The sequence below is a fragment of the Diadema antillarum genome, unplaced genomic scaffold (assembly GCF_040938485.1).
Source record: "Diadema antillarum isolate AM-2024a unplaced genomic scaffold, OU_Dant_1.0 seq00000170_RagTag, whole genome shotgun sequence".
Classification (NCBI taxonomy): domain Eukaryota; kingdom Metazoa; phylum Echinodermata; class Echinoidea; order Diadematoida; family Diadematidae; genus Diadema; species Diadema antillarum.
The window spans coordinates 1,711,701-1,846,334 of record NW_027271239.1 but is presented as its reverse complement, the minus strand read 5'-3'; the positions used below and the strand labels follow the sequence as shown (position 1 = coordinate 1,846,334).

General features: G+C 38.0%; 6 protein-coding genes across 6 annotated transcripts; 2 read left to right on the top strand and 4 right to left on the bottom strand.

The window, feature by feature from the left end:
* The first annotated feature begins 15,754 nt into the window (after window positions 1-15,754).
* LOC139728268 (dysbindin-like) lies at window positions 15,755-23,768 on the top strand. The gene is made up of 11 exons (XM_071639226.1): window positions 15,755-15,868; window positions 16,736-16,783; window positions 17,361-17,402; window positions 18,264-18,317; window positions 18,589-18,649; window positions 19,111-19,243; window positions 20,094-20,226; window positions 21,015-21,037; window positions 21,932-22,072; window positions 23,477-23,718; window positions 23,760-23,768. The coding sequence occupies exons 1-11, from the start codon at window positions 15,813-15,815 to the stop codon at window positions 23,766-23,768; spliced, it is 942 nt and encodes a 313-aa protein (XP_071495327.1). The 5' UTR covers window positions 15,755-15,812.
* A 15,484-nt stretch (window positions 23,769-39,252) lies between these two features.
* On the bottom strand, window positions 39,253-54,001 carry LOC139728250 (dermatan-sulfate epimerase-like protein). Its single transcript, XM_071639211.1, has 3 exons — window positions 53,784-54,001; window positions 42,206-45,784; window positions 39,253-40,254 (listed from the first exon to the last, which is right to left on the bottom strand). The coding sequence occupies exons 2-3, from the start codon at window positions 45,570-45,572 to the stop codon at window positions 40,043-40,045; spliced, it is 3,579 nt and encodes a 1,192-aa protein (XP_071495312.1). The 5' UTR covers window positions 45,573-45,784; window positions 53,784-54,001; the 3' UTR covers window positions 39,253-40,042.
* A 14,497-nt stretch (window positions 54,002-68,498) lies between these two features.
* LOC139728249 (protein disulfide-isomerase TMX3-like) lies at window positions 68,499-102,944 on the bottom strand. The gene is made up of 14 exons (XM_071639210.1): window positions 102,845-102,944; window positions 99,614-99,668; window positions 93,805-93,844; window positions 92,737-92,860; window positions 91,790-91,835; window positions 91,242-91,322; window positions 90,057-90,162; window positions 88,112-88,256; window positions 75,567-75,677; window positions 73,630-73,750; window positions 72,793-72,849; window positions 71,869-72,001; window positions 71,008-71,076; window positions 68,499-68,963 (listed from the first exon to the last, which is right to left on the bottom strand). Exons 1-14 carry the CDS (start codon window positions 102,876-102,878, stop codon window positions 68,730-68,732), a joined length of 1,356 nt encoding a protein of 451 aa, XP_071495311.1. The 5' UTR covers window positions 102,879-102,944; the 3' UTR covers window positions 68,499-68,729.
* On the bottom strand, window positions 78,486-86,401 carry LOC139728248 (uncharacterized). Its single transcript, XM_071639209.1, has 4 exons — window positions 83,412-86,401; window positions 82,497-82,646; window positions 81,621-81,836; window positions 78,486-80,716 (listed from the first exon to the last, which is right to left on the bottom strand). Exons 1-4 carry the CDS (start codon window positions 85,981-85,983, stop codon window positions 80,409-80,411), a joined length of 3,246 nt encoding a protein of 1,081 aa, XP_071495310.1. The 5' UTR covers window positions 85,984-86,401; the 3' UTR covers window positions 78,486-80,408.
* Window positions 102,945-103,200: 256 nt separating the features above from the next.
* On the top strand, window positions 103,201-108,748 carry LOC139728241 (prefoldin subunit 4-like). Its single transcript, XM_071639202.1, has 4 exons — window positions 103,201-103,292; window positions 104,711-104,815; window positions 105,920-105,992; window positions 106,903-108,748. Exons 1-4 carry the CDS (start codon window positions 103,260-103,262, stop codon window positions 107,097-107,099), a joined length of 408 nt encoding a protein of 135 aa, XP_071495303.1. The 5' UTR covers window positions 103,201-103,259; the 3' UTR covers window positions 107,100-108,748.
* A 3,934-nt stretch (window positions 108,749-112,682) lies between these two features.
* Window positions 112,683-127,046, bottom strand: LOC139728240 (repressor of RNA polymerase III transcription MAF1 homolog). Its single transcript, XM_071639201.1, has 6 exons — window positions 126,213-127,046; window positions 121,629-121,889; window positions 120,768-120,938; window positions 117,819-117,938; window positions 116,385-116,525; window positions 112,683-114,226 (listed from the first exon to the last, which is right to left on the bottom strand). The coding sequence occupies exons 1-6, from the start codon at window positions 126,293-126,295 to the stop codon at window positions 114,208-114,210; spliced, it is 795 nt and encodes a 264-aa protein (XP_071495302.1). The 5' UTR covers window positions 126,296-127,046; the 3' UTR covers window positions 112,683-114,207.
* Between the last annotated feature and the right edge of the window lie 7,588 nt (window positions 127,047-134,634).

Genomic DNA, 134,634 nt, shown 5'->3' with positions numbered 1-134,634 from the left:
TAGTACATGGAAAGTACCTTTATTCCGTCGTTAGAATAATACTGTACAATTAAAGCAAAAATGAATGAATGAATGAATGAATGAATGTTGAATGGATGGATGAATGAATGAATGAATAAATGAATGAATGAAACATGTCATACATCATGACAGTCACACTTCAAAATGATATGTACAAATGTACCAAATATTGTCTCGACTGAATACATTGAATTAAAATTTCTTATGAGAACAAAATTTTTATAATTTAAACGCACCAAAACTGACCAGGTATACACTGTACTAAAATTGGGCACACGTTTTCAGTCTCGCACTCTTCACTCATGCATACCATGCATACAGAGTCCTGTTCATGCCATCTGCAAAGAAATACATTAAAGATCATTACTTTTATATAAAAAGCACCTGAACTCTAAATGACAGCAAACGCTAGACATTCAACGAATGACTGACAATATTGTGGCATTGACTATACTTCAGATACTAAAACTTCAGACTAATACTCGCACATTGTTTCTTTCAATAAATCACAGAAACTTAGTTATGGAAGGACCAAAGAGGTTACATACTCTACATGGACAACTAAATAATTTTTTTTTTTCAAGAAGAACAAATAAAATTATGTTTCAACTTTTGCGAAAAAGGATGACGTAACATCTGCGATGCTGCAAATTCAAATACGTGCATGTATTGTTACTTTTATTTTTACTTTTCTATTTTACCATTACTTTTACCATTACCATTACCATTACCAGTAATTTACCATTACTTTTCAAAACCTCCACACTTTTAACGAACCGACGTTAAACTCTATCTTGAAGTCATAGCTGATGACATAAAATGCCTTTCTTGTACTAACAGAGTTATCTGAATACAGAACTGGGGGGCGTTTCATCAACGAGTTCGTCGGAGTTTTCACCGACAAATTTGCTATCAGCCAATCAGACGCAAGGATTTCATTAGCTTTTAACAGTTGTCAGTGTAAATCCTTGCGTCTGATTGGCTGATAGCAAATTTGTCGGTGAAAACCTCCGACGAACTCGTTGATGAAACGCCCCCCTGATTGACAAGAATTTGACAATGTGCAACATATCAAACATGACGTCATTTGGCAGGGTGTTTATTTCCACAGGGGGAACCAAGCGTTATGCGCATCTCCTTCTTGTTACGTAATGTTCATGAGGTCCGCGTTACGCGCCTACTGTGGGAAGAAGACGCCTCTATGCGCGTTGACATGACAACGAAAAGGTACAATGGCAATATCAACAGAAAAACAACACTTCAACATTTCGTGTGCTGACTACGATCGGTAGTGTTTTATCACGGAACTTTCTGATATTTTCGTATTTTGCGCTCGAGAGAGATACGATAAATATTTTTGTCAGGTCAGTATTGATTATTTACACTTCAATATGTGAACATACGTGATTAATAGCTGCTATGTTTACTAATTTTCATGTTATCCCAGCTATCAAATTTATTTCTACTCGAGACAAATCAAACTCTCAAAGTCAAATGAAGGTCACGCAATCCACTGTACACGCAGTGGTGTATACAACGTTGTACTTCGTGACTTTTCAGCTCTCACAGTGTTAGGCCTACATTTTGTTTTTGTAGATATTGAGATCTACTCTGACAGACGACGAATGGAGATGTTTCCCAGGGAGTCCCAAATTCACGTTCCCGTACCATGGGAGTTACAGAAGAGGGCCCGATATGGCAAACCGTGGTTATGGGCGACCGCAATGTCATCCGCGAGCAGCCCTGAAAATGTAAGCAAGACCGTCCCTATCAAATCAGTATATTTATTATACGCCATCAAAATGCAACAAGCCGTGGATACATGTTATAATACTTCAATACTATTTGGTAGAAAGTCTACCACAAATTCACAATAACATCAGCACAGATGAAATATTAGCGAGATAGGGAAAATGTAGAAAAGATAATCGAACCGAATGATTGTCATAACGTAATAAGTATGACATAATATTATAATAACTATGATTAAAATATGAAGACAATAACAGAATGACCCGAATGTACAAGTATTATGTAAGTCTACAAGCATAAATTATCAAAATCATCCGCCACAAGCTAATATTGAACGGTGCACTATCCCCACAGATTTACTCTATTAAAGTAAGTTTATAAACAGAAACGGCATTTCATGACTTGAGGTTGCTGTGATATAACATAACTAGGGCCTATAATGATAAAGGAAAAGACAGGCGAGTGCCGTTTGTTTAAAGTCAACATCATTTACAAGGGATTGGCCATAGAAATCACTTTAATCGGAAGATACACAATGCAACAGACATGACAGGCGTTGATTTAAAGATAGATAAACAATGATGCTTCTTGGTTTCAGCGGTATTTATTTACGGAAAATATATCTGGTTTTCTCGTTTCCCCATTTATAAGGTTGAGACCGCCGGCCAAGCTCCATCGCCGCCAGTGTACCTGGCAGGCAACCTGCTCCTTCAGCTCCTGCAGCAATCCCTCAAGAATGAACACCTGAGGGAACAGATTGGAGTATGTTGAAGACCTAGATCTTTATCACATTCCTCTCTTTTTATCAAAATGAGGTTTACAATGCCGCTTTATAAGGAAAAAGTAAAGAACCCCCCCCCCAAAAAAAAAGTGCAAAACCATATCTTAAAAAAAAAAGGAGAGTCATATGGAAACTTAGGAAGAAAAAAGTAAGCCAATCAAACACATAAAAATGAACAACAAAATATAGGCAAGGCTATAGTTCCTGTGGTTTTTTGTTTGATTATGTTATAAGCTGTTTCCAGATGTAAAGAACATAATATAGATCCTATTCCTTTTATGTTACTTTCTCAATGATAAGCCAATAAGTCCGCCAGATACTGACTGCCAATTTTCTTATCTCCCTGACAGGCTTTATCCAGCAAAGTTCAACTTGCTGAGAGGAAGTTAACGCTGGCTAAGCGGTCAGCAAATTTCGTCGGGGGCATGGCCAGCCACTCCCTTAAGAAGGCGGCTCGCGCCCAGGAGGAGACTCGACTGGCCGAGCTGATGGTGAGGCAGGCGGAAGATCGTGCTTGTCGTGCCGAGAAACGGGTGACAGCGATTCAGAAGGAGATACAAGTAGCCGAGACCAACTCGCGGCTGATCGGAGAGAAGGCGATGATGGCAGAAGAGATCGCGGCGAAAGCTCAGCAAAGGGCGGTATCTACAGAAGAGAAACTGGCTCTGGCAGAAGAAGGAACTAACATCGCAGAGGAGAAATCTCGGCTCGCCGCGGAGAGAGCGACACGTGCCGAAGATAGGCTGAGCATCGCCAAGGAGAATGTGAGGCAGGCAGAAGAAAAGGCGATCATTGCCGAGGGGAGAGCGAGGCAGGCTGAAGAGAAGACGATAATTGCCGAGGACAGAGCAAGGCAGGCCAAAATGAAAACGACGATGGCCGAGGAGAGAGCAAAGAAGGCCGAAGAGGATGCACTCTTCGAAGAAGAGAGGGCGAAGCAGGCCGAAGAGAGGACGAGACGGTTCATGGACAAGTATCTGGATGCAACATCACAGATCGAGATCTTGAAGATGGAGCTGGCTTTGGCTAAACATAAGAAAGATCCTCCAGGGAGCCATCTTCAGGTGAGTACTCTAGATTTAGAAAAACAAAAGAGAAATGCATATTCAATGTCATCTTTTAAAATGACAATACAAAAAAAAAAGAGAGCACATTTGAAAAGATCAAGACTTTTGCCCTTAATCTAAATTTTGCAGAGAAGAATGAACACAAAGAATATAAATTTGCTTCTATTTTTGCCTATTCCCAGGATCTTCAGACTGACATGACTGTCGCTTCCTCGGCCGTTTCTCCTGCATGGTGAGAAGAATTGAATATCATGTTTCAACAATTTAGACGCAATGCCATGACATTCTGTTTACGATTATGTTGACCTCGAATCCTATATGCATTTAAACATTGAATAGATCCGTCCACAACTATACCAGGGCAGAATGCAAATTAGCAATCAACTGACGCAGAAGATTCAATGAAAAAAATAAGTAACGCCGGCTTATATCACTTCAAAGTTTCCTTCTTCAAAAATTTACGTGTCTTGATTGCACGTCTTGACTGTTCAGCCTAAAACATCGGAGTCGGTAACAAGTACACATCATCTATAGCAGGTGTAGAGAAAATATTGCCAACGACTTCTTATCCTCTATATTCTGTTCTTCGTAAATCAGTACGCCATGTCAAGCCGCAGCCTCGGCACCTCCTAGCTCCCTCCCATCCCCATCCTCACAAGGTTCGACACCAGTCGGCACTGCGGGCTATTCGTCACCCACCACCTCTTCCGTCTCAAACTCCCTATCCCCTGTGTAAGATTACGGCATTTTACTTTTTTAGAGTGATGCTTCTTTTATAGGGAGTCTAGTATGGTGGACTCTGTATATTACGTATTCATTACTTGACGACGAGATGTCTGTTACACTACACCATATTGTTTAACCTAGAACTTCAGCTCTGAATTAGTATGGAAAGGAAATCGCATTTGCCCACCATGTAAACCACTGTGAACTATCGTAGTTTTAACCTTCAAATAACAATGACTTAAGATACCAGTAGTATTTTAACCCTTATGTATCAGTGTCGATGACCATGATAGTTATTATGTGGTTCTTATCTTTCATTTTGTATACAAGAATGTTTTATTCTTATAAGAAGAAAAAGACTCGTGCTGTTAGTGCCTCTTTTTCTTTCTCTCTTTTCTTGCAGACATACTTCCCACACGTCCAAACCGACATCTTCCTACCAGACGTTGGCAAGCCCCACTCCACGGTAAGAATTATTAAGTCATGAACGATGGAGAATTTCATGATAACATTTTTTTTTTTTAAGTTCACCGGCGTGTAAGCCTTCGACAATCGAAGGCTGACATTATAACGTTCTTGAGATGATAAACATTTTATCAATACACCAACATCATCCTTTCGTATACAATGAGAACACAACATGCGATCCATCACTGAAAAAAAAAGATAGACATAATATTACGCCTGCTGGATTATTGTTTTCTCTCTTTGTCAGACCTACCAACACTCCATCTCAGGTAGTTACGACGACTGGGGCCGTTGCCAATGGCAACACCACGGCGAGAACTCCAAGTCCTCGTGGTGCTGCTGCACCATCTTCACCATCCGTTACCAGCAAATCTTTGGTTACCAGCTCGTACATTTGGACCATCACTGATCTTAAGGAGTTCCACCCCACCAAAGGCTCCATCATCCTTGGACAGGGGTCCTACGGCACCGTTTATCTATGCCGTCACCGCATCACCAATGAGCCAATTGCCCTAAAGACTTTCACGCTGCCCTCATCTATTAGCCAGATGACCAAGAAGGTAACTTTTCTCTTCTTAATCTATGTTCCACCTTTTGCATTAGTGTATCAATCGTTTATTCATTTACTCCTGCTTCGTAATGTCAACGGTGAATCATCCTTTGATTTCAAAACATGTGACGATTCGAGTGCAGGAAATATCTCTAATAGATTAGAACAATATTTCATGTAAAAATGACTTAGTCATAATGATGATAACGATAGAAAATAAATGACAAGGATACAAAGTGAGATGTGAACATTAGATGGTAAATGACAATGATATAAAATTAATGTGAACATTTATCTACTTTCTCCATCTATCATGTCTTGCTTCACACCTCAGGTAGCTGAAATTCAAGAGGAAGCCGCCTTGCTGGATTTATTTGGCAGGGAGGAATGCTTCCCAACATACCTAGGATGCCTTGAGCTCGGTACTGGGTGTATCGGTCTCGCGATGGAGTTCATCGGTAAGTTAAATTAATGGGTATAATCACACATTTCCTAATGGATGACTAATCTAGGATATACTTTGTTATTTTTCACCCAAACAAATAAGTAGAATAGAAAACAAAACGAATGCAAATTCAAAACAAAGGATATTAGTACCAGACCAACTGGTGTAGAAAAAAAAATTAAACAGACATCCATTTCTTCAAATTGTTAATGGAATTAGTCATATTCAAATGGATTTTTTTTTTTGTGCCACCAATTCGTGATTCTAAGCAAGAGCAAAGTTATTATCGCATCTCATTAAAGGACATAATATTCGCAGATTCACACTATGTTGAAATCTGAAGATGAAGCTTTAAAAACATCAAGAAAGTATCATATTGCAATGTTCGTACCATCTAAAGATAGAATGTCATGAATACCAACCCTATGACTCTAAACCATCGTTTATCAAACTGTCACCAGGTGACGCGGTAACGGGAGAGACCGTGACTCTCCACAAGGCCATGCAGGGCGGGGTCCCTACCATCACCCGCTCCAACTGGCTCCGTCTGGCCTTGGAGATCTGCAAGGGTCTTGAGCTCCTTCATCAGAGAGGATATCTGATGAATGACTTGAAAGAGGACAATGTCTTGTTGGACAAGTCCTCTTCAGGTGAGTTCAAGTTCCTTAGACCAGAGTACATGTCAAACACACCATTTACCCGTTTCAATTTTTTTTTTTAACAGGAAGCTGGCAGAGACATTTTGATTTGAATCCCTCTAGTGGTACACCTAACGCATCGACGGACAGCTGAATTTCAAGTTTTACCAGATCTATAGATTGATGAAAACACTTCCTTGTAATGCAATATGAAAGTGAGGTTAAGGAGTGTAATTGATAGCCATTATTTACCCATCGACACATCTTTTTATCTCCCTACTCCAAACTCACACACGTCATGTCGTATTCATTTTTCTTTCTCCAATGTTGTTTCTTCAACTTCAGGTCGATGGCGGGCCAGGGTCATCGATTTAGGCATGGTCTCCCGCCAGTCATCTTGCTCCCCCTACTATTTCACCCCCGATGAGAAGTTGCGATACCTCAAGGGCGAATTATATCAACACATCGCCCCAGAGGTCGCCCTTCAAGATCAGGCGACCGACGTCCTCAGCGATGTCTTTCAGGTGGGTCGTCTGCTGAACATGATGGGGCGAGCTGCAGGCGACGGGATTTTAGTGCTCATCGGTTCGCTCTGCGGTAATCCCAACCGAGCTGCCAGGCCTGCCTTAGGAGCTGTGGTCCAAGAGCTGGAAAGGATGGTATAGATGGGATGCATCGGAGTCCGAAAAGATCTCATAACCTCTCTTCGCTCTAGTCTGAAAGAAAATATACCTGGTAATATGCAATTCGGATTCCTATGAAGAAATCTGTCAAAAGCAAAGACAGAATCACTTTGATTGCTTAAGCACAGAGTTTTTCGATTATGATAGCCAATAAAAAATAGCACGATGATGACGAAATAAGGACGATATACCAATTTAGACAAACGTCTGAGCATTAAGATTGGCCTGACGTAAACTAACATTTTCATAATGCTTAATTTCATTCGGTGTATCCATCTCAGCTTTAAGCGTCATTACCACCAAACCCATATTTGGCTATGCTTACTGGATAATTCATCAGTAACGAGGTCTTTCATTCGAAGTAGTTTACGACATCTTTTCGGACTTTTGTGCAGAGGTAAGTATGTTTGTACATATTTCTATCATTTTTATTCTTCTTGAATCATTATAGTCACGTCACAGCGTTGATGATACAATATCAAAATGCAAAAAGTTACGTTGCATAAGAGATGAATCGTTCATATTGACTTATCATAATAGCCAAAACAATGCAAAGACAACCAGATTTGCTGTGACCAATAGATGAAAACTACCTTGTTGCAGTAATAACCTAACGCAGTAAATGCATTTACCGTTCTCAGTCTATAGTTTGCTTACGTTTAATGGTCACTGGTGCAAAATACTGATTTCAATGTCTCAATGAAAGAGTGGAACAACACCAAGAAGTGTAAATGAACGAGTACACTCTTTTCACAGTCATGACGGTAATCATGGTAACATCTTCAAATAATACAGATTTGTGATGGAATATGATATCAGTGTGAAAACATATTCTCCAAATTCAGTGACAATGTCGCCTCAAGTTGACAAGTATCATGTGGGGCGCGCTCGTGCAGACTGGCCGAAGTCAAAACACTCACTCACTCAAGCATTGCATTGTGGGAACGGAGATGGAGCATGATCCAAGGTTGTCCATCACAGTGTAGAGCGACGTGGGGCTCCTCACAACAAAACAATAGGAACATCAAAAGCAACAATTAAGTTGTAATGAGATGGAATACGATAAAGAGGCTGTTCATCAAAGTGTGGAACAAGGTTACGACAGTGGCAACATCACAAGCAACAGGTATGTTGTCAGGAGATGTAATACATACTAACAGGTTGTCCATCACTGTAAAGAGCGAGGTGGGGTTCTTTACAAAACCAAAACAACAACAAGCAACATCACAAGCAACAGGTTTAATGTAAGGAGATGAAATACTATGAGAGGTTGCCGATCACAGTGTAGAGCGAGGTGGGGCTCCTCACAACAAAAATAGGAACAACAAAAGCAAAAAGTAAGATGTAATGAGATGGAATACTATAAAGAGGCTTCTCGTCAGTGTGGAACAAGGTTACGACAGTGGCAACATCACAAGCAACAGGTATGTTGTCAGAGGTTGTCCATCACAGTGAAGAGCGAGGTGGGGCTCTTTACAAAACAAAAATAGCAACATCACACCAAGCAACATGATGTATGTTGTAAGGAGATGGAATACAAATAGGTTGTCCATCACAATGTAGAGCGAGGTGGGGCTCTGCACAGAACAACAATAGGAACATCAAAAGCAACAGGGAAGTTTTAAGGAGATGGAATGCTTAATACTGTTCATCACAGTGTGGAGCAAGGTGGGTATTCTTCACGAAAAACAACAATAGCAACAACACAAGCAACTGGTATTTTGCCAGGAGATGGAATACTTCAGGAGGTTGTCCGTCACAGTGCAGAGCGAGGTGGGGCTCTGTACAACACAACACAAGCAATATATCACAAGCAACAGTGTAAGGAGATGGAATACAACAGGTTGTCCATCACAGTGTAGAGCGAGGTAGGGTTCTTCACATAACAATCGCAACATCGCAAGGATCAGGTATCAAGTTGTTTGAGAAGATGGAAAACAAAGAGGTTGCACATCACAGTGCAGAACAAGATGGGACTTCTCACTTAACTCAACAAAAGCAACATCAGAAGCAACAGGTGGGCCTACAGTATGTTGCAAGGAGATTAAATACTCTAGGACTAAGAAATTGCCCATCACCTTTAATGTGCGGTGGGGCTATTTATTTACAAAACAAAAATAGCAACATCACAAGCAACAGGTATGTTGTAAGGAGATGGAAAACTATAGAGTTTGCCCCGATTAAGGTGGGGCTCTTCACAAAAACAACTAGGCCTACAGCAACATCACAAGCAACAGGTATGTTTTCAGGAGATGAAGAGGTTGTCCGTCACAGTGCAGAACGAGGTATTATAGGGCTCCTCACAACACATTAGCAACAAGACAAGCAACAGGTAAGTTGTAAGGAGATGAAATACTAGATGTCCATCACAGTGTAGAACGAGGTAGGGCTCTTCACAAAACAATATAAGCAACATTACGAGCAACAGGTATGTTGTAAGGAGATGGAATACTAAGAGGTTGTCCATCACAGTGAAGAGCGAGGTGGGGCTCTTTACAAAACAAAAATAGCAACATCACATCAAGCAACATGTATGTTGTAAGGAGATGGAATACAAATAGGTTGTCCGTCACAGTGTAGAGCGAGGTGGGGCTCTGCACAAAACAACAATAGGAATAACAGGTAAGTTGTAAGGAGATAGAATGCTATAAGATACTGTTCTACACAGTGTGGAGCAAGGTGAGAACTCTTCACAAACAAAATAATGGCAACGTTACAAGCAACAGGTATGTTAACAGGAGATGATATACTATAAGAGCTGGTCCATCACAGTGCAGAATGGGTTGGACACTCTACACAACACAACAAAAACAACATCACAAGCAACAGGTATGTTGTAAGGAAGTGGAAAGAGGTTGTCCCTCACCAGGTGAACACGGTGGGGCTCTTTAAAAAGACAGTACTAAGTAGCAACAACACAAACAACTGTTGAAAACAACATTAAGCAATATCACTTGTTCAATAATCAAGGAGATGGAATACTAGTACTAGGCTATTCTCCATTAAAGTGTATAGAGCGAGGTGGGGCTCTTCACATAGCAACAGTCGCAACATCAAAAGCGACAGGTAAGTTGTAACGAGATGGAATACTACATAGAGGCTGTTCATCACCAGTGGAGCACGGCGGGGCTCTTTACACAGGTAAGCATGGGCGGCGGACCGGGGGGGGGGGGGGGGGGGGGGAGGGAGGGGGCCTCGCCCTCCCCCACTCTTTGTGTACCATACAAAAGAATACATAAGTTGCCATCACTTTGGGCCCTCACTTTTTTTAACCCTTTAACCCTTTAACCTTTTTTAAAGTAAGTAAGTGGCACTAAAAAGAAATAGATAGAGATCTTGAAATGTGAGCGCGGTAAGGTGAGCTGAAGACCTTTTTTTGTTGTTTTTTGTTTTTTGTTTTTTTTTTTGCTTTTCACCTGAAGAACCCCGGATGTGAAAGAGGAGAGATGAACTGAGGACCTTTTTTTTTTTTTTTTTTTTTGCCTGTTAGCTCATGAAACCCGGAATTGCCCCCACCCCCCCCCCCCCCCCCCCCCTGCCCACTACACACACACACTTTTGAAAACGTTCCGCCGGCCCAAGGAGATGGAATACTAGCAGGTTGTCCATCACAGTGTCAGAGCGCGGTGGGGCTCTGCACAAAACAAGAAGAACAACACAAACAACAAGTGATTTGTGAAGAGATGGACTTATAACGTTGTCTATCACATTATGATAATGGAGCTCTAATATACATAACATAACCCTGCCTCCAGGAATATAGTTTTTCCTTCGTATTCGTTTGAATGTTGTTGGACAATAGAAATTACCCGAAAACTGAAATCGCAATGCCAAAATTTGAAATAATTCACCGCTTCGTTTTGTTTTGAAGGAAGTGTAATGTATTTTGCAAACAAGGGGGAGTGAATTTCTCTTATTGTATACAGGTTGGTGCAATCATCTGTTGTCATTAAAGTGCGGATGCCAGGTTGGGGAAGCTATATAGTATAGAGAAGATCGATGTACAATATGCAGTAACATTTCACTCTCCATCCAGGTAAAAGGCGACGAGGATAACAACCGTCAACTCGTTTACAAGAGAGGCGGCGAATAGTAATAGGATAGGCCAGAGCCCTGTTTTATGAAGTTATTATTGATTATAGTTGATTTTTATCATAAGTCTATGGCAGCCTGTGTGGTAAGGAAATTTATAATCGATTATATCCTTTAATAAAACGTGGCCCAAGATGAAGTAAGAAAGAATGGCGATCATCTCCATAGCACACATCTCCATCCTAAGTTTTTGCTTCCATTGAATGAATCAGACCGTGTTATGACAACGCTCTATGATACTGTGTACAGAATACTCTTATTGTGTGCGATGAAGTGTGCCAATAAAGACAACCATTATGGATAGTCCCTTATGACATTGCTTGCCTCGAGTCTCTCTGTAACTTTTTAAACCTTAATATATTTGTTCAGGATTAGGTGTGTGTTATCATGACGTTGCGGTAAAGGGCGTGAAAATAAAAAGAAGATCGATTAACGCTCGTGTGAGAATTATGTTACAGAGACAGATCGTTTGATCATGAGGAATGTTTATGCTGAAATAATCACATAGATATAACTGTTTACATACATCATTTTATACAAGAAAGAACAAAAAAAAAGATTAATATGGAATCATATAGTATAACAAGAATCAATAGCGTATACAAACACATCTTTGTCTATCAACTTATATCGACGATTGAGCCCACAAAAATGAGATTAGGGGTTCCATCAACCCAAGCAAGGAGCTTGTGTACCGTTCATCACGTGGAAATTCAAAAGCATCAAACTCTGCAGAGATGCTGCGGTAAATAAATTGAAAAGTATTTAAGAGAGAAGTGAGAAATCAATAAGCTCACATACGAACGGATCGAGTGTGAGAGTGAGTATCGTGTGTACCTGTGTCTGTGTTCGAAAATTCATTTCTGCTTTGTTTTTTTTTCTTCATAAGAGCAAGATTCATAACCTCAATTATAGCATATTCTCAAAAGCTTTTTTTGCACATCTCTTTTGAAAATTATTCGACCTCATTATATCAAAACTCAACTCAACTCCATTATCCCACATTTCAGGTGAACTTATGTGTTTATTTATGTTGTCATATTTTCTTTAAAAAATAAGGAGGATAGGTATATTCAGTTTGCCATCTGCTTTAAATTTTTGCGCCCTATAACATACAGAATAGTTTAATACAATGGCAGGTAGTAATTACACACAAAACACAAAACAATGACATGAACAAAATAATGAAATAAACTTGACCATATTTCTGAATAGACCCTATACATCGAATACATACATGATACATTGAAGGTACGACAGAGACAAGAAAGAAGAGATTTACTAAGGAATGTCTAAGGAGTGTGACAATAAAAAAAGAAAGAAAAATAAAGTCGTTGGATTCTTTTTGGGCAAAAAAAAAAATCATAAAGAAAGAACAGATTGACTAAGGAATATCTAAGGAGTGTGACGATAAATAAGAAGAAAAGAAAAATGAAGTCGTTGGATTCTTTTTGGGCCAAAAAATACATAACATTCAGATTGCAGATTTTTCAGATTGCAAAACATATCATTACATGGTAGCCATCGTAATAATCAAGTCAGAATTATTTTGAAGGTTTTGTTGGATTTATAAAGCGTTGAATCCATTGATAAACACTGCTGTATTATCATGACAATTTGATAACAGAAGCAAATTTCAAACTAAATGATATAAATCATATTTAATGTATAAGCATCAAGAATGGATAGGCAACATTGTCGAATATAGAAAAATATGAAAAAGTAATACTCATGAAAAATGAGTGATACAATGTATAATATAAGTAGCTACATTCAATGCTTGTTTGTAAGACATTGTGAACACATTTTGGACACACTGAATGATCAGGTAATTAAGCCAAGAGCATTATCATAGCATAGGCCCTAAACCTCGACATTTTGGTAACAAGCTAATTTTTTTTTTTTCACGATAGGTACAGGTATATGCCTATACATAATAACATACTAGAATCCTTATAAATCCTCCTTTGGCGTTTTCCGCAATCCAGGTAGCGTAAAAAATGGACACCACTACTGTTTTTCTCGTAGCTTTGCACGCATGGTAACCCCGATACACACAAAAAAAATGTCTATAGATCTAACAGGAACCGCGCTAATGAAATACTTATTGAGAGATTATACCAAAACCAATAAAAATCACGAGCTCTTTAACAAATCCAAAATAGCCGCCATTTTTTTTTAACTATCATAATTTTTAAACAGGCAACCCCAATACACATTTTAAATGTCTAAGTAGGCCCTATATATTTTTTTCAGACCCAAGAATTCCAATGAATAAACTTGTACTTATTCTCATATTTGAAACACACAAGTACCAATAAAGACACTTGAGGATTCCCGAAACCCAAGTATAATATACTATATATTATCCTCCGAAATGGCTGCCATTTCCCGTTTTTCTCATAATTTTTGAATCACGAACAACTTGAATCGTGCTTTCAAGAATTCTTCTCGAAATCCAAATGGTGTCCAACAAAATGACCGCCGTTTGTACTATCAACACATCTTTTTCCCAACAAGTCAATAATGCAGCTCGCAAATTAAGCCTGTTTCAAGAAACAAGGAAATTCAACGTACACATTGCAATAAAGGTTTTTGATATTCTGAATACGCACGAAGTCTAACTTTTGTATCTGAGTGATACTAGAACCAGTAGCACCAGAAATATGAGTTGCGCCCCCCCCCCCCCCCCCCCGCCCCCCCCCCCCCTTTACAGAATTCCTGGATCCGCCCCTGTTATGCATGGGCAGATCCAGGAATTCCGTAAAGGGGCGTCTGTACAATTAAAGGGGGCGCACGCGATCCCCTCCCCCCCCCCCCCCCCCCCTTTTTCTTTTTATTTCTTTTGTTTTGACAAAAATTAAGAAGGGGCGCGCGCCTGGTGCGCTCCCCTCTGGGTCCACCACTGTTTTATGGATGGAAAAATAATACTGGAGCTAAATTAATGTGTATCGAATTTGTAAATATTGTCACGATCGTTCCGCCAGTTGCGTTATGGGATCCGGGAGCGCGTGACCATTATCCTGCTGGTGATCGAGGCCAAAAAACAAAACATTGTCACTGATCGAGATCCAGGTGGTGGGCGGCGGACGGACCATGTTCGACCATCACCTACTTCTCAGTTTAGTTGAGTATACATACAGTGGACGCAACGATAGACTTTACATGGATGAGAACGCGTTATCGTTCCAAGCTATTTCGTGTTTCTTTGCGACAAATTATTTGATATGATGGTTGCCTCATATTCCACGGATTAGTTTCATAACCTACGAATAACATAATTTATCCGTAATTATCGTCTGGGCCACAGGTTGCTTCCAAGAATCGCATCTGTTGAAGGGCGGTCCCACATATTGCTTTATTTGTAAGTACTTTACGACGGCACGTAGTTCATACACTTGTACTTCATACACTTGTACTTACAAAAGGTGAACAGCAAGAGTGAAGAGTCTTGAGCAGCAAACAGCTCTGCTACGTAAACAATATTCCCAGCAAAGTGTTATTAGTTTGTTGTTGTGTTTCCACAGTGAAACATGCTAAGGAGTATGGGATTGATGAAGCTTAAATCCAACTAGCTAGAACATACTAATAAAATACATTTTATATTTACTTGTTGAAATAAGCAATGCCGCCAATGCAATATTGATGTTTACCGTGAAGCGTACTACTATTTAGTCACAAGCTATTTTATTTAGAAAAATGATACTTTACTAATCACAAGCTATTAGTAATTAGAAAAAAAAAAGCTGTGATATTTATTTGTTGATAAAGCGTAATGAGTGTGGTCATGAAAGTGGAAAGCATCATTTTGTCCAATATAGAATAAATGTACATGTTATATAATTTTGTCAACGATATTCTTGAAGGTTCATTGTCACCTATGCTGAAGTCTATTTGCTTATTTATGTTTTTCATTTTCAGTGCATCTGAGAAATACACTGTGACAGTGTTTTCCACCTAATCGGGTTAGGGTTTCTTGGGAATTTCGTAGCTTTTTTTTTTTTTTTTTTTCCAGACCATATTTTTGTATTCAAATAAATCTTGCTGATTATATGTTACAGGTTCATGTCACAGCTTCATAGAAATGTTAGATATTATCCATTTATGCTTATAATTTATATAGTGTTCAATGTGAAAAGCCATGCTTTCTCAGTTCATGTGTTCTGCATTTCTACGTATAGATGTAGATCAAGTTGAGTTTGAATTCAAAGCAACAATAATCATGACACAGCCATAGCATCTCGTGAAACAGCTTCTTCAAGGAAATTTGTAAAAAGGTGGTTTGTCTGTCAAATTAGTTGCATTTATCTTTTATTTACTTTTCCTTTGCATTTAGTTTATTCAATGGAATGTTGTACTTCCATTGTCCGTTGATCACCATTTCAAATGATTTAAGTGTAAGACATTGATTTAAATGTGCACTTCTTGACAAGATTTTATCAGGCATATGTATTCCATGACAACATCCCAGTTTCATTTGAGATATGGTTACTAAACATGATAATGTGTGAACAGAGTTTTCAGAAGAAATGCACCATATTGGTTGGTGATATTCATCTTTCTGTTTTTCTGATTCTAGATGCAGAGCCATGTTTGACCAGTTCAAGGAAAAAATTCAGTCAGTCCAGCAGGACCTGAATGCTGGGTGAGGAGGAACAGAAATGTTAACATGTTGATACTCTGTATAAACTTCTTGTCCTCTTAGCATTTATTTTATTTTATTTTATTTTATTTTATTTTTTTTTTTTTGGGGGGGATGCATCTGTATTGATGTAAATGTGACTATGTAAGAGATTGTAAGAGGATCAATTAAATCTTTTAATGAGATACACATATGTGCTTTAAAGTCCAATTCCGCACTGAGAGAAAATTGACTTTTTATTTTAAATAGAGCAAAATCAGATAGTAAAAGTTTTTTTAAAGTGACCATTAAGAAAATGGTTGATTATGGAATTTAAGAGTTTCACATGTTTTCACCCAAAACACAGAAAGGTGATGTCATGACTTCACTCTTCTCCCATTGCTGTGTACATAAAAATGATACCTGGTATCAAAATCATGTTTTCGCTCAATGATTTAGCAAAGGCAACATCTTTCTCCTTGAGTCATCATTTCTAGTTTATTGTAAGATGCCAATGATTCTATACAAGGGAAGCATTTTATCCTTATTGACTCAGTGTTTGTGAAGGAAATATCATTTATTTATTTATTTTTTTATATTTTTTTTTTTATTTATTCATTTATTTTTTGCTTCGCTTACCTAAACATGAGTTATCCCTGTGAACACCAAATGCAGCCTATGTAGGTCTTCTAGATGTAACATGTTACTGATTAACTTCAAACTCTCATACTCTTGTATGTGATGCCTGTGGTTTCTATGAATCCTTTAGCTGCATTTTGAGTAGCCACATATCTGTTTTCATTTGATGGTCATTGCTTTTTTATTTTACAGCCTCTCAAGTTATTTTGTTGAATTTATATACATGTGTAACAGTTTTGTTTTTTACCCCAGGCTGAAGTCACTCAGTGAAAAGGCCAGAGAAGTTGGGAGATCAAAGAAGTAAGTTTATTGACTGGGGGAGACTGCAGTGCAAGATTTAATGTTTCCTTCCAGTGTTGTATGAGTCTGTCCTGCACAAATTTTTCTGCTCTTTGGTTTTTGTAAGAGTTGAACTGGGGTTGAATAATGTGATATAATGTAATGAAACCACATTGAAAATGATAGGGACAAACCTGATACTATAAACAACTGATATTAAAAAAAGGACATGTGTGTAAAAATACAGGGAAAGGGAGGAAATGACATGCAAAAATATGTGTTTGTGGCATGTTTTTGATTGAAGTCACACAAATAATTGACAAATATAGAAGTGTACAGCGTATCACAGACAGTGCAGGACTTACTCATGTAGCTCTTAAAAATGATAAGAAGAAAACAAAATAGTGATATTGATGTATTTATTCAATCACAACTGCAATGTGTCTGGTAAAAGGTGTGTTGATAATGCAGCCATTATGTTGGATAACGAGTGGGCATCTCCACAGTTTATTCCCACCAAAATTTATAATGCCAATATCATCTGAACATGTGCAATGATGGAGCTGACATCTACTGAATGTATTTTCTTAATCACCAGGTTACCTGGAGAGCTGCATGTGCTGGAAAATAAGCAAGGAACGTGAGTGGATTTGTAAACCTGGAATTCACAAATTGAGAGGAAATATGCACGTAATTCATTTGAAAAATAGAATAGCCTGAGCATCATGTTTATTAGCTGCACTGGATGCCCTATGATCCATATGATGTTCAGAACAGTGATGATATGTTGCTGATATAACCATATATTCATTTTGACAAGATGAATTAGTTTTTTAAAGAGTGTTTGTCTCTCTCTTATGGGTTTGTTTGATACAGGGCAAATATTTTACCAGGACAGTATTCCGCAATGCGGTTATGTACAAGAAAACAAAGACTCTTTCATTAATTGTGAAGAAATTATTACTTTTATAATGAAATATAATTATATTAAAAGTATGAAATAATGAATTTGCTGTGATTATCACAAAGGCAGAAATGTGAGTGGCACAGCACAAAGTTAGATGATGCCCACTGCAGCAGTAAGCTTAGCCAGCAACAATAGAAGAATGATGGCACTATGGCATTTTGTCCAATTTGATCTTGAAAACAATGGATACTCGCCCTGTAAGGCCAGAGCTATGCTGTAAATTTGTTCCATCCAATGGAAATCAACTTTGTGGTACTTTATCTGTAACTATTTGCTTGCCTGCAAAAGGAGAAGGATGTACCATCTCACTTGTATCACAAATATATTCATCCGATAATAATTAGTATCTAGTATTACCAGCAGTTCCATGCATTCTCCTTCCTTTCCAGACATGACAGAGTCATAGAACATGATGAAGATAAGCTGTGAAAAGGCAAGAGGAAGCCTGACAATGAATTCATCCCAGGATGTATCAGATTTTAAAGTCTACTTGCAATTATCTGTAATCACATTGTTTCTTTCCCTTTCTTGCAGATTGTCAGCTCTGAAGCCAGAGTATGTCGATGCGGGAGAAGAAATACTCAACAGGTGACAAAAAATTTGTTCTTTATATTTTGGTATTGTAACCATGTCTCCTTTTGAAGAATGTGTAAAGAACAAACTTTCCTCCATGAGACATTTTTGAGTGTCTCAACATCTGTTTGGAAAGCTGTCCATGTTGACATTTACACTAGTCAAACATAGCTAGTGTCAATTACTATAATGATATATCAATGGCCATTTATTTTGTCTTGTACATTTATAGTTTCCCATTTGGAATTAAAAACAAATATGTTGTCATTTGTTCCTTTTATTTCAGATTCCAGCAACTGTGGACTCAGATCCATGTCAACATTGAATACAGTGCAGATAAAGCAGTGGTAATTTGATTTGATTTTGTCCAACAGCTATTGTATCACCAATCCACACACGAATGTAAAATGCAAATTGTTTGTGATTGCAAATTCATTTATGTACAATGGCAATGAGGAAAAGAGGAAAAGAGGAAAAGAAGAGATCAACATTTAAGAAACAGAAGAGATACACCCTGAGTCAGGTTTGATGTCAGTGCTACCCTTCAAAGAAGATGCAGGAAGGTCAAAAAGGAGGAGGATATACATGCATTGAGACTTGTGTCCAACAGCAGAATATGAAATTGGCACTTGGAGTTTATATGTTGCAGTAAATGAGCTTAGGGCAAATTGAAATATATTTTTTTTTACTAAATGATGAACTCCTTATTGCATGAATGTAGTTTATTTCAATATTTTTGAACAGGCACTCTGTGTCAATAAAGAGTTTCGATGTGTGATGTTGTTACCCCTGTCTCCTGTAACCATAGAAACAAGACAAAGTCATCCAGGACATGGTGGAGCAGCATGAAAAGGACGTTAAGACATTCAAAGAACTCCAAACTCATGTACAAGAGATGCCTGACATGGTATCGCAGATCCAGACACTTGCTGTGACATTAGGTGAGTGTGAACACACCTACCTTCTCCATGATTTCAGACTAGTTGAACCTCAACAGTAGAACTGAAAAGAATGTTACAAGAGGAAGATTACAGTATGATGCACTTATTCTCTTGTCACGTTATCTGGTATAGATGATCTTGTGTAATTGATTCTGTTGAAAGGGACTGTGAATATGGATAGTCAGTAGAAATACTCTGAAGCCCCCTTCAAGATGCAATCAAAAGTTCTCCAACTCTTGGACTATTAACCCGTTGAAGACAGACTGATTTTGTAACAACACGCATTTCTCATAGACACTTGCCCGAGTATACTCGGGACTCATCCTCAATGGGTTAGAGGCCCAGTGTGTAAAGATATTTCCTCTAAATCTGAATTCTTTTTCATCAAGAAAATGAGAGTGAGAGAGTTCGTTCTTTTTTTAATGCGTGTGTGTTAGTGTATTTATTGAAGCACTCCAGGAGACCAGATTATCTTATTGGGGCACTGTAGCATAGTGGATAAGACTCTTGACTTCCAGTCAGAGGAGGCGAGTTCAATTTCCACCCAGTGCTTATGTCCTTGGACAAGATGTTTTTACCCACCATGTCCCTCTTGACCTAGGTGTATAAATGGGTATCTGGCAACGTTGGGGTTATTATAATGGCAGGGCCCTCTGGTAGAGCAGTGGCAACACTGAAGAGGCTACTCTAGATAAAGAAGACATTGATATTGATGATGATGATGACAAGGATGATGATTATTATTACCTACAATAATACCTTATACAGGAACAGGAATTTAGATGTTTCTGTACTTCCAGCAAATATGTCCGTCCTTCTCATTTCTTTTAAATGCCTGTAATCCCTGAAGGCAAGTTGGAGGCCGATTTCGAGGAGATTGAGACAATGCTAGAAGGACTTGAAGACACGTGTGAGGAGGAAGAGCTACTGAACAACAAAAAAATTCAAATTGCCGAGTTTGTCAGATATAAGGAACAAAAAGCGTGAGTATAGTTGTTTTTATTTTTACTGCAGAAATCATATTTTAATGTATTTTGATCCATTTTAAAGTTTCATTTCCATTGACATTATGAATATTATGTCCATATTGGCTTGTGCTGTTGTGTCATACTAATGTTTGTTTGTTTGTTTTTTTCATTTGAAATCTAACATAGTGCAACTGTGTTTTTGAAGTTCGATTCATGAACATATTGCCATATATATGTACAGTCAACCTTGCCTAAGATGAATCAATTTGGACTTATGAAATAGCTTCGACTTTTAAAGAGAAAATTTGACTAGCGAGGGATTAAAATCAATGGAATATAAAGAGAAGAGGACTTGAAAAGACCTTCAACTTAAGCGATTATTCAACTTATGCGAGGTCAATTTCGCGAGGTCAATTTGAATGAGCAAGGTTGACTGTCTCATACCAACTATCACAAATATGTCTCCTTGTGATGCTCATTTTCATATCTATCTCTTTATTATGGCATGATAAAAGCTTCCAGCTCTGTTATTAAAAATCAGCTAATTTCTAAAATGCCACCAGATCATATTCTATGTATACATTGCATAAATTCAAATAATATAGCTTTTTTTTTTTTGTTTAGCTGTTGATATGCCTGAGAACATTAACCCATTGAGGACGAGTCCCGAGTATACTCGGGCAGGTGCCTACGGAAAATGTGTGTTGTAGCAAAATCAGTCCGTCCTCAACGGGTTAACTGTGCTTACAGTTCAAAAGGAATGTTTGTCACTAATCATTTCTATTTCATTTCATGATGTACAGGAAGGAGAGAGAACTTAGAAGAGGTAGGTTTATTTTCAAAGCTCTGCATTTTTGAGTGACCATACACACTGCACAAATCTCCTCCAATTTCGAGCACTATCAATTTATCCAAATAGAATTTGCTTTGTTTGTTTGCATGCTTGCTTTTGGGGGGGAATGAGCGGGGGGACATTTGTTACAAATATCATTAAACATTGCTAAATGTTGTACACATTAGAATTGAGGTTGTATTGAGTAATAAATGTACATTGCATTTTCTAGATATGACCATTTCTAGTGTATCCCATGTTCTAAGCGTACAGTGAATCTAGATTTAATACCCCTCTTCCACAGAGATTTTATCTCATAGGTCACTCATTGGAAGCAAAGTTTGTTGCTTCCAACCACCCACTGAAGTTTATCGGATTGCAGTCTGATCAGGTGAGTGTCAGACATGTAGCACATGATCCTTCTTGGACGATTTTGCCTCATTGGATCACTGCCCGACATGTCTGACAGTGACCCGACAGTCGACCAGCACAGGTCAGATCTATCGGACTGCGATTTTATACACTTTGATGGGTGTCTGGAAGCGATAAACTTTGCTTCCAGTGAGTGACCAATGAGAGAAAATCTCTGTGGAATGGGGGTATTATTACAGCATAGAGGATGATGCAGTTGTGAGAAGACTCCAGCGAGTGAGAGAATGGCTGATTATTTATCTTTTATTATGTCTCTGTTCTCTGTCACAATGATTTGCTTACCTTTCATGTGCAAAATCAGCCATGAATTACAATGAACCATGTGTATATTTCTGAGAGTGAACATGGTTGATTATTTGTACCATTGCAAAAACGATAAAATGAAATGAAATTAAAATGGCATTATTTGTCGCATATCAGTTGGTATTCATCATCCATTGACCCTCTCTGCCCCAGAGCGCTTGATGGATGAGTACAACCAGAAGTTCCGGCGGCTGGAGGAGAAGGAGGATGCCAAGAAGAAGGAGAGACAGAAGGCCTTCCAGGACGTCTTTGCTGCCGACATGGCACACTACCGCACTCATGGCAAGATGTCGAGTAAGGGTCTGATATTCTTCCTTTGGTTTCGCTTGTTTTGTTTGTTTCATTTTCCATCTGAAAAGATGGCTGGATAGCCTATATTCAGCCATCCCATGGTCTTCCATGGGGTCCAGTTGGATGTGAGCTGGGACCACTTCACCAGAGTAAACATCCTAATCTTTGTTATGAATAAATGAAGCAGGATCTTTTAAGTGCATGAGTTGTGACTCTCCCACACATGGAGGCCTCCATTTTACGTTTTATCCGGGGGATAGAGTGTTTTGCCTCTTATCAAAGGGGACGATATGATTACACACAACATTGCTCAGTGAGACTCGGAAATCAAACCGGGTCCTTTCGGTCTGGAGGCAGATGTACAACCGACTAAGCCAACTCACAGTGTGTGTGTGTATGTGTGTGTGTGTGTGTGTGTGTGTGTGTGAAAAGAGCACATTGGGATGACATGTGCGAGGTTGGATATAGGCATTTATGTCAAAAGTTGAGTTGCAAGACGCTTTTTTCTTTAAACAAGGAATGATTTCGAGAGCCAACCTTCATAAAATTTGAAAGGTAGTTATGATTTGGAGAGTGCTGAAGGCTCCTTGTATCATGTATCAGATTTGATTTAGCCTTGTAGTAGATGACAAAGCATTGGACCTGCAACTAATGTTACGATCCTGACACTGTGACACCCTCTTTGTACTCTCAGACATGGGTGTAATATCGCTGATACACTTGTTTTTGGAAATACAAGTGAAATACAAGGGAAATACAAGTCAAGTGAGATTGAATTGAAATTGGATTTACATATTATAGTCATAATCACAGTAAGAATTCTCCCTTTTTTGCATTTCTGTATGTGTGTGTGTGCAAACATTACCAAAGTTAAAGGCATAATGTACCATTTGCAGATGAAACAAAAAACCAGTATCAGTGCTTCAGAGTAGTTCTAAAATGTGACTCATTGATAGAAACAACCAGTTTAACAATTTGAATTGGTATAATCAATGTTGAATATACAAAATGTGAACAATAGTTATATTAAAAAATGTTTCCAGAAACATCTACAGTTATGGTTTATTAATGAAAAGAGTGATATCTTCTTATATTTGTAGCTTTATTGCAAGAATTTTATATTGTAGGATGTCTTATGATACAACTGACCTACACATATGCATCAAATGTGATATCTTGAAAACTTTTTAAATCACTGCTCCCAAAGGTATACAGGACATTTAAGTGAGCCACTGCAATTCTGCAACAGATATGTACTAAAAGTTTGCTCTGTATAAACTTGGGGGAAAAGAATTTGGACAAACTTTCATTTCATTGGGAATTCTGCATGTGTATGTCCATTCAGATGATCTTACATTCCATGTTCTTACGTACAATAATCTTTTTCCGTTCCTGTGGTTCCTACAGAACTGGTGACTCAATCCTCTAAAGACCTTGAGAGCACGCTGGATGACTTTGAGCTGACAGTGAACGCGGATGACCAACAGGCACTGGATGACTTCCTGGGACCAGACGAAGGCAGCGTGGTTGTCACCGCAACCAAGAAAGAGGCGAAGAAGGAGGAGGAGGAGGAAGAGGAGGAGGAAGAGGAAGAGGAGGTGGAAGAAACCGAAGAGACGGAGGAAACGGAGGAGGAGGAGAGAGTTGACGTGACAAAATTTCCCCCAGTGACTGAAACTGAGGCACATAGAGACAATGATCCTTCAGCACCAAGAAAAGATGAAATCAGTACAGAGAAACATCCATCAGACTCAGTAGAGGGAGAGACACTTGTCGAGAAAAAAGAAGACAGTGCAGCAAGTGGTAAGCATCCATGCATGATTAAATAGCTAATGCGACCTTACATCACAAAATCAATCAATCTTCAGCAACAGCAGCAGCAGCAGCAACTAAACAAAATAAAGCAAAACAAAACAAAACAATTGCCAGAAAAGATTTGCAAGTTAGGGTCAAATTGTGGGAGAGGAGAGCCTCAGCTTCAAGATTATGTATAATTTACCAGTATCAGTGGTTCGTTACCTACTGAAAAGAATGGGAGAATGCTACATTGGAAATGCTACTTTCTAGAAAATGCACTTAGTCAACCTGTTTTGTGTATCGGAGGAAAATGGACTTTATAATCCAATAGCAGTCATTGAAATGAGGTTTTGACTTGGCACATTAATTAACAGTGTACCATTTATGGTTACCTGGTATGTCAAAGTAGCACAACTAAACTGCTTACAGTGCTGTAAGTACAGCTTCTGTAGCTTGTAGGTGGAAAATAGAGTAAACCAACCTGACAAAGAAAAAAGTGGTTTACAAAACTATCATAACACTATTTACATCAAATTCTATGTGTGAATTTCAAATGTTCATGGACAGAAGGCAACAGAAATCATTCAAAAATAAACTTATAAGTTTATATGGCTTTTTATTGTCATTGCTTTCCTATTAATTACATAAATTCTGGCACAAAATTCTAAGTGGCTAGCATGAATATATATATATATATATATATATATATATATATATATAGTGGATATAGAGAATTTTCCGTATCAGGATATAGAGAATTGTCCGTATCAGAAAGTTACGGGTGCCTTAGTAATGAACATCCAGTTTCGGGCAAATTAGTGTCAAAATGTGCGAAAATTTGACGTTTATCAAGACATGTAGATTTTGCTCCAGTGTTGAAGGCATGTCTCATTTCAAATTGTGCACACTTAGTAATTCAGATTTACACAGGTCACAAGCATGGTATTTCTTACATATCAAATGGATTGTGTTTTGGTTCCAGGAACAAAGTCCCAAGATGGAGACTCTGCGAGCCAACATGTGGCAGCTGGGGCAGAGGATGGACCAGATGGTGTTGATGATGATGAGGATGATGATGAGGATGATGATTTTGGAACTCCAGATGAAGACGGAGGGAAAGAAGATTGAAGGGAGCCATGTGAACGTTCTGGTGGGACCTCCATTTTAACTGCCTTGGGACAGTGGCATAGTAAGATATACTGATTATGCTCTTCGTGGATGCTCCAAATCATCGAAATAGCAATGATAACCAACTCATGCTAAAAGGAAAGTTGAGAGAATAGAGGATCCTCAGCTGCATTTGTCTATGAAAAATTTGTGTAACATATGGTCGATTGGATCCAAGTTATGGAAGAAAGATTAAACCAAAAAAAAAAACCACAAAGGAAGAAGCACGGACAAGCACATTGTACAATGTGTCAATGGAAACAGTAAAAAAATAAGAAAAAGCCTTTGTTTTCACATAAAAACTGACATTTCATGTTGTGATATGAACCGCCTTCCATTTGCTTTATGGTCGTATGAAATGGTAACTGTTTATGTCAAAAGTCATTTGGTGGTATCAGAGGCACAACACACTGCTGGGATGAATTTCTGTTCATATGGGAAACCAAAAAAACCAGTGAAGGAATTTTGTGTAGATTAACATAATGCAGTAGACACTGTTCAATGGATTCAAACTTTACAAGACCTAGTGTACTTTGTACCCTCTGGCATTATGCAGTTACATTAACATGTAGGGCTTAACCTGAATTTCTTTTTGAGATTCTTATGATTTCAACACTCAATTTTACATCCAAAGCCTTTAATTTTGAAGTACATTAAGGTTATAGAATTAAAGTGAACTCACTTCTGCTACAAAATGGAGACCTGCATACTAAGAAGAGGGTGCTACAGTGTATTATGATTTAATGTCATTCCCTTGATTGTGCAATGTATAGTACAAATATAGTAGAAATATTTACATTATATTTTCATGAATGGAGACAACCAAAGCAATATTGTGTAGAAATGTAAATAAATGTAACTTTTTTTTCTTTTTTTTTTTAGCAGAGTATAAGCATGCGTGGCCAGAGAGGACCAATGTCACACACCACCGAGAAGAATTATCAAATTTTATGAATAGTCTGTGTGAATGAGAGTATCTACTTGTATTACTTTACACACCATTTTGCTTGGTAATGTGACACAAAGCTACAGTATTGTTGGAATTTGTCTTCTTTCAACTGAGTCACTTTTTGTGTGACACAAGCAAGTGCAGAGCTGCCATCTGCTAGGTTCATTTTTACTGATTTTCTTCATAAAAATAAAGACAAATGACTTTGAAGTTAACTATTTTTTTTTCTTAAATTTGATTTTGATTACTAAGCATGTGAATTTTCCCATTTTGTTATCAAAATATGATTTTTTTCTTCCTGTTTTTTAAAATTTAAACTGTGTTATTCCCCCCCCCCCCCCTTTTTGGGGGGGAGGGGGGGGGGGAGGGGGAACTCTCGAGGTTGACTGCCCTGTTAAGTGTGTTGGAAATATCATGTATTACACAGAAGATCAGATACTGAAGGAGCCAAAATTTTTTTGCAGAAAGATTCTTTGGATTTTCGCTAATTGTGGGACGTTTTCGCTTTTAATTTTGTTGTTGCTTGTGTCTAGTAATCGTTCTCTACCTTTCACGAAATAAACAAGAATGAGTAACAAATAACAGTACTAGCACCAAATGCTTTTACTCTCGAGGTTGACTGCCCTGTTAAGTGTGTTGGAAATATCATGTATTACACAGAAGATCAGATACTGAAGGAGCCAAAATTTTTTTGCAGAAAGATTCTTTGGATTTTCGCTAATTGTGGGACGTTTTCGCTTTTAATTTTGTTGTTGCTTGTGTCTAGTAATCGTTCTCTACCTTTCACGAAATAAACAAGAGTGAGTAACAAATAACAGTACTAGCACCAAATGCTTTTACCCAGTGATTCCCTGTACATAAAAAAGTTGTATGTTCTGCATTCTAAGTATGAACCTACTGTACAAATGTGTTGTTATGCCCCTGGTATTGCTACAAAATGGCCCACATTACATAACTGCAAGACCTACAGTAGTTGCGTGCGATCCCATACTGGCATGGCCAAGCTTTTGTGGGTTGTTTTTCTAAAATTAAATTTTGTTTGCAGTTATTTTCGTAAGTTGCAAAGCTGATTTGCGAATTTCAGGAAAATAAAATCACCAGGGGGGTGTTTCATAAAGCTGTTCGTAAAGTTACAAACATCTTACGAGCAACTGGTGATCAGTTCTTGTGCTGAATTATGGCAATTCTCATATGTATAGCACATCACAACTGATCACCAGTCGCTCGTAAGACGTTCGTAACTTTACGAACAGCTTTATGAAACACCCCCCTGGAGGGTTTCACCTTGTACAGTACATGGTTCAGATGTTACTTACCATGAATCAATCACTGGAAGAAGTCCGTGTTCTCTTTTTTAGTGACACCTGTCCATCGCCACTTTGTCTCTCACAATCATTGTCTTCCATTTTTTCGTGTGTCTAATAAAAATTATCATAAGGACTTGGATGGTCCATGTACAGTACTTGTAGTTGAGTGATAGTCTATTAATCAGTAATTGTTCATGGTTCCCTGATAAGATGTTACTGCATGGTTGACATGTACAACCAACAACATCTGGGTACCATGTCCCATGTACTGGAAAAGTGGAAATTTTCGTGGTGTTGAAATTTTCGCGCATTTTACTAGAAACTAGCGCGAAAATAAAAGCACGCAAATATTTTTGGTTGCCATATGTTCCTGTGCGTTTTGTCTTGATTCCGTGAAATTAAAAATACGCAGAACTCTTCTCACCTGGCCAAGCGCGAAAAATTAGTTGCGCAAAAATATCCACTTTTACAGCACTGGATGGGGAGAGGTGTTATAGGATTAAAGGAGAATTCTTGACCAGAAGTAACTTTATACAAAAAAGAAAGGCAAACAATTCACAAGCACAACAATGAAAATTGTTGCCAACTGAGATTGAATATCAAATACTGTAAAACGAGGAATTTTCGCATGCATTTTAATTTCGCGAATTTCGCGAGCGCCAAAATTCGCGAAATTAAAATGCACGCGAAAGTTTTTGTCTACACTACATGCATTGAACGCCAGTGGCAATTCGCGAAAATTTCATGCCATGAAAAAGGCTGTCGGCTCCAATTCGCGAAAATTTCATGCCGCGAATATATCATGTTTTACAGTACATAAAACTACAGTCAACCTTGCTTAAGTGGACCTCACATAAGTCGAATAATCGCCGAAGTCGAAGGTCTTTTCCAGTCTTCTTCTCTTTATATTATACTTTGTATTGATTTTAATCCCTCATAAGTCGAATTTTCTCTAAGTTGAGGCTGTTTCTTCAGTCCAAATAGATTTGACTTAGGCAAGGTTGTCTGTACAGTACATGTAATTGATATGAATGTGCAAATGAGTGAGCTGATATTATCACCTCACAATTTTTCAGGGATAGTGCACCCCCAAAAAAATATAATTATTAAAATTCAGCTCTTCTGCTATAATATGTGTAAAACAGCATGTAATCCCTAGCTGAATAGCCTCAAAATAATGATCAGTCAGATATATTAGGATTTGAGACTGGGGCATAGTTGCTTTTTGAGGAATAAAAAGAGGATATTTCAAGAGTGTATGCAAAACTCTATAAGCAAGCACATTTATATTGCTATTCAAAAACTGTTCAGTGAAAATTAGTGAATTCCACAATTTCATAAGTTCCCTAATTCTGACACAATTTTGATGAAAGTCTAACTGTTGTGTTTTATAATTACAATGTATATCTTACTCTTTCTTTTTAGTCTAATTTTTAACTGGTCCAGAATTGTCCTTTTTATTTTCAAAGCCCTTTAGGCAGCTGGAGAAATAATCTTGGCAAATGTTGCGTTTCCTTCATCATATGAATGAGATCATTGAGGCATGGATGTCAAGTGCTGATAAAGCAAGAATTAACTAGTTCTTAAAGATCAATATTTATACAATTAAGTATTGGGCATGTTAAAAAAAAAAAAAGAAGGAAAGAAGAAACAAAAACATGTCACTAATGTTTTCTCCTATGTACCGTCTGTATGTATGTTTGTATTCCAGAATCTTATTTGTTCACATGCATATGTAATCATTGGGCCATTCAATATGAATTTTGTTGGCATTATCAAATTACTTTATTGACACATATACCTGTATGATATGGGATATGGAATGCCAGCACAAAAATGTAGCCCGCTTGTTTTGTAACACACCATGTTCATATCCCGTAGAGAACCATGGAAAGGGGCTGTAGCTTGGGACAGGATAGAAATCTGATCCCGATGTAGATTAAAAACAAAATCTTCAAGGCTCGACTCGCATGACCATTGGCAACAAAGACTTGTGAGTTACCATTAGTATCATAAAGCTACTGTCCCAACAGAGTTTAAGAAATCATGCAGCTGTATTATGAAATTCACTATAAGTGAATGAATTGGACAATATTTGGTGTCCAAATCTATTCTGATTATCCTTCAGTATACATTTCTGCATCATCCATGTTATGAAGGTACATATGTGTTGGTGAGCCCCAAAAAATTGCAGTCTGTGGAGACACATCTCAGGTAAATGTACAATGTAATTATTGTGGTGTCAATTCTATACAAAGATTAAAGGAAAATACACCATTGAAGTTCAAACTCAGTGTGGTGTTATTCATTTATCTTTGTCTGTTTGGCTTTCTGATCAGTCTATCTTTTTCTCTCTCTCTTGTATCTTACATAAAAGTTTTTATATTTTTTTAAATGAAAAATCAAATGGAATGTTATATGCATTACATTTCCAAATGCAATACTAATTTGTGTGTGTGTGTGTGTCCACACACAAGAATACTGTACCAGGTAAAAGTTTTCACATAGCGAACATTGCTGTAGTGTAAGCATTTTTTGAAAATGGTTAGTTCTGAGTGTGTTAATGGGCCTACACACTGAACACAGAAGAGAGACAATGATGGAGAAACAAACCACAACTATTTGTTTATCTATAAACAGATTGTTTATTTGCTAATGCTCATCCACAAAGATGGAAAGACTTAGTGTATAGTCGAGACACACATAGTAAACCTCACATAAGTCAGCATACATGGGACCATGGAAAATGTGTCGACTTGCGTCAATGTCAACATACAAATATTAATTGCTACCCTGCGATGCCAAGCCACAAGTTTATCAGTACAATACATTGTTTATATTTCCACTCCATAATTTCCTCCAATCTCTGCATAAACCTGACCAGAAAGAAATGACTCTATGAATACTAAATTACACTTTGTAAGATATCTCCTAAAGTTTAATAACAGAATATGACACAAATCATGAGCACTAACTGCTGGCTGCACCATGATTTCTACATGCAGAAAAATGTGGCACTTATGTTTACACTTCAAAAGGCTGCTTTGAGAGCAGAATCGAGTATCGTCCTGGTTCACCTGCAATACAACTTGTACCAACCCAGGATGTAGACAATTATGATGCAGAAGTTAACAAGATAAATAAAGAAAACATATTCAGGAATCTTTTATTGCATTGATTTACTCAAGTTGTTGACTTGCGTGATGTCGACTTATGTGAGGTTTGCTGTCTAGTGTCAGTTGATTCAGAGAAACTCGGAAATACAGTACATATTACAACTTGCTGGGCAATCACATTGGATCAATTTACTCATACCATCATTTAAAGAATGCGATGTCCACATTGAAGCAATATTACATGGTAGAGGCACAGACCTCGGCTGATTGGCTTCAAATACATAATCATACTTTCATCATAATAAAACAGTGTACATATAACCTATATCTCAAGGTACATTGGTACACAGTGACACCTCTTGCAGCAGAGTTCCACATAGCATTGTTTATATTTCCACTCCATAATTTCCTCCAATCTCTGCATAAACCTGACCAGAAAGAAATGACTCTATGAATACTAAATTACACTTTGTAAGATATCTCCTAAAGTTTAATAACAGAATATGACACAAATCATGAGCACTAACTGCTGGCTGCACCATGATTTCTACATGCAGAAAAATGTGGCACTTATGTTTACACTTCAAAAGGCTGCTTTGAGAGCAGAATCGAGTATCGTCCTGGTTCACCTGCAATACAACTTGTACCAACCCAGGATGTAGACAATTATGATGCAGAAGTTAACAAGATAAATAAAGAAAACATATTCAGGAATCTTTTATTGCATTGATTTACTCAAGTTGTTGACTTGCGTGATGTCGACTTATGTGAGGTTTGCTGTCTAGTGTCAGTTGATTCAGAGAAACTCGGAAATACAGTACATATTACAACTTGCTGGGCAATCACATTGGATCAATTTACTCATACCATCATTTAAAGAATGCGATGTCCACATTGAAGCAATATTACATGGTAGAGGCACAGACCTCGGCTGATTGGCTTCAAATACATAATCATACTTTCATCATAATAAAACAGTGTACATATAACCTATATCTCAAGGTACATTGGTACACAGTGACACCTCTTGCAGCAGAGTTCCACATAGCACTGATTGCGGTCACTCTCACTATACAGTGTACCAACTCATTTGTAATGCTCTTTATCTTGGTCACTTCCCTTGACCACCTGCTCCATTACAAGGTCAGTCTTGGGAAGATAACAGTCACACTCACTGCAACTAGTAGGCTACGGACTCGTTTGCATTGCTCTTGGACACTAACCTTGACCATTGCTACATGTACCGGTACATGTATATCGTACCTTGCAAGGTCATCAGTCTTGGGACAATTATAGTCACTTTCACTGCAACTAATACAGATTAAGTCATATTGCTCAGTCACTAACCTTGACCATCACTAAATTACAAGGTTAGTCCTGGGATGACTTAATCATTCTTACTGCAAACGATACAGACTTACAAATTGTAGTTGTGTTGCTCTCTTCCACAAACTTTGACCTGTGCTACCCTCAATACATGATCAGTCTTGAATCAAGGAATCACCATATTAACCCAATGAGGACGGGTCCCAAGTATACTCTGGCAGGGGTCTATGGAAAATGTGTGTTGCAGCAAAATCAGTCCGTCCTCAACGGGTTAAAGTAGACAGGAGTACATGCCCTTTATTGCTACAGGTTTTCTTACAGGTTGAGTCTCCCATCAGCAAAACACTAGGATGCCTCACACAACATACATGATCAGAACAATTGACGCTTGCGTAAAATGCAGCTGATAGATATGGATATAATTTGGGCTAAATTTTCATGTTAGTTATATCTTCCATGGTGTCAGTTACATCTTGATGTATCAAACATGTAATGAAATCTGGGGTATGTACTGAGACTGAAAGACATTGTTACACATTTTCGAGGCTATGAGAATACGTTGTATGCGTAATTGCAGGGTAAAAATGAGAGAAACATCTGAAACTTATGGAAAAAAAAGTCTGAAGTGCATTTAACAGAATAGTGCATTTGAATTGCCAAAACTCTGAAAAGTGAGTTTTGGGCAGAGTGAAAAAAAAAATCCGAAATCAGATAAAACACTGACCTCTCACATCCCTGAATTCTGTTGGGTCAACCTAAGAAATTGTTATAACCAACGGTGGACTCCCATAATAACGAAGTCTTCAGGACCAGCAGTTTTCCTTCAGTATATCAAAATTTCTTTATAATTGAACAAATAACCAATAGAAAACATAGAGAGGATTATGTTGCAGCCTGAACTTTTACTTTGTTAATGATAATGATAATGAATAGCACTTATAAAGCGCTTACAATGTGTTACTGATGTTTCTAAGTGCATTAATCCGGAAAAAAACTTTGTTGTAAACAGAATTTTGTTATAACCATGTTCATTATAACAGGAGTACACTGTACAGTGTACTTTGCTGACGGAGCTGTACAATGTTATAATGCATGAAAAATCTCCAGCGTACATAAATTTGGATAATCATGGTGATTGTCTTGCTTATCACTTTATGGTTTTAAACTACAAAAACCATACTCCGTATTTCCTAAAGGCAGTAATATATTACAATAATAATAGCCGTGGTCACTACAAGAAACAATGCATAGTTTACTTCCTGATAATTTCCAGAGGTTTGAGCAAAACTACTGTACAAGTGTATACAGATGCGTAGCTTACAAGTAATGGGAAACTACAGGACATGTTCCTGTAGTTTTAATATATAAAAAAAATTCAAACGCGCAACAATGCGCCAAAGAATGTGCAAGGTGCATAAACAACATGACATGGATTCAATCACATGGCAAACTTCTCAAAGCTTCAGCCCTACTCAGTCACACCATGCCAAACTCCGCATAGTTTTGCATAGTGACCGCAGCTACTGTAACATAATAGGGCCTACTGTCTTTGGAAAATACTTAAAGAGTAGTAAACGTAGTCACTTTCAGGTGTGCCCTTTCTTATTTTTTTAAATAAAGGCATTTAGATCCGATTTTCAAAAATAATATTTGCACAGCATCATACATATCTACACAATATCAGAAACTCTCATAGCATGCCACAACCATCCAGCTCAGATCTTTTTAAAGTGGGAAGCATCAAACAGGAAACAATATTAAAAAGAACTTCAAACTTGTAGGTGCCAGGGACTTGGTTTACTTTGGCAAGTTTGTTTGTTGTCGTTGTTGTTTGTTTTTATTCATCACAATCCAGCAATCCCTCCCACGTAACTTGATATAGTTGTTAAAGTTAGTAGGCCAACTCAGGTGCAGGCCTACCGACGGAATGCGCCTCAGTCTGACAGGAAGGCCATGATTATCTATGTTACTCGGAACATCATGAAGCCATGACAATATGGCAAACTGCGCTATTAAAAAAAAAACAGGGTCTCGTTGTGACGATTCCAACAGCCCTGCCGCCCGCTCCTATTGCATGAGACCGAAACAGAGAGGGTGAAACCACGCAGTGGAGTGTAATTTCATGTCCCTTAAAACCTCTTAGTGTTAACTCGTTGAGGGCGTATCCCGGTATTATCGGACAGGTGTCCATGGGAAATAATGTGTGTTGTAGCAAAAATCAGTCCATCCTCAACAGGTTTAGGCATTGTTATCTGCATTCAGGATTTGACCTAATTGTAAAGTGTAGCGATGTGTCTCAGTCTGATAGGAAGGCCATTGACATAATAGAGATTAGGGATATTAGGTAATCTCTATTCAATGACAACTACATGTACACTGTATTAGCAAGTGGGCTATGAAGCACTCCAGTGTACAAACCAGTGTGTGAACAAAGCACACTTAGGCTCAAATTTACGAAGGTGGTACAATTGAAACCTTGGTTTAAACCATGCACAATTTGTATGGAACGCCAAGTGTCGCATGGCCTTTTCGTTGACAAAGCGATTATTTCGTTAATGAAATGAACATTTTATCAGCGATATGGTCATTTTGTCCATGAAATTGTACTACCATCGTGAATTCGGGCCATAGGGTTAAACCCTTAAGAGAAGAACCCCCCCCCCCCCAAAAAAAAAAATAAATAAATAAATAAATAAATAAAAAATAAAAAAAATTAAAAAAATACTACTTAAAAGAAAAAAATCCTCCTTCCTACGTACAGACTGTATAAATTCAATAAACACAATTTCCAAAACACATGGACATGTTGCAGTTGTACAGTAATAGAACATGATTCGCTAATAAGCACAAACTGAGGCACAGTAAGAGCCTTTTCTAAAAAAGTACACACATGATCTAGTGGCACTATTTTGCAGTTAGAGTAAAAAAAAAAAAAAAATGCTATTCATATCAAGCAGACACAGTCTCTGATATGAAAATAGATTTGTGGTACATTTACATCACACATTATTTCAACGTATAATGTACAATATGCACGATAAATAATCATACTCTCTCTTAGCGTTGACACTGTGTTATGTTTAGACAAGAGTACAGTCAATGCACTTCCTTCGTGTACATGTAATGCTGACATCATCTCTTTGACTGCATTTCCAACAGATCTGCACATTGAAAAAAATTACAAGGGTCCAGTAGACCTGTTCAGTTTAAAACATTGTAACTTATGGCAGCCCTAACTGGCAGCACTTCCAAAATAAGAAGAAAAGATGATTCAACGGGTTGTGCAACGAGTCACTCGGGTGCATTGCTATGTCAGTGTATAAATCAACTACTGTTAGGCATACTGAAGCACCAGTTATGGGCGAAATATACACATGTACATTAAAACAGCACCCAAATGTAACAGGTCTGTAGTTGTGGTAGGCAGGAAATTTCAAATACCGGTACTAGTATAATGCACAAATTTCACCAAGGATATCGATGCCACAATGGACCTACAGTACAGTATACAAACACACCAGTAATTTTGTCCCTATTTGAGTGGTGCACATCTTTGTTTTTGTCATCTAGAAAATAAACAAAATGTGTAGAAAAAAACTGAAATCTGCTCAAATTCACAAAGTTGAGATCAGGTTTCACACTACTGCGGCTGTCATTAGTCCCACACACAAAAAATGAGACTATAAAATTTAAAGCAAAAAGCTGGTTATGCCACTGAGTGTGGGTGTGTCTGTGTCCATGTTTACACAACATTCAATGTTTACATAGTCATCACAGAAGTGAACGGAAAGAACATTCACCTTTGCCATACATTTATGATTTTTTAACATTTTTGGTAACAAAACAACTCTTTGTTGAAAGGCAGGGCACAAAAAAAAAATATATATACCTGTATAACAAAAACATTATTACAAAATGATGTAAAATCAGTCACACTGAAGATCTCTGTTACTCTTTTGGTATAAAACAGTATCAACATTTAAATGCTTCTATCATGTAATTCTTAGCCTTGATCTCTTTTATTTTTAAAATCTGCAATAAGTCTTTCATTACATTCTCCCTTTCTTTTCTTTCCTCGAAAAAACAAAACGAGCAAAAGCCTATGTTGTATGGCTCACACCCCCCCCCCCCCACACACACACACACTGAAGTGGAATACAATTGTAATCAATCCGTCAAAATGAAATTCCCTTCATCAGTTTAGTAGTCTCATCTTGTGACAACGAATGTTTCATTATGTTCATGTAATACACTCAAAAGTTTGATTTTACTGAAGCTGATTTAAATACTGAAACCACCAGTGTTTTGCAAGACTGGCGAATATTGCAAAATTTATCCTCTTCATTCCTTTGTACACATTACATAGAATTCTTAGTCCACCTATGAATCAAGGCACTGAAAATGCTCAAAATGAGTTCATCTATATATATTAGGCCCATACACATACCGTACAATACCACAAGTGCTACATTAGTAGCATTCAGCCTCATAGTTTCTCAAGCATGAAAGCCTCTAGACAATAAAGAGTTGAGTCAATGCATAAAGAATTGCACTGACTTGCACAATATATCAATTCTGTTATAGCCATACAATGTACATGACTTTGTGGACTGGTCACCCTAGAGAGAAACATTTCTACCGGAGAGTGAAGAACAGATATACTATAGACCTCTTTGGTTAAAACACACAGTAACTTCTGTTGCTCATAACTGGGGGAGGGGCGTTTAAAAATGAGACAAAAAGAATATTCAATGGGTTATGCAATGAGTCAGGTGCATTGTTGTGTCAGTGCATCAATCATCTATTGTAAGGCGTTCTAGAAACCCCTAGTTACGGCTGAAATAAAAATTAACATTAAAAAAAAAAAAAACAGCACTCAAACCAAACAGGTTGATAGCTCAACTGTACGTATGGTGTGAATAGTTAATGGTTCCTAGCCTGCCCAAGTGCACTACAATGTATAGTATCAATCATCAATGACTTCCCAAGTGGCTGAGAAAGATGGCTACTTCCTGCGTCACTATAGTATGAAAATGAAAGCTTACAGGAAATACTTTTCTCTGTGCTACATTTAGGTCTGCACAAGAAACACACAAGTGCATCAAGCGGAAAAAAGGAAGTATCAAAACCCGTCTTGGAACAATACATGACAGATGGGATATTTCCGCAGGAGACTGTTTAATGGAGATTGTACGACCATGTCATTCAATGTTTTCTTCTGTACACTGTATGTTACATTGGCGGTATGCCAAAATAACTTTTGTTATATACGGAGACTTCACACACTGTTCAAACTCATCCAAAAAGACATCAACAGCTATGCCACAGGCATGTACTGATGATCATGAGAGCATGCGAAAATGGTGTCCATGATTTCATTTTCAATAACTATGTATCACTTTGTATGTACTGTTAAATGCATCACTCTAGAAGCATATTGTCATGGTATCAGGGACTGAGGGACACCTCAAAATTTTGACAATTTCATTTGTCTGATTATCACATGTAATTCATACTGTACATTATGTATGCAATTCATAGTTCTTTTGCACAGTATGAGCAACATCATCTGTGAGAAAAGAGTCAATGAAATTCTGGCAGTTGAAACAAGTGTGTCACAATGGAAAACCTGATCATGGCTTTATCAAACATTTTAACAGACATTTTGGCTGACTCCTTCCTTTAAGCTGCATGACAATACACACATACAATAGTTTTGTAATACATAAGGACAAACTATCATGGCAGCAACATGAAATCTTTAATATGACTAGTGACAGTGATAGAGTCGGGTGATTCATTACCAATCAATATTACTATCATGTCCATCAATTGGGATGCTCACAACTTTCTGCCATAGAAAGTTGGAACACCATAAACACAATAAAAGACTGATAATCCCCCATTCACGAGTCAATCTCTTTCACATCAATCTGCACATCACAAATCGATTTGGTTTGACAATGATTGTCCACCATGAATAAACCATATATCAATATCTACAGTATCATTAATGGTGGAAACAAACTTACTTCTACATTACAAGCATCTCTGCAAAGGTGATATGATAACAATGAATATTTTTGTACTTGTGACATAAATTGTTTTAACTTCTTCACCTCTGTAGGAAACACAACAAAAAGAGATCTGGAGGGGAAAGAGATACTGAAGGGGGCGTTAAATTTAAAAAAAAAAAAAGAATGGCCATACGTACATAGGAAACATGCTATAAATTTTGATAATTCTGTTAAATCTATGAAGACACTTCTTCTCTTTTTAAATTAGTTACTCCAAGCTATTTCTATACTCTTAACATGCTGAAAATTATCATATGGAGAACTAAAATAACATGTGGATAGTATTTATGTATTTCATGAAAAGGCACAGCAGCAACAAGTTAAGATTTTTTGCCTCTGGTCTTTAATGTCAGACGATCAAGTTGACTATTTTTGGTCCAACATTAGTAGGCCTAACCTCGTCATAGAGGGGAACAAATTATTCTTTATTTCATCTCCTAAAGTGTACTTTCAGCCAACCATTTAGCTGCAGAGGTGTACATGCACATTGTATCTACCCAGTAATAGCCTCAATTCTACAAGAATAAAATTCGACTGGACATGAATTTGAAAATCTAAAGATGTTCTTCTCACAAAATTTACGACCAACCAACACAGGGGTATCTCTACAAAGTGTATGAATTACTCTGGGTTGCCCATTATTGAGCTTCTCAACTTTTTGTAAGTCAAGGCCAACTGTGATTCCTAAAATTATTTCAAGGCCCAAGCATGTAGTAAGATCAAATATGAATCTATTGTATGTTATCTTTGATATTGATATTGCGGCCTGTCTCCGAAAGCTTCACGGCCCATCGGTTGAGAAGCAGGGGTCTTTGGACGCAATGACACAGATCAAAACCATAAACAAACGATGTAGGCATTTCATGCATACCACTTTTGAATTATAGACCATAGATCTTGCGTTTCTCTTCAAGCACATAACAATGAAATAGTCGATTCTCGACTGATGTCGTGGGGCTTCAGGTGCAAATTTCAGCCCCCATTAACATTATCACACACCTTTCTTGAGCTAACTGAATGAAAGTTTGGCTACACTACTCTGCAAAATCGACTGAGTAAATCGTTTTGCTGTTGAAAAATATAAATAAAATTACATTTTTATGACACCATGGTCTGGACAGTTTACTGATATCATTTGCATCAATATCTTATTTCTGCATTTAAAACTTTTGCATAGTTCCAGAAAGTGGCAGTACACAGTCCGTCATGAATACCCTGTCTGAGCACCTTATGTACAAGAACGACACAATATTACCATTAAAAGGAAAAAATAAAGCCTCTTATACATTAGGTCAAGTTCCCAGTCTTTAATATAAGCCATGATGTATCCTTCTGAGATGATGGCTGGAGATTAATTGAAGTACATGTAAGATACTTGCTTCATTGGTATAATTATATTTATACAAATTGTATCACTATGAGATGTACAGTGTACGTTGGCATCAAAGTGAAAAACCTGGCAGTCTTTTGCATATGAAATTTTATCGGCAATCAGTCAAATCAGCTGATGTACTAATCAGTGAAGGAAAAGAAAAGAGAAAGAAGAAACATTAAGTCAGCTGCCTGGAATTACTGTGTATGACATTTTGCTGTAGTCTGAGAAGAAGATAGTGTGAAATGTCAGTTCTCCGGACGATGGGCCTATTCACACTAAAATACTAAGCTCAATTTCCTTTTTTCTGTCGGTCCAAATCCTGGGTAGATGTCAGCAACAATAATATATTCATAGGGTTGCTTTCAGGGTTGCTTGAAATATGATTACAAAAAATAGGCAGTTTTAATTGAAAAACATGATACCAGTCTGGAAAAGAAATGCGTTTAGTTAAGCTCAAAATATTTGTATTTCTGTTAGTTATAGCACATAATCACATTTGTGGTAATACCGGTACTGCAATATTACACAGTTGACATCATTTAGTGCTTCATCAGATACTGATTAATTACATTTGTATTTGTGCACTATGACGCACTGACATGTTTAAGGCAGGACTCCAACTATATTTATGCAAGATCCAGTACCTTTCAAGGACACTTTTCAAATGAATTATACCAACCCTTCCTCTGGGATACTGCTGGCAGGTACTGTTGAGTTAGTTGTGGTAACACGGATAAAAGAAAAGCAGTGTCCAGTCAATGAGGCCAGTTTGGCAAATGCAAAAGTGGACATTGCTGGTGCCTTGCGGAGGTGGAGCAGAGAGAATTTCATCACCGCTGGGAATGCTTGCGACGGCCGATCAATCCAGTGGCCTAGAGTTTAAAGTGTAGGAAAGCTTGACCATGAGGGGGCCAGCAATCTCCTCGATCTCTCGGATCTGCTCCGTGGTCAGTTCCCTCTGCCAGGCATCGATGGAGCGCTCGGTGAAGGCCAGCTCGTAGGGCAGCTTGTAGACACTGCTCTTGGCTGCTTGCACCAGCTTCTGGAGATTTGTCGGTCTCACCGGAATACCTGGAACGGACATAAGAGTTTTGATGGGTTAGTTCAGCTAGAGAGGCATTTTTAGTTCTCTGTAAACCACTTCATAAATTTTGAAGTGTTGTCTCCAGTTATGGGGATTGTAAGTTCACTTTTTTCACAAACATTTTGAAGAAAGCTAGTGTCTTGGTGGAGCTAGTTTACTCTTTGAGTTTATCGAGAACTGGCTTGACACATGTAGTGATTAATGTGTCAAAGTGTGTGTAGTTAGGGTGGAGTGTTTGATGTCAGTGTAACAGGTTTGTACACGGCATGTGTAAATGCGTCTACAAAGTGCATGTAGTGATATGGTGAATTGATTGTCCACTGCAAATTTAACATGTTAAAATGTACACCACAATTCTCTAAAAATCCCCTCTCATCGCCCCACAATTTCCTCAGAATTTATATTTACACACATTTCAAAGATGTTCTGCAAAACAATAAGAACAGAAAGGCTTGTCTTGTAAAAATTTCTACCTGTTTAACCGAAATGCCTTCTCCATTATCCAGTAAATATAACATGTATCTGAACTGTTTGTCACTTAGTATGTCAATGAAGTGGAGTAGGTACCCATTAAGCGGTACTTCATTATGCAGTACCACTGTACTTGAGTTGCATTGAACGCACTCTGTGAGGAAATATGTCTTGGCATTCCTAAGTAGTAGCTGAATGGACTGTTTAAACACAAAAAGAACTCGGCAAAAATGTACCCTCCCCATACTGGCAGAAAGCGTACATTATAAAGTGAAAACAGAAAAGAACCCACCCACACTTCTCCTGTATTAAACTTGTCCAACACTATTTCCAATACTTGTTTCTCAGTACAATGAAAGGCACTCACAGCTTGTAACCTTGCAACGCTCAACTCAAATCAATTTCATATTTTTCATATGGGTGAAATTGTCAGTCGATTTACCCCTCAACATGCCTACTGAGTTGCTAGCCTGTTTCAAGTTGGTCGCCAGCCAGTACCAGATTTAAAGGGAAGATAAACCCCAAGAGCAATGTGGATTGAGTGAAAGCAGCAACATTAATAGAACACATCAGTGAAAGTTTGAAGAAAATCGGACAATCGATGCAAAAGTTATGAATTTTTAAAGTTTTGATGTTGGAACCGCTGGGTGAGGAGACTACTAGAGGATATGACGTATGAGTGGACAACAATACCAAGAAAATATAAAGAAAATTCTGCAAAAATCCATTTTTCATGAAAATTACAAATTCCATCAACTTGATATTGACATATGTTAAGGATAGCAATTATTCCCCCTGCTTTCTGAAAGCGGTTGGTCCATTGCTCTTTCATGATTCTAGAAAAGTGAATTTTTGTTGAATTTCCTTTATATTTTCTTTGTATTGTTGTCCACTCATACGTCATATCCTCTAGTAGTCTCCTCACCCAGCGGTTCCAACACCAAAACTTTAAAAATTCATAACTTTTGCATCGATTGTCCGATTTTCCTCAAACTTTCACTGATGTGTTCTATTAATGTTGCTGCTTTCACTCAATCCACATTGTTCTTTGGGTTTACCTTCCCTTTAAGACACAATACTGTAACGCTGTTATTTTCACATACAGATATTTTCACGCGTGAGGAGGCTGCAGACATTTTTACAAGATGTTATTTTCACGAATTGACACTGAGGCTTATTATAAATGAGCTATTACCCTAGCGCATGGTGACATTTTTTGTGTGCTGTTGAATTTGTGGTCCAACTGGGATTTGTGAAATTCACGAAAATCAAACCCTTGTGAAAATAACAGCTTATACAGTAAAGGGTGAATAATATTTGTCAACTCCAGCAAAATACAGATTGAAAATACAGATAAAGCTTGGAATCATAAAGTTTCCATTCTAATCTGAGCCATGTGCTGCACAAACAAGTGTATGAAATACAAAAATCTTAACACAAAAAACAATTATTCCTCCTGCTTCTTACCTATGTGATTATGAATCTCTTTTCCTGTTTTCTCTGAATCCAAGACAATATCTTCTAGCTTGACGATTTTAAGTGCTCCTAAAGGCAACTCTTCGGCATTCCTCATCACTGCTTCTGTGTGCGCCACCCATATCCACGAAAGAAGTCGCAAGGCAGAATTTCTACTAGATGAATAGTCTGCTCTCAATTTTTCAAATTCCCACGCATACTCCCCGACTGGCAGGCAAGATTTATCGATACTCTCAAAGAGTTCTCTCACTCTCTTTCTTACATCCATTGAGTTGAAAAGTTCTTCTGATTTCCTGAGATAGTTTGCTACAAACGCTCTTGGGTCACGTATAATGTGAATGGCATGAATAGTATTCTTCAAAATGGCATTTATCCATGGCAACTTCAGAGCCCAACCACCACTTTTGAGGAACACAACACCCTGTGCATTAGGGTACATTGCAAGATGGTTCTTGAGGCTCTCTGGAGAATAAGTCTTATAAATAATGTCATTGTTTTCCTTTTCCTGAATTTTTGGTTGTTCCCTAACATCCTTTGCAAGGAGACGCCTGCCAATTCTTCTTGTGTCCAGCAGTTCCTTCGAAAAGTGGACATCGCTCTGTGGGTTTGAGTCTGTTATAGAGGAAACAAACAACTCAGGGCTCCATCTCAGATCTTGAATCCACTGCTTGAGCTTGGTTGAGTGCAAGGACTCGCTGTCGTTCCATTCGCAGGCATCCGTGATGGGATTGACTTCAATGCCATCCCCCTTCGGGAGTTTCACATACTGAGATGGAGCTACCATGTACACAAAGTCAGGATTCTCGTGAAACAGCCAGCTGATGATCTCGGCTCCAGATCCTGGTAAAGATGTAATGACCACAGAGGGCAGCATTTTCTTGTTCAACTGCTTGGAAGGTGGCTGAGGCACAGCAGCACGGGCAAAGTTTTCTTTCGAGTCATCAGCATCACACTCAAACCAGCCACAGTACTGTATATAGCAGACCCAGAGCAGAACCCACAAGAAGCAGACCCCAAGACCCATTGATCGCAGTTTGTTCCTTGGTCTGTACCTGGGTCTCTTTCCACACAAGAAGAAGCTCAGCCCCAAGAACAAGAGTGTCATGAGAAAAAGCCAACCCACCGACCATGAACTTGCTTCGATGCTATCATCAACCAGTGTGTCTTGGGATACACCAAACTTGACAATCTCGTCTGGCCGACTGAGTTTTTTCACAGTAGCGTGACCTGGGTACTTGAGATATCTCAGTCGAGCCACCGGATCGGAGTGCTTGGTGCTGACCATGACTTCATAATCTTCATCGGATGTACCCACAAACATGGTGACACCATCCTCGATGCTCTCAAGGAACTGCAGATTCTTAAGTTTGATTGATGGTCCACAGAGGATGTACGCTAGTCTGGTGATGCGTGGAGAGAGCTTGATGGTCATATTGACAAAGCTAGTCTCACGTGCCTGATACTGAGATGGCTTCTCATTCTGCACGACTGCAACAGGACTCCTGCCGTCAGAGCTGATCCAGTACATACCATACTTCTCTCCTTCTATCATGATCATTGCACCCTGCAGGAGACCCGAGAGCTTGTCCAGTTCGAAGCTGTACTGGACATTTCTGAAGTAAGCAGCCATGTGTGTCAGAGGTGAAGTCTCCGCCGCCTCTACGTGATCAAACACCAGAAGAAGATTGGGATTCAGCAGGACCAATGAGCGATACACAGAGTCCAGCTGCATGGATGGATTGTATGCAGTAACAGCTTCACCACTTACAAATAGAAAACCATGAGATGTAGTTGCCGTAATGATTTCCCCGTGATAGTTGACAAGATCTGGGCTCTTCCAGTCAAGCCACTTAGCACATTCACCAAGCTGCCCTTCCCATGGTTCCATGCAGTGGCTTGTTGGGGAAGGGGAAAATGTGAGAATATTGTTGTAGTAGGACAATTTGGACGAGTACAGCCCATCTGTCACGAACAAACGTCCATTCGGAACAAACTCAAATGTATTCTGATCGGGATGTTCATGGCCAGGGTTGAAGCTGCTCCAACCATTCATGGGCCATGACAAGTACATGTTCCTCTTGACAACGTCACTCATAGCAGCTCCCATGAGATAACTAGACTTGAATGACACAAACGTATCATTGGGGTTATGCGGGTCTGTACTGCTGTATGTCACCACTCCCCAGTCCGGATACAAGTGCATGGTTGGAGTGCCACTAAAAGGAGGAGCCACTGCTGGAATGTTCGCATCATACCAAATGTACTCTGTGTGTATGGTGCACCACCTTTGTGAATCTGCAGGCTTCAGCTTTTCAACATCTGTATTAGGATCAGGTCGGTGCTTCCTTACTTCTCCAGCCAGCCAATTTCCCCAGCCTGTCTTCATGACGTAAGCATCAAGGAACACAACCTGGCTCTCTGGCCCATAGAACCAGTTATGATTGGAGTCTGCAGCACTCACAGTCCTCTGGAACTGAGGCTTGATGGTGTGATAGTAGAACCAAAAATGTTCCTTGACCCATGTGTCTTTCGTGTGATCAATCCTAAAGTGCCGAAGAGCTAAAAATATGTATTGCATGATAGAACGCGATGTGTATGATCCATACGGTACTCCTTCATCTGATGAGCCATCAACAATGTGATTAAAGAGCTTCATATTTTGTTCCAGCTTATAGACAGCAGACTCCACCCACTGCTTCCCTTCTTCAAGGTGAGCATGAACAATTAGAGCCCCATGAAGGAATGCAAGTAAGTTAGATGCTACATGGTTCTGCAAGTAAAAATGGCCCCAAGAGCGGATTTTGGTGTATCTTGCAAAGTCCTTGGTCTCGTTCAGTATCCGCTGCAGATAGAGCTTCTGCCGTTTGCTGTCCAATGTATTGTAAATCCAATCAAATGCTGTAGAAAATCCTGTCAAGGAGTGCGCCACAGGCACTTCATCCGTTGCTGCAGCAATCACTTGCCACTTTGGGTGTCCAGCCATTAGATCCATATACTCCAGGAGAAAGATCTTTGCCTTTTTGTCCTCTGGATGAAGCAAGGTATAGAGGGCCAAGGGCGGCAGATTGTTCCCATAAAGCTCATTCCACTTCCCACCAAACACTTTGTAATCTTTTGGCGGCAAAAATCTCTTTGGGTTGCCCATCAGGATGTTGACAGCAGAGTCTATCTCTTTGGTGATGTGGGCATGAGTGGTGCTGGCTTTGGCAATGAGGTCTGGAATATCTCTCTTGCAGAAGTAGAGGAGGGGATGAGTCGTGTATTTGGGTTTGTAGTTCGAAAAGTCAACTGTCAGTGCATCTGCTGCACACATGAACAGCGGGTACAGTGTGAGAAAAAGGATGTGAATCTCCATCATGCCTTGTAAAACAGTTCTTTAGTCGGGCAATCTCTGCAAGTCTACGACAAAGTTCTGAATGTCATGAGAAATCAGAGCAATTAATAGGCTGTGACAGGCGCCTGGTGCATTTCTCCTCCAACAGATTTTGAACTTTCATGCAGTCTGGAGGCTGCATCTATGTAGGGCAGGACTGACGAGGAGGTGCCAGCTATCTCTGTTCCCTTCCCAATCTGCACACAGAAGAAAAGGAAAATGAGAAAGGATGAAATATTTCAATCCCATAGAGAGGAATGTGGCTTCTAAACTTATCAACTTATTGTAAACATGCATCTTTATACAATGTAATTTACAATACACTGTGGCTGGAGAGACTGTGAATGTAGATAACTATTTCATCAGATCTGATGTATTTATCAATGGTACACATTTTGGGGTCTGATCCTAAAATAGTGTTCACTTGGATTAAATTTTCATATTGACACTTGTATTTCATGGTATGACATATCATATGAGAGCTGAGAATCTGCAGTTTTCAGAAAAGTACATGTCTAATACATTTGACGTCAGACTTTTTCGTAAATTACCAGCAAAACAGGAGAAGTGCCCTCTTTGCGCGACGGGACAGAACTTACTTTTCAAGTAATTTGCACAAAAACTACAAAAGTAGAGGAAATATCAATTCTTATGATAGAGTACCCTTCCTTGGAGCAATTCATATCTGGCATTCATTTTCTCATTATAGTTAAAGTTTGGGTCAACATCTTCATTTTTTCTTGAAAAAATATGTTTTCCAGTACTTTTACACAAAACAAAAAGTCATTTTTCTGTATGATAGACTTGAGTTTGGCCAGTAATCAAGTCAAGGGAATATGTACCTTTCATGGAAAACAACATTTTTTGTGAAATTCTCTTTATATTTTCTACTGTTTTCAATACCCTACATATGTGACATGGGTAGATCCATAAAATAGGGACCCACTTTGTGACTTGCCTATTTTGCCAATAAAATCAGAAAATCAGATTTTTGTTCAACATAACTTTAAAAAACATTCATATTGAGTAAGTCCCTTGAAAACTGACTAACAATTAACATTCTAAACTGAAATTGAAGGAAGTCCGCATACCAAATTGCAGTGTATGGGGAAAAACTGGCTCATTATTGTAAACGGGACACCATTGGTGTCCCCCTTATACGGTATTTCAAACTAGTTTTATGTTTGTTTCAATAGAAGTGATTATTTTGAAATAAGAAATTAACTATACTATTGAAAAAATGACACAACCCTTATTTTTGGTCAGGAAAAAGATTCTTCAGTGTTTCGCGTGTAAGGGGGACACCAAATATTATTTTTGCATTCTTTTTTTTTCTTCAAATTAATAGAGTGGTCAATTTTTGATACCTGTTACAAAGAAACCACAGCTACATTGTAAAATATGCCAATGAGGAGCAATTATTGTTGTGATAAGACACAAAATATTAGCTATCACCGTGCCCCGACGTAATATTTAGGGGGACGCCAAAGCCACGTGTGTGAAAATTATAATTTTGTCTTTTTTTTCAAATTTATTTATTTTACCCCAATTTTCTCTTGAAATCTTTTAAACTATGTGATTGCTACCAAAATAACAACAAACAGTTCAACACTGGTCCTTAAAGGGACTGTACAGTACTGATTGAGGTGGGGATTCATGTTTTGAACATTCCTAAGTGAGATAATGAAAAGCCTCTTATCATATGAAAGAGCATGTAATTTTAAGAAGGATTCAACGTTTATTTTTATGAAAATTGGTTTTCAAATGGCTGAGATATCCAAAAAAGTGAAAAATAGAAGGCGACATGCCACAACTTTATTAGGATCTCTTTGTTTCACCTTGTTTTTGGATATCTCAGCCATTTCAAAACCGATTTTCATCGAATAAAGTTTTGATACCCCTTAGAACTGCATGCTCTTTGACATCTCATAGAGTGGTTTCTGAATATCTTGCAAAACATTAAAAGCTAAATCCTCACCTTGACCAGAACTGTACATACCCTTTAATATGGATTCCACACTCATTTAAGGTTTCTCGGTTAAAATTGTAATTATGGGGACACCAAAACCTACACGTGAAACGTCTTTCTTGGGATTTGTACATGCAGAAAAATGTGTATCAATTGATGCATGAATTATAAATAGTGTTCAAAATTTGCTTGTCTTTTATTATTTTTGACCCCTTAAAACAGAGTTTAATCCACAAACAAGCTGTAAATCTGTCTATCTGGTGTTACAATAAAATGTCACAATTTTGCCCAAAGACGTTGTGATTTTGCACTTTTTGTCAAAATTCATGTGAAACTTTGAAGAAGCGATTTCTATATTTTACTTTGAAAAGGAAGATACTTACTTACCTGAATAAGAGTATTCAGAAGTAAAATTGATTTCGGGTATGTAATCTTTAAGCAATGGCAATATGAAGCAAATAGGCATTTAGACTGGGACCCTTTTTAATGGAATTACCCATATACAATGTACATTTATCACAAATTGTAGTGGTCTTGGTATCCAGTGATGGCTGCACCAAAACTTTACAAAGTCAAACTTTTCAATGCATCATCTAATTTTCTACAAATAGACACTGCATTGATGTGTATACATGTACCTGGGTTTAATTCCCTTTTTCATAACTCCTGCAAGATATTATCTGAAATATTGTTTAACTGAGAATGACCGGTAAGTATTATTTGACTAAATATATGCACAGCTGCAAACACCTCCATTGCCAATGAATTGTTTACACTTTTGTAGTGTGGAAACTTGAGCCAAAAATACATAAGGGCTACATACTTTTTCATTGTCTAGATGTATTTTAAAAATATTTTATTACTATGCTGTATCTTGTGTGTATTTTTGATATTCATGGTCCTTTGTTAACAATGTCTGTAATTCAGCCTCCGGGCTGCAATGGTTATATGGATCAATAAAACACCTTTTCAATTTCCTTTTCAACTTGAATTTCAATACTAAAATTATGCATTGACTGTACAAACTAGTTGTTGAGCACACAATCAGAATGAAATCAGGTACTGCCAGAGAAGTACTACAGTAGCTGCAGAAGGTACAGTGCATACAGATGTAACACCACACAGACAAACTGGCAATCAGAGCAATGCTTCCGCATCTGGTTCTTCTGGTATACAGTGCTCTGTATGTACAATACATGGATGGTGTATGCTGTGATGGCAACAATAATTTGAACTGATCACAGGATGAGTTCCCCTCAGCCTCAACCATTTCTCCCACTATCATGCTCTGACTATTAATTGCCACCCTAATGTATATATTTAATGCATGTTTTGTGTGTTTTTGCTGATTTTAACTACATGAAAATGTAAACAGGCAGATGCACACAAAACATCCAATATCATCTTAGTCTTACTCTTTTATCCCCATTCATACACCCATATCATACATTATACACTGTGTGCAAACTTGGAGACTGCTCATGCTGAATACAATTACCGGTACACAGTGGGGCTGAACAAATACAAATCCTCACGGCAAACACAGAACCAAGCATTGGTTCTTCCCTGCTCAAGTCGTAATACAAACAGAGATATAAGCTCATTTCCTATTCTCTCTCCTAAACAGCCTACAAATTTTTCTGGTGCTAGTCATGGCTTGATGAGCATCACATCCATGCTATAGATATTAATTTGCTGACTGCATTAAATTCAGCATTTGGGATATTTTTTTTTTTTTTTTCGTGATATTCCACGTTGGCACTGTTATCTTTCTTTCTCAAATTCTGTTTCCAGTATTTAATACCTTGGGCATATCAAGTTCTCTAGGTGACACAGATTGCCAGATATATGCAGCTGTACGTTGATATTTTGCAAAAACCCACAGGTAGTACCGGTGTACTGTAAAAGTGGACATTTTCAAGCGACTAATTTTTCGTGCTCGGCCAGGTAAGAAGAGTTGAACTCATGTTTTTAATTAGGTGTAATCAAGACACCAGCTACTGGAACATATGGCAAGCAAAAATATTTGCCTGCTTTTAATTTTGGGCTAGTTTCTCATTGCGCGAAAATTTCTACACCGTAAAAATTTCCACTTTTACAGAACAAAGTTCACTGGCTCAGCTGTATTAAATAATATAGTGAAGTACTTAGAGAATGCTTATAAAGTGCATTACTTCTCTAGATACCGGTACTATATTTTTCTTCATTGTGATAAGATACATTTCTTGATGATCACACACGAACCCATACTGTATGAGTAATTGCACAAATTACGCATGCATGCATGCATTACAATACTGTATGGACGTGCAATTGCAACCAATAGGCCTACTACTATTTACAAATTATATGCTGCATTTATTAAAATCCCCAAAATTTGTACATGAAAGTATTGAAAATTAATGTTTTGGTAACAAACTTATTAAAAATCTGGCCAGTTAATTGTTATGTTTCACTCCATCATCCCTACACAGCTGTAAAATTACATAGCAGAACGTTTTTCAGTTTGGGGGGGGGGGGGGGGGGGGGGAGGGGTATCAAGGTCAAAGCCCCCTTAGACGCACCGGCGTAGCCTGGATAATGATCTTCTGATCTTGGGAGGGTGGTGGTTACTATACGAGGGAGCCAAGCGACCGAGCCCGAGTGAGCAGAGGGAACAAGGGGAGGGTGTGGGAGGAGGGTGTTCCCCCTCCCACGGTGGTGAGAACTTTTTGCATTTTTATGTTGTAAATGGTGCAATTTGATGCATGTTTTTCCATCTTTTATCGACTTGAAACAGCCCCACTTGTTTAAGGTAGCAGGATATTTTGATGTGGATTATTATCGAACAATTTGCCTATAAAGTGGTAGCATGCATATAAATAAACTTCTTATATTACTTTATTGTTACAATTAATTTCATGAACGTTGTCTGTTAAGCAATCAAACTGAAAAGGCATGCTCACAAGGGTGTATAAAGGGATATTTCTCCTCCCACATGAAGGTGATTTTACATTTTCAGACCTGAAATTCAGCGATCTGGTGCAAACTTTTGGTGCAATACTTGGATTTTTTTCTAGCTCCCCCAGCCCCCCCCCCCCCCAAAAAAAAAAAATATTTATGGAAATAATTTAGACTTTTTTCAGGAAAGTGTCAATAGCAAAATCACGGCATTTAGCTCTTATGCCGCGTGTGCATCATCTGTGTGTATGTACAGTACACAGTCTAATGAGGTAGAGGGGGAAGGTGTGGGAGGGGGATGCCCCCTCCCACTCGACGGAGCTTTTGCGTTTTTAAAATCAAGATAAAGTGATCTGAAGCATACTTTTTGTGAGAAATTCGGGTAGTGTGATTTTCCCCCGATTTTTCTTTCTTTCTTTTTTTTTCATGATCCAAAAGTGTGGGGGAGGGGGCTGCAGCCCCCCCCCCCCCCCCCCCCCCCCCCGTTCCGCGGTCCCTGCATAGTGTAGATTCTACACTGTAGAGTCTTCTATTAACTCACTTTGTATGGACATGGCTCTTTTGATGAATGACATCCATAAATTTGTATTAATTTTAGATCTACAAAATGTAGATTAATGGCTTCATCAACACTTTGGTTGTTCTCCCTTTTTTTTTCAACTACACTGTATAGTAATGGTGAGATTAATCTAATTCTTTATTGTTCATTTATCTAACAATAACATTAACAGATAAAAAAAAAAAGATAATGGATTTCGAATACAGCTCAGGTGGCATCCAATTCAAGGTGCACAACCAACGAACATTCACCCTAAACAAAACACTGTTGTAAACTTACCAGGTAAATCATCTACTAGTAGTTTTGCCTTGACTTGTGTAACAGTTTTACAGGTTAATTCATGTGGCTACTAGTATTAGTGCTAGCTACAAAGTAGGCCTACATGTACTACAACTAGACCTCTGCTCGCATGCTCTCATCTAATGTCAATCTAGATGGTACCCGCATTGAAAGGAAAACATGTACAAAGTTCCTTGGGGTATATATTAATGATAAACTTAATTGGACTGACCATGTGAATCATATCGCTACACCGATATCCCACAATATTGGTATATTATATAAAGTAAAAAGCTTTGTTTCTGACAAAGTGCTTTTGATGTTATATAACACTCTTATCTTACCTTATATTTCGAATTGTAATATTCTGTGGGCAACGTCAAAGAGTTTGACAGATAATATCCTTTTGTTGCAAAAGAAAGCTGTTCGCATATGTACAGGGTCTGGTTTCTTAGAACATGCAGACCCATTGTTCTTGAAATCAAAATGTTTAAAAGTAGATGATATACATTTCCTACAGACTGCCCTCTTCATGTTTCGTTCTAAGCAAGACCTATTACCTGTCTCTTTTTCGACAATGTTTCAACTTAACAGTGCAGTTCACTCGTATCCCACGAGACAAGCATCAGATATACATTTAGTGAACCCCGGTACTGCACTAGCCTATAAATCAGTCAGACATAGCGGTCCTGATGTCTGGAATGCGAAGGGGAAGATATCTATTTAATGCAGTTAGGGTCTTTAATGTATGATCTTAATGCAGGTGAACTCCCACTGGCACTAGCACAGCGTTTTAAGAAAAATAGTGATGTTCATAGATATAACACAAGGCAGGCTTCAGGTTTGCACTTACATAACCTGTGCAAGGACACAATTTACTCTTAAAACGCTAGTACATACTGGACTCAGGTTTTGGAATTCGCTTGATGCAAGCATTAAACATACTTCAAGTAAATCAGCCTTCAAGTGTAGGCTTAAGTCTCATCTTTTAAATACTTATTGTGTTGATTCGTGATGTTGTTAAAACAATGTTAACAATGTTAATGTCAATAACTAAAAGTAAGTCCTGTATGTTACATTACAGATGCATATACTTTTATGTCAGACTTCCCTTTAAAAAAAAAGAAGAAAGTATCAATGTATAATATTATTGAAACCCAGTTGTCTTCTTGTCATGTTTTGTTTTATTTTGTTATGTTTTGTTTTGTTTTGTTTGTTTTGTGTTTTTTTTCATGTTTTTTTTGTTTTTGTTTGTTTGTTTTTTGTTAAGTGTGTGTTTTTGTATACATGTATTTTATCGTCTCACATAACCCTTTTTTATCCTTCCTTTCCACCCCCTCCCTTCATTCCTACCCTTGTTTTATGTAAATAATCTCCCTTCACCCCATTACACATAGCCTCCCTTGTCTATTCCCTGTTTACGTTTGGAATTGTGTACCTTTTATTTTTTTTCCCACTACGTATACATATATATACACAATGTATTTTTTTCTATCTTTTATTCCGAGGGACCTTGTCTCACAAGTTATGCTTCACTATGGTCTCCTCGTTTGCCTTTCTCAAAATATTTTTTACCCTTTCTTTATCATTTCACATCTACATGTAATCATATACTTATGTATTTGCAAAAATTTTAGTATTAGTTGTTGTTGTTCCTACATATTCTTGAAAGAAAGTGTCAATGTTATTGTTATGTTATTGTTATATTGCCTATTGTTGGAAGAAAGACAAATGAATAAATAAACTTGAAACTTGAAACTTTCAAAAGGTCGATCAAACATATTCTATTATCAGCTTCACGCTGAACTCCTGGATACTATTAACTATCAAACTTGCTGTGATCATATATTTCCCCTGAAATCAACATTTGAATGGGATTTATGAGAAATTTAATCAATTTAATCAGTATAATTTGCTTATGACTTGACACTTTAAACTTTTTCTTGCTCTCTCTAGTCAATGTCCGACAGGACAAATAGGCACAACACATGCATTTCTTCTTTCCCCCTCATGTTCCCATGCTCTCTTTGTAAATACCCCCCCCCCCCCAACTCCTATCAAGTATCATTCAAACTATTTGCAAGCATATATAGATTGTGTGCACGGGGGTTGCAACGATTTTCAAGTTGCAATTCCTTTGCATGTTCGTTACCTTGAATAATCGTAGCTCTCTTAGTGGAGTTGTCCTGTAAACTGCTTCTTATCAATGTATACTTATTGTATAGGTCTATATTCTGTCTTGGCTATATGAGATGAGTGAGATGTACTTGCATACATTTGTATGCATTCCTATTTTGTGAACACGCATGAAACCTTGAATAAATAAATAAATAAATAAATACTGTCTCTATGTCTGGCACTCTGCTCCACCGGTACACAGCCAGTGGACGTGGCCCGTGGGTGGGCTTGCGCAAGTTGATGAGAAGGAGTTCGAAGTTGGATTACTCACCTATTGAACAATGTCAATGCATGTACGCATGTTGTATTCCCCGCATCATCAAGACGACGGCATACTTCTCCTACAAGACGATAAACAGTACGCTGAAATCGACCTCCACCTCCAGCTCTTGTCGATGACTCTAATAGTGAAATTGGGAAGGAAGCAGGCAGGCACACCGTCGAAATAGCGGTAAACGTTGGGAAGTAGTTTGGATATCGATAGAATGCCCAGCAGTGCCTTTCATGAACGACTTTTCACTTGATGCACCGCCTGCACTCACCCGTGTGTGGAGCTCAGCAGCTAGCAGCGTAGGCAGCGCAAGCGTGTGTGTATGGTCCAAAGAGATTATACCTATGGTCGCACAACGCGTGCACATACCGCACGGTTTTTCGCTTGCCACATCAACAAGCCAAAAAGCGAAGTCCGGTCAATGCGTAGGCTTAAAAACTAGCGCAGATGTGCACTGGTTACCCGAGTCTTTCAATTTTATGCACGGACGATGTGATCTATTATGATGGTACTCCAAACCCATTACAATAACGACAATTCATATCGTAATGACTCACTGTCAAACTTCACACTAACCATTATCTAGCAAATCTACAGAAACTTTACTCGACCCGATATTTGTAATGTGTCTGAGAAATAAAGACTATGCAAAGATCAACTACAGTACTGTACTGGTATGAATGAAAGCTAGTATTTGTCGGCCCCACCCATATGGAAGAGTAAACTTTGAAGGGATTTAATACTTTCGATCATGGGTGTATGCAAGGGGGGGGGGGGGGGGGGGGGGGGGGTCGGGAGGGTCGTACGACCCCCCCCCCAAATTTTCAAGAGGTCCACTTTTTGTAAAAGACATTTTTTTTAGGGCTTTTTACTCTATATAGGCCTACAACAGGAAAAAAAAAAGTGACCAGGTGGTGTTCCAGCAAATTGTCAAAAACCTCGTAAATTTCGTAACTTAGTTTTAGTATGCCATAATTTACCTTATTTCTAAGCTGCACTGCCATGCCGAAAAAGTCACTTTTGTATGCACCAAATTGCCCCATTTTAAGATATAGAATTCAAAAACTCCCTATACCGTGGAAGGGGGGACACCCCCCTCCCACACCCTCCCCCCGCTCGGTCGCTCCGCTCCCTCGCAAAGGTAAAGGTCCAAAAATTTTGGTTACGACCCCCCCAGAAAAAATCCTGGATACACCCCTGTACTCTATTAAATAAAACACTCTGATAAACTCTTAGAAGTATGTCCTTGACATCACTACAAAAACCATTTATCTGTGTCATGTCGTGCAAACAAACGGCAACTCGAGCTCAAAACAAAAGAATGGGGGAATTGAAGCGAAACTTTCAGTGAGGTTTATTGGCCATCCATCGCTAGTAGTGCATCAAACAATACCAGTATTTGAGCCTATTAGAAAATTGAAAAAGTTCACCTTGGATATTACTCCTTTTTTTTTCATTCTGTAAAAAACACAATGCGATGATAAGAAGCTGTTGTTTGTGTGATACCAACTCGGTCTCTGAATTGTATTCGCAAGTTTAGGAATCTATGATCAATGCCAAATAAAGGAAGAGGAACTGTTTGATAGAAAAGATCGACGTAATGCATAATAGGGACTGACAGGTAGATGATAGAAATTCGGAAGACTATAGATATACATGAATTATGTGTGAAACAAAAGCAGTCCCATCACTTACATCCGTACAGAACGTGAAAGGAACAGCACCATCGTGTCGCGTAAAACCGACAGGCCCCTATACTGTATACTTCCCAGGATTAATGGAATTCATTTTACGTATTAACTGCTAATTATTGTGACTGGAGGCACGCTGGATGATTTTAAAACGGGTGAAAAGCCATTTTTTTAAACATAAGTCTAGATATTAGATAGAGCACCAATATTTTCAGTGATACCTCACTTATTGGTAACACCGGGGTATTCTTGAGGTTACGACTGAAAATGTTTTTATCATTCTCTGCTTTAGGAAGCTTTAATCGCAAATAATAACACGAATTGAGTTAACGCTTCATTTAGGCCTATATGCTGGAACATTTCTGGAAGAGGGGTTTTTCTTTTTCCATGGGAGATGTCACTGTTGACCCACGTGTATGAATGCAGTGGGTATACCTGGGAATGCTGCTATGGGGCAGACGAGGTGACCCCCCTTGCTATAATGTAATAATGGCAGGGGTCCTCTGGAAGAGCATGCAGTGATAAGACCGAATAGACTACTGTATTGCAATTATCATTACTGTTATTATTATTAGATAGGATCATTATAATTACTCGGAAGACCAAAGAGAGTATATAGGGGGCCCGGACGGTGTTATCTCCATAGGGGACGCTTCACTTGCTCAAAAGCCAATTACCGAGAGTGTTGTGTTGAAGGGCGTCGGTGATCACTTTATTACATTAATACACATATTACATTTTCTGACTGAATGGGGGTATAGAGGAGGAACGTGAAAATCATCAATTAAAAGCACATTTCATATGCCTTAAAAGGATGGTACAGTATTGGTAGAGATTAGATTTGGGCTTTTAACTTTTTGCGAGATAGGGCCAAAGAAAACACCATTAAATAGTATACAGAGCATATGCCATTTTAAGAGGAAATCGAAGTGTATTTGATGAAAATCGAGTTTGGAATGACTGAAACATCCAAAAACAAAGTAAAACAAAGCGATCGTAATAAAGTGTGTGTTTTTCTTTGATATCTCAGCCATTTCAAAACCAAGTTTCATCAAATTAATGTTGAATTCCTCACAGAATTACATGCTCTTTCATATTTCATAAGAGGTTTCTCACTTTATCTCGCCAAAAATGTTAGAAAGCTGAAATTAGGTCTCAAGCAAAACTATACGATTCCTTTAAGCTAAGAGGGGGCATTTAAGCTTCTCACGTTTTCATGAAACACAAATGTCACAATTACATAACAGATCAGGATGGGATGATTATGACGCTATATATCCGCATACATATACCCACTTTGCAAACCAATTACGCTTGTACACTATAGTTCACTTCACATATTCAGAATTCATTCAAAGAGAAAACAAATCTTCCTTTAATGGCCATGCAATAATTCAACAACACGGTGACTATACATGGTATGTAATGATATGGTAATTAATGCTTTTGAAAAAAAAAAAAATAAGCAAAACTGCAAATCTATAACCAGCCCTCTATCTGTTTGATTTAAGTAAAACTTTATACGACATGATAATGTGCACTCGAATGTGATGCACATATCAGCTAACTTTAACTCGTAACAGATCAGTTTAGCCATCTCCACTTAAGTGGGTGGATAGGCAATAATAATGTACACCCATTCATACGGTGACAATGAAGAAAAAGCAAACAAACAAAAAACAGCTGAGAGAGAGCTTTTTTGAAATAACAAAAAGATTCGCACCTCTCACATAATATAGGAGAGCTATAAGCTATAAGATTGTTAAAATAATAACGTGTAATGAATGACACAAAACTCATGGAGGACAATTTACTTTTTACTTTCATTAAACGCTGTCCCGTTAAAAATTTGCACATCAAAGAGGAATTGATAGCCAAAAAGAATGAAAATACCCTAAATTTGCAAGTACAATAGTGAGGATTTGATGAAAATCGGATGAAATTCGGAAAGCTATGAAATTGTGAAGTTTCGCTAAATTTTACGAAACAATTCTTGAATATTTTAGTCAATAATTGTGATAATTCAAAATAGGAATTTATATACAGTGAGTTGATGATATCATTACCTCACAACTTGCCATTTATTTGTACATGAAATCTTGAAATATTGAGGGTTTGTTTGTGTTTTTTACGCAATATGGCCAAGTCTCCAATACTCTAAATAAATATGACTAATTACTGTAACTTGATTTATTCAGCCGGGAAAAACATTATCTTTTACAGTTTTTACAGCGGAAGAACTGATTTTGTACACCATTTATGGAAAACACTTGTGAGGTCACGGCACATCAGCTCAATTATTCGCAGATTTATATTTATTCTTCGAGAACTGTTTGCAAAAATTAGCAAGTCAAGTTAAACATATAACTATACCGGTATCTTACTTGATTTTATTTTGACCAAACTTCCACGCACGTTTTGGCAAATTGTTGGTCGTAGCCTATATAGCGCAAGTCTTATCATTGGAAGCAGTTTGCTACGTCAAACCTACTACATTAGAGAATACCAAACAAATCGCCTAATCATTATAGTAAAACCAGGGGAGGTGGAATTTCCATCTCCCTGATAAAACAGTGAGATACAATGTATGTAATACGAGAGACGATAGTTACGTCAATGCTAACGACAATACGCATGTATGGAAAGTGGGGTAAGTCATTCAAAACGTTTGCTGGATATCTTTATGTATCTATTTGTGTCTGTAGAAGAAGGAAGAGTTGAAGCAAAGCGTGATTATGAGGGCAAACTCGCTGTGAGTTAATAAGCAACGGAAACCGCGCATTACGTGTCAGGTGTTGAGCAGAGATTCGCTGTCATAAAAATAATGATTCCAGTGGCGGATCCAGAGGAGCGCACTGGGCGCCCCTACCCCCTTTATTTATTTATTTTTCTTGGTTAAAACAAAAGAAATAAAATGGAAAAAATGGGGGGGGGGGGGTCGCTGGCACCCCCTTTACGTAATTCCTGGATCCGCCCGTGGATTCTACAGGAAAGTGGATGGAAGTTAAGTGTAATGCTGCCAAAAGTTCAGACATGGATCTTATTGAGAGGCAGCTTCCGCTCCTTTCTGATCAAAAAAAGCTTGATGATGACTATTGTGTGCTACCTCGCGTAGCTTCGATTTTTTTTCAATTATGTTTCAGAGGAGTTAATGTACAAAAACACAGGACGCAAAGCTTGTACTTTCGACTTTACTTTCGACTTGTGAGTTGTATAATGATAGGCACTACTTTGCAAAACGTGTCCAGACATTACTTCGTTTTAAGACGAAATCAGGAATCCTCGAAATCCGTGACGAATTCTTGCTGCAGTTTGCTATAAGATATGGACACACTCCTCGAGCTCTCATCCATCCCTTTGCAGATCAACAGATAAAAAGACGCATAGGACAGTGGGCGAGGGGGAGGGGCTATCTCTAGGAGCCTCGAAAAAAAAAAAGAGGAAAAAAAAAGGAGAGAGAGAACTCCATCAATGCAAGACAGATGAATGGATTCAAAAGAATTGTTGTACCCAGACGCGTGAATGGATGTACACTGTATTTCGATTTCTTTTGTCATAACGATACTGTGTATGTTGTGTTCAATTAGAAGCCACCCGAGAGTGCAGTGATTGGGATTCAGCTGAATGCTTCAATTCTATTCTGTCTTTGATGAAGCCCCTCTAGATCTCCTCTCAAAGTTTCCGGTCCTTATGGAAGTTCCCCCGTTAAACTCTCTGACTTGCAATCAATCATTCTTATCATGTCCATCGGCAAAATGTTCATCGATGTTCACGTAAAATCTCGATTAAATATCACATTCGAACATCGTGGTTTCGATCTTTATCGTATACTTGATGTTGGTCTTTCCAAGGCTATTCTTATACAACATTTTTTACCCATGCAGCCTAAGATGTTTCACTATTGATGTCTTCATGCAGATCATTGATCGACATTACAAACATATACAGTTTATAACGTATATTGCAAACATATACAATTTATGACGTCTTAATTTGCGCGATCGTGCCGCGATGCAATATTAATGTACACTTTATGTATTTGGAACTCATTACACTATTCGTCTGCCCTTGTTCAGTTTGAACTATACACACAGCCCTGTCGTTGCACGGCGTCTGGTCGGGCTACCGCTGTTGTATATAGCCTAATTGACACAACAATGGGAGTAAATTGCATGATTGAAGACTTACCCCGGTCGAAGAACTGAATCTCACAAGTCACAAGCTCTATACATCTGCATAGATAACAAAAACAAACAAACAATGTCCTCAAGTGCTCCAATCTTTTATTCAACTTTTACCAAATCCCCGGAGACACGCAAAAGAAGAGGTTTTATGTACGCAAAAATTTCTAGAATGTGTGAAATTTTAACTCCATGGGGAAAATATCATAATCAACGTAATGATGATCATAATGGTGATGAATTGCTCTTTTCTGTTCAGAGTAAACCTCTTCAGTGTCAGCACTGCTCTTCCGAAGGTTCGTTAATCCAAGAATGATACATGTATATAATAATCTACTAGTAATGTTAGTTATTCCAAAGGTTCGTTAATCCGAAAATGAAATGAAGTTTGTTATTCCAAATGTATTATACGTTCATCCGAAAATAAAATAGGTTCGTCATTCCCTTTATAGGCTGGCTAATCTAGATATGAAATAAGGTTCGTAATTCCGAAGGTTCGAACTTATATTAATACGGACCTTCTTTTCATTTTTGGATTAACGAGCCTTCGGAATAACGAATTATGTACTAGTTTCACCTTCGGATAAACGAGCTTTTGGAATATCGAACCTATTTCATTTTCGGATAGACGAACCTTCGGAATTACGAACCTTCGCAATAACACCACAAATTTATGTTCGGACTAATGAACCCTATTTCATTTTTGGATTAACGAGAACATCTATGTATGGATAATTTGTGTTTCGGAACAACGAATCTTCGGAATAATGAAGGACATCACCCTCGTTTATACTCCAGCACGGGCAGGTATCAATTTTACATTTTGGTCGAGAGGGATATGATGCCTACAAACACCCCGTCCTGGGACGTAAGCATGTCTATTATAATCGGTAGGATTCGAACCTGAGACCTCCGTTCGAAAATCAAGAATATCATATCCACTAAACCACTATTACCATAGTGCGCTCAAAGTGATTCAAGCTCATACACACAATCGAGATTAATTTTGTCGCTAACTCGCAGGGCGGCATTTTTCACAAACATGTATTATGATATATCGATAGATTAGTAGTAACAATGACTACCTGGTACACAGTTTCACCTAGGCCAATATCTTATTCGCAATATAGGATCACTTATGTAAAGTGACGTGATCCAATCTTGAATGCAATGAAAGATGTACAAATCTGAATGAAGTCCAAGGACTCTGCCAGTTAAATTGTTTGTACGTTTGTCTTTTGCGTATTTTGTATTCGTATCAGGCTTCGTTATTGATTCGTACTCAGCTATTCCCCGTTTTCCATGACAAACTTTCATATCCACATAGGCCACACCCTGGGACTTTGTTCGTAAAAGTTGTTGTTGTTGTTGTTGTTGTTGTTGCTGTTGTTGTTGTTGTTGCAGTAGTAGTAGTAGTAGTAAAGGGGCCATCCAATGATTGCCAAATATTTTACCTTCCATCCATCCCTTGTGATGCAGGGGGTGTTTCATCAACGTTTGTCAGCGCTGACAATTTCAGCAAAATCCTTGGTTTTGATTGGATGAGATGCTCTGGTCACTGACTGTTACTATGGTGATTGTCAGCGCTGACAACTTGTTAGCGCTGACAAACGTTGATGAAACACCCCCCAGGATTTTGTACAGCAATGGTGTCATCCACGCAAACCTCATGATAATCGCACATCAGTTGTTTAATAATGTCACTATTCACTGAAAACGTGAGAAAAATCCAAAATTCTTTTATTTTGATGCCTGATTTGATGAAACTTTGGCCACCGTGTTCCTCAGATTTCATATTAGAGTCAATGCTGCCTAAGTTTAATCCAAAGGGAAGAGAGAAAATCCTTCGGCTTATGTGAAATTTAACTTACATAACAAGATTATGTTCATATCCAACTGCCTTTCACGTCGTGCAAGACTAGGCTAAATTAGCTGTATTTATCAAAACCCAACTTGAACTTGCTCATTAACCAGGCTTATGATTAAATCATTATTACACCAACACAAATGGACATGCAAACAGAATCATTGCAAGATTTATTCATAATTCATATGAACATTTATTGTACTGTTTCCAGGTTCAATAGAACAAACGTTGATAAAAACGGATACTACTCCCGTGCATACATCCAAAATATTTTGTTTAACTCCTCCTGTCTAAACCTGAATACCTTGTGAAACACTACTTAACCCCTTTGAGTGCTTGAAGTGCCGACTGGCACAGAATGCCCCATAGCATTGTACACACTGTCCACAGTCCCTGGCAAAGATAGAGTTAAATATCTTTCTGTCCCAGATAATATAACACATCATAATATTGACTTTGTTGTTTCATCTATGAATAAACAAGAGTGGTGTAGATTCTTTGTTTTCTCTCTGCAGAAATGTGTGCACACTGGTGCAGATGACATGATGAACACACTGAGCTAACCCTTTCTGAATGAGATTGCCTCTCTACACTGAATTTTTCAAGAGTTCCATGGTTAATCTTTTAAGAGTTTCCATGGCAAAGTCTATAATGCTCTCCAGATTTAATTACATCCGTGCATTAGATGCACTTAACAAAAGATGTCACAAGGTAACACACTTGATTAAAGGCAATGAACAGTACAGGTAGCCTTTCCTCACAGACAGCAGTAGTGTAATGCATATAAAAACTGGGACAAAGACGAGAAGCAGTTTCTTCGTCGTAATACAGATGGCAAGCACAAGGTCTGAAAAGCACAATGTAACAAAGTCTACTGACAGGCTACATGATGGGAACATACATTGTACTTAAAATGTGCACATAATTGATTACAATCTTTAAATATGACGGGATCAGAAATTAAAGTAGTCACTGGTTAGGTTTTTATGCATGATCATGTGTACATGCCCCACATTGATTACACCAGACATTAAAAAGGATGTTTGTTACAAAATGGTTGCTATGTGCATGGACCTACTACACAATGGACTAGAAACGAAGGTCTTTCTTTGATCCCATCATCACCGCCGCCACCCGATTATGTGCATCTTAATGAGTACATTCAGGTGCTTGGATAATGATGATTGTGCAATCGTACATCGTCACTGACAAAAGACCAATTTCCCTCATTGCGGTCTTATTTTGCTGATGTGTCTTTTCACACTCAACTGCCCTTGAATAAACACCGATGACAGGGAGCAGCAAATGCGAAAATATGACAGTTTTCCTGTCACAAAATTTGAAATTACTGAAGTGGACACTTGTGGACAAGCATGTAACATGGCTTAATGATAGGACATACTTGCCATCTACGGTTACTGCCCATGTTTCCTCTGGAACAATGAGCGAAAATGGGGAAAATTAGATTACAAATCACAACCAACCTGTCAAAATAATTGCTTTCTCTCGTAAAGTACTTGCATTTCGCAAATGAAATTACCTGAAAATGAAAAAAGAATACACACCACCAATCATATTAGGGCACTAATATCTACAGTGATTTAGAAATAGGATTCACAAGATAGTAGAATATAAAAAAAGAGTACGTGGTATTCCTTTTTGCATTACCTGGTACTGTATACGCCATATATTTCGCGAGTCTAATTTTCGCGAATCGGGAGTTCCCGACGATTTCGCGAATGATTAAATTCGCGATCATGGAGTCCTGTACTGAACGGAGAAATGTACACGCGTACGTCACAACAACATCGGGATCAGAGTCAATATTTTCGCGTGTCTTTAATTTCGCTAAGAGCACCTGACTCGCGAAATTCGCGAAAATAAAAACCTCGTAAAATATTCGGTGTACACAGTACTTATCGTAACTGTCAGCACTACATAGTTACAAGCACTATGAAAGAGTAAAATCAAACTGTGCGTAGAATCATAAGCACATAATGAATGTAGTATCTCTCATTTATTCTGGGCACACTCAGATGGCATCAGATGACACTAGAACCCCCAAGTGAAACACAAACAGAACAAAAAAAAAAAAGAAAGAAGAAAAGCAGGAGCTGCTTAGCACCTATATTTGGCCAGCATCATTAACAAACCACACAGACCTCTACACTACAATCCACAAACATAAATATACATATACTCTACTCATTCCAACAGCTTCTTTAAGGCATTTAAATTCACAGGTGAAAGCTTGTTGTATAGGTTGATGGGTCAGATTTTTCATTCCATTGGACACATATCATATCATGAAATTATTTAAAACCCTCAAATAATGTATATATGATAGTCGAGAATTGAGAATACAATCCATTGAGTCAAGAACATACTGTGCTTTCCTATAGTTGCCACAAAGGCAAGTACAATGTACAGTAATTTGAAATATGAAGCATAAATTTCTGTGTAGTTAGATGGCTTATTATAGATATAATATATATCTATATAAATATATCATTAGTGAACTATGCATGGGAGTCCTAAAAGACTAAAGTTGACCTCGCCCAGCAAGTCAACCTTGCACAAGTTGAAAAATTGGCTAAGTTAAAGTGAAATTCTGCCTTTGATTGATGCAAACAAGTGTTAATTCTATTGTGTATGTCAACGTTCACCTGAGTCAAGATATTTTCCTGTCTCTTTGGATTCAATGGTTGACTGTTTTATTCTAGGTAGAAAACAAGCTGCCGAAAACTGCTCCGCCAATAGTAATGAGCCAAAGGAGTGAAATGGAGTCAAAAGGGGGCTGAGCTGACACCCCTCTTGACTGTTTGATTCTTTCTCAGTTGAGCTGCACTAAATGGGCCGAATGCATAAACGCTAGCAATTGCTTGTGCTAGCCTTTTACTCGAATCCGTATGCATAAAAACAAGCAATTGCTTGCGAGCAGAAGCTTTTGCTAGCAAGCACAAGCAATTGCTTGCTGCCCTCAAGCATTTGCTGAGAGACCAAGCATGTGCTTAAAAACGTATGCATAAAGCATACCTTTTGCTAGTTCTTGCTAGCAATTGCTTACGATTTTCCAAGCTCTGTAAAATGAGCTTGAGCTTTTGCTTAACCGGAACGTTCCCTTTTTTAATCATTTTCATATTCATGAAAGAAAGACCACACTTGTGAAGGAGTGGTATAAATCTACAAGAAATTACTCCTGAGTAGTGTAAGACACTTTTTCACTTCAACAACGGGAATGTTCAGTGGTTAGCTGAAATGTGATGAAAATCAGGTAGGATGTCTGACTTCGGTGGAGAGCAAGGAGACCTCAGCTCTCCGTGTGCGATCTGGCAGATCCGGGCTACTATAAGCTGCAGTGATGGGAATCAGCCAGTAATACGTGTGTGTGTATGGATGTGTGTGTATGTGTCTGTGTGTGCATTTCATAGCTCTTCTGCTATGTCAGGAAATGTTTCCACACACACATGCCCTTTCAAATGCATGCTGTCACACTCGCCTTTGTTCTTGTGTTCGCACAGGCGTGAAGTCCCTTTTGTTGAAAACGCAAGCAATTGCTTGACGAGACGAGACGAGCTTGTGCTTTTGCTTGAAGCAATTGCTTACAAGCAATTGCTTTTTTTATGCATTCGGCCCAATATCTTCAGTCCTTTACAAGACCTCATACACGGCGTGCTGATTTTCTTTCCTTTAGATATTAAATGCCGCATCAGTCCATGCAATGAATAAAACAAAATATACAACACACATGTTGTCAAGTCAGACCACTTATTTGTTCTTCAAATTGTGCACATGTCAATGATAACAAATATTAGTAGTGGCATGAGGCAAGTGCACCAATGATATAAACATCGCTTAAACTAGCCCTTAAACTCATGTAACACTTGAACACTTCCACATGATAACAATGGATAAGTGTCTTTGATGTGAAAATGTTTGTTTTTCTTTTAGATATTGTGCAAATGGTCAAAAAGCCTTTCCCAGCCTCCTTGCAGCAATTCTAGAATGCAGGAAAGAAAAAAAAATCTCGGTGCCTTGATGTCACTAACTCAAAAACAAAACTATTGACAACACAAATACACAATACTAGTTAGACAGAAAACAAATTCAAAATATACACATCCATATCTCATCTACACACTTTTCCTAATCTTCCAAAATGTTTACCGAGCATCAACATGTCATAAGCTATGGACAACATATACCGTAAATTCCACATTGCACCACACATATGTACACATTTCAAGGTTGATGGTTTATAATAATGCGTGTTGATGACATAAATAAATCTTATTATGTATACAAACTGAGCATGTTGTGAATCGAAGCTACACTGATCTTGAAAGTGTACCAAAAAATATATATATATATTCTACTGTATTGGTTTAACACAAGGGCATTTCACTGATTAAGCAGGGTAACTAAAGGTAAATCTACACCACAGAGAACACTTATTGTTATTTTTCCACTTTAACATGGATTAGCCAAATTTGAGAGAAAATCAGACATTATGGGAAGGTAAAGGCCATTTGAATGTTGGTAAATCATCACACATGTTATCAAGCTGGTGCCCAAAATCAACAGATTTTTTGGTCAAGTGACTGTGACATTTGTCAGGTGACTTTGATATTTGTCAGGTGACCAAGCTAACATGAGTAACCTAAACCCTCTCAAGAGCTCTTTCTCAGAATTGCACGTCATTGTACAGGGGAACCTTGTTATAAATGAGCTATATAGGGCTACATAAATTTCCTCGTTATACAGTGCACTCCAGTTATAAGGAACACGGTTATAACGAAATTCTGGTTACCACGAAGTAAAAAATTAGGCTGCAACATTATCTGCTCTATGTTTTTATCGATATTTGTTCGGTTATAACAAAATTTTGATATAACGAAAGAAAACTGCCAGTCCCGAGAACTTTGTTGTAATGGGAATCAACTGTATCGCTTATCTCATTATATCGTGGATAAAAACAAAAGAATATAAAAAGAAAAGGGACCTGGAATATTGTCTTGTCATATCAGGTATCTAACCACATCCAACCTCATTATAACAAGGTTCCACTGTATGTAACCAGCTTGCGAATGAGCATGACAGGTTTACATGAATGAAACAACAACAAAAAGCAGTTGAAGGGCATGAAAGTAATGGTAGCCCATTCAAAGACCTTCAAGAGTCTTATTAAATGAAAACGTAGCCAATGACAACAACCAAAATGTCTCGATATTTCAATCAAGACATTGCAGTGACATGGACAGGACTCTAACGTTCCAAACACATGTCTGATTTCACTCAAACTTTGCTAAACTCATTGCTTTTTGCATCAGTACTTTACTGATCTTGATAGTACCATCTCCTGACATAAAACGCACACACTTACGACGAACTTCTTGCTTGCCACATTCATACTGCATTATTGCCGGCATGTCATGTGCATCTAAGTCTACATCCTGTAGAACTGTATCTACATCAAGTGAGAACTACACTACAATTTGCATACTACTTGTAAAATATTAAGTGCTTTGTCCCAATGGCAACAGATATGAATAAAGTTAGTTCTAAACTAGGATCCCTCTTACAATCTCATATAGATTAATATTGTATGGGTTTTATGTCTAGCTTGTTTGCTTTATTCTTTAGCTCCACATAACAACAATAGGGAGAATGACACAAAGTTTCCATTATATGCGACATAGCAATGCCCATGTTCAGACAACTATGAAATCTAAAAAAATTGGTACTTCAGTGAAATATGCAGAAAAGAAGATTAATTTGTCCCTTGGTGATCTCTTCTGCTGGTGATCATTAGCAAAACAAACTGTTTGAGATGTCGGGGTTAAGAATGTCTGCTGTAGTTAGGCATTCAAACTGTTCTGTCACATAGCCAGTCAGAAAAATGATTTTGCAAACTTTTGTATAAAGAAGCCTTATGTACATACATATACATTGTGACTGTCTGTGAAATATAGTGATAATATAAAATACCTCTTATATATCTGGCAATGTCAGTCATTGTCACCTATCTTGGTTCTCTCTTAAATTTACACACACCAGTACTTAATGACTACAGCATTATACATCAATCTAGACCAGATCAAAAGGGAATGTACAGAAAGTGTGCTATAGACTACAATATTTGAAACAAATTATCATTGAAGTAAAAAATCTTGGTTTGTGGTACTCAAACACACTATACCTACAGTGTTGTAGCATAAAGAGTACACATTACCTAAAGTTCTGGCCAAACCATGATCTATAAGCAGAATTATTAGTGACATAAATCTTTAGAAATGAAACAGAAGTCTTGACAACATTGACCACAGTCACATATAAACTTATCCATCTAACAGTGCAGTTAGACCCGACTTACCCAGCGTTCACATTGGACCCCGCATTGCTGGGACAGTCACTAGAGATCTCAAATCTTTTTTACGACTGACCGTCCACATTGCTATAGCATCTGTCCCCGAGCTGTGAGGGCAATTGAGGCTTGGGGCCAGCTCTACCACTTGAAACCAGGCACAGCGCATGGGCAGATTTCATGAATACGGCTGGATGCTATCAATTGTGCTCTAAGGTCACTCTCCCCCTCCAAATCTTGCCCCCGGACTCAACTTGTTTTGAGGGGACAAGGGGACAAGTCCCAGCGAGTGTTCACATTATGGTTTTTGAGGAGAAAGTCCCACAGCATGGGATTTTCCCCGCTTTGTGGGACTTATGTGAACGCGGGTTGTAAGGTCAAATCAAAGGTCTGTCCTTGAATTACTGATACACATACCAAGATGAGACAAATATGTTACTAAAGCTACCAGTATGCATTCAATGGGAAGGCAGGTAATTGCACAGACTTAAGCACAGCTACAGGACCAATTGCGATTGTATTATCTATTTCTTTTAATCTCCTGTTTTTTCTCTCTTTTTTTTTTTTGGGGGGGGGTGGGTATTGCCATAAAGTACCATGCTTGCACCTGGCTCCAATTCAAGCTATAACAAAAGACTGTGACATCATCACTTTGGTACTCTATTGCCTTGACCCCTTTCAATCATTTCCCTTAATCTCCCCCAATGTGGAAGATACCTGTACATGTTCACCTAGGAGCAATTATTCCTACAGAGTTGCCTTTCTCCTTTAGAGTCAAAAGCATTGAATCTTACCTACTGTACTGGACTAAAAAAGGGGGCGGTGAAGCTTTGACATCGTATTTCATTCCGTCTTCTGGTGCCCAGAGGGATTCGTCTCACCGACCTCCTCGATCATCTTCCCGTCCTTGTCGGCCTCATCGGGGTCATCTTCCTCCTCTTCGTCTTCGCTGTCCCTGATGTCGGCGTCCTCATCTATGGGCTCCGCCGTGCAGATGCTGTAGCAGATGAAGGAGATGAGGATCGTCGGCAGGGCGATGAGGAGGGTCATCAGGATGGGCTGGGCCAGCCACATCATCTGGGGAGGAGAGATGGGGAGAGAGAGTGGAAGTTAACACCTGGTCAGCACATTAAAAAAAAAAATTCTTGAATCAAACACACACCTCCCAGACAAGAGTGGAAGCATCATCTGGCAGCATCAACAGAAATTCTTCAATTAAACACACACCTCCTAGACCCATACACTTGTATGCACTTTGGTATCTTTCTACTGTCCAATTCCACAGCATACCTCTAACTGCTCAGAAGCAATACATTTTTGATTGGTCCATTGATGAACAGTTCACCCCGTCACGTAGTCTGCAGAAATATTACGCTTGGCTATATATGCCGTAAACAATTATAAGGGCAGAGGAGTTCAAACCTACGTAATGTGATTGTGTTTCTGAGGTGATGACACAAATTGTGCATGTTTGAACCAAATTGAAGAGAGCTGAGCTTAGAAAATGTTTGCTGTTGTGCAGCGTGCTGGACACCACGAGACCAATACATGCAGAGTGAGTACACACCTGGCATGTCTTGGTCTCGTTTGTCCCTGCAGACGAGGGCGCCCTCTACCTCCCGTCCTCTCTCTCCTATGCCCTCGTGTCTCACACAGCGTGCAACTTGAGCCTACGTCTACCCCTCCCGCGCCCCCTCCTCTGGGACTGGGCACAGTCGTAGCAGCAGAGCGCAACAAGCCCTAGGGGGAAGCACAGGGCTATGAATGCCACTAGTGGCATCGTTTGCCACAGTAGCTACAAGAATAAAATTGTGGAGGAAGAGGAAGAACATATTGATGTCATCACTACAAAGATACCATCACATACCATTCTGGATCACACATTTGTTTCTATAAACATGAAATCACCTACAGTCATAATGAGCTCGCGTACAATGAAATGAAAGCTCCGCAGTCCTGATTTTGCATCACTGTATTAAGCTGTTTAGTTTTTTTTGTAAGTCTACATCGAGGTCCTGGTTGATAATGAGGTAGGGACCTCATTATGATGGGGGCGTCCTCGTATATCTTTATCAAAATTATGCTCATGCAAAGACCCGGTTACATTGACAAAGAAGCAAGTGGCACTGACTGACAATTTCTGGTTTTATTCATTCAGATTAAGCCACATTTGTTAGTTTGTTACATTAGCTTGAAATACTATACATGCAAAAATATGGAGTGTGATGTATTAGGCACGCAGAAATCTGGACTGTGATGTATTAGTTTTGTCAAGCAGTAGATGACAGAAACATATGCAGTAATGTTATCACAGTGTTGATATCAGCTGCCCAATTTCAAATGGAAATTCTCATGACTTCATATTTATTCTATACTGGTATCAAACTCTATATGTTACATAATTTTTCCATCTTGAATTGATCACAACAGCAAACATTTTAAGTTTCACATATTGTAAGTTATTTGGGATAACAATAATAATTCATTATCAAAAGATTTAAATGACAACTGGACATTTGCTTCTAGTTACATCAACATCACACTTGTGAATGACATGCAATGTTCAGTCGCTTAAAGACTATGTACCTGACAGGGAAATACCTAATGTTGCAGTACAACACAGGTGTATCAAGCATACATAAGCATCATGAAGCTTGAAAGACTTCCATAAACTTGTCAAGTGTCAGTAATGACATATCCCATTGTTTGGTGCTATATTCTGCTACAACCTTAATTATAATCACAGCATTTTAGGAGATAGCATGAAAAAAAGAAGAAGATAAAAATCATCTTCAGATTGAGTCCTATTTTAGGTCATTTCCCATTATTCACTAAATCACTAAGTCTATAACCTATCCTCAAACTGGCAACACATTAAATTAAGGTGAATATTTCTCTCAAATGGGCAAATGTTTCTGTTTTGGGGGTATGCAAATATAATGATCTCAGCTAGTCCCACAACAGCCTTTCGCCAATATCATTTAAATGAGAACAAGACAATATTTTTTTTTCTCTCTCTCAAGATATGATGGGTTATTTAGCTGAATGGATGGTGGATCTGGTGGAATGTCTCAGAATGCACAATACTGCATCAAGTGTAAGAGCCTCTTGCTTAACTCACCACAATACTCTTGACGATTTCATAGAATACACGGTAGATCTTTCTCAGGAAACTGTTGCCTCCTTTGGCCTGGGTAAAACAAAAACAGGCAAATGTCATGTGAAATTTTGAAGACATCAGTACTTATAAGTGATATACAATTCCAAAGAAATTAATAGACAAAAAATAAATGAGTAAAAAATACAGAACATTTCTCCAGTCCACGAATCCTTGTTATGTTCAGGATGATTTGCTGTGACTAGGAAACTAATAACTCTACATACTGAGTGTTCTGTGGATGAAATAAGCTGATATCCAACATTTGTCCACCTTGCCAAACAATATTTGTCATCGTTTGTGATGGCTGGTCTCAATTACATAGCTCTTTATGGGTTAAAACACACTCGTATTCCAAACAGGGTGCTTGCTCACTGTCTTTCGCTAAGATTTCAACAGTGTGCCAATCAACCCTTTTATTATCCTTTCTGTATCCCTTTCACTCAATCTCTTTTTTAAACATGGGCACATGTCATCAATGCTTGTAAATGTTTTCATGTACATCCTCCATGTTGGTTGACATTTGACAAGTAATGATAATAACAATAATAGTGGCCTCTTATAAAGTGCTGAAGTCCGTTAAAATGATGCTCAGAAAGGGCCTACATGCTTCTAGGCAAATGTGACAGAGGTTTGGCTTTGTGAAACCAAGCCCACATGACACTACCTTCCTTTATTTCCTTTTTTATATAATTTTTGCTGGATAACTGATAACAATAATGATATGTTTCAAAAATGGGCAGCATTGCACGAACTTGCAGAGGATGGGGTTAACTGAGTTTCTTGTCTGCAAAACGAACACGGAGAGGAGGAAGTGCATCATACCTCGGCAGTGCCTTCGATGATGGAGTTGATAAAGCTGACGAGGGATTCCTCGGTCTGCTCCAGCGGGTTCTCCAGCTCGTAGTAGAGGTAGGTGACGGGATCGATGACAAAGATGCCCGGTACCTCCACCGATCTGAGAAGGTTGAGGCAGAGTATAAAACAAACCTAATTGGGGATGTGGTACTTAAAGGGGCAGACAGTTTGCCTGCAGCAGCCAAGGTCCTGAGCTCAACGACCTGATGATGACAACTGAGCCATCTCCTCCTTTTTTTCATTTCATTTTGTTTAAAGGAGAATTATACCACAACATACAGTATATGCGAATGCAGAGAATGCACGCAAATTAGAGCAGATCACAGGAGTTTACGGAAATGGGACAATCCTTTCAAAAGAAAAGAATTTCTAAAATTTTGGCTAAATCCATCTGCAGTCATCACTCAAAAAGAATGTTACGATTCCTCATGTCATGGTAATGGAACAATACAAAGAAAATATAAAGAGAATTTCATATATTAATTTTTTAAAATGAAAAGTACACATTCCCTCAAATTGTCACTGAAAATTGCAAAAGCACATAATTGGTAGGTGACAGGTGGTATCAACAGTGATGTTAATATTACGCTGGGATGCTTCCACTGCTGTAGATCTCATAACCCTCTAGAGAATATTAGAAAATGGTAACAAAACCAGAGGCAAGTCATGCATGCACAACATATTGATGCACATGTTTAGTGACAAGCTTCGTTCAACAGTAGATGTTGCAAACCCTTTTGAGTACTTCTCAAACTCATATATCAAAAGACTAGATATTAGTCTGGACTAAGACTGGATATTATTGTACCTTTTTCTGTGAGATGTTTCTGTGTATGTTTTATTGTTATTATTGTTGTTGTTAATTTCCAATCCCTTTCTCTGATTGCTCACCTTAAAATTATATCACTCAGAAGATTGCTGTCTTCCATGTATCCAAACTGGACTCTCCTGTGGAAGGAAAATGGACAAATGAGATAATTTATATTCTGCCCCACATACTGAGATTTGCACAATGTGATTGGTCAAGGGCCAGTCACATGACCCACGATATGTTTTTCCTGTCAAGTCAGACGATCTATTCTTTGACATTCTGGGACTGCCTGTGATATTGTTACCACAGGATTGTTACCTTCAGCATAGAACATTTCCTGGGGGCATTTCATAACACAAAGCATTTCATCAGATGTTTTTTTTTTTTGTGGACAAACTGTTACAAGTTTCTGAAATCCTTGCATCTGATTGGCTGAGAGCAAATTTACTAGAACAAAATATCTGACAAAATGTTTCATGAATGCCCCCCTGTTCTGCAGATGCAGCTCAAGTCCCATGGGCCCAACAGATGCTTCTGGTATGGGAGTAGGTAATTCTTCCCGTGAGGCAGCCTTTAAAATCATTCCCAGTTTGCTACTGACCAACAGGAATTTATATATCTCCCTGCATCCTAAATTTTCTAAAATCAGTGACAGTATTGGTCCTGTAGAGCTGTTTGCCTTGACTGGATCTGTATCTAAGCTGCATAAAACATAAATATGCTGGCAACAAAAACAATCACATACACACATCACAACCACTATCTCCCAAAAAGGAGAAACATAAGATTATAATACATGCAGGTCTTTAAAGGGAAGATGGTTTCTTCTATCTAATCAACTGACTAGTCACTGCAGCACAAACTTACGACAAAAATGTTCCTTTGTTATTTTGAAAAATGAGGAGTCAAATTCTTACTTTTGATATGTGTCTCTGTAGTCGATGGCTACATCCCTGAGTTTGTCCAGCATGATGCTGTGAGGATGACTCTTGTATACGTTGGCACTTGGGTAGACCAGGCCCACGGCAATTAACTTTTCTGTCATGGGAAAGAACACAGTGCATTATATTCAGTGATATTTGTGCATTAAACAATACAAACAAACAAACAAACAAAACAAGCAAGCAAACAAAAGACATGCAAACACTCTAGTGCCAAACAGCATATTTCGATTTGGGTAAACCACTGTTCATGGACTGACCTGCAAATAGATTCAAAGTTGATGTGCCCCTTTAAAACAAAAGTTGTCCATAACAACCAGAAAGCTTGCTTGAATCCAGACTGACACAGCAAATGCAAACTGGATTCCAAGTAGTACATAGCATCTACTATGTGCAGCTGATGTGACAGCTTGTTAAAGGACAAGTCCACCTTCATATACATAAGGATTGAGAGAATGCAGCAATATTGGTAGAACACATCAGTGAAAGTTTGAGGAAAATTGGACAATCCGTTCAAAAGTTACGAACATTTTAAGTATCTGCGCAGTCACTGCTGGAAGAGAAGACTACTACAGTGTATGATGTCATATGCGTACAGCTATATAAGGAAAATAAAAAGAGAATTTCTCAAAACTTTACTTTTTGAATAAAGTGCACATTTCTTCGACTTGCTACAGATGTATGTTAAGGGTAATATTATTCCCCCTGCCTTCTGAAAGAGAGAAGTCGAGTGTTCTTTTGTTATGCAAGAAAAATGGAAATATGTTGAATTTTCTTTATTCTTTCTTTATATCGTTGTACTCATATGACATCACAAGCTATAGTAGTCTTTTCATTCAGCCGTGACTGAGCAGAAACTTCAAAAATTCATAACTTTTTAACGGATTGTCCGATTTTGCTCAAACTCTCACTGATGTGTTCTACTAATATTGCTGCATTCACTCAACCCACATGTCTATGAAGGTGAACTTGTCCTTTAAAAGGACCTTACAGGAATAAAGCCCATAAATTTTACTGTAAAAGTGGTTTCTTTCGCGGTGGTTTTATTTTCGCGCTTTTCGCGCTTTGAGGTTGAACCGCGAATTTAACATCACGCGAAAATGTTTTGAACCCGTTGCTTGTTACAATGCTATCATTACCGACCGCGAATTTAAACACACGCGAAAAAGTCGGCACCAATGGAAACCGCGAAAGTTTCTGTATGCGAAAGAAACCACTTTTACAGTAATACCTTCTTTTATAAAGCTGGTATGTTCATATAGTGCATTTGGTGAAGTTTCCCAGAAAATAGTCAAAGTTTTCTTTGGTTATCATTTATCCACTTCTAGTCCTCTCTTTCTTCTTCTTTTTTTATCTGAATGCCAATAACCATGTGAACTTTATAGCCAGTACACAGATGCCAGCTAGAACTACGACCCCCAAAATCATAACTTTCCTGTGTGAGGTGAATCACAGTTTTTAGGATGTTCTGTGTAAATGGTGATATACAAGGTATCATCAACAATAAAATCGGAGAGGAAAAACAACAGGGGAACTTCAACATATGATAGTTGGGGCAAAAGAAACTTTTTATCTCAAATACATCACATATAAACAAACATATATAAGCAAATAAACATGGCAGCCACAGCACTAGAACAAATGGTATCTCCTTTCCATTGATATGCCATGGTGGCTTCGTTCTTGGGGTTAGGCAGCTAGGAGTTGGACAGGTCATTACTAGACTAATCTATCTAAATGAATAATCCCTAAGAGTGATTTTCAACAAAAAGTGGCATACAAGCTTTCGTCAACCCACTGACAATATTCAGTCTGCACATACAGGCCAATACACTGGACATGGACTGGACTAATGGAAGAGATTACGCCACGGCCAGACACAACTCTAGTCTGAGGGTCCTTTTTGCTCTCACCTGTCCTTCCAATAGGGTTGATATTATCATTGCCAATTCTGAGAAATGCAGGGAACATCTCACTTCCAATCCAGTTTGACAGATCAGATTCTGACACACCTCCTGCTGGAACTGAAACACACATAATCAAATAATATAAACATACCAGTACACACTTTGAAAATTGTTTAGTACAGAAAAGAATGAAAGAAATAGAGGCCCTGCAAGCATTAAAAAATTACCACCACCATCAAAACCAACATAGTTACTTTTATTCCATAATAATGCTAAACAGTTATTATTTGACATGTATACGCACAAGCACAACTTCTAGCATTTCCACGATCAAATCATTCGCTGTGATTTGAAAGGAACATTTAAGCATACCTGAGTCCCATATTACCAGAAACTAAAACATCTTCAAGACCCTTGATGCAAAGGCATGGGGGGGGGGGGGGGGGGGGGGGGAAGAAATACTGTTGACACCAATAATGGGTTGTATCTCATATGGCTCATTTTCAGTAATTTGCCATTGCTGTAAATTTGAATGAAAAATATATGGGTATTCTGCAAACTGATAAAATGCAAAAATAGAGAACAGAACTGTATATTAAAGGCATCAAACAGTAACTAAACATGACATACTCACAGAAAGACAAGCAATTTTCAATTAGGCAGAATTTGACACATGCAACATAAAGCAGCTAACATACCTTCCTAGGTGACCTAGGTGATACATTCAGTGTGACGGCCCGTATGAAGGGCCTTTTCATAGAAAGCATACCCTATCCAGAGACGAATAGATCGCGCCAGATAAAGGACAAGTTCACCTTCATAGACATGTGGGTTGAGTGAATGCAGCAATATCAGTAGAACACATCAGTGAGAGTTTGAGCAAAATCGGACAATCCGTTAAAAAGTTATGAATTTTTGAAGTTTCTGCTTAGTCACAGCTGGATGAAAAGACTACTATAGCTTGTGATGTCACATAAGTACAACGATATAAAGAAAGAATAAAGAAAATTCAACATATTTCCATTTTTCTCCCATAACAAAAGAACACTCAACTTCTCTCTTTCAGAAGGCAGGGGGAATAATATTACCCTTAACATACATCAGTAGCAAGTCGAAGAACTGTGCACTTTATTCAAAAAGTAAAGTTTTGTGAAATTCTCTTTTTATTTTCCTTATATAGTTGTACGCATGTGACATCATACACTGTAGTAGTCTTCTCTTCCAGCAGTGACTGCGCAATTACTTAAAACTTTTGAACGGATTGTCCAATTTTCCTCAAACTTTCACTGAGGTGTTCTACTAATATTGCTGCATTCTCTCAATCCTTTATATGAAGGTGGACTTGTCCTTCGAGGCATATGAACGTTATCATATATGGGTCATTCCATGAAGTTGGGTACACAAAGTGTGACATGAGGCTCAAAATTTCAAAACTAATGCAGAGCTTAGTTATTGTCATCTCAAGAAACATAGATACATGGAGTATATCAAACAAACTATTAGAAGTTTGAATCTTGCAGCGTAGCCACTACACATCATCACACATTCAAGATAACGCCCACTTGTTTCACATGTAACAGGGACACCAACCTTCCAATTTGATCTGAAGAAAATCTGCTTTTTCTCTTAGTTTGCCACAAGATATTTATAAATCAAGAAATATTTGGAAAGTATGTTGTGACTCTTTCCACACCAGCAACAGCAAAAAATACCAATCGAAAGTTAAAAATTTTAAAAATCCTACAACATTTTCTTATTAGAAAGGTCTGCAGACAGTTTTAGGGGTCAATTTTGAAATTCAATCTTAATGTAAATATATCTTTGAAATGCTGCACAACTAATACTGGAAACAGGGTGAAGTATAAGAGGACATGCTAATGCCTAAATAGGATCAGAAAGTGAAAAGGTTAACAAATACAAAAAGACTCTATTTTCCCAAAACCTTGTTTGAGGTTTCACATGTAACGATTACACAAAGATTCCGGTGTCCTGTTACATGTGAAACACTGAAACATAGTCCTTTTTGTTAATATTCTTTGAAATGAAGCATGAATAATTCAGGAAATATGGTGAGCCATAGGGGGACATGCTAATGTTTATAAGATCAGAAAATAAATATGCAAAATGACATACAAAAATGACTACTTTGCCCAAAACTTCATTTACGGTTTCACATGTAACAATTACACAGATTTTCTGGTGTCCTGTTACATGTGAAACACTAAAATAGTGTCCTATTTGTTAATATTCTTTTAAATGTAGCATGAATAATAAAGGAAATAGAGTGAAGCATAAGAGGACAGGTTGATGTTTAAATAAGATCGGAGAGTAAAGATGCGGACATACAGAAAATGACTATTTGCCCAAACTTCATTTTAAGGTTTCACAGGTAACAATTACACAGAGATTATGGTGTCCTGTTACATGTGAAACAATAAATTTGTCTCTCGATTTATAAGACTTTCAACATTTTTAAATTTCAAGTAATGACTGAGAATAATTATATAAAGATATATATAAGAATTTTATTCTTATAATTATAATGTATTTGTCCCAAAGTTTATTTGGTGGTTTCACATGTAACAAAGACACCAAGATACCGGTGTCCCGTTACATGTGAAACACTAAAATAGTGTCCTATTTGTTAATATTCTTTTAAATGTAGCATGATGAATAATAAAGGAAATAGAGTGAAGCATAAGAGGACAGGTTAATGTTTAAATAAGATCGGAGAGTAAAGATGCGGACACATATACAAAATGACTATTTGCCCAAACTTCATTTTAAGGTTTCACATGTAACAATTACACAAAGATTCTGGTGTCCTGTTACATGTGAAACAATAAATTTGTCTTTCGATTTATCAGACTTTCAACATTTTTAAATTTCAAGTAATGACTGAGAATAATTATATAAAGATATATATAAGAATTTTATTCTCATAATCATAATGTATTTGTCCCAAAGTTTATTTGGTGGTTTCACATGTAACAAAGACACCAAGATACCGGCGTCCTGTTACACGTGAAACATCAAATTGCTAGTTTTACTCAAATAATGCATGTATCTCATTATTTTTGTTTGATTTTCTTCAAGAACAGCTTTTAATTGAACAAAAATAAGCAATCACATGGATAATTTTAATTAATTACAATCGTTTACCCTTCTTTGAAAGATTATCTTTCCTCCTACACAATGTACAGATTACAGAAAACTTGATGCATGTAGTCTGGGTAGGCTCAAATTTAATGTGCATGCCTATCACAATGACATATTGAACGACAGAATTATAATTTTATTCATTAATTCAAAATGAAATTCCCAATATCTTCAGATTTTGTTACAACTCATATTCACATTTTCTTGCATGTTACCTTACTAATATTTTTGGCACTCCAGTTCTTGTATTGGTTTATCAATGCGTTTTCAAGTTACAGTGACTTTTATATTTACATCCATATTCTTGCATGTACATTATATTGATACTATTTTATTACAATACTTTTAATTTTAGTCACATAGTGCCTGCATTTTGCTTTTGTTCAAGTTTTGAAGTTATTACAGGAATTCTAACTTTGAATTTCTTTGCCATCACCGTTGTGATGAACACTACATTTTTTAATACAGGGGAATCTTGTTATAAAGAACAGTAGAACACTGATCTGACGAACTCCACTACTACAATGTAATCTTTCTTGTCCCACTTCTTTGTATTCTTTTGTGTTACTAGTAGAACATATTTACAATATAACACACTAATTTATATGGTCTTAAGGACCTCACTATAATGAAGTTCCCTATACTCATAATACTTATGTATAATAGCCCTGATACTATCAAGGATTCAATACAGCAATCTAACTTTGATGGTCCCAAGAAATTTAAGAATCTTGTTCTCGGTTCCCCTGTATTGTTAACTTGTGTCATTCTATTTAGTATTAAAGTAATGTCACATAAAAACTTGATTTCTGATTAGCATACAAATATCAATTCTATTAAATGAATTAAAAATTAAGTTCCTAAACCATGAATTATAACAATATCTTGTTGATTTAAGATTTTCCTGTTTCTCATGAGTTGTCAACAGTTTTTTATATGAGCATGTGTGTTTGTTTTTCAATCAATGTTTTGATTCAGAATTCAAACTTCATTTTTCACATGAAAAATTCCAAATAACCCATACTTTCATTTGCATTTTGTTCTAGTTGAGGCCACATGCTACTAGCTCCTCAGCTGATGACTGCAGCGCAGTCCTGCACGTCTACACTAGTGCTGTAGTAAAAAGGTTAACAAAGCAGTAACCAAACCGTCTTTGGTCAAAATGGTTTGGGTTTGGATAACTGTTTTGATTCTCATTATGTTCTGAAAATATTATTACAAATAGAATTACGAGTAAAATTATCACTATAAATATTACCTGCAAAATAATGAAGGAATATGTACAACCTGTATAAAAATTTGTACATTATATGACCGAAACACAACCATATTTTTGAAGTAGGTTAACTGGGTTTTAAAATAACCGAATACTACAGCACTAAGACTCTACACTGAATGATGTGCAGGAGATCCTGGCCAGTAGTGCCTCATAACATAAAAGGATCGAAACAGCTTCGGCATTTGCTAATTTTAATATCTTTCATGGGAAGAATGAAAAAAGGCAAACATACAATGGAATGAGATACGGAAGGTGAATTTTCACCATTAAACATTGTATTTTATTCCTTACATATACTCTTCCAATAAAACATTTTAGAAAATTTGAAGAATGCCAAAGCTGTCCTGAGGCTGTTTTAATTCACATATACATGTTCCTGTTCTAAAATGCAGCATCCTGTCCTACTAATCCTATTCTTCAAGATTGATGAATGTGTCGATTCTAGTTGCCAGTGAACGAAAAGTGTTTTCTTCAAATCCAAGATGTCTTGAGGACACAGGAATTGGTGGAGAGGGGAAGATGGCAAAGATCCCAGTTCTCCGAATCCAGTCTTGCTCCGGTTTGTCTGGCCAAGAGTACTTGTTATCACCCTTATTGAGTAAGAAGTTGATATGTGCATCTTCTCCTTTCAGCTCCAGGACTTCTCCGACCCACCACGTCTTACCATATACAACGGCAACAAAATCCCCAGTTTGAAGGTCCTGAGTTTGGCGATAAGCTGTATATATGAATAAAGATAAAATATCTAAAATTATAAAGTAACAATGCTTTTGCAAAATAGAAGAAAACTGTCACCAATAGACAATTCTCAGATAACCAGTACTGCACGTAACATAATCAGTAAAAGGATCTCCAGTGATCTTTAATATGAAAGAAGACATACATCCTCCTGCATTCAGACATAGTTATTCTGAAAGAGAATTTTGATCCACAGAAAAACTCATTTGAACAGAATTGAACTGGTATGTCTCTCCATAAATCTTGTAACAGCCTCCCTAAATATGCATAAAGTGGAGGTGTGATTAACTTGTTGGGAAAAAAATATCCCTTCACATGTACATAATATATTGCATGTGCAATTGGGTATATTAACTTTAAACATAAATAACACAGACATTTTGGGACTAGAATTGGGTGCAGGTGAGCATGTGTCCCACGTGTGTGTTCATGCTGACTCCATGCTGTAAGTGCACGTGGATACATACGCATTGCAGTGGGTGAGGTCACTGAGGTGTTTAAGTGCACATCAGTATTTTGGTGTGGGTGGACTTAAGCGTTAAAAATGGGGACATTTGCAGGTGTGTGTTCATTTGTGAGGTATGTATAAATGTGTGTGTGTGCGCATGTGTTTGGGTTCATGCTGGTGGGGTTCCAATCCATGTGCGCTATGATTGTTAAAACCTAAATTGCCAAGAACATCAATACATGTGCAGGGACCAATTTCAATGATTAGAACAAGTAAAATCTTAAGTACATTTGTTAACATTATACCACTTGCCATTTTTTTCCTTTGTATATCAGAAAATTTGAAATGATTTCTATGCTTCAGTGCATGATAGTAAATTATTTGAATCTTGAATTGAACTTTGAAAGTTGAGATGTAAAAAATAATTTTTACAAACCTGTAACATGAACCCGAGTGCCAGCAGTAGATGGCGAGTGAGAAGTAGGGAGTTCCATGTGAAGCTGTGTGTCACACGTTGACGAGTGAGAGGTTTGGTCTTCAACATGAAGCTCAGTACCAGTAGACAGCAAGTTAGAAGTTGGGACTTCAACGGGAAGCTGTCTGTCAGACGTAGAAGGCGGGTGGGAAGTTGGAACACCTATGACCACGTTATCTGTGAAAGTTGAAGATTATACATAAAAAAGACCTTAATGGTAGACAATGACTTTTGCATGAAATTTGTCAGAATTAGTGGGAACACTACAGTATTCAAGCAGACAATATTGTGAAACCTCTGTGCAACTTTATTTATGGAGTTAAGTTGAAAACTATGATTCAAATTATTTTGGTATATTTATTATAAGGCCTTACATTTATTCTAGACTTAGTCTACCTTTTACAGACCTGTTTGATCGATTGATCATGTTCATGGTATATTTTATCACTAAAAATACAGCAAAAAGAAATAAGTGAATTCTTTACTATGACATTCGTATACCTACTGACATTATTATTTGGATTTTAAGTATTATATTACAGTCCCCGAACGATAAATGCACTGTTGTTGCTTGAATGCCGACTACACTACAACTGTTATCTTTTGAATTCTACACAACTTTTGATTTCGAAATTTCACAGATATTGCCCAAATACTAATATCTTTGGTTTCAAACAATGATTGGGGCATTTTGTGGGCTCTGCAAAAGGCATTGGCTACCTTAAATGTTTCATCCGAGGGACAAATAAACTGTTTTTCATATCGCCAAAATTAACTCCCTAATATAAAAAAGGGTTGAAGAAAACATAAACAGCGATATTACTGATTTGTACAAACCGGTAACATGCAGTTGTTTCACAGGTGAAGAGGAAGGGGAGGATTCGCTTTCCCAGTAATCATCTGCATCAGTCATGGAAGACGGGCCGTCAGCATCCAAGTCATCATCTGCAACAGTCATGGAAGACGGGTCTTCAGTATCACCTGTATCTGTAAAGAACACCTCACACTTACACAATTTTGCTGTTGTACCACTCTGTAACGAACAAAAACATTGGTCTATCCAAAGAAAAATATGTACAGATAGTGCGCACATATTTAACTCTGTAGTATAGAACAACATTTGGTCATCGTGGCAGCGTATGGCAAGACAATGGTGTAATGTGCAGCAGCAATTCATGAGTTATAAGTTTAAGAACATCTTTCAAAAACCCTGGACTTACAGAAATATATGTTAAAGGCATTGGTTAACAATGAATCCAGTTGAAAAAAATCTGAGCTACATGGTCCCACGTGCTACTAGTAAATCTGATATAGTGTAGAAATGAAGCCCTGCAAAAATTGCTGTGAAAATGATAATTTAAATACTACTGCAAAAATGTAAATTTGCAATGACTGTTTTACGATGCTCAAATTTCCCCATTGGCTATAGTGTTGAATAAACTGTTACTGAAATGGTTCATTCTTTATTCATAGAAATCTGGATAGTGAAGGCAGGATTTTCAAAACTTTTATATTCTTGGCCGTTTATTCATCCACTTGAACATTGTTACACTGCTTAGACATCGCAGTTGTACAATTTTTTAAATCGACCCACAATATTAACCACTGACTTTAAAACAACCAATGAATAAGATGGGTCTGTTTGAAAACTTTCTGCTTGGATCACAAATAACTAGCATTAGTCAATAATACTAAATGAATATATATATTGGCAACCTTCTAGGTAAATATTAAGGTTAATTTAGTTCTTACCATGAGATGTCTCAATCGTAGCAGCAAACAGCTTTTCACTTTTCCAGTCATCTACAGTCCCTCTGCTGTCACACTGCTGATTCCCGAGAACACAGCCTTTACAGAAACAAGACAGGTTCCTTGTCCACAGCCGTCCACTGCTTTCACCCTTTACACAGTGCAGTTGCCTGGTGCCCTTGATGGTCTGGACGTCCTTGTGATCTCTGTTGTGATTCATTTCCTCTACGAAGAACACTTTCCGTTGAAAGTGGAGACATTCGGCTTGGCTTGGTTGTATTGTCAATTCATCTTGGCAGAACTCATATACATCTTTTGCATTGTTCATTACTTTACGCCCAGAACTAATAGCTAATGAAGCTTGTCGTTTCACAACAGCCGTTTCCCCATCGCTCGGACCTTTCCCATGTCTGGCACCAAAATAGTGATGCTCTACTGGAACTTGGTAATGTTGCTGTGCAAGAGCAATGTCCTTGAATGGTCCTCTACTTTTGTATTGGGCTGCACATTGATCTGTAAATCTGATGATCTTGTCAATTTCCATGTTTTGCCGGAGATGCTGTACTGCCTGTGACATGAACTGGTGCACTGCATGATACGTATGTCGATTATCGCCTGTTATGAAGACGAGTGACTCCTGCATTGTCTCATCACATGTTGGACATCTGTGATAGCAAACAATAGGGTGGATTGTGACGTTTGTGTGATACCAATGTGCGCTTTGTATTTCGTCTTGGTACTTGCATACAAAGTTCTCTGCAAAGTCCAAGACCATGACGACCCAGTTGTTTGGCATGTCCTTGGTAAGTGTAGCAAACTGCTGAGATTGCCAAGACGCACTATGCAGATGCTTACTGATAGTGACCGTCTCCCCTTCAAGTTCCTCCAGACATTGAGATACTGTCCCGTCGTTGGTGACAATCTGTTGCTTGGTGATCGTCTTCCCATTCTCGTCCACTCTGACCCGAATCCATTTCTTCCATGTCATATGCTTAGGGCCGTGTTTTTCCACCAGCGGTCTCAGGTAAGATCTCAACAATTTGGGACCACATTCTTTGCATTTCCTCTCGGAGCAATGTCGCATGTACGTCTTCGCTCCTTCAGACTTGGGACACATTGTGACGCGATTCACTGAGTGAACGCCATCAAAGAAGGACTTCATTCCGTAACTGTGTGCTAAATTATTAATTGCTGTTGCCTTCAACTCAATATTTGTGCAGTATTCGCACAAACATGCCCTGAATTTGATTGATCCTTGGAGCTTTACATGATGTGGCCGGAGGCTGTAGAATGTTTTTGCACCTACTTTCATGTCTGGATTCTGTGATTTGAACTTCAAGAACAAAGCCGCCACTGACTGTTGAAGATATCGAATATTTTTCATGGTCTTCATGGATACCATTTTCTTATCAGGCAGGTCGATGGCTGATTCTTCGTAGAACGAGATGACTGCGCTTGCTACCTCTGGGGACAGCTTTCTCTTGTCGTGCATTTGCTTCTTCTTGCTTGCCGAGGAGATGATCTTGCGGCCCATCTGCAAGAGAGCCGATCCTTTTTTCTGAAGTCGGTACTTGCTCAAGATCTTTAGTGATGCAGCAATATTCCTTCTTTTTTCTAGGTCTTTCTTCTTCTTGCTCCTCTTTAGTCTGCCCATTTCCTCACTAATGCTTGATGTCAGGAGATTTTGGACTTCATGATGGGCATCCTCAAGGCCAGTGTGCATTCCTCTCTTCTTCAGTGCTGCACGCTTTTTTGGAGAGGACTTCTGAAATAGATCTATCATCGTAGAAACACACTTTTCTCGGTCTTGTGGCATAACTGCCCTTACTCTCTCCAAACTTTTTCTTCTAGCCGAAGAACTTCTCACGTCACATCCTGCAGATGAGAGTTTCTTGCGAGTGACTTCCAACTCCGCATGTTTCTGATCGAATGCCTCTGCAATTTCTTTCAAACGTTCCTCTTCTTTCTTTAGCTCTGCTTCTCGAGCCTTGAGCTTCTGCGATTCAATCCACATAAGCTTTTCTTTTTCTTTTTTCTGCTTGTATTTCTCTCGTCGCATTGCGTTGTATTGCTCATGTTCTTCTTTTGACATTGCTGCTCGTCTCTCTCGCTTCTTTCTTGCCTGTGCTTGTAATTTTTCTTTTTGCCTTTTGTCTTGAGCTCTGGTGCTAGGTGTTTGTTTCATTTTGTTTGATTGAAGCCGTAGTTGCTCCTCCTTTTTCTTTGCTCTCATTTTCCTCATTCGCAGAGCTGCAGTCGCATTACACCGCTTCTTTTGTTCTAGAAACTTTTCAGACTTTTCCTTCTCTTCAGTGGAGATATTTCTCTTCTTTAAGGTGGACTCCGCTAGGGACATTTCGATCCTCTGTAACTTGTTATATTCCGCAGCTTTTTTCAACAATTTTGTGTATTCTTGTGGGTTGTTGGCCTTCAACTTATGTCGCCACTTTGTTGTTCGGGAAGCAGCTTCATTACTGTTTACTAACTTTACTGTTGACTGTTTTTTTGAGGGCTTCCGGGCCTCCGAATCAATACTACATCGCAACCGAAGATGGAAAGGCTTTTTCTTAGCCATGTCTATCGGTGTTTAACCAGCCTGAACTTGAAGTAATCATAAGTTGGAAGGAGGGGGGGGGGGGCTGTAGGGGGGAAAAGACAACATTAAAATTAAAATAAAATTAAAACTGAAATGTAGTTCAAATATGATTTGCAGATTACAATATATATTCTGGCAACCTTCTAGGTAAATATGAACACTACATTTTTTAATACAGGGGAATCTTGTTATAAAGAACAGTAGAACACTGATCTTTATATCGAGTTTCCACTGTACCTCAAATTTATATTGGGTTGTATATTAATGGCATTATTTGAATTGTATTTTGAAGGGTGCCCTCTGCGATTAAATGGTCATTTTTAAACTTAGAAACACTAGCGAAGTAAACTTCATGTGCAAATTTTGCCGTTTGTAAGATAGACAGAGACTAGTGTCATATTAGTAGTAACTTGAATGGTTGAGGGCCCCTAGTTTCGGTAAACTAGCGATTGTCAGCCTCCTTAGTGAAATATTTTATTTTCTAAATGACCTAAAATTTAGCTCAGAATGTGCTATAAATCCTGCATATTGACATCGTGTTGTCACACTCTCGATGAGGTCATCCCATACGGAAATATCGTCGAGAATAGCGTGCGACGTTCTTCTGCATGCGCCTGTCCTTGTGGAACCTTGTTCTCAGCAAACTATCTCACCAATAAATTACGTTTGGTTTATGTGGTGATAACTCAATAAGGAAGTCTTATACTACAGCAAGAGGTCATACCAAGCCCCAAGGAGGTACTAGGCAAGCGTAGTACCTCCTTGGTCATACTAGTCTAGACTCGATACTACTAAAGGGCGCTGATGTCGTCGTTTACCACCAGACTTCCATGTGTAATCAACTACATGTATTTACTTACATAAAAAGACACGAGTGGGACTAAAGATGCAATATCATTACGAATTACTTTACTCGCGCCGATTGTGGTTTTTTTTTTAATGAAATATTCTTCGAGGCTCTGCCCACACAATTTCGTTAACTGTGGGTATAATCTACGAAATATCGATCATAAAGTGTAATATAAGTACGATACGATCATGTCAGAACATGAGAAAGATAGCTAGCCTACCTTGTCAAAAGCGACACGTCGTTTCCATCGTAACAGCTGCCCACGAAACACAAAAGCGGCTTGAGCTGTTCTAACCGGTCGTCTGCAAGCCGATCGCACTCGTCACATTCAAGTCGCATCATCCGGAAACCCGGGCAATGTGTCGTCAACTCGTGAGCGTACGTCATTTGCCGAATGGATCGTGGAGAATTGTTCCCATCGTAACTTTTTCCACGGACACGAAGAAAATATACAAGCACCTTATTCCTCCGTATTTTCCAAAAGCAGTCAAACGCGATTGTTTCTTTTCACAGTTTTAAAGATCCATTGACAACAAACATATATAAGACATTTCTTGCCATGTTTCTCTCGTATTTCTGCAGTTTTCCACTCGCAAATATTTAATCCTCATTACCATTTCGCGGACACGAAATGTTACGATAGTAACATGATCTCATAAGAGGTAATTTTCCAAGAAAAACCTCTTCATTGGGGAATTGTCTATTAGTGCCGACTATGAGAGTTAATAATGTGAATAAATACACAACTCATTTTTCTTTACTGTAAATTGTATTTATTTAATATTCAAACAACACAAACAATGTTTTGATGTCACAAAAGAAACACAAAAATTACAAAAAAATAACATTTTTAATCATCAAAAAACGGGATTTTCATAAAGTCTCAACTATGCCCTTTTGATAATATATTCTATCACTCCTCATTAATCAGACAATGTGGATATTAGATTAAAATAACTTTTGTTGGGACCTCTGAAAACAGATACATAACATGATGAACAGTACTGCCCATTGTGTACCCAACTTCATGGAATGACCCTTATACATACATTAACATATAGCCTGATTTTATCCTACATTCTTACGCCTTTAAAAGCTTGACTAATAGGAATGAGACAACTCATATTCCTGGGGTTGCAATACTGGTATATCATGACAACCCTGCCCCTAACACCATCAATGAGTGAGTGTCAGGAGGGGTCATGATGTTATATGATGACTAAGCACCCATCAAGACAGAGAAGAGGGTAGGCTTACCCGAATACTGGTAAAATTTATCATCTTTGAAGACAAGGAGAGCCGGTGTTTCCTCAGGCCTGAGCTTGTCGGGCAATACGTTGGGCTGTATGTGGTAGTAAAATGCATCTAGGATCCTTTTGTCGGCTACTTCTGAAAAAGTTTTCTTCAGAAAGATAGGAAAAAAAAAACACAACATAATAGTATTTCTCAATTATATTACTGCTGTCATAAAATGCATCAGACAGGGGTTTATGCACCAGACAGAGGGTTATAGAAAACATGACAGAAAGGAGAATTACATTTAATGAATGAGTGAACTTACAAAAACTATATATCCAATTGTCATTATCTGTTCTTTTTCATCTTAAAAGTTTAATGACCATGTGACGCCACTACTTTGCATTAAAAATGTGATTTCCTGAAACAAAATGTGACCTATAATATCTCAAATCAAATCTCTCAACTGTGTTTCCCTGGCATCAAAAAAAGAAGAAGACAAAGATATTTCAGATGTGAAGAGAGAGACATTTATCTTGCAAATGGTCAATTATTTATGCATATTATTCTTTCACGTCTAGCCGCCCTCCCACCCCCCCCCCACTATATGCATTTATAACATGATGGACTGAATCTCCAATTCTCGCTATTGCCAATGACGTAAAAAGTACGCGGATGTTGATTTAAGCGTCATTTACGGTGCATTATGGGATAGTCCGGTAGCAAAGTCACTTCCGTTCGTACGCGCGTGATACCTGACTAATGTTATTTACACACACAACCGACTGTATTCTACGTGTACTTCCGGTTTTCTCGACTTGAATTACAGCTTTAATATGATTTGAAATTTCTCCATTCTTAAGAAATTGCTGTTAATACGACTATTGGTTGTTGCTGCGAAGCTGCCATGTGTTGTTCGCACGACAATAAATGAAAAAAATCTGCAGAAATAGGACCCTTACTGGCATGCGAGACGTGACGTGGCTGCGTGGGTGAAGTTTGCGGGTGACTCCACAGCGCAGTACGTGCACGCGCGACTTACTAGTAGTGGTACTAGTAGTAGCACTAGGTAGTAGGCCTATTGCCTACGTACTACGCACGGTATACATTGTACATACTTACTTGGAAGAAGTTGCTTCGGAGACAGGATAAGTGCGAGATCACTGTTCGTTCCCGATTGTGTTCGCGACATTTCGACAGAGAACAAATTTTAAAAAAAAGATGGGCATTCCATGACGATATACTGTATATCCAGGTGGGTAAATATTTTCCAGCATATTTTCAGCGTATGTAGAGATGACTGATCTGTGATGTGCACATCGATCGCCGCATGATCAAGCAGTACGCTGTACCGGTACCGGTACCGGTATGTGTTACCTTTATGCGCTGCGTGCAGTGGTGCATGCTAATGCAACGCCGGCCGCCGGCGGGGACTACAGTGTACGAGTATGACAGGCCTGGCCACTCGCTGGCTCCTTCGGTTACAGGGGCCTACTGTACTAGTATCCGTGGTCGGCGCTGCGCTATAGGTAAGGTACACGTACGCGCACGCTAGCGTTGTGCAAATTATGCTCCGCGCCGGAAGTGCCCTTGCTACCAAGTGCACTACATCTTGACAAAAAAGCCACATCCGGGTACTTTTTACGTCATTGGCGATAGCGAGAATTGAGAGCTTTGCAAAGAAGCAATAGAGTCATTCAACTGTCTTGAGCAGACACCATTCATTTTACAGTTTCTCTCGCCTCACTCCACCTTACCTGCTGGCCTTTGTTTCACACAATGACTAGAAACATTCAATGACTTTTCTGAACAAATGTGATAATCTCACAAAGTAATTACATATTTTATGTCAACCAGTGTGTCCTTTATGCATAAAAATATCACAAATCTCTCCCCCCCCCCCAAACACACACATTCCCAGCTTTGCTTTATACAATTTTTCAGTGAGCTTCATAAGCATACTTACAGCAAATTCGCTGGACATATCTTCAGCAATGAATGCAAAGAAGACATCCTTTTTGGCCCGAAACTGTTCCAAACTGCTGGCACTTGTTAGCTGTTTTACTGCTGGTCTGTGGGAGGAAGTCAAAATACAGTGGGCTCACATCAACAAATGCATGTAACATGTATAACATTTGCACATAATAATTATGCTCACTAATGGTGCATAAGGCAAACAATGAAGATGAAACTAAGATGCAATTATGATCATACAGTTTAACATCAGGAATAAAGTATCTGGAAGAAACACTGCTTCTTGAGAAAACTCGCAGTCAAAGTTTCAGTGGATTTCTGTGTATTTCACATTAAAATTGGTGAAAGACATCTCATCGTTTCCACACATATGATATGAACAGACTTCCCTTCTGACTGACAATATCTTCAGCAAGAAGAGCAGCAGAGTCCACCGACTGTTGATCTCATCTACTTAGCCATTTCAATCAGCCAGGTTCCAAAACCTGCTGCTTTTTACTAATTGTCTTTCATTCCATTACAATGCTATTGTTCTTAAGCGACATTAATTTAACATGACATTCAAAGACAGCATGAATAACAATGCAAACAAAAGGTTTATTCTTGACTTTATGATATCATGATATTGTTCCGGCACACAAAAGGAGGGTACTATCTCAGCATTCTGTCTGAGTAAAAAAAATGTAGATACATACAGGTTAGCCTATAATCTAGGCGGATGATGCAGCTATTGTCTTTAATGTTACCCTAAAAGTCTGATGCGGTGGGACTATTGTATTTGCTAAGCGATAGGTCTGATGCGAGTGATGCGGCAAGACCATGAACAGTGGAAGCACCAACCACCCATATCCACTCATCTTGCTTTTGCTGTTTTCTTATACTAGACTATGAATCGGTAGCAATTTTTCGTATGAGACTGCCAATGATTCATAGGCGATAATAAGAAAACAACAACTAAAGCAAGACGAGTGGATATAGGCAGTGGATACGTCGCACACATCCACTGTTTATAGTCTTGCCACATCAGACGTTTAGCATATCCTCTGCCTAGATTATAGGCTATATACAGGTCAATACACTCTGAAAAACTACTTCACTGTTTCCATCTCATTTTGGCTGTCTTCATTCCTCCAAGTTTACGGTCAATTTCATCATGTAGAGTGATTCTTCGACTTACCCTTGAGCTTTGAGTGCAAAATCGATGATATCTTGACTCGTCCTTCCACCATTGTGTGTGAAGACTTTGTCACCTTCAATACTGCGGTGGAAGAAAAATGGACAGTGAGCCTCAAAGTCGTACTGCAGCACGCCCTCACAATAGACTCATGAGAGCTTGTAATGGAGGCTGCTACTTATTGTTCAAATCTACATTCTCACTGGGCCATTGATTTTGATTTTTTGTTGTGATCGCAGCAATATCTTGAGCTTCTTGACTTACGGACATATCTGTAAATGAGCAATGCATAAACCTGAGATATCCTGACCACCATTATTATCTAGATTTCCATTTAACTAGATTGTCATGATATTAGACAATGTGTTCACAATCATATTTTTGAAATGTCCGCTTGCTTTACACATTATAAGTGTTGTACATTACAAACGCACACAAACAAAAATGCCATATGATATTTTATTTTTATGTCAGTTTCTGGTTGCATGAAAATTTCCACTTTTACAGTGTGTAAGAAATGAATCTTTCACCGGTAATCTGAAAATACTTACTATTTGATGGATGGGAAACCTCTGACATCGTAAGCATCCATTACCCCTGTTCGCAAAGAATAGAAAAGAAGTGAAAAATGTTAGTAATTGTTACTTGTGGTCCACACATTAATCTATGGAAATCATGGAAATCAAGGATCCATGGTACTAGTCAAGATGAAATATCTGAAATCATTATGCTTTCTCATGTCGATCAAGTGAGAATTTTCAACTTGCTTCCAATGAATCTTAAGCTAGTTTTAAAAAAAGTTTACTTTAGCAACAAAGTGTTTGCAAAAAAAAAAAAAAATACACAAATACTTTTCGAATATCTCAGACGCCTTATACAAACAAAAATTTGATACAAACATATTTAATGGACATACATTTTCAAAGTGGCATGTCCACAAACTTACAAGAAGAAAAAATCTTAAACTTTAAATGCTCTTCAAATGAGATCCCCCCCCCCCACCCACAGAAAAAAAAACAAATCATGCAGAAATCAGAGGGCCAGATAACCTAGGCAAGAAATTGATAATACATGGTTTTCACATTTTTCTTTTCTACAGTGCGCATCAAAAAAAAAAAAAACGCAACAAGGTGCATTGATTCTTGCAGTGCCTAAACTTGGTCTCAAGTCCAATTTGACCCATTGTCCAAAAAGAATGATTACTCAGCCATCCATGATCATGTAAAAATAAATAAGATATCATTGGAAAAAGGAGATATGTGGCTTTAAGATGTTGCTACTCACTTTGGTGTAAAGTTAACAAAAGTTTAACAAATTTGAAATTAAATCTGCATTTTTTTTATACGCACGGTATATATATATATATATATATATATATATATATATATATATATATCTTAAAGGGCAAATCTGTAGTTCTGCAGTCTATGAACTAAACATCCGTTTCTAGTACTTAGCAAATCAGACCAGTGGTGTGCTTATTGGCTGTGCTACTCACTGGAGAATCGTGTGCCATCCAGCCTCGCTACATGGAGCCTTGGATGTGTCTTCATGAGCTGCAGCCCTACATCAGCCCACACTGGCTTCAGCTTCTGGCAATGCCCGCACCATGGGGCATAGAACTGTTGAAAGAACACAATGAATAACTCAGGGCAGAGTTTCATGTTGCACAAAATGTGCAAAATTTCAACAACACCAAAATTTACACTTTTACAGTACCACCTAATCATAGTTCTGATGGAGATGGGGACTCAGATCTAAACTTTTTGCGAGATCCTTAGAAACCACTTATGAAATACTAAAGAACAGACAATTCTACAAGGAATTCAAAGTTTATTTGATGAAAATCTGTTTTGAAATGGCTGAGATATCAACAACAACAAAAAACCCAAAGTAAAACAAAGTGGTCTTAATAAAAGGTGGGTCCCAACTTTCATCAAAACCTCTTTGTTTCAGGATATCTCAGCCATTTCAAAACCAATTTTCATCATAAAAACTTTAAATTCCTCTTTATAAACTTGTATGCTCTTTCATAATTCAATAGAGATTTTTCATTATCTCACAAAACAGTGTTGGAAACCTGAAGCCCCATCTCAACCAAAACTATACCATCCCTTTAATAGAGAATTATGATTGATGTTTTGGCCTGTGGTCAATCTTATTCTACATTAGACAACAGGAAACATGATATACAACAAAGAGTACAACACTGTCATCTACTTGAAAATTGAGATTCCCAATAAGACAGGTTACTGTGAGATTTTGCCTTTTGTAGCATGTGAAAGCATGAGGTACTAGCATTCTATAATCAAATGTGTTCTACAGCATGAGGACAAATGTTACATCTGTTTCTGATCAGCTTGCTTCAAATAGCAATGTGTGTGTGTGTGTGTTTTTTTTTTTTAACAAGCTTGATTAGACATGAGTATCAACTGGATGTAATATTCTATAGCTTGTTACTAGCACTCTCTCCATTCATTCAAATAGGTACTGGTAATATGTTCACATTCATTACATCATTGGCTATCTGTCTAGCTAAGATACGAACATTGGTCATGTGACTCACCTCCACTAGCCATTTCCCCTGGTTTTTTATATCCAGGAATCTGCAGTTAAAGAGGTAGTGACATTCATCTTTCATTCAATAAATGAACTTTATTAGAACTCTTTTTATCAAATGCTGAGAAATGTAATTATATCAGCAGGTTGTGATATAGAAGTGATGGAAGCAGAAACAAACACATTGTGACAGTTTCGACCAGTCAGAATAAACTGGCCATAGAAGCACAAAACTTGAAACTTACACTTCTACACTTAAGTCAATAACTTTATAGGACCTGAAATCTCAACAAAATAAATTTTGCCCACATACCCTCCACTTGACAGTGCTTGCTATGGAAGCAATCATTTTAAACTTCAATCTTTATATGCAAAATATCCCAAACAATTTCTGGTGCTGCTGATATTTTCTTTTAGCATAAAATTCCTTTAAATACAGATTAATGGCTGACAAATGCAATGATCATATAAGTTTGATTAATGTGCATGCAAATAGGTGCACTGTGTACAATCTTAGTTGTTTATCACATTACATTACCAATTAAGATAGATTATGTATCATTTATATGCATCACTGATTGACTCGACTGATTGTTTGAAATTTTTCATTGATATAAATTGTCATTGTATACTTTGTATTTGTCTTATGTACTTTACAGTATGTGAAAATATAGAAATAAATTGAAATTGAATTGGAGAAAAAAAATGCTAGGAATATGTGAGACCTGCATTGTACTGTCATAATATCTAGGCAAAAATTTCACCAAATCAAGGCTCTATATGATAACACATCCATTTGGCTTCAGCCAATATCATTGCAGAAAATACCATGGTACTATTGTTGTATTTTAATCTGTAATGTCCTAATGACTTCATCTGCACATATGATGCACAAAGAGCATTGTGTGTCACTTTATTTCTACATGTGTAATAGGTGGTGCCAGGATTAGCCTACAATATACATGTTGGAAGTATGTGTGCTTTCAACAGCCATGTGTATTTAATGTGAAGTTAACTGAAGCAGATCAACAGCACATGATCACAGTGGTATGCTACAATTGTATTCAACAATGAAATCTGGCAATAATGCACTACTCAAACAGAACATCCACTACATAATAGAGCAGGTTAATAAACCAACAATATCAACTCCATGAAACAGATTTAAAGCACTGTGGAAGGATGTGGAAGATTTTTCAAAGATAAATCTGCTCTCTGCTTCCTGGTTGCTCAAGATTATTTCCTGGAAGTACAAAGTGTAAGTTTGGGCGAACTCATTTCCTGGTTTGCTGGAGGTCCACGTGCCATCCCCATGTGGTGCATTTTATAATGCCGGTAACACATAATTAGGTTACAGTCTAACCTTCAAATACTATATTCTTACCACACAGCTATCAGCTATACAGCCTACATTTCCAAATGAATACATGCAATGTCATTATCAATAGTTTAGCTCCCTTTCAACAAAAATGTAACAGGTACACCATATTCATGAAATTTCCCTGATAACAATAAACCCAGTGTAATTGAGTCTTTGGTCCATTTTGTATATGATTAAATCTAAACACACTATGACTCAAAAAGATAAGAAAGAGCAAGAATAATAGTAATGATATGAATATCAAAATGAAATGATGCAAATACGAGCTCATCACTTGCAAAACTATGTAGAATATAAATGATAATGTTTTCATGTGATGCAATATCCCTGGGTCACTTTTTTTCTGCTTTGTTTCCAAGGGTGAATGACTGTTCAATTTGGATTGAAGTTTTTTTTTCTCCAAATTTTCTTGTCCTTCCATCATATCACATTATCATATAGCATACTGCCAGGACTTGATACATATTGGAAAGTAAAAATCAGTGAGGTCCACGAGGGGTTTTAGCATGTCGCTGCGACATGCTAAAATTTTTGCGCGACATCCTTCAAAACTTGCGACATTCTAAGCGCCATGCCAATAAAACTGCGACATGCTAAAAGTAACTAACTCGCAAATGACTTACGAGAGTGCTCCTTGTTGAAAGGAGCAGCAGTTTACAAGCGCCAAAAGTTTATCCACAGTCACCGCACCGATCACAACACAACGCGGCTCAACAACAAGCTATCAGTACAGTCTCGCACAACACTTGCTCACTATCTCCCTCACCTCCCTGCTCACATGTGTATGCTATGGGATTGCGCTCTGATTCGGGATCCACACACACAGCAATTTGTGTGAAGTATCAAACACCTACAACGGTGTGCAGCGGCACAGACAGCCGCCTGTATGCATGTGAGAGGGAGAGAGAGGACGGAAAGAGAGGGTCGGAGGCCGAGGGAGGCTGAGGAAGGCTGACACGTGCTCGCTTGTTGTCACGCTTGTTGTCGGGTTACGCAAAAACAAACGATATGAAATGCATGCCCCCCTTCGCCAAAGGTTGTTTTTTATATATATATATATTTTTTTTGCTGCTTTGGTTTGTTTGTTCGTTTGTCTGCCTGTCTGTCTCTCTATTCGCAAAATAAGTCAAAAGTTGGGAACAGATTAGGATGAAATTTCAGGAACAGTTGGTTGGTAAAATGGCGCAAGGAACAGATGATTAAATTTTGGTAGTGAGAAGGATTTATGATACCACTGGAATTCAACGTCAGGATATCCAGGATTTTTTCTTAGACTTTGTTTCGTATATTTGAAAGGATTCGTATCAATTCTATAGGAAGCTTGCCATCGGCAATAGCAATTACGCAAAATTAGATGCGTTCAAAGCATTGCCGCAGAGAGAAAATTACCTCCATCTTTCGTTTAAAAAAAAATCAAAAACAAAAACGAACGATGGAGTAAGCAAATGCAAATTGTTTAATCTTTTTTTTTTTTGGTAGATTCAGCGGGTTATTTTTTCTCTAAAAAGCCATGCGTTCCATTTGAACCTTTAGTAAGTTAGATTTTACTCGAGCGCCGAAGTTGAATTTATCCCAAGGATCTCGTCGCAATACCGAGTTTCCAATGTGTATTCATTTTCGCGTAGCTTTCGGTGCTGCAAAATTTTGCTCGGGCCTAAGTTTACTACTAAACTAATTTCTGTCGTTTCTCACACCTCGTTTGGTACGATTTCTTCCCTTTTATATCACTTTATCCGTTCCCTTTATACTTTGAAGTAATTAAACGTAATTCCGTGTCTCGCACTGTTATTTTTGTAACGGCGATTTCTCCGCTTCGCTGCAATACTTTTTCGAATCGAAGCGACGGAGCTCGGAGTTTGATCCCAGCAGCCGCTACGATGTGCTGTTTGTTGTATTTTCTAAATAAGAATGTTTGTGTTGTTGGGAGGTGTTGATACTTTGTATTTGTTTTTTATTTTCCTAGGTATTTATCTCGAGGGATTAGGGCCTATGCGTGTTTCTTAATGTTGATAGGAAAAGGCTAAAATGATCTTGAGTGATGTCTGATGGTGATGATGATAACTATGCTGGTGACTGGTGTAAAAAGACGGATTCCTGTGAATGCTGAGCGTACGTGACGTTTGTTATTTCCCTTTCCCTCTTACTCTTCTTTCCCCCTTACTCTCCTTTCCCCTCTCAAGAACGATAAAAAAAGAAATTACATACACCTCACAACAAAAAGAACCACGTGCTATAGCAACCTTCGTAAAGTTCAATCTAAATGTTCAATATCAGCAAAGAATAAGGGGAAAGCACGAATGACAATAAATAAAAGCGAAGAGATCGTGTATGCAGTCTCTTCGGCTAGAAGAAACTTGACACCCCACCCCTCTCCCTTGTGGAAATTTCCACAAAAGCAGGTGCCACACCCAGGTGCGTGCCAGACGAAAGAATGCGCGCACTGGAATAAACAGCGTGTAAATATCCTGGAAATATCGATCGAAGAACCAGCTCATTAGTTGAATTAAAGGAATCATTGCAAAGATATCATGATTCTATTTCTATAGCCTTTCTTTTGGCGCATAGTAGGAAACATCGAACAGTCGATTATAGTGTACTTGATCGAATATCTAATGTTCCCTGAACAATAAAAAAAGGATTGATTATTCAGTCAATTAAAAATGCAATCACAGAAATACATGAATTAAAGGTCTCGTATGACCAGACAAATTCACTACGAGTACAATTGTAGGTCCAGTGAGATGCAGTCATCACCTGGTTTAATACAACGTGTAATGACAATTAATTCCAGTTCACGCTCATCAAAACTGCTTATTACTTTTCAAAGTTTTGGCTATCAACATTCGTTCGTGGGTGTATTTTGTTTGTTTGTTTGTTTGTTTGTTTGTTTTGTGTGTTTTTCTCTCGTGAAAGGCGTAATGATTTCTTCGTATCGAACGTAAACTGCATGTTTACCGTAAACAAGCCATTCAGCTCAGCTCAGCTATGGCGCATTCGATCCATCGAACTTGCAGTAACCTCTTACAGGCAGGATCGAGCACATGGCGCATTCCTTTAAAGTGAAAACTAAGTTTCGGTAAGTGCTGGAGAACCCGTCTAGCACCATTTCATTTTGAACGTGAAGCCACGTGTTTGCATCGGCGCTTCCACACACAGCGCGGCATTTTGCGATCATCGTTATAGCAGAATTTCCGATTCCAGTCAGGGGAAAAGGAATTGGAATACTTCTGAAAATACTGATATTTAAAATCCAATAAAATAAAAAAGCCTGAAAACAACGCATGATTATGTTTAAATAGTAAACAATAATTGGAAACACAGAACAGAGTTTTGCATCCGCTCACACAGAAGCTCTCTTGAGAAGATGAAAGCATTCCCCGTCCCCTGCTAGATAGTGGAAGCTTCCATAATCAGCCCAGCAAGTTTTTGGAGGTACATACAGTTGTACTTGCACTTGTACACATTCATTGCGAGAAAGCAATCAATCAACGCTGAACATTGCGTAGTTTGGCATCTTTCATATCGTGCTGGTGACCAGCTCGATCCTTCGGCATGTGTCATAACGTTATGTTTAGAGCCTGTAGGCCTCATAAGTTGACAAGTTTAATTCAAAATAGCAAAAAAGAAAAAAAAAGGAGATTGAAAAAATATGAATTCTGGTGGGAAAATACGAATTTTGCAGCTGCTGAGTACTAATTTTTGCTTCCAAAGGTTGGCAGCTCTGTACTTTGGAAATTTAATTTCTCTCTGGAAAGGCTTATTGTGGATAGAATTACCTAGATCTGAGTTTTTGTTAAATGTCATTCAAGTTAACTAAACGTCTGTTTACCAGTAGGCTGCAAAAGTGCAGTTCTCACTTTTCTACACTCATCTCATCTACTTTGTGAGTACACAGTTATCTTGGCATTTCAATGTGAAACCAGGGAGGTGGCTCCTCCCTGGTGAAACTGAAAGTAAATAATATTAAAGACAGTCGGTGTGCTATACTGTAGTACAAGTTCAAGATGTCCTTGTCATTTATCATAGCATCCCTATTGAGGAGTATATCTATTCAAGATATATTCAAAAGGTCTTATGAGTAAGGAGTAGGACGATATATTAACATTTCAAGAACAATTTAAAATCTTATGTCATAATCAAACAATTAACATAATTTTTCAAATATTAATGATTTTTATCCTGGCATTGCAGAGTGATCATGGTGATCAAAGTGTTCAAAATAAGGCTAAGATAGCACCAGAGAGCATCTAGAACCCCAGAGCTTCCAGGGCCCTTAAGCGGGCCCTGGACCCCGGCCGCAAGGGACTTCGCGCTTCGCGCTCGTGATGTGCGCTTCGCGCACATACTTTCATGCGCAATATCACTTTTTTCCCCCTGCAACATGCTAAAATTTCAAGTTGTGGACCACCCTGAAAAATACATCAAGTTTACTTACCTATCATCTAATTCAATTACATTCCCCCTGACAAAGTCAACAGGCACCAGGAACACTGATAAGGAAATGAATTAAAAAGTATAAATTCAATCAACATATATAAAGAAAGAAAATCATGTCAATTTACACTCATCTTCGAGTGATGCTGATTGAAGTCAACTAAATTGATTTTAACTCCTAGCAGCATACATCCATTTCATCAATTTCATCAATCTGCAAAATTATTATCAGCCATTGTTTAACAGATTTACAATATGTCACATGAGCCAAAGAATAAATGGTGGGTAAATATCTGGGTCTTTACTTGGATTTATACAATGGATCTTGTCAATATGTATCATTCACTATACCACAATGAAATCATTTGAATTGCGGCAGTGTGAACAACAAAAAATTGTGCATCTTTTCCATCCAGTTACAATTGTGTCACTGCACTGATGTATCCATGGCTTGAACTACATAGATTTGTTGTACAAGTAAACTTTAGAGAGGGTGGATATGGGGGTAGGCCCCTACTGCACATCACACACATCACCATCAGCAACAAAATAATGTTATTTTCTTTAAATACATTCTGAAAAAAAACCCACATGTTTTATTCATGTAACAATTTGGCTTCCTCTTCATTCTCACTTGTCTGAACATTCTCTGTCCTTTTCTTGTCTTGTCACAAACATTTGTCTGTTCAAAATTATTGAGCTTACAGCAACACAGCACTCACACAGCATCATTTCTGTGAGGGCTGTGTTAGCTGTGTGTGTCTGTGAGGCAAAGGGGACTCATTTCTGCATCTATGATTCCCAACAACCCATAATTAAGGTTAGGTATCAGATCGTTGGACTCTGAACATGATTAGCTTGTTAGAAATGAATAAACCAAATAATGCAAAATTATGAGAAAACAAAACGATATGGTTGGGCTTGTACTTGTAGGTTGTAGTTTGAATGGTAATCATCATATTTCGTAAAACAGTAGAAATCTATTTCTCATAGTACTCATACCATATGTTTGTGAGAAAAAATGTACATCACATGACTTGATTTGCTTTGGTAGTAAGTGTCAAGACCGTATACATACATGTTTCTACTTCTTGACTTCGATTCTAGATAATTTTGCACACCTCCGGGGACAGTAGAACACATTTCTCACTTCGGACAACGATCTCCATGAAATATTTTGTATTACTAACGTTAGGGCCTAACGTTAGGCCTAACGTTACAGAAAACTAAAGAAATCATTTCATCCACTCTATGATCATACTTAATGTGTTTAATACCATAGTGATCCACTCATTCTTACTATGCCTTCTAGAAAACAATGCCCTGTGTGGCCTTCAGTATTAAAACACGTAGAGTCTACAACTTACAAGATGCTGAGTTTCTATAGCATTATTGTCATTAATTTGTGTAGATCTAACTTTAGATGATGTTAAAGGGTGTGTACAGTTCTGGTCGAGGTAAGGATTTAGCTTTTAACGTTTTGCAAGATATTCAGAAACCACTCTATGTGATGTCAAAGAGCATGCAATTCTAAGGGGTATCAAAAGTTTATTTGATGAAAATCGGTTTTGAAATGGCTGAGATATCCAAAAACAAGGTGAAACAAAGAGATCCTAATAAAAGGCGTGGCCTGTCGCCTTTTATCATTATCACTTTTTTGGATATCTCAGCCATTTGGAAACCAATTTTCATCAAATAAACATTGAATCCTTCTTAAAACTACATGCTCTTTCATATTTCATAAGAGGTTTCTCATTATTTCACTTAGGAATGTTCAAAACATGAATCCCCACTTCAACCAGTATGGTAAGTACTGTACTACCTATCGGAAGGGTACCTTGACATCAGCACCCTGCGTATCATGGCTGTTTGCGTATAGAACGAAAAGGTACGCGCGGGATTAAGTGTCACTAGCTATGAGTATGAAAACAATAAAAACGAAGAAACGAAAATCAAACTCACAAACAACCCAAACTAAACACGTTTCAATTACACATCCGCTCAGTAACGACGCATGGCTGTGAAATTCATGTGTATTACCTATGAGTGACTATGGAGGGAAGGGGTGCCGATCGCTAGGTACCCTTTTTAAGCTGCGCGAAGAAAACGGATTGCATGCACTAAAATTGCGCTATTTTAAAACAGAGATTCATAATCAACGAGACGTTCACGACATTCAAAACTGCAGTATTTATGGTATATTGAGGTAAGAATTAGGTGAATTTGGGTATAATCGTGATATTACATATAGTCCCCAACATAGGCCCCACCGCAGTGCGCATGCACCCATGGACTAGGGTTAGGGTATAGGGTTAGGTAGGGTTGTATTTAGTACGGACACGCAGCGGTGGGGACTATATCACAATTATGCCCGAATTTGTTTTATATTTTTGGAATAAACAAGCTACAGATGCTTAGGGTGACGATAGGTGGTAGGGTTGGACCTACTACTCATCAACCGCCTAATGTTTATTTGCTTGATAAGAATATTTAACACTGAAATTCACGTAAAAAACTTGATCTACGTGATTGAGAAAATCCAGCTCTATCAAATGCCATTGTTCCCTTTTTGATTCGAAGTTTCAGTGCAAAAATGTCGCCGACGAACCTGCGTGGCCTTTTTCAGCTCCCCGCGGTAAATCGCGTTGTAATATTAGGATCGACCGCTGTTTTTGCATTGACAATGCACGCAAACCGAGTTGTATTGAACACCGTGTTGTACGAAGCTTTTTAGAAGCCTAGAAACTTCCATAGACATTCATTATATTGTGCTGTCATTACGATTCGGTGAAAATATTTATTCGAAATTTTGTCCTTAATTAAAACCATTAATGAACAGTGAATTATCGCGTTTTCCCACACCATCTATGGATTCCTAATCTACATTCAACCAAGCCAATCCATATTTATGTGCTTTGCGCGCAGAGAAGTGCGTACTAAGTGTTCAGTGCGCGAATTATACGCGGTCGGTTTAAAAGAAGGTGGTCAATATGTAGTAGGGCTACCATACCCTCAATCATACTGTAAAGTTTACAGTTCCTTTAAATGTCTATCGCCATCGGGCCGGGTTAAAGTTTACTCACACTAGCGACAGCGTTACACAGACACACACGAAGACTAGACTTCACAAGTTCAGCCAATTGTACATTTACAGCCAATACAGGTGAGCTAAGCAACACAAATTTTATCGAAAATGATAGAAATCATACATCGTCGCTAAAGTAATACTTACAACCTATAACTGCTAAAACTTGAGATAACATCATGTTTTTCTCTGTTCTGCACTCGACAAGGCACCACCGCTTCCTCTTGACTGCAATGGCCAATGCAATGCTTTCTGTTCAGTTTCTATTACACACACCAGTACACTGTACCGAGGTTCCGGGATGCGCTTCGATAATACACGAGATCGAGAGCAGTCGTGCGTGCTGCTGGCTCATCATGCAACTACAACTGGTAGTGCGCCATCTACTGGCGTAACCAAGCAAGGTCATGAACCGCCACACACAGGCACGGTGTCCCTGTGTAGTACCACACTATAAAATCCATGCTAGTTTAGTTTTATGCACAGAAATATCTGTGCATAACCACTGCACTGTGAAACTGGTGAAAGAAACACCGCACGAAAACACACTTGAAGATAGAAAATGGCACTCTCAATGAAAAAGGCACCTGGTGGGGTAAGCTTTCTATCGTATGTTCTCATTATATTTCTGTGTAACATACATGTTAGGTGAAAAATAGGTTAAAAATGACGGTAGAAAGATCGGGGTGCAGACTGCAGGGTCTTCTGGGAATGTCAGGGTAGGGCGGAGAATCGAGCTCGAGGAGGAGGCCATTTCCTACCTGACAAGGGGGTGTTTCACTTCATTTAAGATTGAATAAAAATGTTGGTATGCCACAGGTTTCCCTACCCTGTTCAATTTATTTAGCCTAGTAATAATCATCACCCATTTCAAATTTAATGTTTACAGCATAGGCCTAGACCCTATCAATGCCTATGTGGGGCTTTATAGAATAACTATGTAAATTTACCCACAATTCTATTGTAGTATTGACCGTTTGACGGCATTGTTAAATAATGTCTTTAATGAAAAATTATTTTATCTTGTATTTGTAATTACTAATAACAAACGTTAAAGTCGTTAGTTGTATTGTCAATGGCTAGAAACCATCTATTCTACATGAAAAAAGGTCTCCAACAAAGTCTTCATTTTCATTAGAAAGTTGAGCAACATTGAAGACACAAACACACAGCATACCATAATTTTTAGTCAATCTCAGATTTTAAGTTCGACTTAAATTCTTCGTGAAACACCCCCTGACAAGGTACACACGACCAGCCCAAACGAGAAGAAGTGCATGTAATATACACTTCACGTTTGGGCCGGCTGGTCACAGTTTAGTTGCCTCCCAGTGCAGTGTGTGTCTCCAATGATATTCTTACATTTACAAGTGAAAATGGGAAGATTGGAGACTTTTTCAAACAGCAATTGATGGGAGTTCTAGACACATTGTAGAATAAGAAGACCTATATGAGACTGTTTATTTGTGGAGTTTTTCTATCAATTTTTATATCAAATTTAATGAAGATTCTAAAAAAGGGAAACCCAAAATATGGAGATGCCTAATTGGCAATGCCATGGACCATTACTAACATGAGTCCATCATGTCCACACCATTATGATGAAATAATCTTAACTTTGAAATCATCTTTGTTTTGCTTGTTTGTCTTGTGTTTGATTATTCGTCTTGCCTTGCAAATGTCGAGTGAATGATGTTACTACTAATATAGAGTAATAATAATAATGATAATCTTAAATCCTTTGTGAAACAAGTCCTCCCTTTTCAAGTGCTCCTTCAGTCTTCATATTTGCTGTACGGGATTTAGGAAAGACTTCCATCAGTCCCCCTACTATCAATCTTGCCATACCACTCTCTACACTACATAAACATACCCTACATTACCCTTGCCCTTATAATGTTCACACACACATTTGGCAAGTGGTGGGTTATATGGTGGGGGGGGGGGGGGGGGGGGCATATGGAAGTCTTACCCAAATTTACCCTTCTTCTTATGTATATTTACATATTGCAGGATGATGATGTTAATGTCACATTCGAAGATCAGCAAAAGATCAACAAGTTTGCGCGCAAGAGCAACAAGATGGCAGAACTACAGGAGGAAATCAATAAGAAAAAGGTGGGGAAATAACTTTTTGTGTTGAAGTTTCTTTTTTCATCTCTTTAAAATGTCACTAGAAGTGCAGTTTGCTATGTTAGTCTTAATGTCCTTTGTTTTCCACGTGATGCAAATATAATATAGCATGATCACTGTTGTTGTCATGGACATGGTTTACCATGGTACCATAAGAATACCAACTTCCGGAAGCTAGCATAGAGGAAGCATCTAATCTGGTAAGATCAGCAAAATATATCTTTTTTTTATGGTGATGGACATCATGATTGTCAGGTAATTCTGTAAAGACTGTAATGAAACCATACGACGACGACGACAACAACAACAACGTCATCATCAATAACTACAACAACAGCAACAACATCATCATCATCAACTACAACAACAATAACATCATCTACAACAACCACTACAACAATAAAAACAACTGCAAAAGCATCTGCTCCCCAAGCTTTTGTGTGTGTTTTTTGTTGTTGTTGTTGTTGTTTTAAACTGATGCCCAGTGCATGTAATGTAGGAAGGACCTTGAGCACGGCTGCCAACTCTCACTCATTGAGAGTGAGACTCACTCCTTTTGGTCCTTTGCATGTAATGTAGGAAGGACCTCTCACTCATTGAGAGTGAGACTCACTCCTTTTGGTCCTGTGCATGTAATGTAGGAAGGACCTTGAGCACGGCTGCCAACTCTCACTCATTGAGAGTGAGACTCACTCCTTTTGGTCCTTTCTCACTCTAAAACTTTATTTCATTTGCATGCATTTCTATTGATCTCACTCATTTTGACTCCTAAATTATAGCATTGGCCAATGGGAGTCTCACTCTCAACTAGTTTCCAGTGTTGGCAGCCCTGCATTGAGATGTGATGAATACATAGCCCTGAAGCCCAAGAGCATGTCAATGACTCGTATCTGCAAAAATGATTTGAGTTCCTCTGAAATACAAGTGACATTGAATCAAATTTGATACCATTCAACTTTGAATAAGTATTAATGTAAGTAAACCTTCAAGATATGTTCTATCTACAAGACATGTACTTTTATACCTCAATAGCAATGTCTTGTCAGAGCGTTATGAGTTTTTCTCTCCCTCTCTCTTTCTTTCTCACAGAAAGACCTTCAAAACCTGGAGGATGCCAGTGAAGAGTTGATTCTTGCTGATGATGATGCTCTCATACCATATCCTTGCTAACCTTTGAAGTTCATGACGAGGTTTATGTAGAACTTTTTGAAAACAAATACTGGTGTATTTATATGCAGCCACCACGAAGTGTCGCCGGAGGCATCATTTCTTTGCCTTCGTTCAGCCTGTTACTTCACAATGTACATTTATGTGTACTTTACATAAATTTATCTCTATCCTTGGATTTAATTCTGTCTTAAAACGTGATGATTACTCTGTCAATGTGAAAAGAGAATGCTAGTGCACAGTCACATACACTAAACAATAGTGTCATCTCCTATCTGCTATTACAGACTGTAGCTCACCTGAGCTATTGCAGTCATTCATTTTCTGATGCTCGTTACACATCATGCGATAACATTTTGCATTTCAGCTTCTTCTTGAAAACCCTGAGACAGATTTTCGCCAAACTTGCAGGTAGCATCTTTACAGTGATAGGATCTCTGTTAGCCCCAATATTGAGGAATTTGTAAATATCTTCTTGTCTAGAACCAGAAGTGATAGAGTTAAGTTAATGCTAAAATAGTAGATCGGGGACTGTAGATGGTTTCAAATTTGTTCATGGCAGATCTGGGGGTGTTCCCATGGAGGCCCTGTGGGGTTTGGACCAAACTAGGGTCTAGTTTTCACATTTTCATCTTCTTCTTGAAAACACATGTAGATTCTTCACAAAACCTGGCTGGCATTATCGCTAGGGTGATAGAATATATATTTAGGCAACTAGTCACCATGCCCTTTCCCACCTGGTTTAGCTTATTCTTCGTAGTTATACATGTACTTTGCAAGAATGAGTAGAAGGTGAACTTGTGATCCTTGGTCGATTGCTACACCTCTGGGTCTCTTGCTTTTGCTAGGTATTGATTTAAAGGGGAAGCAGTAATATCTCCTTAACTCCAGTCCCATCACATATCAGATTGGAGAGGTTTTCTTCAATCAGACCCTGGAGGATGCACAGCAGTCGGTGGAGGATGCCAAGCAGAGGATGGAGGAGGAGATTGCTGCCGTCGACAGGCAGAGTGACGCCCTCAAGGATGAGCTGGGAGAGCTCAAGGCGCAGCTCTATGCGAAGTTTGGCAAGAACATCAACCTGGAGATGGACGACGATTGATGACGGCTTTCGTGGTCAAAGAAATTGGACGTTTGAAGAGACTGCAAAACAGACTTTGCTTGTGAATCATCATTTGAGAACTGGAAGAGAGATATTGCAGTACAACTTCCTTCTGATTCTTGACTGACACAATGCTTTTTTTTTCAGCTTTATATGTTACTGTATTTATATCATTACACATACTGTATACGCCATATATTTCGCGAGTGTAAATTTTTGTGAATCGGGAATTCCCGACGATTTCGCAAGTGGTTAAATTAGTGATCGTGGAGTACTGTACTGAGCAGAGAAATGTACATGCATATGTCACATTCACATCGGGATCAGAGTCAATATTTTTGCGTGTCTTTAATTTCGCGAATAGCACCTGACTCGCAAAATTCGCGAAAATAAAAACCTTGCAAAATATTCGGCGTATACAGTACTCGTTTTGTGAGCTGATAGAACACGAGAGCATTGCAGTTTGTTGACAAGGTGGCAGCCTTCTTCATACCATTAAGGTTTGGTATGTGGCAGTCACCAGTCAGAAGTCACGCGATGCAGAAGAGGGATTAATACAGAGATTACTTGTAGTTTGTTCTCCTTTGCATAACAGCATTCATCTCTCATCATACGATTGCAGCAGGCTACTGCTTTGTAGAAGCTGATGATCTTGTAGCAGTGCGTCACCCATCAGTCCCTGTTTTTTCTGTAATTCTTATTACTGTTAGATGTAATGGCATGATGTATGTTCAACTACAGTCACCTGTCCTACAATTCTCTGTGTGTTATGCAAGCACAGCATAACACACATACAAGTCTATGTCTCCTTGACATATAAATAAGCAGCAGTTTAAGTCATCAAGAGTAATCTACTTAAGGAATACAGAAGATAGATTTAAACTGTAATTCTTTCATTCTTTGATATGCTTGGATAGTGTATATGAGGCTGAAGACTACAAATATACGGTACTTGTCATCCTTCTGGACCAACATGCCCTATTTGGAAATCAATGCAAGTTTATGATTTCTTTCATATTCACCAGTCCAGTGATATCAGTGTTGATGCCACACCTTTTTACAAATGATTGCAAGAATTCAGTGGCTGTTCTGTGCTCCTATTGAATATGTTGAAATGAAATGGGGCCTACAAGACGTGTGCAAAGTTAATAGCCCTTTGTGATCCCCATCAACTGGATGGCTTGTATTTTATGGACATACAATGTACAAGAAAGCAGTCTAGTAATGAACAAGTGGTGATATCGTCCAAGTGACATACTGGTGTGTGTTTGAATTTTTGACAGAGGGGAAAATTAATCGTACAGTTTTAGATTGTTGTACAGTGTGATGCCAGAAAAGCACAGGTGAAAAACAAGGGGAGAAAAATACATTTGAGTAACTTGTCTTCAAATGGATGCACATGTATTTTACAGCCAAGTGCTTGTAACAAGCCTGTAGCCTACAGACATCCAAGCAAGCTTCCTTCATTTGGTATGCACATACTAATTCAGGCATCATAGTTGGTGTTATGCCATTTAAACACACTGTACTTTAATATGTAACACATTTGCTGATTTCACTTCCGACAAACTCGAGTCTGGTGTGATTGTCTTTGCATCTTGTATCAAAACCAGAGAGGGGGGAAAAAATAAAATGTGTATAATAGCTTGAATGTGCAGAAAAAAAATTCTTGAAATTGTACTGTATCAATTTCTGAGTGTATTTTGTCGATATTGTGCTTATGTTTGTGTGTGTTTGTGTACATGTGATGTCAAAGAATGTCATGAGAATGTTCCGCATGACTAAGCCAAGGAATTATACAGTGCACTCCCATTATAATGAAATGCTGGGGACCGGCAGTTTTGTTTCGTTATAACGAAATTTCGTTATAACCGGACAAATACAATATACAGTATAATGAAAACAAGGAAACCATGCATATACGTATATCATATTCTGTTTGCTGAATACTCATACACTGGAAAGCTATGTGAAATGGGATGGGATTATTGTATTACAATATTAAACGCAAGTTCCCCTCAGAAACTGTGCGCGACACAAGGAGCGAACACACAGTGATGTGAAGCGTTCACCCATGCAGAGACGCTATATAATGCTAGTTCCGCTATGTATTTTTGAAAGCAATTCGCATTTCGTTATAACGGAGCACATTTCTTTTGTTTTCTCTGTCAATGGCGCTTGGAAAAGACTTCGTTATAATGAAAACTTCGCTATAACCGTGTTCGTTAGAAGCGAATTTTGTACCAGACATTAATGGTGTTAATTTTGGGACCAGAAGTTTTACTTCGTTGTAACGAAATTTCGTTATGACCGTGTTCGTTGTAACGGGAGTGCACTGTACAATGTAGGTACCTGGCAGAATACTGCTATGGCTTAGGATGGGAATGTAAATGCCACATTTTCATAATCATCTTTTACTGTTTTCAGAATTATTAAAGTTGACAAAACTCAATACCATGAGCAAAGACACTGAGAAGTACTTAATTTGCATAAAACCTTTAATTCCTTGTCGACATCAAACAAACCATACTAAACATATAAAAAAAAGAGGTTCAATGAACTGCAACACTCCACTTGTACACTTGAATTGCATTGAAAAATATGTACAAATGTACATTCGCATATAACCAGTGCTCAACAAAGCATGTGCATTTCATAAAGCAGATTGTTCACAGTTCAATATTGGGAATTGTGAAGAGACAAATTGTGGCACACCATACTTTTTTGACAACTAGAACTAATTTTTAACAGAGAAAACCACTGATAAGAAAATGGGTGATGGATATACAATGTACAATGCTTGTAAGAAGAGCATGTGGCATGTTCTGTGTATTCATAGCTTCTTACAATGGTTTTAATGCACAATTTATGTAAGCATAGATAAGTATGAAACATGTAGCGCTTTATAATCTGATCAACAAGAACACAAAACAAACTGTATGAACAAGATCTCAAAAATAAAATTTACATTCGGCTGATTTCCCTCAAAACTAAAAGCCTTTGAAAAACTGCAGATTATTTTGCAGATTTTTCAGGGTACCTTTGGTCTATCAGGACAACAACCTCCCCCCCCCCCCCCCCCAAAAAAAAAGGAATTGCAGTGTGTGTGTGTGTGTGTGTGTGTGTGTGTGTGTGTGTGATGCACTGCAGTGGAAATGAAATTATGGGAATATTTGTGCCCTTCCAGTTCCATAACAAACAGTATTAGACTGGGATGTTTAAGAAGCTGTCTGTTTTGTTTTGTTTGTTTGTTTTTGTTCAATGAAATATACATACATTCAGATTAAAAACTGTTTGACTTTAATGTTTTAAATTCCTGTGGTTTAATATACATCTACACTGTACAATTATGAATTGCACTAAGCCAATTTAAATAACATTGAATCACTTTTGTATGTTCTAAAAACCTGTCCATATTGACAATGAAATTACATTATGACACATGCATCCCAAAAGGTGACACTTTGCTGAAATGACTGACAGCTCAAGCTTTTTATCCTTTCTATTTATGGACTCACAAGTCATTACTTGACGTACATTTCCCTTTGTAGTTCATTTTACAAATGCAACGGCAAAGTAATCGTTACTTCACCTTTCACAACACACTGCACTGAATGTTTCCACTTGGTGATTCCCTGTACATAAACAAGTAGCGTGTTCTGCATTTAAAGTATGTGATATTAAGCCTCGGATAACGCTACGTCATGGCTCAGACCTAGTAGTTACGAGTTGAGCATGATCTCGTGCTGGCATGGCTTGGTTTTGTTTTTGTTTTTAAGAAGTAACATTTTTGCGTGTTGTCAGTTTACCCCTCTTTCTATTTGTGGTCCAAAGGTGAGTCACAACATTAGCGAAAATGAACCTACTTAAATATCAGCTCATAAGTACATGTACTATACATCAGGTTCAAAATCTTTGTCTTGAAAATGGTGTAGAAAATGTAAATTCCTTCTGTCACTGAATCATTTATTATCCAAAGCACATAAACAATTGTGCACAACATGGTATAAAACTAGAAATATGTTTACCTCCCCAGCTTGTGCTTTGTCAAAAAATGTCCCAAGGAAAACACACAGCATACCTGGTATACACAGAGGGTGTATATCTTATTTCTGATAATGGAAGTTATCACATATTCCATATCTGTCACAATGGGCGAGAAAGCTAGCTGATGGTAATGGAAGTCAATCCTTCAGGTGTTGGGATTCATTGTTGGTACATTGTATCATCAAATAATCACTGATATCAACATAATACCACCTGTCTGTGGATGCAAATTAGCACAGTAATACATGCACCATATTAACTTAAAATCTAAAATCCAATCTAAACTCCTCTATCATTCTTATGTGAATTCTACACATGAAGATGATTCATTAACAATTACAGCACTCTCACAAGTTCGGAGAAAGTCAAGTACTCAAACTATTATAGCCATAGGGACAGGCTCTTGTGGGAAAAAAAAAAAAAAAAAAAAAAATCTCCAAACTTGAAAGTCCTAAACAAGAATGAGGACAGGTTACTTTGGAAAATCCATCTAAACAATGTAAAGACACTGTATAAACCATGCTTTCCAGTTAAACCATTTCTTTTTTTCAGCAAGTTTGCATGTTGTTTGATATGTCCAAGACTTTAAAACAACACTAAAAATATTGCCTCCCTTTAAGTGAATGTCATGTACAGTATATCATCTCTCCAATGAAAATTGTTTGCTTCTTCAATTGGGATAACATTCCACATTCTTTCCCTTCAGTGGCAATGACAACAGTGATTTGTTCACTCAATACAGGCATTTTTCACCATTTGCAGATGAAACAAAAACCCAGCTTTAGTGCTTCAAAATAGTTCTGAAATGTGAGTTAGGGATAGAAACAATCTATGTTAAATTGTTTATCAGTATAATCAAATCAATATAATCAATGTTAAGTATTCTTAAATACATGTATACAAAATGCTAACAATAGTTAGAATAAAATTATTTCCAGACTTAACCACCTACAGTTATGGTTTGAGAAAAATAGTGATATCTCCTCATATCTTAAGCTTTATTGCGTAACTTTTATATGGTACATTGTAGGATGTTTTGTGATACAACTGACCTACACATATGCATCAAATGTAATAACTCACATATTCTTTTCTTTAATCATTGCTGCAAATGTTAACAGTACCTTTAAATTGCCTCAGTAGTTCCCATATACAATTTTTTTTCTTTGCACACACAGAAAAATAACACTACATGGTATATTCTGTAAAATCATTGGGAAAACTACAATTTAAAAAGTCTTCATATGAATAGCAAAACCTTATATTACCCATTTTCTTTCAAATACATGTATATACAATGCTGCAAGATTTTCCTATATTTTTTTTCTGCACCCCATACTGATGAAAGCACTACACGCTTCTAATCTTCACAAACATGGCCTGCACAAGAAGAAGTTTTCAAAGTCTGAAGGCTGCACTCTTTAAGATGGTGCTTTGAGCAAACCTGATCATGCTCTACCATGGCGATACAGGGCCTACAAGCAGTTTCAGCCCAAATGCTGAGTTCTTCAAAAGCCCTTTCAAAATTGACTCTTGCTCAAATGTGACAATGTGTTTCATAAGAACTATATGTACTGCACACAGCATTTCAGTAATATGGTTCCTAGCTTTGCATGTGTAAGCCAAGTTGGCTTTTAATAGCAGATATGTTTGGTGACATATCATACAAAACTGGAGTCACCTTTTGCAGTGAAAAAATGGACAGTCTGATCAGTAATTTCAGAGAATTCTCCCTCAGGATATGTCAGTGATGGACACGGATGAGACCATGTCAGATTGGACTGCTATCGTAGGCACTGGACACCTGCTGAAGCCGACAGTGACATCATTCTTGATTAGCTCAGTAGAAGGCCTGCATACCTTCTTTATAGGCTGTGGGGCTATCTTTACACCTCTCAAAGTTAAGTTTGGTGTACAGCAGCATGATGAGTCAAGGATGCACTTACCGCCCAGAGAACAACATCCACACAGCAAAACTACTGCAGTATCTTAAAAGCACACCTGTACCATAACCCAAGGTATGTACAATTGTACAACTTGGAAATATATGTATGACGAAGAAACACTGCAGCATGCTTATGAGACTTTAGTACTCCATGGAAAACCATGACAGTTGCTGTACACAGAAAATCAAGCTTTGGGCATCACATCTCCATGTTATCATTGACTATGAGGCATGAATGCTTCTTGCACTGTGAAGAGTTCAGCTGTGCATTCAACCAGCAGATCATTTGCTCCTTTAACGACAGCAAACTGTCTGCACATCTGTCGATACTGAAATCACATCTGGTTGTTATAGAGGGTCTTGTTTCACAGCCTGTGTTCAGACAAGAATAGCAGGATACTTGTGTGTCAAACCATGGAACACTCAGTACAACAGCAAACTCGTAGTATTATACATCATCACTCTGTCTCAACATCCCAAGAAGCATAGAAGTAAATCTGCATATCATATAACTGCACAGATAGGCATCACACATGGTTACATACAAACAACACATAAAGACACGTTATGGCTGCAAGGAAACTTAGCAAAAGTAAAAAGTAACAAAAACAAGTCACGGTACAAAACTTTACAAAGAACTAAAAGTACAAAAGTGCAGAACATAGTTTCTACATACTTGAACAGCCAAACAAATAACCTGTTCTAAACATATTTACAGAACATCAAAAGTTTTTACATGCATAAGAATATTAAAATAAATAAATCTCTATATTCATAACTTGGACTGCAGGTTAATCTAAGTCAGGATAAAGTGACAAAATCTTGTATGGAAAAAGTATTTTGATTATCAAACATCGTTATTTGCCAGTTACACATAAGTCCTATGTCATACTGGTGGCCTAGGTGGTCATGCTCAGCACACTTCTTTCTTTTTATCCTGAACAGTGACGTGGTGCATGAATACCCTACAGTACATGTCTGATTTCTAATCAATCTGTACTCTGGAATGAATACTAATTACATCATAATACATAATCCACGCTGAGAGAGAGAGAGAGAGATTTGAAGGAAGTATGCCACCATCGCAGGATCAGATCGATGTGACGTCACCTCAGTCTAGTAAACTGTCATCCCCCTGTAGAGTGAGAGATTCATAAAAATAGGAAGAAAATGAGAGTACATATTAGACAAACTGTAGCCACTCATCCAATACTCGCCTATTCATCCAACATACACAGTAACAGAAAAAGTCCTCTCTCTTTATTTCCTTGTCGAGTGTCAAATGAAAATCAAAGACAACTATAGAGAGTGGGAACAATATCTATAAGAGATATAAAGAGCTGTACACTGTGGGAATATGTTTGCATATACTCCAGACTGACACAACACATGCTTATCTTTATATCCTCTTCATGCTTCCTGCTTCAAGCATGTGTTATGATAGTTATTTCAGTTTACAAAAACATCTGTAGTAAAAGAGCATACATAACTCCATGAGCACATACCAGTATTAATGGCAGTTACAAAGAAAGTACCCCCCCCCCCGAAACACAAACACACAAAAACATCACCACACTACCAAAAAAAAAAAAAAAAAAAAAGGCATGTCCTCGAATATCCCTCCCTAAAGAGCAATTATACAATTGCACCTAGACAAGAAATAATGTTTTCCTGGTTTAATGATGAAAAAGAAAAATATTTTTATTATTGAGTCATTCTCATTGAAGAGCTTGATTTGGGCACTGTTCCAACCATGTTACATATAATGAAAGTGTTTCATGTCTGACATGAATGGTACTCAAGGAAATGTATAACATGTACAATGCTCATGATAAGCCATGTCACTGCAGTTGCAAATCACTGCCACAGCAAGCATGCACAGCTTCTATTTGACTGAATCACTATCACAAGTTGGGAGAGGAAGGTTTTTAATATAGTCATATTGGTCACAGGAGTGCTGCCTTGGCCATTGGGTGTAGGAGTTCTGCGCTTGCTACTGTGATATTTTGCATTTGCCTTTCGCTATAGAGTAATGATAATCTGATGATAAGTCTGTATAACAGACAACAGGGTCAAATGCTGGGTTTTGGAAAGACACAGATTTTGTTGATTAAATATGAAGGAGAGAAGGTGCAAAAACCATGTTTGAAAATCTAGGCAAAGTTGTGGACTTCAACCCTCACATGAGATACATACAATATTTAGTGAATTGGCATACAAAGTACATTTTCATCACATGTACACTGTATTCCTGCAAAGCTCCCAATTTTGATATAATTTGTGATCCAAAATTCTATTTAAAATGACCCATTTAAAATGACCCATAGTCATATGACCTGGTTAGCACACGTAACTTATACCCCACAGTCTGCTGCCCAAATTGCCATTTGCAGCTCCCAGCAAGTAAAAAGCTGACCTATAAATACAGCTTAGCAGCCAATCACTAATTGAGACCCCCACGCCACTACTGCCTTGCCTCGGGGAAAGCTGTACATGTACTGCTGCTTCAGGGTACTTACTTTGACCCCCAATTCCCTCTGAACTCTCACACACAGAGGCATGCTCTAAACCCAATTTGCCAGGTGCAAAGGACAAGTTGTGAGCTGGTGTTAATGATCAGACCAAGACAGGAAGTCCTTCATCTAGGCTGCAGGCTACAGCCATTACCTAAATATAGACTGCCCTGCATGGCTTCATGTGGCTAAAAGCCTGTGCCACACATGCCATGTCTGTCACAATCACATGACATGAATAATCTTACTGACTGGACTGAGCATATGTGTGTAGAGAGAAGTACACTGTACATGTACAGTACATGGCAAGACATTATCTTGATATGTTGTAATCTCCCACTCTACAGCAGGAAGATATCATTGTGCTGGTCACACAACACTGGGTATAACACTGTAGTAATCTGGCCACCAGTAGAACAGAGAAATAAATGGTGTATATGAATACTGATAAACGACATGGTAAATTTCATACACTTCAAATTGATGCAGTTCATTCTCAACAGTAATCAAATTCCTCATGGGCTAACAGACAGTTTGTGGTCCCCAACCCTTTCTCTGATGCTCTGGCCACAATGTGCATACTTGTACCGTAATCAACCTACATGGCACTGAAAACATCGCATTCAGCATGAAATGTACATCACCCATTTTGTCACCATTGTGAATGCAAGCCTGAAGTTCTGACTACATTGTGGCCTTTTCTTTGTGACATGCTAATATTACTATCACTCTTTACGGTGCAGAAGACGCGATCAAATACGTATTTCTGCAGATTCTTACCTGCCACCATACACACTGTCATCCTGGTGGAAGTAGTCGACGTCTTGCTGGTCGTCATCGTCATCAGCGTCCATCATGAGATCATCCTCCATGTTCATGGAAAGGTCTTGGCCGAGACCCGAATCCTGGCAAGCATCCCTCCTTCATCATCAAAGAAAACCATGGATGACAGGTGTTAAAGGGATGGTATAGTTTAGGTTGAGATGGAGCGTCAGGTTTTCAACATTTTTTGATGATTTTTTTTTTTTTTTTTTAAGATAATGAGAAACAGAATATGAGACATGAAAGAGCATATAATTTTAAAAAGAAATTCAAAGTTTACTTGACAAAAATTGGTTTTTAAATTGCCAAGATATCCCAAACAAGGCAATCCTAATAAAAGGTGAGACCCATCTTTTATTAGGATTGCTTTGTTTAACTTTGTTTTTGGATATCTCAGCCATTTCAAAACTGATTTTCATCAAATAAAGTTTGAATTCCTCATATAATTGTATGCCTTTTAAACATTTCATAAAGTGGTTTCCAAGAATCTCACAAAAAATTTTAAGCTGAATGCTCATGTAAACCAATACTATACCATCCCTTCAACACATCGTCATCAACAGCATTTATGAAGGCAAACTTTGCAAACGGCAAGTGTGATTTTCATTGATGTGCAACTTCACTGTCTATCTCATAATTTCAGCAAAGAAATGGTGATATTCAGTGTATAAAAATCAAGATGTGAACTCAGCCCTAGCTGTATACAACATCCCACAGTTGAAATAAATCTTGCAGCATCACAGTACATGTACAATTAAGTCTAGAGCACAATGTGTTTCATAAACACATTATTGCATAAAATCAGTGTTTTTCTGAAGTATAATGTACCACTCACACACACACATGACCATATCACTAACTACTTGTATAAACAACATGGCAAGGCTACAATGTAAGTACAACTGTAGATGTTTCATTTTTAGGAACTGTTTTAGAAGAAATTTGCATAATTTCACATTTTCAAAACTTCCTTACAATAAGTTTCATATGATTTTGCCTTTAAAAAAGTGTTCAGCTTAAAAATGTACTCTCCCTTTTTCCTTTTTAGATAGTTTGTTAGTTGGCCCCCATTTGTGTAAATGTGTTTCCTCGTCTGTGTGTGTATGTGTGTGTTAATTGATGATCACCGATACCAATGCTAGCATGGCCATTTCTGATTCTAATGATTGAGTGCTGTCCATTAAAGTTTATGTTTATGGTCACGCAAATTTAGTTTACACATTATACAGTGGGTTGCCAGTGGCATGAAAGTGCAAATTACAGCATTACCAGTACTTGGCATGCACAGTTCCTTGTCAAACATCACACTATTGCCAAAGGCATGCACATTTGTAAGTGCCTGTGCATGAGTAATTTGTAGGATTAAAATGCCATTCTTTGCACACAATGTACCTTGTTGCTCTGCATGTGAAGAATAGAATCCTTTTCAGTTTCTTGTTGTAGAAGAAGTAGTTGAAGGACCACAGCACCCCTTCCTCGCCAAATGGGTCGGAAGACAGGTCCGGGTTGTAGCTGTAAATGCAATGGAGGAAAAACATAAACAGTGCATATCATAACTGTCACGTACAATGTACATGAACACAGCAGACCCATATGATTCATACTGTATACAGTACATAGTACTGTATATGTACATATGGACCCGATTCACACTACTTTCAGTTCTCACAATTCTAAATCCTCGCTCAAATTCTAGAGAACCTAACGCTTTATGCTGCCTTGTCTGGAGCAGTTTTGCATCATGTGCATACATCAGGAACTGTACATGTATCCAGCCAATGTTCCTGTTGACTTTGATATTAAAAGGGAATTTAACCTAAATATATGCCGGTATGTGGATTGAGTAAATGCATGAATAATAGCAGAACACATCAGTGAAGTTCGAAAGTTACATGTACAATGTATGAATTGTTAAGCATGGGTACAGCCATACGCTGGATAAGAAGTCTCCAACAGTTAGTGATGTCACATATGGACAGTGATGTAACAGAAAAAAAGTAAAGAGAAATCAACATATTTTCATTTTAAATGTACCTCTTAACAGAAGGCATGGAGAATAATATTAACCCTGGACATACATGTACAATGTACAATGTATGCATCAGTAACAAGGGGAAGGAATGTGTACTTTTCATACAAAAATGACACTTTGTGGAATTTTCTTTATATTTTATTTCTACTGTTGTCCTGGTTGTACAATGTAGAGTTCTCTTATCCAGTGATTGCTGTACCAAAACTTTAAAAATTAATAACTTTTGAACAGACAGTCTGATTTTCATCAAACTTCACTGATACAGTGTTAGTACATGTATTCGACATGACGATAAGACATACTAGTATTTGGTTTTCAGTCCCCTTCAAGCAAAATATGTTCCAGTCGAATAAAGCAAAGTCAAAATAAACAGAAGAGCAAAAGTGTCACAATAATCACAAAAATATAAATATTTTTTAAAATGAACATCAATTTCTGGGGCGGATCCAGGAAATCTGTAAAGGGGAGGCACACGTCCCCCATTTTTTCATTTTTTCTTTTGTTTTAACAAAAATAAAGAGGGGACGTGCGCCCGGGGCGGCCCCTCTGGATCCGCCACCTAACTTGACTTTTGTCCCAGAACAGTGCTATTAGTAGCAGTCACAAAGATGCATATGAGCCTGAGGTGATGCCATTGCATTGTAGAGGATCTGAAGAATACAGAAACCTCGATGAGTCGAGATCTACAAGCATGTACAGAACCAAATTCTGAAAATGTATACTTTCATAGGAAATACAATGTACAACTTTAGATACATACACTATACACACACACACACAAGGTTCACGGTTATCACTCTACACTGTACTTGTATGTACAGTACATGTGTATATGTAAATGCCTATCACATAAAATCTGAGCTACAGCAGTCACACATGCATTCTCTCATGATACAGAATGCAATACAATGTACAAATTGTACATGTACATGTAGAGGATATCATACAAAAAGTAACAGGCAGGACAATCACAATTGACACTGCAGATTATTACCGGTGCAATACATCCATAATTATCTACATGTACGTGTACCCATTTATCCATCATCCACATTGTCCATAATGATGTCTTCCATCTTGTCAAAGCTTTTTCTGCTTCAATGATGTAATATACAAACCAAGTACGATGTAATTTAATGCCAATGTACCCTTGGAAAGAAAACAATATCATTTGACTCCCAAATAGCCACAGGGAAACATTCAATCTATTTTTTGTTGTGGTTTGATGTACAGTACAATGTATATGTTTATACATGTACACTGTATTACATTACCTTGTAGCATGTTTGTCATTGTGTCGAGCATTGGAACCTCACATGCCACTTTCATTTAACCTACATTATCTGTTACAAGATTATGGAATCCTCACAGACCTTTTACAGGACACATTATGTTTCTGTGGGCAATTTGGATTTACTCAATCCTCGATGGGAGTCCTACTGTACGCTAATGTGCAACTTTTGGACATGTGTACATAAGAGTTGAGCAGTTTATCACAGTTCACCTTTTTTTTTTCTTATACTCTGGCTGATTAAACACCAAGATGTATCAATGCACTTAAACTATAACAAATTTCACTCACTATAAAGTTGACCTATATATTTGACACATCATCAACTTAAATTGAGTTTGAAACCCTGGAAAGGTTATTTTTTTCTAAATACCCATGATAAAAGTTGCTCAAATCCACTTGGGTGTGTAGTGTGTGTGTGTGTGTGTGTGTGTGGGGGGGGGGGGTAACAAATTCAACAGTCTAGAAAAGGCTACTGTGACACTATAGATAAGATTGCATAATCCCTATTCACTGAAAGCTACTCTGAAGACACGTATGTATGTATCTGATCATTATTTTGAAGATATTAAGCAAGGAATAACACATGTAACATTTTATACTGTTATGGCAGAAGAAAAAAAATATTCTCATCACTTCTTGGTGCATGATTAATGGAAAATTGAGAGGTCATGACATCACTCATTTGCATATATTCATACTAACTGTTAGAGAACTCCTTTGCAAAAATTAGTAAATTTTTAACATTTTGTAAATTCCTTGCTTTTTATCTGATTTTGACCTAATTTTCACTGTTGTGGTTGTAACATTTTACTCTTTCTTCTCAGTCTAAGTTGTAACTAACCTGGAATTTCTCTTTGAATAATGACCTACAATGAACTTCTTTCATTCCCGCCAATCAAAAGCATCGAGCATACCTGTCAACTTTTGCCTGCAAAGCAGATCCCACATCTAAGCAAATCACACACACAGCCAAAAGAAATTATATATCAATACAACTGGCCAGATGAATACTCACCTGTAGACTTCACATTCATTCGCAGCAATTTCATCGTTGATTGCAGCCCAGAGTTTGGGCCTGATCTGGGTGGTGTAAGTTTCTCCACCACCGGAGAGAAGAATGCTGTCAACTGCATTGACAGTCCAGTCCAGGCTGGGCTCACGGCTGAACTCGTCACTCTTGGCATCACTACAGCAAATGAAAACAAGTTAAGAGTTTGACAAAAAGGAGGCAAACACAACAGTCACAGACAGTAGCAACATGTACAGCCTGTACATGTATCTTACACTGATCTGCTACAATTGGTCCTTTTCTACTCCAGTACGACCATAGGGATGACATGAACCACTTTGGATGTTGTAGTGATGACTATAGAAAGTAATCTACATACATGTACTGTATTTACTAAAAATATCGGTTCTACTCAAAAGTCAGAATTTTTTCCAATTGTATGTTAACAATTAGTTTCAGTGAGTGGTTGACCCCCCCCCCCCCCCCACATAAATTAGACTCACTATTCCATAGGTACGCCTGCAACCTAATTAATGGACAAAGAAAAGCACCAAACAACAAAGTTTTTCTAAATTCTCACAAATATTCTCTTACAATATTCAGCAAATACCTACAAAAGAGTTGTATTACAAGCACAGATTAATATCATACCATGAAAAAAAAAAATATGAATTTTAAGTTAAATGACTGAAGTAAGACAAAAGCTACACAATTTCCCCATAAACTTTGTATAATATATACATTGTAGCTTGTAAAATCATGGCTTTTTGTAGCATACCAGTCATGTTTCACGATTCAGAGGATCAATTCATGAATCACAACGTTCTCTAGTTTTGTGGAATACCAAGGTACAATGTACTACTGTACCTGAAGTCATAATCTGGATGAAATGCAGCATTCAGTGTTGAGATGAGGTAGAAGATCATCTTTCTGCTACATGTGTGGCACAGCGGACCGCCCGCCTCGTCCCCACTGCTCCTGCTCACGACATTAGGGTGCTGGATGGTGAGGGTGCTCTGTGGAGGGGAGAGAGCCTGCAGCTCACTGGGTGAGTGTCCGTTCTCCTGGCTCAGAAGTTTGAACAGGCGCTTGTCCTGGCCTGCCATCTTACAGGAGTAGCTCTCGACTCTGCAACATGAAACAAGTCATGGTGTACAGTACATTATACTTGGTGCTTTTGTATCACATAAGAGAGCATAATGGCAATGATGCATTGTAATTTGATGAGCTCAGCTTCCAATTATGGACCAAATGATGAACTTTCTATTTATCATGATGATAATCATCATAATATATACTGATACTTTTCCCTAGATTAGAGATACTTTTTTTTTCTTGATTGGCATATTGTACTGTAGTTGTGGACTTTTGTGAATGGCACTTGTCTATCATGTTGTGCTCTAACTACCGCATGGTACAAAATATACATCAACTACATGTACAGTGTACAGTACATGTTCATCTACTACACACTGGAAGATACAGAATGGAGCTACAGTATACCGGTATTCAAATGAACATACAGTTGTACAATTGTACACAAATAGGTGTGCCAAGGTAAAAGGGAAATGCCCCATTAGCGAGTGTTTCTTTTTCCACTGTTTTCACAGGACAGTTCAGAACAATATCGTAATGCATATGGATGTGTACAGTTGTACACATATGCAGGTGAATACATGTTGTAAGTGTGAGGTGAAATATCACTGGAAAGTCCCTAAAGCTACACTGTTGGTTTAGCCAAGTTTATACACCATTATCTGATCACTTTTGATACCAAATCATATTTGCTAACCTTGCACACCCAAAGAGACGTTCACTTCAAACTTACCGGTAACCTGTCAAATAATACCAAGTACAGTATTGTATATCACTAACAAAATTGTATCATTCAGTGAATGACTTGATGATAACTGATGTTTACACAAATTCATTTTTCATAAGAACTGTAAGGGAATGGAACAACCTCCCTTCTACTGTAGTCTCTGCAAACACAATTGATGCTTTTAAGCGCAAACTATCCAACCAACTACTGTAACCACAAACCCAGTTAACCGAAAGTAATGACCACTCAAAGCCACACCTCCAGTTAAAATTCCCTAGTGGAATGTTCCGGAGGCTACCAATCCAAGATCCAAGATGATCCCTACAAACAGTACTAGAGATTTTTGTTTAATATTTCACAACAGAGAGTGTACATGTAAGTACATCTTGTATACAAGTGTAGAAACATATGCATTCTAAACATAGAAAGTTCTAAAATTGTTAAGGTTTATGTCTGAAAATTGTTTTGTGGTATATGATAAATATTAGTACCAAATAATATCTACTTTGTTTTAATACCACATACCGTAAAACGGGGTGAATTGGGATGGCGAGGTGAATAGGGACAAAACCGAGAAAAGTTTTTTGAATGTGCATGTTTCGTATTTGCTTGATCTTTTTTTCTTATTTTTATCACAGGATGGAAGGACCATCCAACAGTGTCCAGAAAGTGGTCCTCCTGATGTGAAAATTTTTTTAAAGGGTACAGGAGATCCAAATAAAAATTTTTCAAAAAATCACAAAAAAAATCAGGGCGGTCAAAACTTTCCTGCTCCTGTAGCCATTGATTAATGAAATTCGCTGAAAATGTTCATGAATCTAGCCTATTAGGTCCTGCAACACACCTTTAAATATGAAATGATTATTCCAACAGGAATTTGTGACAGCACATTTTTTCTTCTCTTGGGCAAAAAATCAGTTAGACTGGGGTGAATAGGGACACCATGGTGTCGTTTGATTGGCCCTTTAAATTTTCTGGATGATTAACTATTATAATGTCATAAATTGCTCTGAAATGTTTGCTATGTCCAGCCATTTCCAAAAGTGTGAATTTTTATTCTAAATCTCTTGACAAGAGAGCAATAAGATCTTTGGATATGTGGCTTCACTTTTGTATACACAGATGAGAGTGAACTTTGCTGTCTTAACCCAAACTTGAGGAGGAAGGGTCTGGGAACCCCGGCCCCACCCACCCTCTTGGGAATTTTTTTCACTGCCTAAGACAGGCTAGAACTTTTCCACTTGTATTTAATGACCATTTTCTCTGTCTTCTGCATGTTTTAATGCCATTAACACATCTGCTTGGGTCAGACCCATACTATAGGTGCCAGCTTATAATTACTGTAAGAACTCCCAAAATATCCCCGACATCGTAAGAGTCATCGTAAGAGTCAAGTTACACTGAATTTAGAGTGTATAAATAAGATTGTACATCATGATTTGCCACTTGAAGAAGAAGTGGGTTAATATTTGAGTGCAATTCAATGGATTAGTAAAGTTTTGACCTACTTTTCAATCTTAACCTTTGACCTAATGGGTCACATTTTTTTATATCAGCTCATTTTGTTGGGCTGTTGCAATTTTTGTTAAAGATTGATTTACCAATGGAATAGATTGCTCTTAAATGTTTGTATATCATTTTTAAACTCTGTAGTTGTTCCCTCAATCCAATTCATTGGATGGATTGAAAAAAAAAATGCCTCCAAACAGCTTTTTTTGGATCAAAAATAGTGTTGTCCCTGTTGACTCCAAATTTGGGGTCAATAGGGACAGTGTCATTTTATCAAAAAACATACTTTTCCTCCAAATATTAATTTTTTTTTTCACAATACCAAATTAAAGGTATTTTAGGTGGACATAAAATCCCCACATAATATTGAGTCTCTGGGCTGCATGAAAAAAAAAATACAATCATAAGAACTTTAAATTTGTCCCTATTCACCCCGTTTTATGGTACACTTTGTACTTTGATACGACACGAAGTCGTACCTCCACTTATCCTGTACTTTAGTATACATGAGATGTTCCAACAATGTACTGGGAGTACACCTTTGCACTACTGTACATTCTCTCACAATGTTAGATAAACATTACATGTATATTCCTGTACATTCATTTTACAATAAAGAAACCAAAAACAACTTACAGACTGTATATCTTTTAGTTTCAAAGCAATAGATGAATTAAGACAAGATAATGGACTCTTGAGTTCACATGATAATATACTGTACACATACATGTACATGTACATGTACATGACTTGACAAGCAAATGGGCTTCACCAAACTTTAGTGATGCTTTTCAGTTTACATTACTAGCAAAATGTATTCTAAAGTAATATTTGGGCTGCTTACTGACACCTGCACACACATGTTTAGTAACACTATGAAACCAGAAAAAGGTCATTCATGAACACTTTGGGTTTTTTCTCTGTGCTACAATTTCACACCCACTCAGTAAATCTATCTCAAATTACAGACTCTTTTGATGCCTGATACAATGTGTATGCATAATTATAGAAAATGGAAATGTTTGCAAGGGATTTCATTCCTCCTCTGAAGTTGGAGGAGTGGGGGCACTGAGCTGTCAGCAGATTTGTGGTAAATTTTTCTGGGCCATGGATGATTTACCGTACCTATACCATATACAGAATTCACAAAACCTGGACACATGTGGTGATGTACAACATGGCATGCACTGTAGCCATTGTTAGCGCAACTAGAATTTCAAGTTTAAAGGGACACGTTCACATTTAAACTTCGGTCTTGTGAGCTTAAAAGCCATCAGCCTGCCAGAACATGAAGCGTTCAGGCTGGTCGCAGACTCGCAGTATTTATTGGTAGCTGCTATAAACGTCGATATTTTTGCGCGACTATAATTTTTCGCACTGAGTGGCTCAAAAACATATTCGCGGGTTCTTGAATTCATGCTAGCCAGAAGTAGCAAGAAATACAAATTGTACACCATGCACAGTTTGTACGTGAAAATCAATGTACTGCAAGAATTTCTGCATAATACAGTATATAAGGTGTACATGTACATGGATATGTTGAAACTGTGGCTCTATTCTTATCATTTATACATTGTACCGGTACATGTACAGAATATCTGCACATAATCATCACAATCCTGTTCTCTATTTTTTGTCTCTACTTTGATTACAGACATAAAATAGAAAAAAAAAAGACTTCCATATTTGTATCCTCCACTAATAAGATTGGTAATGGGGGATTTTTTAATTGTCCAGAGCCGGGCAAAGGGTACATAGGACTTTACACGTAGGATGGTACAGTTCATCCGAAGGAAAATGGCCCAAAACTAACAGATTTAAAATACATTTTGTAACTCTGGGTCTGGAGTCCACATCACCATTCTATAAACTATTTCATTTGCACAATGCAGCAAAATTTTCATTTTATTTTGGGCCTACTGCACTTGGTCTGAAACACAAATATACATTGTAGGTCTACTCTAGCATATTATGATAAATGATTATGATTAGCATGCTCAATTCACACTCATTGACTCAATTTAGGTTTTTCATTACTTGATGTACCAGTACAGTTGTGATACAATTCTTGTGCTTATTAAGTTATAGTCTATGTATGTGCTACATTTTGAAGGACGTACTTTCCGAGTATTCTGCATTCTCCAGTTTCCATGGTGAGTGCTTCACTGATTGCTTCCAGTTTGGGGTTTTCCAAGAGCTTCATGATGATAGTGGTGGTAAAACTTTGTTGCACAAAAATCAGATGATTCGAATGTGGTGACTAATTATTCTTTTTACAGTCGGCTTTCTACAGATATCAATAAAATGCAATATTCAAGTTCAATCTTCAGGAAACTGCCTTAACAAAGACTGCTTCTCCAATTTCTTCTGTTAGCAGGTGGCTAAACTTTTCGATATCCTGTTAAATTGCTTATTCTTCAGATGGATTCCTCTGGCGTGTGTGGAAATTGAGACGACATTCCAAAAACTCCCCAGGTTGTGGAAGGTGATGATAACATTCAATAATGCTGATGCTGATCTCTTTATTGGAGCAGGCACAAACTCACACATGAAAAACTCGGACTAAACGGGTAAATGTTAAATTTGCAGTGCTTTTCACAGTGATGAAGAGGCAATTGATGACTGAGTCGGAAATCAACGGCGGAGAGATCGGCAGAAGATGACGCCAATAAAACACGGTCTTCCCAACAACAAGCCATTGGAGTGAGATTGCGGAAGAAACACAAAGTTAGTACGAAAATAATCGCAACCACTGCGGGTGGAAAACGGAGCAACTGATGAAGAATATCTTCGCAAAGATGTGCACATATACAGATTACAAGATAGAACTGACAGTTTCTGGTCTCCGTCAGTAATGTAAAGCAATCAACTTATCCAAGTGTGGCGAAATCCGTGGAATTATCCTTCTTTCCGTTCATCTACTACAGCAGAGATATTCAGGAATTATCCGGCATAAAGACTGTTTACTACTGTTCCTTCTCAGCCGCGCTGTGTGAAAATGACTGTATCGATTGCGAACACTACACTCGTAATACGCACACACATACGTCGTTTATACGCACTTCATTGTAGTTTACAGCTGATGCGATACTACTGCGTACCATTTTCCACTGCCATTTTCGTACGGGGGGGGGGGGGGGGGGGGGGGGGGGGGGGGGGGGTGACATTTCCCATAATCCCTTGCAGCATTTCGATGATACACACAACAATGCAAGCACTACTCGCTGGGGGGGGGGGGGGCTTCCTCCCCAGTTTGCCCCCCTCCCTCGTTACCAGATTGTAAACATGACTTTAAAGCACGATCAAACTGAAAACAAACAAACAAACAAACACAATGATCGCTGAGTGAATTCATGAGGCTTTCGTCGCATTAATTTCTCTGTATCGGGATAGTTCGGCGCCATTTTCAACCGACGACGCGAGCAATTAAAGGTATACCGAATGACGTCATGCGTTTGCGATCACCCATACGCACAAAGGTTACGGCTTTCGCATGCGCAAAAAAAAAAAGAAAAAAAAAAAACCCAGCAAAGGCGTCATATCGGCCTATGAGTCGGCTTCTGCCCGTTACCTCGACCAGGGAAGTGGACCTAGCTCCCTCCCTGCTCAGTTCGATTCTACTATGAACTACACAAAGTTCAAATTCCATCGAACAGCTAGGGGCGGGGTGAAGGGGGGGGATGGGTAGGGGTAGGGGGCAAGGGTGGTAGGGGCAAGGGGGCAAGGGGGCAGCTGCACCCTATAAAATGGAAATGTTGGTGCAAACATAGCAAGTTGACCCCCCCCCCCCTCAAAAAAAAAAAAAAAAATCCCGAGTACCTTGGTATGTGTTATGGGAATGTTCCTTGCTTGTTTTTATCGAAACTTGTCCAAAATTCTGAGGATGCAAAATCTCTACCACGATCTGAGTAGAAAGGGGATATAGGCCCCTACATATCCTCCCCGCATGCCATAGAATTACATATAGGCCTAATAGTATGATTTTGTGATAGACAATCCTAAATTAGTGTTCTCCATCAGATTTGTCATTTCAATTCTAAAAATAGAGGGGGATATCAAATTCCAGTCACCCTCTCCCCTTCATATAGAATGATACAGGCCTATAATTGGCATAGTTATCGGGGTCCTACTTAGTATACACTTTGTTCAGTGATTTTAGACTATTTCCCAAATATTCCATCAAAATGTCTACATAACGTTATTTCATTCCATTTAATTCTAAAAATGCAAAGCTCCCTCGTATCATGGGAGGGGTTGAGGATACCTCCTCTCACACGGCCTCCCCCCCCCCCCCCCCCATGAGAATGGGGAGGGGGCAACATTATTCCCCCCCCCCCATTATACTTCCCGAGATATGGGAAATTTTCTCGCTTTTCTGATTTTCAAATTTTGAACAAGATCGCTGAATTCAATTTTGAAAATGCAAAATCTCCCCCATGCACACCGCCCCCCCCCCCCCTCGGTTCCGTAATAGGCCTAAAGTTTGGGAGGTGTTTAGGGAATCATGGCTATATACAGTTTAGGGATTGACAATTTTCTAAACTTTCAACCAGAAGTGTACGGATCGTTAATATTGTAATCATAAAAAATGCAAAAGCTCCTTATGTGGGAGATACCTCCTCCCACACCCTTCCCCCACTTGCATGTCTTCCTCAACAGACTTCTCTGATTGACAAATTTCCAGATATTCCACCATATGCACGCCAGATCGTTAACTGAATTCCAATCTAAAAGAGATAAAAATAAAAAGTTCCCTCGAATGGGAGGGGGTTACGGACCTCACCCCCGTCCGTCCGCTTGCTTGGGCCCCCTCAATGACTTGACTTTGGGCACTGACAAGTTTCCGAATATTCCACAAAAAGTGTATGTGCATCAGATCGTTTTATTCAAAGTCTAAAAAAAGAAAATGCAACAGCTCGATGTTGTGTGGAAGGGGTATTAAACCCCTTTCACATCCTCCCCTGAAACACATGAGGAACAGGAGCTGAGATAACTGAGAATACCTTAATATTTATTTTTCTTTATTTTTTATAGAAAAAATCCAAATATGACACTGAAAGTGTGGATCAGATCGTTGAATTTCAGGCCTGAGCATGCAATCACGTCTCTCTTGATGTGATTGCAGGGGATATCCCCCTTTCACACTCTCCCTATAGGATAGTCGCTCCTCTCAAACCTAGCACAGATCTTCCGAGTATTGCCACCCTCCTCCCCCATCACGAAGACGGATTGTCGCCCTTGCTATATATACTGAAATCAAGATATAAAGAAAGTTCGTTCATTTCATTTCCAACCATTTCTACTTAAAACATTACTTGCTCGGATCAAATCTACCTTATCAATATCTTTATTCAAAAGTATAAGTATATTTGAAATTGTACAAAAGGAAATTTATATAAAGGAAAATATAGGAAAATTCATTTAAAGGAAGAAGGAAAATGAAGATTAAAATCTAGGTATGCGTACAGCTGTTAAAAACATGTGAAACATTAATAGATTATAAAACATTTGCAATGAATACTACATTATATTACCGACAAATATAAAAGGGCAAAGAGCTATTTGTTAGGCTGTGAAACATCAATCATAACTGTACATGTGCATGCAAAACATGATTCAAGATAATTGCACTTTGTACGAATTAGCAAATGGAAGCGATTTGAGGTGATTTCAGCTCACTTCCATGATCCAGTATTATTGTATGTCTGATTTGTTGAAATTTTTAAAGTTGGTATAGATATAATTTTCTGCATGCATAGGCGTGCTCGGGATATATACTGTCATATTGGAATTGCATTTTCATCAGCATATATCATTATTATGATTCATTATTCTTAAAGACGTGTATAGAAATGGGAATCCTTCCACTTCATTAAGTAATATCATTCTTCTTTGTATAATGCTATACGCATGCAGTTTGCCATGCAGAATTGAAAATAATATTAAATCAAAATAAGGATGTTCTATATGTAGCTATGCGTGTATGTGGAAGTGTGGGTTCTGTTGGAAGTTGCTTTGAACAGCTCAGTGTGCTGTCATAATGTAAAACTCCTATAGGTCTATATACATATACAGTGATTGGCCAGGCATTAACATTTCTGTTGGAGTTCCGTGTCAGTTTCTATTTCGCCTATTAATTTATACGTCTGCTCCTAAATGTATTCTTCCTCACTTACAAACAAACAAACGAGAAACAATAACTATAACGAACAAAATGGATGGACCTACCACTGGCACATCTTCAGGATATCAAACAATGACAAACATTTTCGTTTATCTACGCAAATTTGTATACTTTAGATTTGGTTAATCATTAGTTTAAAAAAAGGTACAATGATTAAAGATTAATTGACTAATTGATTACTGTAATCCTTAATCATACATGTACGCATGTATGTATTGCGAGTTGATCTGTGATGGGGAAGACTGTCGGGAGGTTTCTATCACGTTCCTCTCTCTCTCACTCTTTCTGTCTCTATTTTCATTATCCCTCTTTTCAACGAACATCATGATGGACCCCCTTCTTTCATTGCAGCGTTGCCAGATGGCTATTTTGGTAACCCAAAAAGGGTGAAATTTGGTGATTTTTTTAATTGTTTGATGAAAATTTTTTAGCCTGGTAACCAAATCAAAATTTGATGTTTTTGTTTTGTTTTGTTGTTGTTGGTTTTTTTGGTTTTTTTTTTTGGGGGGGGGGGGAAGGGGGTCATTTTTTAATGACTTTGAGACCAATGGAAATAATCACAATGACAGAAAACGAAAATGCATTTTGTCCTCAGATTTCCCCATCATGGTACACTTAGGCCTACTTTGCAATTTCCTGTAGAAACAATAACGTGTGTGTCTTTTGTCATGTCACACACAAACACTCAGTATGTATCATCCATACACGTACACATAGTAAAAACTGCCTTTTTTTCCAGTCAAGGTTTTCTCACTTGATTCTGGTACTTTAGACCATACTTAACAAAATAAGCTTCTGCGCCATCTTGAAATCTGTCCCAAATCCAAGATGGCCGCCAAATATCTAAAATGGCCGCCAGAAGACCTAAAAAGTGCCTTCTGTGGTTAAGATTTGTCTGGGGATGGGTTTTTTTTACTCTATTTGATGATAAATGGTAAGAGGAATAAGATTCAGTGAATTGAAATTAAAATCAGTTTCTTTTTTATTGCAAAAATCCAACATGGCCGCCAGACGCAGCTCCCGAAATTAATAAATGTCATAATAACCGGGCCAAACCCTAAAAACTTGCTTACTTAATAACAAGTGAGTTCCACTCTCTCTACAAACTAAGTACACCATGCTTATTTTCAAATTTTTATTGTAACAAACAACATTCCACTGGTCTACCTCAAAAAATTTGTTGCGAAAGCCTCCAAATCCAAAATGGCGTCCAAGATGGCCGCCATATTTACTGAATTTGCTATTTGAAAGATAGAATTTGATAGAAACATCAGATTTCAACAAATGTAATGTCATATGAAAGAGAATAAAATTTCGTACAAGTTGATACCATTTTTGTGGGCGATTGTGATAACTGAATTGAGATATAAAGGAAAAATACTCATTTTTTGATATTTTTCTGAGAAAAGGAAAATCATGAAAATGCTTGATTCAGCATAAATCAAAAAAAGACTGAAGGATTATCTTGAAACGTTTTTTAAGAATTTTGCTTAACATATAATTAATATTTGGAGAAAATTAGGGGTCAGTACCATTTGCGGTTCAGGAGTTATAATGTCTCAAACCTGAAACCTCACTATGTAAAAATTTTCACTTTAGCTGTGACAAGACCTTGTTGGTCGCAAATAGAGTCTGCACGCGCCAAGACTACTACACGCACCACTGGCACTGATGACGCTTGCAGAGCTCTGTGCCAGTGGTGCGTGTAGTAGTCTTGGTACGTGCAGACTTTTTTTGACAAACAAGAGTTTGTGCCTGCAAACTAACTTTTCATACCAAGTGGTAGCTCAGGTGACGCTGATCGTTATTATTTCAAAGTAGATTGTTCTGATATGTTTTTATGCCTCCGCCAACGAAGTGGCTGGAGGCATTATGTTTTCGGGTCGTCCGTCCGTCCGTCCGTACGTACGTCCGGACGTCCGTCCCGTTTTGTTTTTGTCGATATCTCAAGAACCGTGTGGTGGTTTTACATCAAACTTGGTATGAGGGTATATCCTGGGGATAATACATTGTTTGGATTTTAGGGTCATGGGGTCAAAGGTCAAAGGTCACAGGTTATTTTGTGAAAAAAAAAGGTTGAAATTTCATGTTTTTCTCCATATCTCGCAAATGGTTAAAGGTATCTTCATGGAACTTAGTATATGCTTGTACCGATGGGCAGTGATTATCTAGGAAAGTTAGTGGTCATGGGTCAAAGGTCAGGGGGTCAAAGGTCAATGTCAACTCCTCAAAATATCACTACTTTATTTATGCAATGCCTGAAGGTTTGTTTTTTTAACTTGATGTATGCATGTATTACCAAATATATATTCTGTGGGAAGTTTTTGCCAAAAGGTCAAAAGTCAAAAGGTCAAAGGTCAAGTGAAAGTGCTTAATTGCATTTTTTCCTCCATATCTCGAAAGTAACTCAAGGTATCATCATGAAACTTACATATTTATGCATGTTCTACCTGACAGTGATTCTCTTTGGAACTGTGAGGTCAAAGGTCAAAGGCCAGGTTTAGATAATGCTATTTTACCATTTGATACTGAAATTATACTTTTTCTCAATACCTTAAAAATTACTCAATGCATAAACTTATAAAAGGGTCAAAAGTCAAGTAAAAATCATCAGTTCCCCAAATACCTGCACTCTGACATTTTAATCATTCATCCAATTGAACCTAGTTCTAGGAAAGTGAACATTCAGCACATTTGTGGCAAACCTGTCAGTTTAATATTTTGCCAATTGTGTGAAACTGTCATTACACATTGTCAAGACATTGTACTATAAACCTATTAGGAGAACCATGCATTATGGCGGAGGCATACCAGTCGCCGTAGGGACATTTCTAGTTTTTTTATACTAAGCTGTCAACAGTTATCAATGTTATGGTTTCTTGAAAAGAAATGGGGATATCTCCGTATGTTTTAGGCTTCATTATATATATATTTTTTTCTTTTTTTTTTACATGGTAGAATGTTTTGTGATACAACTAACCTGCACATATAAATCGAATGTGATATCTCTTCCAATGGTTTTACGATACCTTTAGTGTGTTGCGTCAGAGTCAAATCTTGATTAATAATTTGATATATTTTTAGAATTTCTTGTATTGCTGTCTATTATATATATTGTCCTTGTTTAAACCATATTGAGGGTTTATTCATTTTTTTTTTTTGGGGGGGGGGGTGGAGCTCATTTTAGTGTTTGGGTAAGGCCCGATCTTTGATTTAAAAAAGAAATGCTTCTGTATCAAAGATATGCTTTTGTACTTGTATGTTACTCTGCTGTTGTAGAAACGTGAATGATGATGGCATATGTGTAATAATATCTGATCCGTACATGTCCTTGAAAGCCCTTCTGATCCAAGCATCCCCCCCCCCCCGAAAAATCCGACATGGCGGCAATTTCTCAAAGTTGCTTTTAAATGTGTTGTGCGAAATTATTTTTCAGTATATTGTTCAAATAACACTGTCCAAAATGATTATTCATGCTGCATATTCACATTTCTGAGGGGCCCACATTCGACAAGACTTGTCTTTTTAGTGGGTCCCTCCATTTTTCGAATTATCCACAATGTTTACTTACTTCAAATCACTCGAGTTTTATGATAATCTGTAATGATTGTAAGGTGCTACAATTATTGTATTCTTTTCATCCTACATAGTTTTGAGCACCTGATTTTCTGTTATCAAAAAAGAAGAAGTGATGTTTATATGTTCTTGTCGAAAAATGAAATAAAACATTGAACTGAATTGAATTGAATTGAATTGAATTTACAAATAAGCATGCTGAAAGTGTATTCACTGTGAATAGATTTTTCTTACATCGTTTTAGGCTGATTTCATGTGGGTTATAGTGTCAAAATTGAATTGAAATAATGCCATTGGTAGATGCTTTCACATTTTAGATATCAGGATCACTCGAGAGTGGAAATGTTCATTTTCATTCCTTTTAGAGTGATCTCAGGGATCACTCAAAGACTCTAAAATGAGTGAAAATGAAAATTTTCACTCAAAATTCACTCCAATTTTACTTTAAATTTACTGATTTCCTTTACTAACTCCTTCAAAAATGAAACTTCCACTCGATTTTTTTTTCTTTTTCGGAGTAGAATATCACTGGTTTTAAAAATATCCCATAAAAAACCATGACGGTTTGAAATAGCACTACAATGTTCCAAATATATAAAAACTATAAATAGATAGCACAACAGACAAAATTGTACCAAAATTAAAATAATACATTTAATTTGGCGCAATAAACTATGTCAACTTTGATGGCCTGCAATCTTGAAGTTTTTGAGTGATTGATCCAAATTTTGTTTTAAACTTTCTATAGCATGGTTGTTTCAAGCTTCTACCTCTATTTGAAA

Bases quoted from the DNA above. Each gene is read 5' to 3' on its own strand.
- LOC139728268 (XM_071639226.1), top strand. From the start codon at position 15,813: ATGTTTGACCAGTTCAAGGAAAAAATTCAGTCAGTCCAGCAGGACCTG. The intron at 15,869-16,735 runs GTGAGGAGGAAC...TTTTTACCCCAG, and splicing joins CAGCAGGACCTGAATGCTGG to GCTGAAGTCACTCAGTGAAA. The intron at 17,403-18,263 runs GTGAGTGGATTT...CCTTTCTTGCAG, and splicing joins CTGGAAAATAAGCAAGGAAC to ATTGTCAGCTCTGAAGCCAG.
- LOC139728250 (XM_071639211.1), bottom strand. From the start codon at position 45,572: ATGATGGAGATTCACATCCTTTTTCTCACACTGTACCCGCTGTTCATG. The intron at 40,255-42,205 runs GTAAGAAGCAGG...TGTCCGTTCCAG, and splicing joins AGAGATTCATAATCACATAG to GTATTCCGGTGAGACCGACA.
- LOC139728248 (XM_071639209.1), bottom strand. From the start codon at position 85,983: ATGGCTAAGAAAAAGCCTTTCCATCTTCGGTTGCGATGTAGTATTGAT. The intron at 82,647-83,411 runs GTAAGAACTAAA...TGTTCTTTACAG, and splicing joins TACGATTGAGACATCTCATG to ATACAGGTGATACTGAAGAC. The intron at 81,837-82,496 runs GTTTGTACAAAT...CAACTTTCACAG, and splicing joins GAAACAACTGCATGTTACCG to ATAACGTGGTCATAGGTGTT.
- LOC139728249 (XM_071639210.1), bottom strand. From the start codon at position 102,878: ATGATGTTATCTCAAGTTTTAGCAGTTATAGGTT. The intron at 91,836-92,736 runs GTGAGTAGCACA...CTTTGCGAACAG, and splicing joins GGATGGCACACGATTCTCCA to GGGTAATGGATGCTTACGAT. The intron at 91,323-91,789 runs GTAAGTATTTTC...CTTCCACCGCAG, and splicing joins GGTTTCCCATCCATCAAATA to TATTGAAGGTGACAAAGTCT.
- LOC139728241 (XM_071639202.1), top strand. From the start codon at position 103,260: ATGGCACTCTCAATGAAAAAGGCACCTGGTGGG. The intron at 103,293-104,710 runs GTAAGCTTTCTA...TACATATTGCAG, and splicing joins TGAAAAAGGCACCTGGTGGG to GATGATGATGTTAATGTCAC. The intron at 105,993-106,902 runs CTTGCTAACCTT...CCATCACATATC, and splicing joins TGATGCTCTCATACCATATC to AGATTGGAGAGGTTTTCTTC.
- LOC139728240 (XM_071639201.1), bottom strand. From the start codon at position 126,295: ATGAAGCTCTTGGAAAACCCCAAACTGGAAGCAATCAGTGAAGCACTC. The intron at 121,890-126,212 runs GTACGTCCTTCA...TTCATGTTGCAG, and splicing joins GAATGCAGAATACTCGGAAA to AGTCGAGAGCTACTCCTGTA. The intron at 116,526-117,818 runs GTACATTGTGTG...TTGATGATGAAG, and splicing joins TTCACATGCAGAGCAACAAG to GAGGGATGCTTGCCAGGATT.